Below are 144,179 nucleotides of genomic sequence, written 5' to 3'. Positions count from 1 at the left end.
AATTTATGCTGTAAATGGAAACCGTCAAAATAAATAATAGATAATTAATACTAACTGTGGAATTTGAGAATTTCTCTGAGTTGTTATTGGAGGTGGTTTTAGGTAAAAATTGCTGTTGTGTTGTTCTCTTGAAATTAAGGATTTGGTGTTTGACTACTATATCCTTTCATTTGTGTACATGTAAATCTGGGGTTTGGGCCCCAGAATCTTGGAGGATAGTTAAGACAAAGGGTTACTGTAAGTGCTCAAGGCTTTTTATCCCATGACCAGAGAGGAAAAACAGAACTCTGTCTAGCTTGATATTAAAAACAATTATGGAGTATCTTTACTTTGCTACTGTTCTTTTTGCTAAGTATTCTCATGTGTCATTCTCGGAAAAATTCTGTGAGGTGGATCATATTATGTCCAGATTTTAGACGAAGCAGTTGAAGATGAGAGAAGTTAAGTGACTTGCCCCAAGCCAGAAAGATTGTAAATGGCAGAGCTGTGATTCAAACCAGGGTTTTTTTGACTTTGAGGTGATCTTTTTGTCACACTATGGTGGCCACTTATCCCACAGCCTACTTCTTGGGAATCCCCAGGTTCTCCCTTGAAGCTATAAATGTGGGCCTAGGGTGTGGCTGTTGGGCAGTAAATGCCCCATGGTTAAATGACTTTTGTTTGCAAAGTTTTGAGAAAAAACAGTAATGCCAGATTACTTTAGTAGTCAAGGACAGGAACATGATTCAGAATCATATGCTGTTTGGAAACTAAATTTCATTGCAAGTTTTTCTTTTCAAGAAGTAAATTTCTCTTTATCCATGAGTAAAGTCATGGTGGATGAAAGGGATCCTGACATCACCACTGAGATTCATTTCCAAGGTTGTGTTAAGGGGCACTTAAAGGGGAAGTGAAGCAAACTTGTGATGTAAGGGAACTTCGTCTTTGATGCCCTCTCACTTACCCTTTAAAGCAACCTCTTTCTCCTTCCTCATCTTAGCACTGTCAGGCCTGGTTAACAATCTAGAAGGAATCTGAAAAAATATTCTACTCTTGGGCTAACTTATGAATACTCAAAATGGCACCTATCCCTGGGATGTGATAATTTTAATAGAGAATATATTAAAAAGGAATAAAGAGTTGAATTTCTAAATGGTACCATCCTGGATATTAGGGTGGATCAATGAGGAGGGTCTTTTTGTATAGGAAACGATGGCAACCACACTTACTAGGCAGTACCAGAGGAGAGTGAATGTGTAGTAGAATTAGATATTTTATATTCAGAGTTGGTTCGTATTGTTTAATTGGTAAGTTAAAGTCAGTATTCCATGACTTAGAGGTTGTAGAAATATGGTTAAAATAAGCAAATTTTAAAATATGAACTTAAATGCTCTATAGGATTGATAAACATTGGAATCAACATTTGGCCTGTTGAAAAGAAAGCAAGACATAATAGTCCCATTTGTAAAGTAGGAATTCAGGGATTGTGGTTTGGGGTGTATGTGTGTGTGTGTGTGTGTGTGTTTTGAGTCAGGGTCTCGCTGTGTCACCTAGGCTGGAGTGCAGTGGCATGATCATGGCTCACTGTAGCCTCAACCTCCTGGCCTCAAGCATTCCTCCCACATCAGCCTCCTTGGTAGATGGAACCACAGGTATGCACCACCATGCCTGGCTATTTTTTATTTTTATTTTTTTGTAGAGATGGGGGTCACTCTATGTTGCTCATGCTGATCTTGAACTCCTGGGCTTGGGCAATTCTCCTGCCTTTGCCTCCCAAAATGTTGGAATTACAGGTGTGAGCCACTGTGCCTGGTCAGTGTCCTTCATCTTTATGAAATAAACCACTAAGAAAAAACAAAAAATGAATAGAATTTGCTGCAGAAATAATTAATAGGGAATTTTAATACTGGATTTATTGATGGAAAATTGTCTGGCAATACTGAGATTTGCTACTAAGGAATATCTCTTAGACTAGAATGTGCTGTGATGTAGCAGAAACAGCCAAGTTTTAGAGTCAAACAGACCTGGCTCTTTTTATGACATTGTATCAATTACTTAATATCTTTAATCCTTAACTTCCTCCTTTGTAAAATGGGAAGAATGATACATAACTGAGTTATTCTAAGAATATTCTAATATCTAAATGAGATATTAGTTTAAAAATGCCTAGTAAATGAATACATAAGGAGGAGCAGAATTACAGGGAAGGGTATAGGGAATAAGGAGTTTGGTATTAGTCACATTAAGTTTAAGATGCTTATTAAAGTTTCCTGGGAAGTCAAGAGGTGATGAATAGATAAATTTAAGATCACTTAAAGGATGAGAGAAGTCTCTTGCGACTCAGCCTTTGGGCCCTCAGCATTTGGAAGCTGGGAAGATAAGGAGAAATCTTCAAAGGAGATCAGGAAGAAGTGGACAGCAGAGAAGAAGAATCAAGTGAAAGTTTTATGCTAGAAACCAATGGGGAAAAAGTGTTTCAAAAAGCAGGGAGAGAGCACCTATATCAAATGTTGCAAGTCAGAGGAAATGAGGACTACAAATTATTTGATTAGGCAATGTGGAAATCATTGGTGGCCTTGACAAGTTATTTCATGGAGGGGTAGAAACAAACAGGCTCCTTCTTAACCCTTGCAGGATCAAGGACAAGGTCTTGGAGGTCCTTGCATCAGATATCTAAATTTTTATAATTACGAATCAAGATAGAAAATAGCAGACATCATGTGAGCACTACACAATAAGCATAAGAAACAGGCCAAGAAAATAGCAGAAATATTGGTCCTGATGTAGTCTAGCCATGGAACCAATGCCAGCTGTCCTTGTCTTCCACCAAGCTTGACAAGAGAATAGAAAGACCAGTTCTCCTTCTCTCATCATCACACTGGGAAACATGCCAGAGCCTGGCAATCTCCTGAAGATGCTGTGTGGGTTCCTCTCCTAGAAGTACATGGATTGACAGTAGTGGGATAATACACAGGCTGCTGGGCCTTGGGGATGCCAGGTGCTTGCAGGGGTTGTTTGGGAACAGAGCTCCCTTAAGGTCCATAAAATGGAGGAAGTCATGAGACTAGTGAGGGGCCACGCTGGAGTGCAGCCTCACTCTCAGAGAGAAAGGGGATCCCCAGTCTCAGATAGTTTGTTGTCTGGAGTGAGCTTCCAGTCGTCTGGGGGCAACCTTGATCCTGCACTATAAGGTGTTCTGTTATTTGCAGCTGAACGAATTCTAACAGATTCACAGGCATTCAATAAATATTCATTAAATGTCTGCATGAATATGAAACATTACCATGAGGCCGGGTACAGTGACTCAGCATTTTGGGAGGTCAAGGCGGGCAGATCACTGGAGGCCAGGAGTTCAAGACCAGCCTGGGCAACATGGCGAAACCCCCTCTTTACTAAAAAGTACAAAAATTAGCTGGGTGTGGCGGCACACACCTATTATCCCAGCTAATTAGGAGTTCGAGGCAGGAGAATCACTTGAGCCCAGGTGGCAGAGGTTGCAGTGAGCCAAGATTGCACCACTGCACTCCTGCCTGGGTGACAGAGTGAGACTCTGTCTCAAAAAAAAAAAAAAAGAAAGATTGCCATGACATAATATGCAGCCGTTAATAATGGTGACTAACAATGGGAAACACATGGAATCCACTTACGTGCCTATCAACAGTGGACTGGGTGAAGAAAATGTGGTGCATATATACCATGAAATACTATGCAGCCATAAAAAAGAATGAAATCATGCCCTTTCCAGCAACATGGATGCAGCTGGAAGCCATTATTCCAAGTGAATTAACACGGGAACAGGAAACCAAATACTGTATGTTCTCACCTATAAGTGGAGCTAAACATTGGGTACTCATGGACATAAAGATGGCAACAGTAGGCACCGGGGCCTACCAGAGAGGGTAGGGAGGGAGGGAAGAAAGGGTTGAAAAACTAATTATTGGGTACTAGGGTTAGTACCTAGGTGACAGGATCAATTGTACTCCAAACCTCAGCATCACACAATGTACCCAGGTAACAAACCTGCACATGAACACCTGATCTAAAAGTTGAAGTTAATAATAGTAATAATAGTGAATCAGAGCTGTAAAAATGATGTGGTATGAGTTAATACATGTATGCCTGTTTAAATGCATGTATGTATCTATGTACATACATATGTACATAGAGAAATATCTGAAAGATAGTTTACAAATTAAAAACTGAAATTATATCTCGGGTATATGATTTTTCAGAAGACTTTTACTTTCTCGTTTATCTTTTTTGGTTTGATTTTTCAAATGACCATACATTACTTTTATGACCAGTAAAAAAATAGAAGTTTTAAGAAAGAAAAAAATGGCATGTAGATATTTTTACATATTCTATATAATATGATTAATTAAATATATAACATATATAAAATATATATTTATATAAAATAATATATTGTATATAAATATATTTATATAAAATAATTAATATATATTTATATAAAATAATTAATATATTATATATAAATATATGTTTATATAAAATAATTAATATATTATATATAAATATATGTTTATATAAAATAATTAATACATATTACATTCCACATATGAACACTGAATTAACAGGTTTTTCTCTACATTTATTTATTTATTTATTTTGAGACAGAGTCTCGCTCTGTCGCTCAGGCTGGAGTGCAGTGGTGTGATCTCTGCTCACTGCAACCTCCACCTCCCGGGTTCAAGTGATTCTCCTGCCTCAGCCTCCTGAGTAGCTGGGATTACAGGTACGCACCATCATGCCCAGCTAATTTTTGTATTTTTAGTAGAGACAAGGTTTCACCATGTTGGTCAGGCTGGTCTCGTACTCTTGACCTCGTGATCTGCCCGCCTCAGCCTCCCAAAGTGCTGGGATTACAGGTGTGAGCCACTTCACCCGACCTTTCTCTACATTTCCATGGGAGAATTTCAGAAGCACGTATTTAAAATTTTATGTCCTTAACCAACCCTGAACTATTGGTTTTATCAAAAGGCTATGTTTCTTAATCTTTTTTTCATTGTTGCTACCATAGACATTTTTTCTCTAATTGCCATTCCTCTTCACCCCTGCCACAAAATTTTAATATCATATCTGTTTATGTATTTTGACCCTTTTGAGGATCACAGACTATTCTAATATCTAAGATGTTTTTGTCCCCCAAGAGCTATTTTTTCCCTCTTCAGAGGTGATATTGACCCTGTTGAGAACATATAACATCAGCCATGAACATTTTAGTGTCTTGCCATTAATAAGTGTGCTCAATAAAGGTGAATGTACCTTGTTTTTAGCCTCCATACCTGTATTCATCCCTATCCTTCCATTAGAATACTTTGCTTCTAGCAAACACTTGAATGTTTATTGAATAGTAAAATATTAGTTTAGTCTTACTCTAAGAAACAGAGAGGTTCCGTTCCTCGTTACCACCAGCTCACTCCAAATTTCAACTTCTCCAGACTGCAGAAAACACTTCTCCCTTTAAGTCCCCAAATAGTTATTCTAAGGCCCCTTTCTAAATTCCTGCTCAACTTTCATGTTATTTTGCACTCTCCCTACCAGATTTTACTAAATGCTACAGGAAGTACTTGCTCCACAAATCCATGGAGGGTTGTGCTTGCAAGGGCCGTTTCCAATGATGGCTTTTGACTTTGTTGCTCTCTGCATCCTGCTGCCTCCTAAGCCGCTTCTTTCTGCTGCCCCTCCTGTCCCCAGACCTTAAGGCCAATGCTCAGCTGACACTGAGTTGTAGTTTTTGTTTTTTGTTTTTTGTTTTTTGAGATGGAATTTTCCCTCTTGTTGTCCAGGCTGGAGTACAATGGCACGATCTGGCTCATTGCAACCTCTGCCTCCTGGGTTCAAGCGATTCTCCTGTCTCAGCGTCCTGAGTAGCTGGGATTACAGGCATGTGCCGCCACGCCTGGCTAATTTTTTGAAGTTTTCGTAGAGACAGGGTTTCTCCATGTTGGTCAGGCTGGTCTCGAACTCTCAACCTCAGGTGATCTGCCTGCCTCAGTCTCCCAGTGAGTTGTAGTTTTAACATAGCTTTCTCATGGCTGAAGCCACCTCAGGAATTAAAATGCAGATAAGGAGAACTTAACACTGTTTCAGTGGTCACTGTTGTAGGTCAGGCTTCTTCTGAGAGTGGCTGTGGCCCTCCTGAGGCCCTGCATGTTTCTGGGGGGCTGCTTCATGTTGCTAAAGTGGAGTCCCCTTCAGATTTTCTCCTCTTTTCCCTCCTCTTTGGGTCACATCAGGGCCCCATACTTTTCTTCCTAATCCAAAGCAAGGAAGACATCAACACAGATGGTCAAACAAACGAATTAGAGTAATAAACTCTGTGATTGCTCTTGGGCCATCAGGCCTCAAATGAAGGCTGCTTTTTGTATCATGGTACAGATGGATTGAGGATTCAGTCTGAAACATCTGCATTAGATACTTCATTGCTACCAAGTGTTGCTGAGAACAAATCTGCCTCTGCATTTCTTCTGTCCTTTGTTCATTGAACAAATATTATGGTGTTGACTATATGCCAGATACTACCAAATCCTTGGGATGCAGTGGGAAATAACACAGACACATCCCTGTCCTCACAGAGCTTACATTGTTACAATTGATTTGTTCCTTCCAGACAAATTAGAGAGTTTGTCCCAAGAACGAAGACCAGTTTTTACTCAAATTGCAGATACTATTTACCACCCTTTTCATTACAACTTCTCAGCTCCACTGTTCAGGTCAAGACAACGTCTCTGGCAATGGAAAATGGTGCCTTGCTATATCAGAAATGAAGACTGCTTGTCGGATAAATCTTTGCATTGTTTCAATAATAGCTTAATCTAAGTGAAGAGATTTTCCCAATCTAAGGTCACAACACAGACTGTATCAGGACTACTTGGAAGTTTAAACACACACATACACACACACACACACACACACCCCACATTCAACAACCCCCCCACAACATGCGCATAACAGCATGCACACAAATACACACCACCTATGCACATCACACACACACAGCACCATGTACACACACACACAACCAGGTTGTACAACCAAAGTTCACAGCAGGTGTTAGGGTGGGGGAAGTAGGGAATCTGTTCTTTACAAAAAATGATGGGAAATTTTAACCATCTACCAGATTTGAAAATTAATCAGTAGAAAGATAGATTGGGGATCTGGAGAACTTGGGAATAGGGATGGTGACCATGCTCTTCATGATAGTCTACAGGACACAGCAACCAATGCCCCCCTGAAATACCATCTCTCTGTACTTGTACTGCTGTCCTCACTCTGGCCTATGATTCAGATATAATTACCATTACTTTTCCAAGTACACAACCTTTCTTTTCCAGACCATGCACACATGGGCCATGATGAAAGGATGTACCCTTCTTTCACTGAAGGGCCAGAAAAAGCTTCCATACAATGCAGCATAGGAATTCCAGAAGCTTTGATTATATATAAATTGCATATTCATAGATTTTCTAGAATGTAACTCTTATAGACCTCCCCCTCAAATCTCTATTTTGTATTTCTCTCCCATCTTTGGGAAAGGTCAGCTATGGCCACAAAAAGAAAATACTTCACCCCTTGATAACTTTGTTTTTGTCAAGCAAATTCCAGGTATTTAGAATTTGTCTGGATTCTGATTAGGCTTGCGTGTTAATTAGGCTCAAGGTCCAGTCCCAGAAGCAGAAGAGATGGTTGGATTCAGACTCCCATTCAATCTCCAGCAAGAGCCTAAAAAGGAAAGATGCATTGCCAAAACCCGGGCTTTATTTTTTGCCCCAAAGACAATATATTATAAAGTGTAGAACTCTTGTATACATGCCTTGAATAGAATTCCTAGCCCCCAGAATAACCCTGGCATGGCTGGGCTGTGTATCATCTGATTCCTTTCTGGGCCTGGCTTATTTCAGAAATCACCTCATTATCTGTGCCTGGCTCTGTCTTAACCACCCTAATGATGGCACAGTTGCACTTAAGTTACTTTTCTACTTTTCCAATTTAAAATGTTGTAATTATAAAATATTTCAGCATTCAGAAAATAATATAACAGATGCCGGTTTTCCACTACCCAGATCTAACCATTCTTTCAGTTTGCACTCTGTTTTTAATGAAAAAATTATACACATATACAGAAATCTCTATCCCCAACCCTTTCTATTCCTTTTGTCCCCGGAATACCACCATCCCAAATGTGTCGTGCATACATAGTTTATTTTCACTACACGTGCCATGCATCCATAAACATCACATAAATTTGTTTTGTGTTTTAAAGTTTATATAAATAATAATAAACCAAAGTTAAATTTAACTAGATCTTCATGAATTATGATGGATATATTTTTAAACATAATGTTAAATTAAAAATAAAAATATCTCCTTATTAGAAGCAGGGAAAAATGATCTTGATTTTTTGCCATCACATAGAGTACTGAACATCCAGTTAAATGGGACTAGATTATATTAATGATGCCCATTTTAATAAAATAGATGAAGATCCACAGAAGATCGGATTTGTTTGTGCATTTTAAAAAAATTGAATGTGGTGGGGGTGGGGGAAATCTATACTCAAGACGCAATATACAAAAGAAATGCACTTTTTCCTTGCTGTGAAAGGACTGATGACATGGTTAAGGCATGATTAATGCTGTAAACAACTGGGGAAACTGCCTCATAAGTTAGCAAATATGGATTCAAATTTGGGAAATCCAATATGCACATTTGGAAAAACCCATCATCATATAGCAGTGTACAGTTGCTTCATGATCTTATTAAGTTGCAAAACACGATGGAGAATAGATTAGCACATAAAGTCACGGGGAAATTTTTATTTTATTACAGCTAGACATGTGAACATCTTGATAATATAATATGTCAACAAAATGATGTTGCAATAATGTGGAAATACCTGTATGGGGAATAAGAAAGATATGGTCAGTGGTTTGAGTTGGTTCTATTTCCTCTTTATTGTTGTCTCTGATTTTAAGATTTGTGTGTATTTCTTATACAAAGTATAGAAGTTACAGAAAATCATGAAGAGAATCAATTGCTCACAATTCCTTATTCTAAAATAACCATTAACATTTTTTAAATGGACATATTATAAACATTCTCCTATATAATTATTCTTCTACAACCTCATTTTCTTTCATAGTTTTAAAATTATAAACACATGATTATTAGGCTGAACATGTTGGGTCACAACTGTAATCCCAGCACTTTGGGAGGCCAAGGTGGGAGGATCACTTGAGGTCAGGAATTTGAAACCAGCCTGGGCAACATAGTGAGACCCCGTCTCTACGAAAAAAAAAAAGAAATGGCTGGGTGTGCTGGCACCCGCCTGTAGTCCCAGCTACTTAGGAGGCTGAGGCGGGAGGATCACTCAAGCCCAGGAGTTCAAGGTTGTAATGAGCTGTGATTGCTCATTACAACCACTGCACTCCAGCCTGAGCAACAGAGTGAGACCCTGTCTCTTATATATATAAATATATGTATATGGATATTTAGGTATATGATTATTATAAAAAATCAAGAAACACACATACATACATGAATTTAAAAATCTCACATTTCCTACTACTACTTCCCATGCAAATTTCACTCTGCTGTTTCAAACACTATTTGATATGTATTCTTCCACATATTTTCTGTGCAAACACTTAAAACAATGGTTATCCTATTTTACTCTTTTTCTTTTTTCACAGTAATTGCGGTAGACTGTTACACTGATGATCCCCAAAAAACCATGCTTCCTGGAATATGCACCCTTGTACAGTCTTCTCCCAAATTGTGTCTGGGCTTGGCCATGTGTCTGTCTTGCTTTGGCCAGTGAAACACTAGTAAGCTTGATGCAAGCAGGGGCTTGACAGGAATTTGTACACTAGGGCTTGTTCTCTTGGTTCATTCCCTTTTGAAACCCACTACCATGCTGTAAGGAAGTTGTTCTAGCCTTCTGAATGAGGGGAATCTGTATGGAAAGGAACCGAAGTTGTTCCAGGTGGCAACCAGCTGAGAGATGTGTTAGTGAGTCTTCCTGGATGTTCCAGCCCCATTTCAGCTGCCAGCTGAATGCAGCACTATGAGTGACCCCAGACAACGGCACAAGGAACGGAAGACCACCTCTAGTCTTTCTATGGCATATGAAACATAATAAGTAAATGCTTTACACTTGAGTGTTTAGCTATATAGCAATCAATAACTAAAACAATATTGTTGGTGCATTTGTATCCTCCTCATTCTTCTTAATTTCCACTTAGTGTGCAATTACGTGAATATATACAACCTTTTATTTAACTAGTTCCTACCTGATGGACATTTTGCTTGTTTGGACCAACAGCATTGCAATGAACATCAAAATTAACACTAAGACAAATATTTTAATATACAAATATTCATGTATACCTCTGGATATGTTCTTAAAGTAAATTTTTAGATATCTCTGAGTCAGAGAGTAAGCAATTTTTAGAGCTATTGGCAGATACTGCCAAATTGCCCTCAAGAAGAGGAAAGATATCTTTATTTTTCAGTATGGACACACTGAAGATAAGAAAAGCTACATTTAATTACTGGTAATCAGCTTGGACTCTGGCCTGATTACCTTAGCTAATTACTTGGGTTGAGGAGGTGGAACATAATTGTAGAGAAAAAGGCAAGCAAACTTTAAAAAATGTCTGCTGGAATGATGATTCACTTGGAACCAAATATTATTAGAGTAGAAATTTATGTTTGGTAGTATCTGTTTGAAAAAATGGGAAGAGAGAGGGATTGTGAACTTGTACAACTCCTTTTTTAATGTCTAGTTAAGTTGAAGGTGCATATATCCTTTGATCCAGAAATTTCACTTCTAAGTGTAGCTCAGAGAAATTCTTATGTGTAGAAATAGATGAGGACATTTAGAACAGTATTTCTTGTAATGGCAAAGCAATCCTGTTTGTAAATAGGAAAATGGGTATATATTGATACAATAGAATAATGTAGTGGAAATGTTATTATAAATCCTGATATAAAAAAAAAAAGAGGTCGGGTGCAGTGGCTCACGCCTGTAATCTCAACACTTTGGGAGGCCAAGGTGGGTGGATCACCTGAGGTCAGGAGTTCAAGATCAGCCTGGCCAACGTGACGAAACCCCGTCTCTACTAAAAATACAAAAAATTAGCTGGGCATGTTGGCACATGTCTGTAATCCCAGCTATTCAGGAGGCTTAGGCAGGAGGAGAATCGCTTGAACATGGGAGGCAGAGGTTGCAGTGAGCCAAGATCACAATATTGCACTCCAGCCTGGGCAACAGAGCGAGGCTCCGTCTCAAAAAAAAAAAAAAAGAAAAAAGGAAAAGCAAAAAATAGGTTGTCAGAAATACCATTTGACTCAGCAATCCTATTACTGGGTATATACTCAAAGGATTAGAAATCATTCTACTATAGAGACACATGCACATGTATGTTTATTGCAGCACTATTCACAATAGCAAAGACTTGGAACCAACTCAAATGCTCATCAATGATAGACTGGATAATGAAAATGTGGCACATATACACCATGGAATACTATGCAGCTGTAAAAAAGAATGAGTTCTTGTCCTTTGCAGGGACATGGATGAAGCTGGAAACCATCATTCTCAGCAAACTAACACAGGAACAGAAAACCACACACTGCATGTTCTTACTCATAAGTGGAAGTTGAACAATGAGAACACATGGACACAGAGGGGAATGTCACACACCGGGGCCTATCGTGGGGTGGGGACTAGGGGAGGGATAGCATTAGGAGGAATACCTAATGTAGATGACGGGTTGATTAGTGCAGCAAACCACCATGGCACGTGCATACCTATGTAACAGACCTGCACGTTCTGCACATATATCCCGGAACTTAAAGTTAATAAAAAAAAAAATAGGTTGCATAAGAATTTATACTATATGAACCCATTTACATTTAGTTTTGGAAACACGAAAAAACTATGGTATATGTTGTTTAAGAATGTATACAGATGGAGTAAAAGTATAAAAATGCATGGAAATAGGCATGAAATTTATAGTAATAGTTATTCTGTGAGAGAGTGAGTGGGCTGTGATCAAAGATCAGTTCTCAGAGACTTCCAAAATTTTTGCAAGGTGGTATTTCTTAAGTTGGGAGGTGAGTCCCTGACTGTTTGTTGTTTTTTAATACACATTTTATATCTTAAATATTCCATATATACATTTCTGTGGTGTAATATTTCTTGGTGCTGAGAAGGGGAAAATAAAGGTGGTGACTGAGGAATCCCCTGCCATGTGGAAAATCAGTTCTTTGGCATTTGGTTCCTACTGACTGGATGTGGAATCCCCAGTATTTTGGAAATATTTGGAAGATCAAGAAAGTTTTCCAGTGGATAGGGCCTTTTCTCACTTCCTTTAAAGATTTTCCTAATGTCTTTGTATCATGAAAATGCATTTATGCCTCAGTTGGAAAGATAATCCATGGTTTGTGTCTCTTCCAGTTGAAGTGTCAATCCTTCACCTTCTTACGTCAAGAAATGAAAGAAGGCAGTATGGTTGAATGGATAGAACATGAAGCCAGACTATCTTAAAATCAAATCTTTGCTTCTTTTCCAGTAAGCTGTATCAACTTGGACAATGAGTAATTTACTAAATTTTTCTGATTTGTTGTGAAAGTCAAATGAGATACCCTATATAAAGTGCCTGAGACATAAGGGCAAAGTCATATTCTGTTTTGTATCATAATCTATAATTTCTCCACCATTTTAATTATATCTGTAATGATAGAACTGAGTGATTATATTCAAAAGCCAGATTGAAAGTCACACATTGAAACTAAACCAAGGATTGGTAGAATATTTGTTTTTTCCTGGCTAAACATTAAAATAGTGTGCTGAAGACATCATGCCACTCTTTGATCTTACTGTTGAGTGAGCTGTTACTTCTCAAGGCCAAAGACTTTTCCCTCATATATAATTGCCCAGTAAAGGGTTCTTCATTTATATTGGAACAAAAATGAGTACATGTCTTGGTATGTGTGCCTGCTATTTGCAAATTAGTGTTTATGATGACAATTTTCTTTTAACTACCAGAATGATAGCATTTCAATCCATCAAAATTTTAGACTTTAAGTGGTCTCCAGAGTCCATTTCTAAGCCTATTGCTGCTCCTGTTCCTTGGCCCATCTCCATAGTTTGTCAGGACCTACTCTGGGGAGGGTGATCCCTAGGGCCTGCTTCACAAAGAGACGTGACTGATTCATTGCCAGGAACATCCTTTTCTTGCCTTCACTCTCCTAACTGCGGGGCCCATAGAGACTCCTTTCTCAACTCATCACACTCGCTGTCAGTCCTCTTCCTCAACTAGTGATGGTCTTAAGACTTTAGGAAAGAGGCCGGGTGCGGTGGCTCACGCCTGTAATCCCAGCACTTTGGGAAGCCGAGGCAGGGCAGATCATGAAGTCAGGAGATCGAGACCATCCTGGCTAACCTGGTGAAACTCCGTCTCTACTAAAAATACAAAAAAATTAGCTGGGCGTGGTGGTGGGTGCCTGTAGTCCCAGGTACTTGGGAGGCTGAGGCAGGAGAATGGTGTGAACCTGGGAGGCAGAGCTTGCAGTGAGCCGAGATGGCACCACTGCACTCCAGCCTGGGCGACAGAGCAAGACTACATCTCAAAAAAAAAAAAAAAAAAAAAAACACTTTAGGAAAGAAAGTGTACTCCTCTTTGGAGGAATTTAGACTCTCCTAACCTCACCTGAGTTTCCTCAGCTTCTGCACCACAGTTTGGCCCTTGTGTCTCACCTTTCATTGCTGCTGTTCTGCTTTTATCCTCATTCCAAACTTGTTTGATTTGAATTAATTGCCTGTTAATGGAAGTATTAAATAAATAGAAGTTTAATGAAGCCAAAGAACTTAAGGAAGGTTACACTTCTTTTGTCTTGGCAAATTTGAGTGGTAACTGGGTTGCATTAATTGCCTTTATACATTTGCTGGGCACTTACTGCAACTGAACTGTTGAGGCACTGAAGCATTAAAGCAAACTGAGATAAGGCAGGGAACAGAAGAGACAGTGTCAATAAACAATACACAAATCAGTTAAACAAAATTCCATTAATTTAATTTTCTTTCCAAAAATTCTGGAAGCCTAATCCTATTTGGCTTATAAACAAAGAAAATATATGCTAACATCTCATAGCACACACTTTTTTCCATTTCCATGTCCTCTGATTAGAGTATCATTTTGTTGTAGGTTTTTATTCTTCATTGTTGTTCTTTACATTTCATTTGATTAGCCAATGCTATGTCTTCCATTACTGTAAAAATTTCAGAGGAGGAAACTAATTATTTGATGAAATGAAAACAAAATGGAAAGAAAGAATGACATAGGTGGCCCATTCAACAAAGCAATGACTAAAAGTTCCACATACTTAACACACACAAAAATTGGTTCCACATACATGCATTTTTAAAAAAATGAAGATAACTGCTTTATGCACATTAGTGAAAGTACTTGTTAAATATATCTTGAGTAAATGCATGTTTTTCACAAAGTAAACTTCAATGAAGTGTTTTCTTGATAACTTGAAGGAATATTTATCAATTAAAGTTTCTCTTCGGATGTTCCTGTGTGGATGCCCATATACTAAATACACTAAGATGGTTATGGTTTTAGAACTCAGATATACTTTTCATAGATCTTCTCTATTTTCTCAGCTTTCTGCATGTAAGCCTGACTATATACATGCTGCCCACCTTTAAAATCCTTGTCCAATATTTATAAATGTTTCACAATTTGCAGAGACTAAAATCAGACATATAATATGTCTCATTTTTACATGAGCCTGGTATGTTGAAAGGATTCAATAAATGTTAACTGCTGAGAAAGTTGTTCATAATTATTAATAGATCTAGAGTAAAAGTTATTAGGTTAATCTTGAGTGACCTTGTACAGGAAAATATATACATTTTATCATTTTATGTGTGGGTGTTTTTGGTACCTGTTTTCCTGCTGCTTTTTTTTCCTCTTGCTTACTTATTTAGTTAGTAGATGGGTGAAGGACAGGGGACATATTTCCACAGAGAAGCATAAATTTTCCAGAGTTTGTTTTCCTAAATTATAGAGGCATCTATGACAATACTAGTTAGTAGTCCGCCCTTGCAAAACTCATTGCTGTAGTGATCCACTATTAATGAGAAAAGTGTCTAGGTCAGATTAAGCAGGCTTGGGATAAATTAGATGTTGTTTCATGTGGTTTAAAGAAAAAGGACAAACTCATTGCCAACTAATGAGAGACTTATAGTTCAGGAATTAGATTTACACAATTTTATGTTTTAGGTTGTTTTTAATTGAAATTCCATTTAATTTAACACTGTATGGGGTAGAAGGTATTTAGCAGAAAATGAGAAACAGTCAAAATATCCAGCAGTAAGGAATGAGTAAATAATTTATGATACACACATATGATGGGATATTATGTAGCCATTAAAATCAGTATTAAATGAATATTTACTAAGTGTAAAATGCTCATAATGAAATAAAAAGTAAAGAAAGGATAAATATTGTATAAGAACTTGTATATCAATTTAGGAAAATAACAGATATATGCAAAGGACAACAAAAAAACAAAACAAAATAGTAGACAATACTTGATAGTGGTATGACTAGAAATTTTAGTGGGTTCTTTGTTTTCATTTGCATTTCCAAAATTCTCTAATATATATCTATTATATCTAATACATTTATATCTACTAATATTGTATATGAATCTAATATATATATAATGTATGAGATATATACATCTATTATCATGGGGTTACTTAAAAAAATAGACAGCTATTATTCACATACTACTACTAATACTACTCCTACTATTACCACTTATAAAGAATTATTACTCTTCTTAGTACTTTGCACATGTTAACACACTCAACTCACTCAACAACCTGATGGAGACAGTCTTCCATGGGCCCCCTGCACTCTCACTCATCTTGCTGAGTATGCCACAAATACAAAGCTTTGAGCACTCTTTACCCAGGACACTTTTCAGGCTTATATTTGCAGTGATAATCTTAGGAGATGAGCTAATGTCTCCCTCTGGGACAAAGAGTAGGCTTGCTTACAGGCTGCTATAAAGCAACAATTTCCCCTGGACCTGTATTCCTCTGCTGTAACACAACACACTGGGTGCCAGCATCCATATAAGCAGACCTGTGGTACTACCAGGATTCAGGGAACTGACTCGGCCAAGCTGATACTCTGCCTACTGTGTTTGGTATGAGTAATATTTTGTCTCTGATCCTGGAGTCATATGTCTTTCATCAGTATTAATGAAACTGTGGCAAGTTAATTTGTTAGTTTTCAAGTGGGGTAAAACTTAAGACCCTCACAGTTTTTGACAAAATTCCGTTTCATATTCTATGGATAAGGAAAGAGAGACACAGAGATGTTAAGTAACTTGCTTGAAGTTACATAGCTAGTGAGTGGTGGCGTCTGTTGTGAACCTGGCAGGCAGGCTCTGGTGTCCAGGCTCTTATTACTCTGAGTACCTTAAGTAGTTCTGCCACTTGTAGCTGCTAAAACTAGGTACCTTGTGAGGTCAAAGGACTACCAGCTGCATCATGTGGTCAACAACTCTGCAAAATAGGGCTGAGGGCTTCTAGGAGTTGCCATATGATGATGCTTCTGCCATCTGCAAACACATGAGTATGGCAAATTGTCACTGTGAGAGCCTGGGAAAACAAGTCCCTCTATTCCTAGAAGATGAACTAAATGTTAAAAAAAAAAGGGGGTGAAGAAAAGCAGAACTATTCTCTTATCATTAGGCTTTGCATCATGCTATTGCATGCTTGCTATTTTGTAATATCTCCGTTTCCTCCTTAAAGAAAAAGAACACATTGTGTTTGGAAGTCCTGACTTGTCCACAAGCTGTGTTGGGATGGCAATCATCTTGGCTATGGAGGGTGGGTCTCCTTATCACTTCAAAGCAGTCACCAGGTTCAGTCTTCAGAGCTTGACTTTAAATGAATCTCTAGTTGTGCCTGGATTCAGGACTGCTATAGTATCCAACTCCTGAGGGTGCCATCCACATGCACACAGCATCAATGTTCTCTCCTAGAGTTGTATGATGCGCTATTTAGACCTTAGATACAGTTCACAGAGAGTGACATCACTGGCAATGGGCTTAAAGCAGTGCAGGTGATATCTAATTTTTAGTTAATGCCATCTTGAGTTTGAAATAAATGGATTTTGTCGGAAAGCACTTCTGAGTGAGGTTCTGTGCCAGATTTCTTTCTCCCTGCCCCTGATTTTTGGAAGAAAATCTCAGACAACACAAGCTATGTGTATCAAAATATTACAGGTTTATCCTGATTCAGCAGGTCTGGAAAGGGATCTGAAATGCTACATTATTAACAAATCCATTGCCACTCTTCCATGGAATGTGTATTGAATAACAAGATTAGCATTTCACATACTTCTCTGATGATAAGAATCACCTGGGCCTCAAACGTTTAAAAATACTCTCAGCTCCCGCCGGGCATGGTGGCTCATACCTGTAATCCCAGCACTTTGGGAGGCCGAAGCGGGTGGATCACGAGGTCAGGAGATTGAGACCATCCTGGCTAACACGGTGAAACCACATCGCTACTAAAAATACAAATAATTAGCCGGGTGAGGTGGCGGGCGCCTGTAGTCCAGCTACTGAGGAGGCTGAGGCAGGAGAATGGCGTGAACCCGGGAGGTGGAGCTTGCAGTGAGCCGAGATCGCGCCACTGCACTCCAGCCTAGTGACAGAGCGAGACTCCGTCTCAACAAAACAAAACAAAACAAAACAAAACAAAACAAAACTCTCAGCTCTCATCCCTAAAGCTCCTAATTATGTGGGCTGGGGATGGCCTGAGCTTTTTAAAGCAAGTAACCCAGGTGATTCTTTTCATCAGGAAATTTTGGATATGCTGTTATAGACCAAATCTAGCTCTGATTTACTATTGGCAGTAGGACCTCAACATTAAACAAACAAGAACCACAAAGAGATGCTTATAACTAGGGATGAAACTCATGTGACTGGGGCTTAAGAAACTGTTAGTTTCATGAAGGCAGGGAAAAAAGTTGTTTTGTTCATTGTGATATCCGAGGGACTTAGTGCAGTGTCTGACAAAGTGAGTACTGATATCATATTTTCCAGTTTCCTTTCTCTAGGATCCCCACAATCTGGCCCTGTATTAGTCAGAACTCGTGTGATTTCAAATGACAAAAACTCCTCTTATGCCAGCTTAAGTCAAACCAGGGAATTTTTTTTTTGGAGGGGGAGGGTGGTTAGCAAAACAGAACAGTATAGGGTTGATCTGATTCTAGGCATAGTTGGATTCAGATGTTCAAACAATACTAATCAGTATTGTTTCCTTCTTTTCTTCCTCCTTGCCTCTCCTACCTTTCCCATTTCTTCCCCTTTTCTCTCTCCCTTTCTCTCGATCTCTTTCTTCCTCTCTCTTTGCTTGCTTTCTCTGTTTCTTTTTTTCTTTTTCTTTTCCTTTTCCTTTTCTTTTCTCTCTCTTTCCCTCTTTCTTTTCTTCCCTTTTATCTATTTTTTCTTGTTTTTCACCTTTGATTTCCTCTGTATTTTCAGTAGGCTTTCTCTACATAGGAAAAAATGTCCAGGGGCATCTCCAGGTCTACATGGTACTTGAATCTTAACTCTCAATGGAAAAGAGAGTCTCTTTTCTGACAATGCCAACAAAATTCTGGAGCAGAACCTACATGACCTCTTCCTATGTGTGTATATGTTTGCAGAAGGGAGTACTTTGATTATTTAAGCCTGGGATTAATTCTATCCAAATCATATGGATTGAGGAAGATTGAATGGAAAGGGAGGGGGACAGGTCATTCAAAGCTGGGGAGGTGGTATTGTGCAGACAAACATATGTCCACCATAGGCTCAAATCTACATTTCCAGCCTCATCATTTGGCCTATTACTTGATGAAGTGATGACCTGCCCTGAGAGAGTTGCTGATCTGTGACTATTTTACATCTTCCCAATTCTATCCCTGCCCAATGTATTCTTTTGGTTTAAGGCTTGTCCCTCCACCCCTGCCAACCCCTGCCAATTTTTTGTAATCATTCATATTATTGTTTTGTTCAAATGATCTTTCTCTCTGAAGACCTCTTTTTTTTTCTCTCTGAAGACCTCTTTTTAATAGATGGTGGCAAAAAGCCCGCATAACATAAAAATTTGCCATCTTAAGCATTTTGAAGTGTATAGTTCAGTAGTGCTAAGTAGATTCACACTACTGTGCAACCAATCTCCAAAACATTTTTGTCTTTCAAAACGGAAACTCATTAAACAGATCTCCAATTACTCCTCCCAACATTCCCTGCCAATCATCATTCCACTTTCTATTTTTGTGAATTTAACTACTCTAGATATATAAGTGGAATCACACAGGATTTGGGGTTTTATGATGGTGTATTTCACTTAGCATATGTTTTCCAGGTGCATCCATGTTGTAGCATGTGGCAGAATGTCCTTCCTTTTTACAGTAGAATAATATTCCATTGTGTGTGTTTTCCACCCTTTGTTCATCCATTCAGCTGTTGATGGATGCTTGGGTTGTTTCCACTTCTTGGCTAGTTGAATAGTTTTGCTGTGAAATAGGTGTTCATGAATTCTTCTTTAATTCCTCCTCCTTCTTCTGTCTCCTCCAAGGAATTAACTTCTCTTGCTTTTGTGAGAATGCTGGCTTTTCTCATGCCACCATCTCACTCCACCCATGACACTCTGCACTGCATGGCATGCTTTTAAGGTGAGGCATATATGGGATATGAGCACCATTTGTTTTACATTTGACATATGCATTCACATTTGTTCTATGGATGGCCAACTAGTTGTAAGATACTAGAAAATAATACTACCAAAACTACATAAAAACTAGTGTCCATTTTTTTCTAGTTCATTGTTATACACTAATTTTCTTTAGAAAAAAAGAAATGAGCAATTGAAAATTATGAAGTGAGTAGTTAAACCAGATGATCTAGGGAAGACAAATGTTTAGGACCATCTGTCACAAATACTTCTCCATGTTGCATTTAAAGCAGAACATCTGATGTGTGAAATTGTGTGTGTGTGTGTTTAAAATGCTTTAAAAATTATGTTTTTTTCACATTAATTTGCCATAACTAAATTTCTGAAGAAAAAAACATGATTTATTTATAACATTTATAGCTAACAAAGTGATTTCTAGAAGTATATTGCCAGAGAATTACAAACGCCATGCTGAAAAAGGCATAACCAACTGCATGAGAATGAATGGTTTTGCATAGTCTTACTCCAAATGAGTCTAGTTGAAAGTTTTGGCAGCCATCTGAAACTGCAAACGGGTAAATTCTTAAAATGTAGTTGTCTTTCCTGTTTTCAGCTGCTGATTTCAGTTTTGACATTGCTCCATGATTAAGTTTTACAAAAAGAGAGAAGCCAAAACAATACTACTTGAATTAGAGGTTAGATATTTTTGGTTTATAAAATATCTACAACGCCAGCATGCAACCTTCTGTTATAAGCATGTTAAGTATTTTTATTTTGTAACAGGATGATTTGATTAAAAGGGAAAGGATTAGTGATATGTAGAAAACTAATCCCACATCTGCTTCAATAGTTCAGGACTAAATCATGCAACATAAAATACAAGCCTTAGATAACCTAAAAGACATTCAACATTGCAGAAAGCCTTCTGTATAGTGCTATTTCACCTTTCCAACTAGGTTACTACTTTTTAGCCATAGATAATTTTCATTTGATCTTACTCTCAAAACCTATAAGGAGAATTTGTGTGTTTCTTATAAACATCAGATTAAGTATAAAAGTAGATTAGTCCTACAAAGTACGAACTATTTTCTCTAAGTTAAAAAATCTGATAAATCTGGGCTAATGTAAAGCCCCTTAGTCTAAATATCAAAAGACAATCTCTTTTCTTCTAAAACCTTCATACACCATGTGATATTTACAACTAAGAAGCAAGTTTATGGCAAATTTCCAAATCTCTTGGATAAATGAAGAATTCAACTGTGGCAAATTAGGGACAATATTTGTTTCAGTTTCATATTTTCCTGTTTCAACATGGAAGTGTAAGTTTATATCAAAACTGAAATTAAAATTCATGTTGCCTGTGTCAGCAACCTGGGACACAGAACAAAGCTTCAGATGTGTCCTCATCAGAAAGGGGTGTCTCTCTATGGAGCATGCATCTGACATCTGCCAGAGAAAAAGAGTGTTTATGGACAATCATTCTTGACATAAGGATTAAAATAACTTGCCTTGAGGGTAAGCTCCATGAGAACAGGGGCTTTTATAACATGCCTGGTGCTTTATCCCAAGAAACTAGAACAGTATCTGTTGACAAAGTGTCTGAACACAAAGAAATATTGAATAAATGAATACATTCAGATACCCTATATTGCTCCTTGCATAGATCTCACTCTCAGGAGAACCGTGACCCAGTCCTCTTGGTTTTAGTTCCTAAGTGACTCCCAGATCTATCCACAGCTCTGCATATTCATCACTACCAGTTGCAGTGGCCTCTGTACTTGGTCTCCTTGCCTCCACTCTAGTCCTCTCTATGGTAGGCAGACCTCAAAGATGCCTATGTCCTAATCTCCAGAAGCTGTGAATATGTTAGATTGTATGGCAAAGGGTAATTAAAGTTGCAGATGGGATTAAGGTTGCTAATCAAGTGACCTTGAGATAGGGGAGATTATTCTGGATTATCTGGGTGGGTCCACTGTAATTTCAAGTGTCTGATGTAAAAGAGGGAAGTAGAAGAGTTAGTGTTAGAGTGATATGATACAAGAAAGACTTGATTGGCCATTGTTGGCTTTGAAGATGGAAGGGGACGATGAGCTAAGGAATGTAGGTAGCCTGTGGAAGCTGGAAAAGATCAGAAAATAAATTGTATCCTAGAGCCTCCGGAAAGGAATGCACCTCTGTCAGCAACTTGTTTCTAGCTCAGTGAGATCTGTTATGAACTTCTGAACACCAGAACTTTAAGATAATGAATTAATTTATGTGATTTAAGCCACTAAGTTTGTGTTAATTTGTTACAGCAGCCATAGAACATAATGTATCCTCCAAATGAATCTCATCAGCAATACTTTCCCATCCAGAACTTCCCTGTAAAACACTTGAATGATTTTGCTGTTCCTTTTAAAGTGAAGACCATATTGCTTGATAGGATCTATCTACAAGGCTTTGCCTGGACTGCCCTTCCACAGCTCTACAGTCACATCTTCCAAGCTTACCTTCAATGCTTGTCTACACTCCAGCCACACCAGCCTTCATAATATCCTACGGTTCCTTCTAACACAGGGTCTTTTGCCCCTTTTCTTTTCAATTGTTTAGCTCCTGCTCTTCTTGCAACCCTCAGGTGAAAAATGACTTTTTCAAGGAGGCATCTCTGACCTTTATAACAAACAGTTTCTGATTCAAACCTGTGATAACACTGGATAGTGAGCCTCTCTTGTAAACAATTATCAAAGGTGTGATTTCACATTTGTTCATGTGGTTGTTTGATTAAAATCTGCAACCTTTATGTAATTGCCCAGTGGGTTCTTCTTGCTTGCTGCACAGATAAAACCAATTCATTGAGACAGTGATATCGCAGTAGAGAAAGAGTTTAATAAACATAGAGCTAGCCAAGGAGAAGGACAAGAGTTTATTACTCAAATCGGCCTTCCCTAGAAATTAGAGGCTGGGGATTTTATGGTTATAATTTGGAGGGCAAGGAATTAGGAAATGGGTGCTACTGATTGGTTGGGGATGAAATTATGGGTGTGTGGAAAACAGTCCTCATGCACTGAGTCTGCCTCTGGGTGGTGGTCACAGGACCAGTTGTCTTGAGTCATGGGTCTGGGTGGAGTCAGTCAGTGGCCAGAATGCAAAAGTCTGAAAAACACCTCAAAAGACCAATTTTTGTGAGGTTATCTATAGGAGCAATTGGGGAAGTCACCAATCTTGTGACCTCTGGCTACATGACTCCCAAACAGCAAGGAATTATAGAAAAGGAAGCTGGGGGACAATGACTGGTTGTTGTTTAACTATGCCTACTTTTTAGCAGAATTCAGGCCTCTCTCATAATCCTAATCTCATGGGCTTTCATTAATTAGTTTTACAAAGGAGGAAAGGAGGGGGTTAGTTTTAGGGAGGGACTGTTATCATCCTTGCTTCAAAATTAAACTATAAACTAAATTCCTCCCGTGGTTAGCCTGGCCTGTGCTCAGGAATTAGGGAGGGGAGCTTGCCTGTGAGACTAGAAGCAAGAAGGAGTCAGCCAAGCTAGACTTCTCTCACTTTTGTGAAGGTGGTCTCATGCTTAGCATGATTCCTGGCATGCAGCAGACATTCAATAAATATTTGTTGAATAACGGAATGAATGATTGTAGCTGGATCTCCAGAAGATTGAATCCCAGAGTTGTTTTGGTTTAATCCCTTACAGAATCACCCTCAGGGAGAGAGGAATTTTAATGTTATTCTCTGATCAAAGGATACGCTAGAAAATAGCTCTATGAAATCTGTTAACTGTGTTTCCTGTGGGATTTTTGGTGAGAATTTTTCCATCATGTTCCTCAGTTTTCTGTTTTGAAATAACTTTGCTTTCCCAGAGAGAGTAATCTGTTTTCTTTCTTTTGTAGTGGACAATTAGGATAGCAGTGCAAATCCATAACTTTCAGAACCAAAGCACACATAACCCAGCTGCTGGAAGAATTGAGAGCTGATGACTTGTAGCTAAGGCCTCCTCCCATCCATGCCTCCATTGCCCTCTCATAAAGAGAGCCACTAGGGTCACTGTGACTCACTGCACTCCAGGAACAGCTTGCAACCAATGATGGCACAATCTGGGCAGTGGGGTGAGGGGCATAAAGGTTTTTGTTATTCCAACGGGAACAACTCTGCAGAGCCATCCCTACTTTAGTGCTACCCACCAGGGAGCCTTTATTTGCTGGCTTCACAGCCCAACTCCCCTCTTGACCCATCTGGTTTTCCTCACTCTCCTACAGGTGCTGTTCCCCAGAGCACTCACCAGGAAACCCCATCAATACAAATCTCTCTCTAAAAATCTCTTTCCTAGAGAACACACTTATAACCTTCTCTTTCTCCAAAATGATAATTGAGTGATTATATCCTCCTTTTATTTTTCCTGGAATATAAGAAACCCAGCTAAAGAAGCTCAGATAGTTCCCTTGACCCCCTTCATGGGTGGGAAATGGAGTGGTTCATTTCACTCAGCCCAATCGCTGGCCACTCCTCGTGGGAGGGAGCGTGTGGATGAGTGAGTGTGGGAACCGGAGTGAATGAACACTGAAACTGGCTGGTCACTCCTCTATGGAGGGAGCAGGCTCTGTGTGGGCCCTGCCGCAGCGTCCAAGTGTTTTACAACCAATGCTCTTTCAGCTCTGCCGTCTGAGGATGGCCAAGTGCCAACCAGCTCAGTGGAGGGTCAGGAAGGCAGCCCCTGCCCTCTTGGCACCCGAGTTCTTGTCTGGTGTCCAGGAAGAATCAGGTCACATGAACTGTTTGAAAGCTGATGAATGTGGCCAGGCACGGTGGCTCATGCCTGTAATCTCAGCACTTTGGGAGGCCAAGATGGGTAGATCATGAGGTCGGGAGTTCGAGACCAGCCTGGCCAAGATACAAAAATTAGCTGGGCGCAGTGGCAGATGCCTGTAATCCTAGCTACTCAGGAGGCTGAGGCAGGAGAATCGCTTGAACCTGGGGGGTGGAAGTTGCAATGAGCCAAGATCGAGCCTCTGCACTCCAGCCTGGGGGACAGAGTAAGACTCTGTCTCAAAAAAAAAAAAACAAAAAAAAAAAAACAAAGTTGATGAATGTGGAACACTTTATTGAGTGACACTTTATTGGGTGGCTCTTGGCAGAAAGTAAGGTGGGAAAGGGAATGGGAAGGTGATCTTTCCCTGAAGCCTGGCCCCTCTCTGATGCTGCACCATCTGAAGTTAGCCATGTCTATCCATAGTCTCTGATGCTTAATTGCTTCTCTGCTCACTGCTCAGCCACTTGTATCCTCGACACTCAGTCACTTGAGTTGCTCTGCCTGCTGAAGTCTTTTATGGACACAGGATAGGGGTGGGGCAGGCCAAAAAGGCAATATTTGGGCAGAAAAACAGGGTCAGCTGTTTTCATTTAGGGCTGTGGTTCCAGGCTTAAGAGTGGGGTTTAGCTAGGAGCCCAGACATTCTGTATCATTTCCCTTCTCTGAAGAGGCACATCTAACTGCCCTTAGAATATGGACAATGACAAGTCTTAGCTACTTCCTGCTGAAAGGGGGTGTTGTTTGGGGAAAATGACACCCAGATTCCTCCCAGAGGTCTACCCAAGGATCCCCAGCAAAAGAAAGCCATCATCTGAGGCTCCAGCTGCCTGCCTCTTTGGAGTTTGATGGCCTCCAGGCAAGAGAAATAAGTTTTACAAGGTGACGTGTGCGTGGGTCAAATATGTGTATTATGCAGGGGAAGAATTGAGTGCCGAAGATTACAGAAATAAGAAGCAAAACATACTAATCATTCTGAAAACAATATTGTGCCTCGTGGTATAGAACAGAACAAAGGTAGGAACAGCAAGTGTAGGCAAGACTATAAAGAGGATATCCATGGAAGGTTTATTATTAACACTTGTCTTTTGAGATTTTTGGCTTGAGGTCTCCTATCTCTTCACATTGGTACTTTGGGTGCTCTTCTGGGTTGACGGGTAATCCTGTCAGCTTCTCAGGCCTTTATTTGGGTATAATGAATCCAAGAATCTACTTTAGTGAACTTTACTGCCATAGGAGTAGAAAGTACAGTGTAAGGTCCCTCCCAGTCTACGCCAGAGAGGGAGAAAAGGAAAAAGTGTTTTTACCAGTACCAGGTCCCCTGGGTTGAACAGAGGTGGCCCTAGTTCATGCGACTGGGCCTCCGACAGTTGTTTCAATTCCTGTTGGAAGTGAGCCAAAGAGGTTATAATGTTTAATTAAGTCGGAGTTCTCTTGGTCTAGCAAGAGATCATTGGTGAGAAACAGCTGTCCATACATCATCTCAAAGGGACTCAAACCTAGCTTTGAAAGGGTGGTGAAGATAGCTTGTCGCCCATTCTGAAAGACAGGGAATGGGGGGTCCTTCAATTCCCTTCCTTCTTTCAGCAATAACCCAGGGTATGAGGGAGAGAGAAAGCAGGCATCTCCTTTCTCTTCTGTCTTTGTATCCCCAAGTCCCAGAAACCTTGGCGGGTGCCACCCGTGCGTGCCAATGTGGCTTGCACCCATGAAGCAGGGAGGGCCTAGAGAATAGGAATTATCCACACTCACCTATGCCTCTACCTCCCCTACTATTGACAACCTTCGAGTCCCTGGGCCTCATTTATGCCTTGGAGCCTGACCTCTTTCCATGAAGCAGGGGTTTAATCGGCAGGAATTAGTCCCGCCCACTTACACTGTGCCTTTTGCCTGGCTTTGGAGCCCTCAGATCTGGTTTTCCTTTCTAGGGCTTCAATCTGAAGCTTGGAATCTAGTTTGAGACAAAAAGTTATTTCAGGAGCTGCGCGGATTCATTTAGATTAAGTCCTAGATGGGTCTTGCCAAATTTGCAGTTCTCAGCCAGCAGGGGTCGCTCCTCTGTTGCCTCCCAATCATAAGCAGAGTGCTGAGGTGGGAAGGGGATCCTCTCACTTGGAAAAGAAAAGAAAAAAGAACAACAACTTAAAGTGCATAAGGAAGGAGACCTGGGGAAAGACCTTCTTGCTCTATGGAAATGGGTTCCTTTAATCACTGTATCCCTCACCTGATAAGGACCCCGCAGTCATGGGAGGAAAGGCTTCGCTGGCGCTGGTGTGCTAACATATCGGCAGTTTAACATTGTTAAAGAAGAGATAGGAGCAATTTGAAGCCGTGAAAGAAGAAAAGATACAAAGATACCACAGCAAAGTCTGAGGGTCTTGGCCGATGCCTGTTAGGGTGGTCGGGGACAGAGTTCAGTCTTGGGACCTTCCAACAACACTGAGGAGTAGCCTCAGCCAGATTCCTTCGGTTCCTCAGCACCTTATTCTGGCCCTAGTCAACAGCTAGACCTCTGTGAAAGGAAACAGAGCCACAGAACCAACGTTCCTTTCACCCAAAAGAGAGACATTTCCGTATGAACTCACTTGTCTGACATAACCTGGGTGAGCCAGCAGATGAGACGGGTTAGTTCCCTTGACCCCTTTGTGGGCAGCACCTGGAGTGGCTTATTCCACTCAGCCTGTCGCTGGCCACTCCTTGCAGGAGGGAGTGTGTGAGTGAGCAAGTGTAGGAACCAGAGCGAACAAATGCTGGAACTGGCTGGTCACTCCTCTCTGGAGGGAGCAGGCTCTATGCGGGCACTGCGGCAGCAGCATCCAAGCGTCTTACAACCAATGCTCTTTCAGCTCTGCCATCCAGGGATAGCTAAGTGCCAATCAGCTCAGTAGAGGGTCAAGGGGCAGCCCCTGCCCTCTAGACACCTGGGCTCTTGTCCAGCATCCAGGAAGAATCAGTCACACTCACTGTTGAAAGGTGATGAATATGGAAGACATCATTGAGCGGTGGCTGGCTCTCAGTGGAAAGGGAGGCTGGAAAAGGGATGGGAAGGTAATCTTTCCCTGAAGCCTGGCTGTCTCTGGCCAGGCCCCTCTGCGAAGACACACTATCTGAGGTTAGCCATGCCTATCTGTAGTCTCCAACACTCAGTTGCTTCTCTGCTTGCCGCTCAGCCACTTATATTACTCTGCCAGCTGAAGTCTTTAATGAGCACAGGATAGCGGCAGGTTAGGCCAAAAAGGCAATATTTGGGCGGAAAAACGGGATTAGCTGTTTTCACTTAGGGCTGCAGTTCCAGGCTTAAGGGTGAGGTTTGGCTGGAAGCCCAGCCCTTCTGTATCACTAGCCCCCTTTTATTTTTCCTGGAAGATAAGAAACCCAGCTAAAGAAGCTCAGATGGCTCATATGATCTACTTATTCACACATGCGGCCTAGGCTGTCTATTGGCATACCTGTTTGTCCAGATGCTCTTTTTATGTATATTGTACCATTATTTTATTGGTACCTCAAGTCTGAGGGAGAAGGCAGGATTTCAATGAAGGCAAACAAACCAAATAAATAGGAGTATAATCTGTTCAGAACACCAAAAAAAACCCACTAAGCCCCAGAGAGTTGGGTTTACTTTGGGCATGTAGAAATTCCTTGCACTAAAGGGAGGTAGATGTGCCCTAATACTGGACATCCTGGTTGTTCTTTCTCCAGTGGCCTGCCATTAGGGTATGCTTATGACTGCTTGAAGTAAAACCCAGACAGAAAAAGGGTGTGAGTGCATTTGTCTTTTTCTTTAAATTTGCCTCTTGCCTAACAAGCAAATTGGGAGGAAAAAAAATGCTAGCTGTAAAATGGGAAACTCAAGAGGCAGATGGTCCATGGCTGAGTCAATCTTCCACATCTTCTCCCTCTTAGACAGTTGCCTGTAAATAACCCTCATCGTGATTTCGATTCTGCACCAATTCAAGCCGTGCATCTCGTGAGAAATGAAGCAGAATGCTGTGTTGCTCTTATAAAGTGGGTATGACTGTGTCAGTTCCTCATTTTTCAAACCCTTGTAACCAAAATTACCAGACACAAAAATAGCGTGAGGATTAGATAGAAATATTTCTTGATACTGTTCAGTTCATTTACATAAATCTCATAGGTTCACCCTTTTTAACAAGGAGAAAACAAAGATTTTGGTACTGTGTTGTGGCTGGAGTAGGGGAATTATTGGGTATGCTTACGTATCCATTAGACTGCTTCTTAATCCCCTATCAAAGACATTTGTATTCTTTGATCTTGTTTCCTCATTTGAAATTTAATTTCATAAAGTAAAATCAGAAACATGAACTTTCTTGATAATGGTGAGGGAAATTCTGAGATCTTTTTTCCCCCCTTACAATGCAGGTCTTCCTTGAGAACACTAAATCCTTTCATAAGAGAACAGTTTACATAGCCTAAGGCACATTTAATCTGGTGCATTACTCGTTAACAGCAAACTATTTGCTGCCAGAAGTCCTCATATGATATTCAATGTAGACCTCAGAGACCATGATAACCAGCACACTTACCTGGGTAATGTCTGAGTATCCTAGCAGAGAAAAGGGTTGGAGTGATTCTATAGATTGTTTCTCCATAAAATAGAACTGATCTAATAATTTAAGTTAGCAAAGAGCTAAATCATAAGAAAAAATTTACTTTTTAAATCAGTTTACTCTGATAATGATCCTAAGAAATGTGGCTTCTTTTAGAAGTAAAGTATTTAAAAACAAACAAACAAACTTGGGAGATTAAGATAATTACTTAGCAAAGTTAAGATGTTGTTCTGGAATGTGGCTTGCAGAAATGAATCCTGATGCAAGAACGTCACCCCAGCCCCTAGGAAGGTAACAGGAAGAAGTGGTAATAAAAGTTTTGACCCAATTATATTTTTTAAAAGCCCTATCTCATTCTCCCAGTTTGCCTATAAAATCACTAAGTAGAGAATGGAAAGCAAAAAATAAAAGATTTAAAAAACTTAGAAGAATGTTATTAGGACATGGTATCATTGCCTGCATTGCATTAGGACTGCAGTGGGTTCTGACAGTAACATGGTCAAACATCACAGGTTAAGGGCATAGTCCCCTACAACTGCCCACATCACAGACACCAGCTGAAAGTTCAGGGGACCCTAGGTCATCCTCGCTTCTGACCATCTGGCTCCAAATTCAGGGGTTCTCATTACCCCTTCCAGTGTGATAATTTGCTAGAATGACTCACAGAACTTAGGAAAGTATTATGCTTATGATTATAGTTCTATTATAGCAAAAGACATACCAATCAGAAGCAGCCAATAGGAAAGATGCATAGGGCAAGGTCTGAGATGGTCCTAAACACAAAGCCTCAATTGTCCTGTACACAAGGAGTCAGCTCGTGTTACCTTCCAGCACATCAATGTGTAACAATACTTATCACCAACCAGGAAAGTTCATCCAAATTTTGGTGTCCAGAGTTTCCCCTGGGATTTCATTATGCACGCTTGATTGATTGAATCATTGGCCATGTGGTTGAACTCAATCTCTAACCCCACTCTCCTTCCCAGAGGATGAACTGGTATCACCTAGCTTAAAACCTCAACTCTCTACTCATGTAGTTGGTCTTTCTTTACATCTGGCTTGACCATCACTGTGAATCATTGAATTAGCTTAAACTATCAAAGAACCTACCAGGAGTTACCTCATTAGTATAAGCACAGGTGTGGTCCCAGAGGCCCACCGTGAATATCAGAGACACTCCTAACACTCTGGCAGTTTTAAGGGTTTAGAAGATAACTTCCAGTAACCACAGAGAAAAGCTAGCCAAATTCTTCATTTGACAAAAGGAAACCAAACTATAGGAGAGTTGCCTCATAAATAAAAGCACATAGAAGTTTGACATAACATTTAAGTTTTTAGAGTATTTGTGTAATTATGAATACCTGAATAATTCTGGGGCACAAATTCTGTCTGTGCTTAATGAGCAAACTTCAAGGTGAAAGTACGGCATTCATTGCCCCAAATAGTAGCAAATTGCATTTTGAAGAGCATTTTTATTTCTGAGAGTTTCAAGTATCCAACATCCATTTTCATTAAACAAAGAGTGGCTTGAATTACCAGGACAGCAGAAAATTATGGAAGGTGTTAGATGGCTTTATGCGATAGAGAATATGACAATTTTTTTTGGTAAAATGTAAAAAAAAAAAAAAAAGTTTTATTTTGATTCAAAATATACCTCACTGTATAAATTAATCTAATTTTTTGAAAGTAAATCAACATTTATTTTGACTTATTTTGTGTTAATCACCATCTTGCACAAGAAATATGGTCCACTGAAGGATACTTAAAAACTAATATGTTCCAATCTATGATTAAGACAGTGATATTAATTCACCGAGTTTTATATTTAAATGTTTACAATTAAATATTTGTATAATGCTAATTTTATTTCTTTTTTTCTAACAAGCTACTTTACAATATATGGAATTTTAAGGCCTGGCTGCTGAATAAGCGAATCACAGATATTGTTCACGTGGATCCAATTATGAAATAAGTACTTCTAGCTTTATATTTTAGGATTTTTCATTTTCTACTTAAACATTTCCAAAACATTAGGTGGTGTTAATCTTATTTCATTTTCCAAAAAGATAATCACAAAAGGTATTCCTGAATTACTTTGTAAAGTCTTAGCTCTTTGAGCCCTAAAGCAAGCTTTTAAGCTTTAGTCTTAAACAGTACCTAAGTCTAAAGGTAATCATTTTCTCAGGCATTTTTAGATTTCAGAAAGGTACTTCCATTTGGAAAACCCCCAAAATAATTTTTCCTCAAAGATATTCAGGAAGATGGTTTGCAGAAGGGCATATTGATTAAAGAAAAAAAGTACTGACATGAGAATTAAATGTGGCTGGAAAAGTCACTTAAACGAAAAGCATGTAAGGGTTTCTTCCACTTCTTTTCTTTCCTTCCTCCCTTCCTCTCTTTTCCTCTCCTCCTCCTTTCCTCTTTTGCTTATTTTCAACCATATGATGCTTAGCAAGAGAGAAGTTTTAAGTTTGCAAATAGTAGACATTTCTCCTACTTGTTATTTATAGATATTTAAAATGTTGTTATTTGTCTAACTGAAGTCATCTCCTTGTTCTGTTAAGTTTTAGCACCTTTTGAAAAAAAACATTTAAAAATCTTAGATCACTAGAGTGAAGAGTAATAAAGCTTTTTATTTTTGTTTGTGTTAAGTTCCAGAAGCAGGAAAATGCTTCATTATTTGGTTGGGTAATAATGAAATCCAGAATATTCTACTATTCATATTCCAAGCATGCAGCCCTGCGCAATTCAGGAAATGTGCGGGTATTGAGCCAAGCTCCTTGTAAAAGCATTTCTCATTTGGTTCTTGTCATCAAGTGAAGTGGAAGCAGTAGCCAGATCAAGACCTGGGAAAGGGCCAGGGTGATGAGTGGAAAGGTCACTTGAGATCAGGGCCTTCCCTAATAATCATTGCAAAAGAAAGGACACTCTGGTATTTCTCCAGATATTAGCAACTTTGCTCATATCTGACCTCCACAGGCCTAGAAACAATTCTCAGCTTTTTCTTTCTCCGACTACATTCTCTGCTTTCTCAGTTAAGACATCATCTTAATTAAATATCCTCCTAGAAAGAATGTGATTAGTGAATTCACACTAGTAAGTTAAAGTGACTGAGAAAAGCCAACTATCTCCTTATCCTCCCAAAGGATATTACCCCTCAGAGATGACATTTTGGTTCAAAGGAATAAAGGTTTAATAATAAAATTTTAAAAAGGCCAAAGAGATGATGGCCATTTTGTAGATGATTTGATTATAACCTGGCCAGCAAGAGAAAATAATAGAAAAAGATTAGAACTAAAAGAAACAGTTGAGATATGATAACAGATTTACAACAATCAATAACTTCCTTAGATATAATTTATATCTAGTTAAAATAAATAATGATGAGAGAGGGTGGGGATTTTTTTTATTGAATAGAAAAAAGGAAAGTTTATAACACATCCAGGAATAATCTTCCAAAGCATGTACATGGCCTATGAATAAAGCTGCAATAATATATTGAGAGGTATAAAAGAAGAGTTAAATATGCAGAGTTATATAAGATAAACTTGTACAGGAAAACTACTTTTGTTTTTAAAGAAGCCAATTCTTGCTAAATTAATTTTTAAAATCCTAACATAACTACCAATAGGACATTTTTTGGGGGGTGATTAAAATAGTGAATGCATGTAAGGTGCTTAGAATGATGCCTGGCACTTAATCATTTGTATTTCTCCTTTTGTGAATTGTTCATGTCCTTTCTTGATTTCCCTATGATGTGTTTATCCCTTTAAATTAATTTCCCCAAGGTCACATAGCTAGAAAATAAAAAAAAAATCATTCTAATCTTTTCCTCATCTATCAAAGGAAGATAATGATCATAACTACTCCTAAGGTTATTTGGAGTATTAAATGAGATTATGTAGGCAAAAATGCTTTACAGAATGCTTGGAACATGGTAAGAATTCAATGTCATTTAATTTAAAGTATTGTTGTATTTACAACTGGTTTATAACTGTTATAAATACTGAATGCATAGTATTATTATTTTTTTAAAGGGATAAACATGTCATGCAGAAATCAAGAAAGGGCACGAACAATTCACAAAAGAAGAAATTCAAATGATTGTCAGGCATTTATTCTAAGCACCTTACATGCATTCATTGTTTTAATTCTTACAATAACTCTATAAGGTAGGCACTATTTTTATTTTCATTTTTATGAGATGAGGAAATGGATGCACAGAGAGGGTAAGACACTTGTGTATAATCACACAGTTAGTAGCATAATATTTATTTCTCAAGCTGTTTCAGTAAATATAAAAATATAATTTGAAAATTCACTTGCATGTCACAAAACCTTTTAACCTATTTTAATAATTACTTTATTATTAATAATAAAATATTAAAATGTATTTTGATGGAAATTGATTAAATTACTTCCTCTCATGCTCACCAAACTTAAGAAAAGTGTAAAAACTAAATTTTTTTGAGTGACTTGAGTCATTCTATTTTATCTAATTTCTTCTACTAAAGAAACTACAAACATTTGGTGCTTGTGGAGAAGGGAACTGGGTGACGGGGGATAGGATTAGGAGGAACACTTTCAGAAACTTAAATCTTTTCAATAATGGTCTAAAATACCAAAATTACTAGTGATAAAAATAATATTAAATGAACAAGCTTTGGAATCAGGATTATGAGTTTATTTCATAAATTACAATCAACTTTTAATTTATACAAAAGAGAAGAAAATCCCTCTGTAAAGTTCAGTTCCACTATTTAGATTAGGAGGACATTCCATTGATGTGACTTTTATCCCACTCTTAATTTTCATGACTAAATAATCTATGACATAAAATATTATAAAACCAGCTACAGGTAATATGCCATTCTTTTTCCCAACAGAAGAAAACACTTAAAAATATTAAATATGTAAGAATCCTTTGCCTTTCACAGCTTCCCCTTGTTGGGTACTTGTTTCCTTCTGATAAACTACGTGTTCACAGTCAAGTGACACTGATTAAATTATAATGCAAAAAATTTTGTTCTCTTTGTCATATTCCTTTATTAGAGAGCTAACAACTAATTGAATTCCATTAATAGTTAGGGTTTGGTAATGATAAGCAAAAAATAAGTAAATAAGAAAACTAAAACAAAATAATAAAATGGAAAACCAGCAACCTAGAGACAGTAAAAGAATAGGAAATTATATGTAGAAAATTCATCTACTCGGGCTGGGCACTGTGGCTGACACCTGTAATCCCAGCACTTTGGGAGGCCGAGGCTGGCGGATCACTTGAGGTCAAGAGTTCGAGACCAGCCTGGCCAACATGGTGAAACCCTGCCGCTACTAAAAATACAAAAATTAGCCTGGTGTGGTGGTGGGCATGAGTAGTTCTAGCTACTTGGGAGGCTGAGGCAGGAGGATCACTTGAACATGGGAGGCAGAGGTTGCAGCGAGCCAAGATTGTGCCACTGCACTCCAGCCTGTGCAACAGAGTGAGACTTCATCTCAAAAAAAGAAAAGAAAAGAAAATTAGCCTACTCAGTTAAAAAGTCTCGGGTATGGGGAGGCACTTCATAGTTTAGACTTAGATGACACTAAGAGGTTCTAAGTGTGAGGAGCTGAACAGTAGTATCTGGAGCCTGCTGGGATCCTTACTTACGTGTGGCGGTTCTTCTCCAGGCAGAACAGCAAGGCTGAGAGTCCACAGTGGAGATGGAGAAGCAGGATGTTTTAAGGGAATGACCTTGATGCAATGGTAATCTTCCAGTGTACAACCAGGAGAACTATCCCAGAGGTCACAGAATAGAAAGATTCAGAGACTAAACTGAAACTGTAAAAACTTGTGGTTAATTGAATCAACCTAAAACAGAGTGAGATGCAAGAAAAAAGATATGGTGTAGGTGAAGACACGGGAGAGGGTAGAGGGTTAAAAGAGCCATGCTATGTGAATTCTGCATCACTCAATGTTTCTAGGTCTTATCTCTCTTTCCACCTTATCAGCTCTCTCTATTGTCTGCATGATTACAAGTACCAGGGTTGATTGTGAGCAAGGGACTCAGCAGATGGACAGTGCCTGGAGTCAACACTTGCACTGTAGAAGAGACACAGGGGCAAGTCGGCTTGGTCTCAGCAGTAGCTTCCACATTAACTTACTGAGCAGCTGTGGATTCTATCTGCACATCTCAGGCAGAGGATACCTGGCCAGAATGGGTGTCACCAGTGAGTTGAGGCAATTTAAACTCTCGTGCCTATTCAGTGTCCCATGAATATTATATTTGGCCTCTCTCTTAACTCATCAACATTTAACAGACCATGAATTTTTGCTGCCTTTGGGCTTTCCATCCTCACCTTTGTTTAACACACTGATGTGCTTCTTTCTTTCCCTATGTCTGACGTAGTTCACAGGTCATTAACTTGCTATCTATGCTTAATACCTACTGTAAGCTTCTGTGTCTCACAAGCTCCTTTTATACTTACATTTATATTGAGTATTTCTTAAGAGTTGTATCAACTCTATTTGCTTTTCTTGTCTTTTACAAAAGAATTGGATATTGTTAAATAACACAGCAGACACACCTTACAAGGAGGAGGGTATGAACAGAGAAGAAGAGCTTGGGGATGTGCAGAGGGTGGACTTCTGTGTGTTTGTGGAAATTAGTTCCACAACGTGGATTGCCCTCTGGGAGCTGACAGGGAATGGGCAAGGTATTCCTCTTCCCTCTGGGTCCTTCCTATATTCCCTCTCAGTTCTAACATTCTAGACTGGGTCTCTATTGGTTTTCATGGATGATTTATAGCCAGGCACTGAAGAATACTCTCTACATAGCTGTATACTTTAAAAACAGTCCTTTCATAAGCTGTGTTATGCTGTTCATTCCTGTACCATTACATCTTTCCCTAGAACTAATAAATTATTTACTTTGCATCCACAAGGCTTAACTAGAAAAACATACCAAAAATCAGAGTGTCCAAGTATTGAAGAAAGGGGAATACAGACTTTCCCAGGCAGATGACTCCTAAATTGTTCAAGGTACAATTTAGACACAGTATTTTGATTGTGAGTAAGACATAAAACTGGAATTCATCAAGTATCCTAGCCTGTCATTCCTATGACAACTCATTTGTGTTTTCTGTTCAAGCCATACATTTGATTCTGACTATTCAGCCCTGTAAATTCCAGCTGAACTTTAGCTAAGTTCTAATATAAGAGAGAAAAATCCCCACTATTAGTTACAGTATAAGACTTTCTTCTTTGTTTTTCATCTTGGATCGTGGAAATCACCAAAGTTTTACTGTTGTGTCTTAAGATTCTGATCCGAGGGGGTGGGTAAGTGCTAATCCAATATATTTGGTAATTTCTATTTTACCAGGCAGTTACTCTGTAGTATGTCTGCCACACTAAGACAAATACATTTTAAAAATAAATATTTTGCAATTTGAATTTTCTTATACAGGTAACTTAATAATCATCTGAAGACTGTTATTAAGGTCAAAAGCTGAAGATGTCCAGATACATAAGTAACAAAATACTTCCATGAAAACATATGCCAGTTTCATCATAGGAAACCTGACTGCCAAAAGCTGCACTGTTCCGAGTTACATACTGTTTTAATCCCAAAAGTTGGTTTTAACCAAGGTGTATTTTATTCTTAATTTTTAATGGGAACCAGTTTTCTATATTTTCGATAAATTTTTCTATTTGGAGAAATTACGAGGAAGATTATGAGGAAATATTCAAAGGTTTTAAAAATTAAGTTTATTTTTATGAATATTTGATAATGAAACTGGTTGTGTAAAGTGATGCAAAATAGTGCTAAATTGATGTTAATGTGTTTTTGTGAGCATGTATTTTAGAATTTGTGTACCGGATAGCACTTTTCCTTGAGTGAAAGGAAGCTGAGTGTTTCTGGGGTGGGAAATTACAGAGCAGTGAAGATTTCAATGCAAAGAATAAGTATATACAAGATAATATATATAGTTAAATTCAGAAATGTCAAATAGGTTTTATTTTTGTATCCCATATAGTAAAAAAGCTTAGCAAAGTGGCTCATACAAGGTGCTACTGTGCATTTGTTGAATAAATAAATGTAACATTTTACCTTATTATTTTATCCATGTTTTTGCAAAGAATTTTGGGTGAAACAAGAGGTTCTCTTTTTCTCTGCAGTAACACACAAGGGAAAAAAGGACCACAGTCTTCCAGAATTGTTCCAAGAACATTAAGGGAGGGAGGAGGATTATCTGTGATTATACATTACTGGAATCTCCCCAGAACTAAAGCAATTCCCTGTGTTGTTGTCCTGGGAGAAAAATACCAACTGTGATCCTCAAGTATCACTCTACCCTGCCTCCTAAGTACTCGCCCCCACTGACTCTTGTCCTCACTCCAGGCCTCCCTTACCCTAGCAATTTCTCCCACTTCTTGACATGGCTAATGAAAAATGGATTGGAAGAGTGTTCATGTCCGAATGATTGGCCCGTAGAGACATAGTTTAAGTAATTAGAGATAGCTTCATGGAGGAGGTGGAATTAAAGAGATGGGGATTTGATAGGTGAAGGAAAAAGAGCATTGCATGTCAAAGGTTAAGCAGCATAGTGAGAAACCACAGCTTAGGGGTTGTGATTGCACCTCCTGCAAAATATGGATGCATAGGTAGAGTGAGGTTATACCATGGAGGGTTTTTAAAGGAGTTGGGTTGGATCAGAATTCAAAATAATCAATAAATATAAAGCACCATATCAACAAGCTAAAAGAAGGACAAAAGCCATATGATCATGTCAATAGAGGCAGTAAAGGCATTTGACAAAATTTAGCATCCATTATGAAACAACTCTCAGCAAATTAAAAACAGAAGATAATTTCCCCAACTTGATAATAAAGGGAATATATAAAAAATCTGGAGCTGATAATAGTGAAAGTCTGAATACTTTCATCTTACAATTGAAGACAATGCAAAGATGAAAGATGTCTGCTTTCATCATTCCTATTCAACATTGTACTGGAGGTCCTAGCCCCAGATGATGGCTAGGATAGATGATTTATACAATCATCCAAAACGCTACAAAAAAGCTACTAAAATTAATCAGTGAGTTTAGTAAGGTCACAGGATAAAAGGTCCATGCATGAAAATCATAATTCACCATAGCGACAATAAAAAATAAAATTAATAAAACAGTACCATTAAAATAGCACTAAAATGTCAAATACTTAGAGATAATTCTAACGAAGTATGTGTAAGATATGTATGTTGAAAGCTATGTAAAATTAGTAATAATAGGTTCAGGGAGTACATGTGCAGGTTTGTTACGTGAACAAATTATGTGTTGCTGGAATTTGGTATACAAATAATTTTGTCACTCAGGTAATGAGCATAGTACCTAGTAGGTAGTTTTTAAAATCCCCATCCTCCTCCCACCCTCCACTCTCAAGTAGGCCCTGGTGTCTATTGTTCCTCTTTTTGTATCCATATATACTCAATGTTTAGCTCCCACTTATGTAAGTGAGAACACATGGTACTTGGTTTTCTGTTCCTGTGTTAATTTACTTAGGATAATGGTCTTCAGCTGCACCCATGTTGCTGCAAAGGACAGGACTTCATTCTCTTTTTATGGCTGCATAGTATTTCATGTTGTATATGTACCACATTCTCTTTATCCAGTCCACTGTTGATGGGCATCTAGTCTGATTCCATGTCTTTGTTACTGTGAATAGTGCTGCGATGAACATATATGTGCATGTGTTATTATGGTAGAATGATTTATATTCCTTTGGGTATATATACCCAGGAATAGGATTGCTGTGAGGAGGGTGAGGATCAAAATAGTAGTTTTTTCAGTTCTTTGAGAAATCTCCAAACTGTTCTCCACAATGGCTGAACTAATTTACGGTCCCACCAGCAGTGTATAATGGTTCCTTTTTCTCCACAATCTCACTAGCATCTATTATTTTTTGACATTTAGTAAAAAACATTTAGTCATCTATAAGCCATCCTGACTGGTGTGACACTGTATTTCATTGTGGTTTTGATTTGCATTTCTCTAATGATTTGTGAAGTTGAGCATTTTTTTCATGTGCTTGTTGGCCACGTGTATGCGTTCTTTTAAGAAGTGTCTGTTCATGTCCTTTGCCCATCTTTTAATGGGGTTGTTTGTTTTCTGCTTATTGATTTAAGTTCCTTATAGATTTTGGATATTAGACCTTTGTCAGGTGCATAGTTTACAAATATTTTCTCTCATTCTGTAGGTTGTCTATTTACTCTGTTGATAGTTTGAGGGTGTATTTGTTTCTGTTCAGAAGTTCTTCAGTTTAACTAGGTCCTATTTGCCAGTTTTTGTTGCAATTGCTTTTTCCTAGGTTTCCTTCTAGAGTTTTTATAGTTTTAGTTTATACATTTAAGTCTAATCTATCTTGAGTCGATTTTTGTGTCAGGGAGAGGTCCAGTTTCAGTCTTCTGCGTATGACTAGCCAGTTATTCCAGCATCATTTACTGAATAGGGAGTCCTTTCCCCATTGCTTGTTATTGTCAACCTTGTCAAAGATCAGATGGCTGTAGGTGTGTGGCTCAGCAGGCTTTTAAAATAGAAACTGAAAAAAAGTATTTAAAAATGTATACGGAAAAGCATATTACCTAGAATAGCAAAAGAAATTTTGAAAAAGCAAAACAAAGTTAGATGATTAATATTACCTGATTTCAAGATTTACCATAAAACTGGAGTAATAAAGCCAATGAATTTTTGTAGAAGGGTAGACATATAGAACAATGGAATAGAAGAGAGCCTAGATATAAAAACACGCACATGTAGTTAATTGATTTTTGACAAAGGCATCAAAGTTATTTCACGAAGAAAGAATACTGTTCCTAAGAAATGATGCTGGAACAATTACACATTTGAAAAAGGAACTCAAACCATATTAAAAAACAACTCAAAATGGATCACATGTCTCAATGTAAAACCTAAATTTATAAAACTTCTAGAGAAAAATGTAGGAAAATAGCTGATGACCTTTTACTCTGCAAAGATTTCTTAAATATGACACCAAAAGCATGAGCCAAGAGAAGAAGAAATAGACAAATTGGATTTCATCAAAATATAATACTTCTCTAGAAAGATGTGATTAAGAAAATTTTTTAAAATGTCAAAAACTGGGAGAAAATATTTATAAAAACTTATCTTATGAAGGACTTAAATCCAAAATACACAAATGACTCTTTTATCTGAAGTAACAAAAAACAAATAACCAAATTTAAAATTCAGACTAAAGGTTTGAACAGATATTTTTCCAAAGAGAAGATATGAATGCTGTGGTATCTATTATTACATAACAATTTACTACAAGGCTTGGTGTCATAAAATTATGATAAAAATTTTTTATCTCACAGTTTTTGCAGCTCAGTAAAAGAGGAGCAGCTTTGCTGGTTGTTCTGATTTTCATTGACGTTGTAGTCAACATGTTGGCCAGGGCAGGAAGTCATTTGAACCTTAACTGGGGCTTGAGGATCTGCTTTCAAAATGGCTCACTTGCAGCTGGGTGCTGGCTATTGTCAGGTGGCCTGTGTGCTTTGTCACAGGGATCTCTCTATAGAGTTTTTGAACATCCTCATAACATGGCAGCTGGCTTCCAACAAGGTGGGTGAGCCAAGAGAGATCAAGGAGGAAGCACCAATGGCTTTTATGACTGACCTCAGAAGTGACACACCATCATTCCTGCATATTCTGTTTGTTACACAGCCTACTAAATTTAGGAAAAAACTACATAGGACTGTGAATATCAGTATCTAGGGATCATTTGAGGGTTCATTTTGGAGGCTGGCTGCTGCAGATAACAAAAAAGCGCATAAAAGAAGCTCAGTACCTTTAGTCATTAGGGAAGCACAAACTAAAACCACAAAGATTCAGTAGTACGCACCTACTAGGATGGTGTACTAGTCCATTCTCATGCTGTTGTAGAGGACTGCCCAAGACTGGGTAATATATAAAGGAAAGAGGTTTAATTGACTCGCAGTTCTGCATGGCTGGGGAGACCTCAGGAAATTTACAGTCATGGAAGAAGGGGAAGCAAACACATCCTTCTTCACATGATGGTAGGAAGGAGAAGTGCTGAGCAAAATGGGGAAAATCCCCTTATAAAACCATCAGATCTCATGAGAACTTACTATCATGAGAACAGCAGCATGAGGGTAAGCACCCCTATGATTCAATTACCCCCCATGTGGTCCTTCCTATGACACATGGAGATTATGGGAATTAAAATTCAAGATAAGATTTGGGTGGGGACACAATCAAACCATATCAGATGGCTGTTTAAAACCTGACTCTACAAATGCCTATCAAGGATGCTGAGCAACTAGAACACTCATACATTACAGCTGGGAACATGAAATGGCACAGGCACTTTACAGAACAATTTGGTGGTTTCTGATACAGTTACCATACACTTACCATTCAACCTAATAATCCTACTCCTAGGTATTTAAATGACAGAAATATAAACACATGTCTGCACAAAGAGCTATCTGAGAATGCTTACGGAGCCTTTACTCATCATCACCAAATATTGGAAAACTGCCAATAGTCACCAACCAGTGAGTGGATAATCAAATTGCAGCACATTCATACAGTGGAATCTTACAACTCAGCAATAAAAATAACTACTTGTACATGCAAACATGGTTGAGTCGATAGCATTATGGAAAATGAAAGAAGCCATACTCAAAAGAATACATATGATATAATTCCATTTATGTGACATTCTGGAATAGAGAAACTATAGGGAGAGAAATCAGATCAAGGGTTGCCAGGAGCTGAGAGTAGGGAAAGAGGATTGATTACAAAGGGGTATTGGAATATTGATGGAAATATTCTGTATCTTGATTGTGGTAGTGGTTTCACAACTATATAGGCACATTTGTCAATATCTAACTATACTCCTGAAAAGTGAATTTTTCTATACAGTAAATTATACTACAGTAAATCTGACTTCAAAAAAGGAAATGTAATTTATTTATTTATTTGAGATGGAGTTTCCACTCTTGTTGCCCAGGCTGGAGTGCATGCAATGGCACAATCTCGGCTCACCACAACATCTGCCTCCCGGGTTCAAGCGATCTTCCTGCCTCAGCTTCCCAAGTAGCTGGGATTACAGGCATGCGCCACCATGCCTGGCTAATTTTCTATTTTTAGTAGAGATGGGGTTTCTCCATGTTGGTCAGGCTGGTCTCAAACTCCCGACCTCAGGTGATCCACCCGCCTTGGCCTCCCAAAGTGCTGGGATTACAGGCGTGAGCCACCATGCCTGGCCAGGAAATGTAATTTAAATATTATGCTAGCTTCCATATTTTAATGTTTCTATGAAAAGATTAGGTTTGGGTCAATATTAAGAAAAAGGCTATTTTTTCTAAGGGGAATTAAAGTAAGAAAGCTGTTGGCTATTTAAGAGAAATCAGTGATATCATGGAAAGGGAGGTATGTTACAGTTCTTCAGAGAAACAGAACAAACAAGATGTGTATTTTCAGAGAAACAGAACAAACAAGATGTGTATTTCCAGAGAAAGAGATCTATTTTAGGGAATTAGCTATGTGATTCTCGAGTCTTGGCAAGTCCAAATTTTGATGGAGGCAGCTGGCAGGCTGGAAACCCAGGAGAGTTGCAGTTTGAGTCCAAAGGCAGTCTGCTGGCGAAATAAGAACAGCCGAGGCAAATGAAGTCCAGAGGTAGTCGCTGGAGAATTCCCTGTTGCTCTGCAAGCTCAGCTTTTTGTTCTCCTCAGGCCTTCAACTTATTAGATGAGGCCTACTCACAGCGTGGAGGGCACTCTGATTTACTCAAAGTCCACAATTCAAACGTAAATCTCATCCAAAAAACACCCTCACTAAAACATCCAAAATAATCCTTGACCACATGTCTGGGTGCTGTGGCCCAGTCGAGTTGACACATAAAATTAAGCATCACAGGATGGAATTGGTTGACTGGAAGGGGCATAAACAGCCTTCTAAATTGACAGATATGTTAAGATGTAGTGGTGGGGTTATGTGGATGTATACATTTGTCAAAACTCCTCAAGCTGTAAACTTAAGATTGGTGTGTTATATGGTATGTGAATTCAATATAATGAAAAAAAATTCAAAAGTGGTCCTGGGCAGCTATGTCATCACTGATATGATATCTCATACAATGTGTTTGTATGTGTGTGTGTGAATGTGTGTGTGTGTGTGTGTTAAGGATGGGAGATAAGTGATGGAGAGTTTCCCTCCTGTAACATTTTTCTCCATTTGCCTCTTCCTTATTCTTGAACCACCCACACCGATTGTGAAACTCATTGACACATTCACCCATCAACATATTTAAGACCGCGTTTACTTTCTCTTCAATTCTTTGGAAGCGTGTGCGTTTCTTCTTTTATTCTGCCCTTTTTTTTTTTCAAGTGATTGCTGACTAAGTAGACCATTATCTCCCCATTACCAGAATAGATATAATATGTATGCTTATTCTTACTAAATGACTGAGAATCTAGGAAGAACCTTAAATTGCATATTCATCCATTATTAATAAGAAAAATTGAAAAGATGGCATATATAGCTGGTATTCTAGTCATTCAATTTTGACTCAATGAGTTTTACATAATCTTTGTTCCCAAATAGAGTTAATGTCATCAAAGGACAAGGAAATGAAACTTCAAAACTTAGCAATTGATCTTTTTTACAATTTATTAAGGTCAAAAGGAAAACATGGTGATTGTTTTAAACACTGGAAAACATTCTATTTCTATTTTTTTAAAAATAGAAGTTCTTAATCAAACAAAAGGAATCCTAGGCAATTGCTAAGTGAGAAGTAAACAATACAGTTGGCCTTCCAGATCCTGGTGTTCCACATCAGCAGCTCCAACCAATGGCAGATTGAAAATATTTTTTAAAAACAATTAAAAATAACAATACAACAAAAAAGCAGAAATAAAAAGCAATACAGTGTAATAAATACGTACATAGCATTACAGTGTCTTAGGCATTATAAATAATCTAGAGATGATTTACAGTATACAGGAGGATGTGCATAGGTTATATGCAAATACCACACCATTTTATATAAGGGGTCTTAGCATCCTTGTATTTTGGTTTCTTCAGGGGTCCTGGTACCAATCTCCCACAGATACCAAGAGAAAATTGTATTTGAAAATTTAATCTGTAGATTAAGGTAATCCACTGATTTTTTTTTTTTTTTTTTTTTTTGAGATGGAGTCTTGCTCTTGTCACCTAGGCTGGAGTGCAATGGCGCGATCTCAGCTCACTGCAATCTCCACCTCCTGGGTTCAGGCGATTCTCCTACCTCAGCCTCCTGAGTAGCTGAGATTACAGGCTCCTGCCACCACGCCCGGCTAATTTTTTGTAGTTTTAGTAGAGACGGGGTTTCACTATGTCGGCCAGGCTGGTCTCGAACTCCTGACCTCAGGTGATCCACCTGCCTCGGTCTCCCAAAGTGCTGGGATTACAGGCATGAGCTATTGTGCCCAGCCAGTAATCTACTTTTTTCTTAAAAAAAAAAAAAGGTAATCTACTTTATGCAAAGTAATCTCATAAATTTCAAATGTATCAAAATATAAATTCTAATTTTAAGAAAACATGTTAAACAGCTTAACTGAAAATATTTTATAAAATTTTTTGGTTCATTTCAGATTCTTTGGTCAGGGGAGAGGGAGTTGTTAGTTATATCCAAAATCATTCCTGAAAAGAGTCTGATATTATTGTTTTGCTATTTGAAAGGAAAGAAAATGGTACTTATATATTCTGTTTCAAATTAAACTCTAACCTGTGGAGTGAGAATAGACACTCAATTAGAGTTAGAATGGACGTACCAAAACTAGTACTAGATATTTATTCCCTTTAGTTTTCCTGGGAGGAGATAGGACCCAGGCCACAGTCTTATGTGTTATTAGCATTAATCTACGATGAAGAATTTCTGGCACAAGCCAAGCATCAGACTTCTCTGTCTTTTAAAAGTAAGGAACACATTTCAAAGCTCCTCATGGTTCCCTTGAAGCCCCACCAAGCAGAAGGTTAGGTGGAACATCTTCAGACTGTCCCCAAAGAGAAGTGGAGTGGAGGCTCACAGCAGAGAGGTCTCAAAAAATTTTTAAACGATCTTCCTTTCCTCCTATCTCTTCCCTCTTTATATCCTCCATGGCTTGAGGGGTCCAGAGTTCTATAGCAGGTTCTCAGTACCATTTCCTTTGAAAATCTGACACTGTGGGAGGGAGGGCACACCTCACCTTGGTATCTTAATATAACAATTAGTAGGTGCCCCAATTGAAAGTGATGTAGGTAGAGGCCCATTCTAGCATCCCATGCCCTTGTTCCCCACCTGATTACTGGATCTGGCAGGGATTAAAAGTAAATTTTCATGACAGATTTCTACCCTGGTAAGCTTTCTCAGGCCTATTAAATGCCCCATCGAAAATACATAAGAAATTGTGTTTTCTTGAAAAAAGAAAACTTTTTGGGAAACTGTAAACAAAATATTTATTCCTTGTTAGCTAATATTCTAAACAGAGACCAAGCAAGTTAACAAATGAATATGGTATTGAAATAAATAAACAAAGGAGGAATTTTAATTTCCAGCTGGTATTATTCTATTATCTCTGGTAAAACCTAATAATCTTCAGAAAGAACAGAAAACACCTATTGCTTAATCTCTGTGGCTTATTTAATGAACAGTTCTTAGAAGAGCACTGTGATCATAGTCTGTAAATCTTTTCTCAATCACATTCTTTGAGGTGAGGTCCTGGAGCTAACTTTATAGCACCCTCTTACTAGTAGGCCCACCTGGACTGCTGTCTGAAATGAGAGCTAGTTACTCGCTGTAGGTAAAATAGTAAACATTTGTAAGAGAAGATGGAACCCTTCATCAAAACAATTTATATCCTAAATTATGCTTTGGCCTATTTCCATTTAGTATGTTACTAGAAAAATGTAACAGATACAGACATCATAGCTCACAGAAGCCTAACGTAATAGGTGCCTAGATACTCATTGTCTAGTTGGAGTATCATGGAAAATTATGTTAGACAAAATTAAACTTTCTAGATTTAGACTTTCCATTAATCCACGTCCCCTCTGACTCCTCCCCACAATTATTGACTGATGATCTCTCATCTTTTGTCCTGGCTTTATTTTTCCAATAATGAGACACATATATTTTTTTCCCCTGATGTTTCATTTATTCTTTGGGTCTGACTGACACTTACACATATGTCTCTATGTTTTGTTTCCCTTTTGCTAGTCATTGGCACTCAGAGGGTCATTTTCCCTTTTCCAAGCCCTCATTAAAGCAGACTTACTACCAGAATAAGAGGAAAATTAGTGAAATAGAGACAATTTGGATGCGTGCTTGTAGAAATATATATATATGTGTGTGTATAAATGTATGTATTTACATATATATATATTTTTTTTTTTTCTGAGACAGAATCTCACTGTGTCAGGCTGAAGTACAGCAGAGTGATCATAGCCCACTGAAGCTTTGATCCCCTAGGCTCAAGTGATCCTCCTGCCTCAGCCTCCCAAGTGGCTGGGATTACAGGCATTTGACACTAGGCCTGGCTAATTAAAAGAATTTTTTTTTTTTTTTGGTAAGAGACAGTCTTGCTATGTTTCCTAGAACATTTTCTTCCCCTCAAGATCAGATAAAGTTTTGTCTGGGGTCAGCATAATCTGTACCTTCTTGGTCATCTGATGTTAGTTTTCACTCTTTGCAAGTGGTTCTCAGGCATCAGTGGGCATTAGGGTCACTTAAAGAGCATGTTAAAACACATTGCTGGTTTCTAATAAGCTTCCGGGTTGGGAGGGGGGAAGCACATCGCTGGGCCACAGTCCCAGAGTTTCTGATTCAGAAGGTCTTGATGGAGACCAAAAAATCTGCATTTCTACAAACTTCTAGATGATGCTGATGCTCTTGGTCTGGGAACTACCCTTTGAAACTGTGAATTTACAGATTATCTTGTATTTAATGGGAAAAATGTTACTGGTAAATTAAGATTTTTTAAGTGAATAATTATCTCTCTTGACTTTAATGATGGTAGAATGAATTTCATAATCATGACAAAGTAAAACAGCAAGAGCATGCCAAAGCCCAATAAAGAAGGAGTTTCCCTCTCACCAGTCTAGTCTGAAAATTTTTTCAGATCTTAAGGTAACTCGTTGGAAGAAGTCAAACAGCACTGGGCCCTGAGTATGAAATAATGCACCAGCCCACATCAGTGCTAAAGGATTACCGCGTTGAAAGACAAGGAATCACTTGTTTTTCTTGTGCAGACCACAACTGCTTCTAATTATGATGAAAAAGTTCATATATAAATAATTACATCAAAAGTGATATTGATTATCTTTCAATTAGGTTTATTTTGATAATATTTGAAAGCATGACCATTGACATGGTTTAAAATTTCCCAGCTTTGTCTGGTCCAATATTTTGATAAAGTTAGAATTTAGTCTAAAAGACATGGATTGGCAAGACCAATGTGATTTGTGAGACCAGATTGGGAGTTTTATCCAGTTTGGATAGAAGCCTGTAGTGTCTTTTGGAGTTGGTGCTTCAACTAACTCCTTTCTTTATCACCTACGTCTAGCCAGTCCCCAAGTTCTTTCAAATCTTCCTTTTAGCAATAGCTCATATTTCCTGCCTTTCTACTTTACTTCTTCATGAAAAGCCTTTATGCTTATTTCGCTAACTTTTTTCTTTTTCTTTCTTTATTTTATTTTCTTTGTTTTTAAATTTTATTTATTTATTTATTTATTTATTTATTTATTTATTTATTTGGAGACGGCGTCTCACTCTGTCGCCAGGCTGGAGTGCAGTGGTGCTATTTCGGCTCACTGCAACCTCTACCTCCTGGGTTCAAGTGATTCTCCTGCCTCAGCCTCCCGAGTAGCTGGGACTACAGGTGTACACCACCAGGCCCAGCTAGTTTTTGTATTGTTAATAGAGACAGGGTTTTGCCATTTTGCCCAGACTGGTCTCGAACTACTGAGCTCAAGTGATGATCCACCCACAAAGTGCTGGGATTACAGGAGTGAGCCACTGTGCCTGGCGTCGCTGACTTTTCTTTGTCACAATTTGAAATGTCTTCCTACTGTACATCAGATGCATCCAAACCTTCCCAATGTAACAACATAAACATTTCTTTCTAACCTGGCTCCTCCTCCTCTCCATTACAAATGTACAAGTCTCCCCGAGTCAAAAATAATTTAACTAGTCCCTCCTTGTTGAATATTGTTTGATATTTTGTATCATATCTGCTCATTCTTTTCTCAGTGAATATAAGGGCTCTCAGTGAATATGATCGTGGCATATTTATGGGACAATATTCACCTATTAAAACAGCTATAAATCTTAACATAGATAAATGTTTGATATGTTTTTGGAAAAAAAACCTCTTTATACCGGACTATAGATAGTATATTTCTTAGTCACCAATATATTAATATATACATTTGTTATATATATGTTTTATATGTATTTAATATATATATGTAATTACATATATTGTTACATATATTATATATGTACTTTTTTCCTGAAAAATATATGGCAATGACCAACTGTGGGTGGTTGGATTAGAGTAATATTTTTTAAATTTTAATTTCTAGGTATTTTTAACCTAGATATTACAGTAAATATGCATATCTGTATAATGCATATAAATACATTTTACAGTAAATATGCATTATCCGTATAATAGCAGTTATAAAGTGCATAGAAAAATAAAATGGAAATATGCCTACATGTAAAAGTGATTGCCACTAGGAGGTTGGATTTCAGTTTTCTTTCTTTTGAATACTTTACTTCAAATTATTTTACACTAGTATTAAATTGTATTTAAATTTAATATTAAATAACATTTAATAGCATTGAATATTTAGTAGTGTTAAGTACTATTTGGATTTAGTATTTGAGTATAAAAATTAATGCTTAAAATTATATTTAGTTTATGTAATTATATGTCAACCATGTTTAACTCCAATAATACCACTTTTCTGTGCAAAACCTTTACTGTTTGCTCTTCCCCAGTGACCAAAGCTCAAAATTCTTAGCCTGGGAATCAAGCTCTCCATAACTTAGGACCTGTAGGTTACTGCCTTTTGTTATCTAATGCTGTATCTCAATACAATTTCAATGTTCTTGGATGGAGTCCACACTCTTTCCTGCGTTTGGTTATACTTTATCATTTGTAAAATCTCCCGGGTTACCTCCCCTTTCTTCATGTGCATACTTACCTTTCTTGCAAGGCGAGGCCAAATGCTGTCTTCCATGGGCTTTCTCTTATTCTCCTGGCTCTCCTAACTCTGGAATCCGAGTACATTTCACCATCTTAAAGGAGTTTTTAATTTTGTCATCTTAAAGGATGTTGTTTCCCTGTGTAGTATTTGTACACATATATCAGCTCCTCAGCTTTATTTGTTGCATATGTTTTATGGGGTGTGGGGACAAAGGTTAACTTCTGATTGTTGAACTAGTAAAATCTGTGCTCATGATAGATATGATAAGTTACTTATGGAAAGTAAAGCAGATCTGGGTATGAATCCTGCAGTAAGTGCAGCCACTTACTGGCTGCATGCTTTCATACAAGATCCTTAACCTTTCTGTGACTTATTTTCCCTATTTGAAAAATTAAGGAAAATGGTACTTTTCGCTCTTGAGGATTCAGTGAGATAATTACATAAAGACAACTTCATTGGTTACAGTAGAGATTATCTGCTATAATATCAAATGCAATGGTTTAGGTTAGATTGTTTTCCTACCAGAGATGTCTTGAGGTGAACAGTCAATGGCTAAAGGGGAAGCTCTAAGAATTTCAGCACAAGGCTTCCTTTGCCAGGAGTGCTGCTCCAGTTGTTCCAGACAACAGAAAGGAAGAGGAAGTGAGCCCCAGGGCTGCACATATCACTTCCTCCTCCATCCCACTGGCCAACATTAACTTCTGTAGCTGCATTCAGCTACAAAGGAGTCTGGGGGTCTCAACTGTGTGCTCTGCTGCAACTCAGGAGTTAGGTTCTATTACTAAAGAAGAAAGGACAAAATGGGTCAAATAACACTCAATAAAAAAATCAGGATTCTGAACTTGAAAGACTGCAGTCAAACACAATTGAGATGAGTTCTCAAAACTAAAGGCCTTGTGAAACCTGCCAGTTAAGTGTCCATCTGGTCTCTTTAGCACAGACCTTCTATCGAAAAGTACTGTATTAGTTTTCACACTGCTGATACACCCATATCCAAGACTGGGCAATTTACAAAAATAAAGAGTTTTATTGGATTTACAAGTTCCACATGACTGGGGAGACCTCACAATCATGGCAGAAGGTGAAAGACACACCTCACATGGTGGCAGACAAGAAAAGAGTTTGTGCAGGGAAACTCCCCTTTTTCACACCTTCAAATTTCATGAGACTTATTCACTATCACAAGAATAGCACTGGAAAGATCTGCCCCCATGATTCAATTACCTTCCACGGGTCCCTCCCACAACATATGGGAATTCAAGATGAGATTTGAGTGGAGACACAGCCAAACTATACCAGGTGCATTACACTTTATCTTTTCCTCCAAACTATTAAAAGCTCCTTAAGAACAGGTAATCTGTCTAAATGTCTTATTTCATTTTTAATATATCTATCTGTTGGGAACAGGCCCCAAAATCTGGCCATAAACTGGCCCCAAAACTGGCCATAAACAAAATTTCTGCAGCACTGTGACATGCTCGTGATGGCCTTGATGTCCATGCTGGAAGGTTGTCAGTTTACCAGAATGAGGGCAAGGAACACCTGGCCCACCCAGGGTGGAAAACTGCTTAAACACGTTCTTAAACTGCAAACAATAGCATGAGCGATCTGTGCCTTAAGGACATGTTCATGCTGCAGATAACTAGCCAGACCCATCCCTTTATTTCCCATAAGGAATGCTTTTAGTAAATCTCATGACTGGCTTGCTGTCAATAAATATGTGGGTAAATCTCTGTTTGGGGTTCTCAGCTCTGAAGGCTGTGAGACCCGATTTCCCACTCCACACTCTGTATTTCTGTGTGAGTGTCTTTAATTCCTCTGGCGCCGCTGGGTTAGGGTCTCCACGACTGAGCTGATCTCAGTATCTACCACGTTCTGCTTTATTCTCTTCTCTAGGGTAAGGAAAATCACAATACATGGGTATTCAATAAAATTCAATTAATTTAAGCCTGACTCTTGAGAATGTGCAATTGAAGGTTATGAATGTGTCACACCTAAGGTGGTGGTAGAAGTCTCTGGCACGTGGAAAATGCCTGTTTTAACTTTTAGCTATTTTTTTCAGGTTTTTGTCATTAGAATATTTCTTCTGTTTCTACTGCAAATAACTATCAAAAAGGAAAAGAACAACTAGGATGGCCTCCCCTGTTTATCATTGGCTCTACAATTTTCTAGGAGTAGTATCTTTTTGGAATTATGTAATGTCCTCTGCTAATGACAGTGTATAGATGCTATTACATTTCCTTGGGGGACAAAGTACTGTTGTCTGGAAGCTTTGAGATTAATGTAGCACAAAGTAAATAAGGAGGCGTGTATTCTTAGATTTTTACATTTTTATTTTAAAACAGAGAATTTCATATTGATTAACACCTACTACTAAACAGAATGATGCATTAATTAAATGCCTTGTCCTAACTGTTATAAGCTCTGTTAGAAAAATAAACATCTCACAACAAACTACAGTGTCAGCTCTTTAATAAATACATAAAACAGAAGTTAGTAGTCAGAGTTATATGAACAGGTTCATAGTATATTATGTGAAAGTATCATATTCTCCAATATTCTGTATCATTTAAGACAATTTAAGTTACGTATAATTCAAAGCCAGAAATAATAAGAAATATGTTCAGTGATAATTTGCTTCTTTCTTAGAGCTATTTTATATTCAAATATTTAATTTAAAAATATATTCTATATTAAATTTATTTTTACAAACGCAGTATTCGTTAGCTGAAACAAAATAAGTTTTTGTTACTGATAAGTTTAATACATTTCTAATTTTTTTCAGAAGTTCAAGAAACCATAATGAAGTAGCTAATAAATGTAAAATACTTTAAAAGCTATGTTAAATATACACAAAATGAATTTCTATATTAATATGTGCAAATGTATATTTTCTTATAATTTAGAATTAAAGTACTTTATACTCAATATTCTTAATAAAATTTATGTACCATACTTGTCATTGTGTAGACTTCTTATCAAAATTTCACATTTATCTGTAGGAAAATGTAAAGTTGGTAAAAATTGTTTACACAAATCACACATTTTCCATCCTTGACAATTGCAGTGTTTTTTTAAAAATATTGTTGTATTAGACAATTTTAACTGAAGTAGGTTGTAGAGGCTAGAAACCTGATTAATAGAGCAGTGTTAGACAATTCTAACTGAAGTAGGTTGCAGAGGCTAGAAGAAACCTGATTAATAGAGTTAGCTTACAAAGATAAATTTTATGCAGAAAAGTATTCCAGGTAGATAAAAGAGTAGTGTTATTACTCTCAGGTTTACATTAACAGCTGCCCAGATAGCTGAACAATTATTTCATATAATTCAAATAATTTAAATATGCAGTTTTATAACAATCGTTACATAAGCTTGAAGTTAAAGTGATCAGAGCCAAGGGGGAAAAACCCACAAATGATAAAGAAGAATAAAAAGTAAGAGGACTCTAGAAGAAAGTTGTTTTTCACAGCACTGATTGGTTTTATCATATTTTTCTCCTGCCATTGATACAAGACATGTAAGATGCTGTAAAACCTAACTATGACAGTTCCATGTAATATTTTTCCAGTTAATTTTGTTTAAAAGTGAGATGATAATATAAAAGGATCTCATATAATAGAATAAAAATAATAAAAATTTGTTAATGAAACGTAGACATACCTACCCATTCTTGTTAGTTAAGTTAGGGTTTGCTGAAATCATTCGCACTCACGTAAAGTATAAATGGGGACCTGAAAGAGCTTTTGTAAACTCAAGATATGCGGGATCTGAGCTGATAATCAGTTAGGCTCCATGTTGAGTTGTGCGTGACTCAATTGTCCTTAAATTTTGCCTTCATATTTTATCATAAATGGGCTCTCAAATCTTTATAAGAAAACAAAATTTGCCTAGATGCATAAACATTTAGGTAAAGTTGGATTAGTGTAATATTTATTCAAGCATAATTTTAAACACTGCATCTGAAGTGCCAACAGTTGCAAGAAATGTCACAATTTCACAGATGTTAAATTGAAAAAGTGATGTCTTGGAATCAATGAAATATAAATATGGATATGTATAATCAGTTATACATAAAAATTTGCTATAGAGGAATTATAAAAGAAAAGGAAAATTACTTGAAAGAATGTTAGCTATATCTCAGTGGTCTGCATTGCATAACATGGAGTTCTTTTTTTTTTTTTTTTTTTTGAGACGGAGTCTCGCTCTGTCGCCCAGGCTGGAGTGCAGTGGTGCAATCTCGGCTCACTGCAAGCTCCGCCTCCCGGGTTCACGCCATTCTCCTGCCTCAGCCTCCCGAGTAGCTGGGACTACAGGCGCCCGCCACTGCGCCCGGCTAATTTTTTGTATTTTTAGTAGAGATGGGGTTTCACCGTGGTCTCGATCTCCTGACCTCGTGATCCGCCCACCTCGGCCTCCCAAAGTGCTGGGATTACATGCGTGAGCCACCGCGCCTGGCCAACATGGAGTTCTTGAGGTCAATGTAAATAAGGATAGTTGTAAATTAAATACTGAGTCAACATAACAGAATGCAATCTGCACATGATTGAGCTCCCATGTAACTATATTTCACTTGATACTTTTATGAAAACATACATATTCCAAATCCTTCAAAATGAAAAGAAGCTCAAACAGTTGTGAAAATGTAGAATTCTTAGATTTTAATGGGTCTGTCTTTGTTCAGGGGCAAAGACTCAAATGAGCTTTAAGATCAATTAAAGATGTCTGGAAATGAAGAACTTCATTATACCATTAAATTCAGTTATTTTTCATTATTAGGCTTATTAAGCTTGAAGCTTTAGGAAATCTCTTGGGAAGAGTGAGTGGAAAAAACAGGAGTAAGAAAAGGAAGAAAAAGCCTTTGAGTCTAATCTACTCTACCAGGTTCCAGGAAGAATATAATTCTACAGAGAAAATTCTTCATAATCTATCATAATATATTTCAGTGTCTGATGGCTGACTCTTGTCTTGCATAAAGATATCTTCAATGGATATTAAGTAAATATTAAAAATATGTTTCAGATTCATTCTTTGAAGGATTGCATCTCATGCATCCACAAATTTTAATGTTGAGTTTTGGAAAATTGCCTCCAGAGATATCTACTGTGTTTAATCTTAGATTTTTTTTTGTTATTTTAATAAACCAAAGATAAACTGAACATTTAAGACATAACCAGATTTTTAGTGAATTTTTAAGTCCTCCAGAAAAGTCTATGACTTAATAAATATTAGCAAGTTTCCAAAAATATAACAAATGTTTATAAATACGTGTGCACTGCAGTGCAATGGTGTCCCCAGAGAAATAAAATGCATAACAAAGCAAATGTTATGTTGTAGTGTATGTATGGCAAATTTATAAATCATTACATACTTTAGGGCACAAAAATGCTGCAGTACTAAAAGTGTTGTTCAAGTTCTCAATTCTGTTAACAATTTAAAATTTCATTAATTGTGTTTAATATCAACGAATCTCAAAAGGCTCCTGTAGCCATATTAGTTGAAAATAGACTCTATTTACATACATTATTTAAACTAAGAGTACCCTGTGTTCCCTTACCATTTAATTAATTCTAACTAGTCAAATATTAATTCTCATCTCACAAATCATTACACAGGAAGATATCAATTATTCAAGTAAAATACAAGCCCTACAATCTTTAAAAATTAGCTTTTTAAGTAAAAACAAAAAAGATAAGCACAAGACTTTGCAAGCGTCACCACAATCATCGTCTAACATTGAGTTGCCTACAAGGAAGTTTGTCCCTTCCTATGGTAACAGCCTTGGTCCACTATAAAGTTAGTGCAAACAAGTGAGGGTGTAAAAAAATATAAACCCTTGATTTTTAAGGATTTCATTTTGTTATACTCTTTTTGGGTAATTCATTCCATACGGAAATTTGTTTATTGTTCATAAACATCATAATGTTCGTTTCAAAAATTGTCATCTTAATGGCTATCTTACACTTTTTTCTTTTGGAGGGTTGTCAGGCATCCATCCATTTTCCTTTTTAAGAAGAATGTTATGTGTATTAGGCTACTAAACCCAATTTTTACATTATTTTTAGTGATCAGAGGTTTCTTATACAAGTGACTCACAGTACTGAATTACGTCAATCTCTCATTTGAGGAAGGAAATGCAGTTCAAGTTAGCATTGAAATTGCTTGGCTGTAGAGGACATCTAACAGAGCTGCTGTGTTTATTGGCTCCAGAACAACTTATTATAGGTTTTTCAGTTCTCTTTAGGGTAGAATATGAGATGGGGTTAGTCTTCATCAAAATGCAGTATCTAGTACTTTAACTCAAGTGCTGGAAGATAGCAAATCTTGGAAGTTAATTATAAAAAAAGATATTTCAGATAGATTCCTTTGTTGTCATGGGCAAAACTGTATATCCACACAGGACTGTTAGACTGCTAGCCAATAAAATCAGACTAAGTAGGGATAAGGTAAGTGTAAAGAAATTTCCATTGGGGAAGACAGTGCTCATGGCCCGTGTATCAAGGTCTCAAGCTGAGCACTGGAGAACTCCAGGGAACACTGTTCATAGAGGCTATGGTGCGAAGGAATTCCCCTGTAGGTATGCCATGCTTCAGTCTCTTAAGAAGCTGATTAGCATGAAAGACTGGAAGCTGATTATGGACAATTCAGTTTGAATGATTCTTTTCTATTTTGCTTTGGACTTTCCTCATACACTTAAGACATGAGTAAATCACATTGAAAAACATTTGCCAATTGAATATTTTAAAGATTCAAGAGGTAGCATGATATTGTGCAATGAACACTGGCCTGGCAATGAGAAGATAAAAACTACTTTCCAATGTGGCCACTTTATCACTTGAGTGTTTTTTGAAAATCGTTTAAGTTTTCTGAGGCTCAGTTCCCTAACTCACTAAAAAGGAGAATTAGCAGCCTGGCATGGTGGCTCATGCCTGTAATCCCAACACTCTGGGAGGCCGAGGAGGGTAGATCACCTGAGGTCAGGAGTTTGAGATCAACCTGTCCAACATGGCAAAACCCCGTCTCTACTAAAAATACAAAAATTAGCTCGGCACAGTGGTGGATGCCTGTAATCCCAGCTACTCAGGTTGCTGAGGCAGGAGAACTGCTTGAACCCGGGAGGCAGAGGTTGCAGTGAGCCCTAATTGCGCCATTGCACTCCAGCCTGGGTGACAAGAGTGAAACTCCGTCTCAAAAAAAAAAAAAAAAAAAAAAAAAAAGCTTATTTCTAAGATATCATCTATTCTCCAATTTTGTATTTTTATGAATTCTGGCAAGAAGGGTTGGAGTGATTCTGGGAAAGAACATCCTTAGGCTGCCTTGAAGGGAGAAGATAATATAGCTTTTCATTTAAAAAATGCTGATATCTACTTGCAATCAAAATCTAAGAAAACTTTCAAAATGTGGTACTTTGCTTGAGGCAGAATTTCTAACTATCTTGTGAATTAATGTTAAGATAAATGAAATGGCCAAGCAATCCCTTCAGTTTACCAGGTAAGAAGATACAAAACTCCACACCTGTGCACAATGAAGCTATTCAGGTTTTGATGATACTTTACAGTGTCCCCTATTAACATTCAGCTTTTAAAACTAGTATTCTGATAAAGTGACATTGTATTATTAGTTTTTTATGGCAGTAGTATCTTAGCACTTAATTAATCCAGTCATCTGTGACATATATAAACTTATCCTGTAAAAAAGAAAACAAAACATAAAGGCAAAGAGGAGAGAATGCTGGAATTAGTATCCATCTTGCAAAAATAAGCAAACCATAAACACACATGCATAAAACTACACACCTTAAAAAGCAATAATCTTTTAAGATTAAGGTTTTATCTGTTCACCTCTTGAAAGAGTGAAACACGAATCATTTATTCATCTAGCTGTTCTTGTCTATTCAACCACCAACTGTTGAAGTGTTTGGCAACCTTAGAATATACTTGTCAGATTATTTTTTTCCTCACATGTCCAGTGCAGGGATTACTGTACCCTTGTAGTGACACAATGCTAAACTCTCTCACAGCATTGTTCTCTCTGGGAAGCGTAGGGATAACAGGTACCTGTAAAGTGTAATCAGTGCTCTTCAGAGGATCTACATTCTATGCTGATCTAAATAAGTTATATATTACAGTAAAGTGCTACAACGACACTAGTCTCAAACAGTAGTAAGACACATTTTTCTCTGAAAAAGTCAGCAGCTATGTGAGTCACATCATGATGAGGATGCTTGTCAGTCTTCGTTCGAGTGTACAACCAGCAACTGGCATGACCGTGAGCAATTTGTCTCCTCCTGTGACTTTTAAAATTATAATCTTTAGGAGCAATTATTAAAAATTCCAGTTTCCCATTAAGTGTTTAAAAATCTTTTTTTAGAAGTTGCACCTGAAAGTTTCATGAGCATTTAATTTGCTGATATCCATTTTTATTTCTTCAGGCTTCTCACGTCGGTAGGTGACTGCTCTTGTGCAAACACTTTGCAGAATCAACTTATCCTTAATAGAGAAGAAATATTATTAGTAACTAAGGGCCTAAATATGGTAACTAGGCAATAACATACTGTTAGCAGTTCTTTTTTAGAATTCACTGACCTTTTTTGAGGCTGACACTCTGTAATCCGATGAGGACTTAATTTTATTACTATTCCATTGTAGTATCACCTGTCTAATGATAAGGACTTTAAGCAACCCAATCAAGAATGTAACTATGAAAATGATGAAAAATATTCTCAAGTAGCTTGGGCTGGAGAAACATTCTGTAATGAAGCAAACAAATAAATGGATTAAAAATTGGAATAAGTAAATCAAAGAGTCTATCAAGTAAATAACGTTCACACCTCAATTGATAGTGCCAAAGATATTTGCAAATCTACATTTTTCAAATCAGGGGATTGAAATTACCTTTGATTCAAAACAAAAAGCTCTTTAATTTTTCTTGCGCGTTTACTATGAAAATATTTTCAATAGAAAACCCTCCTTTGGAAAATAGCCATGATTAAGGTATTCAATCATATTATTCCTTTGCAGCTTGATTCTTTAATTGTATTAACTGGAATATGTCCATGTCCCATAACCAAGCATAATTTTATCCAAGACAGAAAGAGGACTAGTTTTTGTGGTGTGTACTGTTGATCACTAAATGGAAAATAGGATTTTTAAAAATTACTGAGCAGTTCTGGGCCTTAGGATATGTTTCTCTTGTTATGCTTGGTCTTCATTTGTTCCATGCCAGTAATGGAAAATAAAGTAAACATCTGCAGAAGCTAAAATCAAAACTACTCCAATAGGTGAATAAATATTTCTTCAGAAATTGAAGTGTAAATTTTCATTCTTATTATACATGGCTTCTCCAGGAAATAGGAGTGTCCAATTTGGGACAACATGAAAATATCATTCTTCATTTTCATTAATTTACTTTTTACTAGTCTGTTAACTACACCTATTCCATTTGCCTCTAAACATGCACTGTGTATTTTAAGAACAAATAATACTTAGGACAAATAATTACTAGCTGGAAAAAGAAATGTTGTGTTAAGAGGAGGGGCATGCTGGATCTCATTTTAGCACCAGATCTTTGGCACACCCTCATAGCCAAAGATCTGGTGCTTGAAAGTGTACAGGCTCTGTTGTTGCCAGAGGCATTACCCTAATCTAACAGGAAGATGGTTGCACAATAGGCAAGTATTCCATGGAACTCACCAGCTGCCCCAGATTCATAAAATTACTTTGTGGCTAAAGTGGTATGTGTTCCCCTCCCTACTCTCCAGAGTTTGGGAACCTCATCCAAAGTTCCAAGGTGTCCCTGAGAGGGCCACTATGGAGGTGACCTGCCAAGGCTTAGCATAGTGGACCGCCCAACCAATCCTGGGTGATTTGGGTCAGAATTTCCAGTGAGGACTAAGTATGTTTTTGAATAAGGCCAAGCTCAGTGATAAGGGAAAGGGTTCCTCTCAAGTGGGAAGACTTAATTAAGCCTATTTTTTTTTTTTTTTTTTTTTTTGTGATAAGGTACTTTGAAAGAAAGGTCAAAGGCTATCCCAGCGCTACAACTGGAATGGAAACACCAAATGCCAGTGCAGGTCTCTGTTGCTACAGGTCTCACAGAGAGAGAATCCAAAATATTCTGCTCAAAGTTGGTGTCTTTTGAGGCCTCCACAGTGACTTCGGGCTCATAACATACATGCCTTTTGTTCTGACAGACTGTCATTTCCTCTGGTTGATTTAGGACTACTCAATCAGCTAAGGCAGATCATCAGAGGGGGCACGTGGCTTGATCCCACTTACTGGCTTCTCGCCTGGTGGGAGCTCAGCCAGAGAGACTGAAAGAACAGCCTTTAAGTGCAACTGAGTGGATAGATAATAGAGGTGCCTAACAAATGCCCTTTCCCTCTCCTTGCACAATAGTTGTGAAGGGAGGGGCGGCCCCTAGCTACTGACACATTTTAGAAATATTTCTAATAGGTTAGAACAGAGGGCATTTTCAGAGCTCAAATCTGCATGCATATTTAAATGCTATGAGTGGTCAAACATTCATGCCTAGCCCATGCTTTCCTTAGTTTAGGTCAGGCCGGGGCTTTTCCTAAGGAGCTTTAAGAGAATACTTTTTGTAACAACACTTAAGTCAAAGTAGTGTTTACTTAACATAATAAATGACATGTTGATAGTAAGGCCCTATTTATTAGAAAGGCACTTGGCTTTCTGGAGTGATTGCTGCAGCTCCAGCTGGCAGCACATGGGGCTTTTTTCAGAGCCAAGTTCATTATGGGGTAAGATCAGTGTGGATGTGAGGGAAAAAGGAAAGAAAACTCTGGAGAAAGTTTACTCTTTTGTGCAGTCTCTCTAAGAGCCGGAATTTTTCTTACAGGTTGGAGAGACTTGAAATAATAGTTGCAATGGGAATGTTTAATAAAGATATAATTTCAAGGTTAGTTTCTAATGCCCGTGGAGTTCCACACCTTACCCCTGTGCAAAGTAAGGTTCTGGGTTCTAAATAACTTTTGTTTTGTTTTGTTTTGCTTTTGTTGTTGTTTTTTTAAACAGCTTTATTAAGTATCATTGATATACAAAAACTGCACATATTAATGTATACAATATAATGAGTTTGCAATTCAGTTTTTTAAATCTCCCAGAGATGGTACCCTATAACCACTGAGTATGCTTGCTATGGTGTGGCTGAGTGGTTAGTTTTCCCCTCTCATCTACACAGCTGAATTCCCATGCAATGTACTTCCATGGAAAGGCATCCAAATAAATTGGCTGTCAAACCCTCAGTGAACCAGAAATATGAGTTCCCCATGTAAACTCATTTCAGTAACAGAGAAAATCTGTGGAGCCATAATTTTCCTTCATAATCCAAACTTGCTTCTAGTTGTGAACTTCCTCATGTCTAATCAATATTTGCTTTCATGTTTCAGGTGAAGCCAAAAAATTCTAAGTAATGATGATCTGCTTTTACAAAATATGTAACTTCAAAAGGGCCATTCCTTCCTAGTACTTTTCATTTTGATAAAAAATATAGCTTAAGGATGAATGATTATAAATGTGACATAATGAAAAGGGTATGGAACTTTTAGTTTGAAGATCTTGATCTAAGACGTGTATCTTAACATTACTAGTTAAGAGATAGCAGCCCTCATACAAAATTTCCCTGAGCCTCAGTTTCCCCATCTATAACATGGAGATTGTACCAATCTCAAAGAGTTGTATGACATTAAATGAGCCAGTGAACATGAAGGAAGTATCTAAGGTAGAAGATGACACAAAAACGCACATTTATTATTGTTATAAAGAATAAAGCAATGTTTCATAATTTAAAAATAAAGCCCTCAGTCCTCTTTTTTTTTTTTAAATGGGGTTTCTCTCTTGTTGCCCAGGCTGCAATGCAATGGCATGATCTCAGCTCATTGCAACCTCCGCCTCCCGGATTCAAGTGATTCTCCTGCCTATGCCTCCTCAGTAGCTGAGATTACAGGTGCCCGCCACTGCGCCTGGCCAATTTTGTATTTTTAGTAGAGACGGGGTTTCACCACGTTGGCCAGGCTGATCTCGAACTCCTGACCTCAGTTGATCCACCCGCCTTGGCCTCCCAAAGTGCTGGGATTACAGGTGTGAGCCACCACACCCGGCCGAGTCCTTTCTTTAGCATGGTTAATTATGGGTCTTTTGGGGGAACATCATCCTCTACAGACATTCTTCTGTGCTTTGATTATTAAGCTTTGGCCTACCTGAAGTTTGGTCGACATAATGCTGTTGTTCCATGAGAGCACATGAGGTTTTGCACTGATCAAGTATAGCCTGAGACAAATTGTGAGGGTGAAGGCATTGCATACAATTCCTGCAAGGGGAAACAGAAGTGAAAATATTTATTCTTTAAAAAGGTGGTGGACTATAATATTTTCTGCAAGAAAAAAAAAGACAAAATAACAATGCAGAAACAATTCAAATTTTGATTATGTTCATTAGAACTAACTCCATCATTACATCGAAGGATTGCATTTCCAAATGATTTAAATAAATTAGCATGCATAATTCTAAAAAACTTACTTGAGCTACTAATCTGAGAAAGTCAGTGGTTTAAAGTGTTGAATAAAACAAACTGGAAGTTACAGTGTTTAGATCAGAAGTCTTTGTGGAGATCTCAAATTGTTACTGAAAAATTTATTGGCACAAAACAGTAATATCACCTTCATTTAATATATAACCTTTCATTTATATATCACTTATTTCTAGGGTGCGTCACAGACACCGTTGTTCTTTATCATTAAAATATTAAAAATAAGGCCGGGCACATTGGCTCACGCCTGTAATCCCAGCACTTTGGGAGGCCGAGGTGGGTGGATCATGAGGTCAGGAGATTGAGACCATCCTGGCTAACACGGTGAAACCCCGTCTCTACTAAAAATACAAAAAAAAAAAAAAATTAGCCGGGTGTGGTGGTGGGTGCCTGTAGTCCCAGCTACTCGGGAGGCTGAGGCAAGAGAATGGCGTGAACCCAGGAGGCGGAGCTTGCAGTGATGTGCCACTGCACTCCAGCCGGGCGACAGAGCGAGACTCTGTCACAAAAAAATAATATATATATTAAATATAAAACACAGCAGTAACAACTAACATTTATTCTATGATTGCCATGCATCAAGTACAAAGGTGAGTTTTTTTATATGAATCATTTGACACTTTCACAGATATACAGCAAGGTATTATTACTATCCTCACTTTTGATATCAGGAAACTGAGGCACAAAAAATTATAACAACTTGTCCGAGATCACACTATTACTAAATAGTAAGCTGGGTAGCAGGCAACCTCTAGTTTCAAAAAAAGCTAAGGTAGTGAGTGTCCAGATTTACTCTGATGCTTCCACAGCTATCCAGGGGTCAAAGATTTGAATTCAAGTCTTCTAATTCATAGCATTTCTCATTTAATTCTTTTTTAGCATGGTGGTCACAATGTATCTGGCAACGTTTAAGATTAAGGAAGTCAGAACAAAAAAGGACAAAAGTAGCTATTCTTTGTGTACGTTTGGAGTCAAAGAAATCATACCAGTTTTCCTTGCAGGCTGTATAACAGGTGGGGCAGTGTTCACAGAAGCGGCCGATGCTCCTGGGATCGGTGCACTCACACCTTCCACACACACACGTGCCTCTTCCACTGCACACTTGGCCCTTTGAATTGACACAGTGCTGGGCTGCTGCTGAAGGGCACTGGCATCGATCTCCTTCCCAGCCACTGAAGCACTGGCATCTGCCTGCTTCACACTCTCCATGCCCTGTGAGGAAGACACCGCAGGACCTATGTTATCTGGATCACTGACTTTGTAAAGAGTTTTCAACCATGGATTCCTGTATCATCTCCATGGAAATGCACTGACAGTCCAATGAATGGGAACAGCATCACTTTTTCATTGGTCTGACACAAACAGTGCTGGATTTAGGAGGATCTGTTTTCAAAGCTGTTCTACTGTAGATAATCTCCCCATGCTAATGCACTCTGCTAACAAGCACGAAGGGCAACCCTGCTTCAGTGGCTGCCAGACTACTTGAATGTCATTGCATATTGAGTTTTACATTAAAAACACACATATCAAGAAACTGCAAAGGCCAAAGTAATGTTAACTGCTTGACTTGAAATTAGAAAAGATATAGGTATTTGATATGGCTTCCATCACCTATTCTCTTAGTCTTCTGATGTTGCTGAAGGCCTAGGATAACTTTGCGGGACTGTGAGGCAAACTTTTCTAGTGCTTCAGTACTGCTAGTGCCATGTTTAAAGATCAGGTCTCTTGAGAAGTTGAACAATTGCATTCACATCCTCAGTGCATTATTTAGTAAGTTAGCAGAGCAGATCCTCCTCTATACTGTGAGCTGTTCTTAGATGGTAAATGAAAAAAAGAAAGAAAGATGGTGTGTGTGGTGGGGGAACATTATGCATGTGGGGTGAAGAAAACATAGTTACACATAGTTAAATGGATTTTAGACAGTAAAAGTGTCCAAAACTTAATATGCCAATGTGCACTAGAAATCGTCAAAAGGGGGTACATTTCACATGATGATATAGGAATTCTGAAGCTTATCTAGCCACAAACCAACCTTCCTCTTTTCTCCCTCTCTCCCTTCCTTCCTCCTTTCCTTTCTCCTTCCTTCTCTCCCTTCCTTCCTTCTATCTCTCTCCCTTCCTTTCCTTTCTTAGCTCCCTCTCTCTCTTCTTTTATTGCTGAGCACCTCCCAGGGTAATTGTTCCACAGATTCTACTGTAGGACCAGCTCAATTTGCTAAGTGTAAAACTAATGAGGTCCAGGCCAGACAAATGTCGGCCAAGCCCTCTGTGCTGTGCAGGCTAATGCTGACTCCTCGCCAGCAGGCCTGTGAACATGTGTTTTTATTCCCAAAGGAGACTAGTGGAGAAAGTACATGTCAGTTACAGTCTGCACTTACACAGAAACAATTCAAAGCAGATTCTCAACTGCTTGTGGGTCAGTAGTATCATACTCGTATAGAAAAGCTAGTACATTCGATATTTCACTGCAAACAGAGACTGGGACAAATACTCAAATGTATTTGAAACCCTCTTGAGAGATTGACAGCTGTGGGATGTGACTTCAGAAAATTCTTTCTCTTCACTGTAAAATAATATTTTTCCTCCCTATAAAATACAGTAGACAACTGCTGGTTCATTCTGAAGTCATCTATAATCCATCCTACCCATGATGTCAGTTACAGTTGAATAAATGTTTGTATATTAAGATATTCTATGTATGTTATAGAATAAAAAGACAATTTTCCATTGCACATTTAGGTGATACAGGCCAAATTTTCAGCTTAGACTACATTATAGCCTTTATTTTTTATAGGTTTGTTACGTCCCATATGCTTATGATGACGTTTCCATTCGTCAATAATTTAACAAATATTTATTTACTAAAATGCAAATACTAAAAAGATGTTTTTCTCAATGAGTAAATTTAGCACATTGTCACAGGAAAATTATCACAGAACTCAGATGACAGGTAGTTTATTTAATTCATTTAAAAACAGTATTTTGTTTTAGTTTGCTAATGTTGATTAGATTTTCAGGAATCTAACCTGTAGGTGGCAGTAAATTGAATGGCCCAAGAGTAATCTTCGTATTTTTATTTTAATTTATTTCGTGTTTAAAATTTGGTCTGTGTGTGGCCTCAAGGACGAATCTTTTCGATTACTTAGTAAGGCAGTATTTTCTTGAAGAATGCTGTCCTTTGGCAGTTTTGTTGCTGGTGGTGGCCCAAAATAAACTGGACAGGCTTAAATTACTGCCAGCTTAGAATACCATTTATAATAATGCATTAAGGATTTTCATATGAATGAAAAGTATACTCTTATAGCTCACTCCCCATCATCCTGACAGAAATAAAATCCTCTGAGCAAGTTGGAGGGAGTGACCATTTACCAGAATGAATCAGATCCTTCTAGAAGAATACTCTGATTCTTCTGGAAAGTGTGTCAGATATCATCAGCCATTTCCTTTTCTGGTATATTTCTTTCCAAGATCAAGGAAAGCATGAGAATAACAATTAATTTTAGGTTTTTATTTTGAAGCATTTCCTGTATAAAATAGGTTAAGATATAAATATCAAAATCACGTACTATAAATCTGTTGCCATGCCCTAATTTCATGGACTTTGAAACTTTGAATAACAAATTCAGATTCAGTTTTGCTAATTTATAAACGTGATTTAAAGATACTTTAACATCTATGCTGGTGTAATAGTGACAAGTAAAAGCTGCCTGTATATATTTATACTCACCAGCACACAGATTTCCATGGTGATATGGACAAGAAAAGTCATCCTTTTCACAGTATTTTCCATACACTTTTCCAAGCTTAATTTTGTGACATGAACATTTCCCACAAACACAAACTCCTCGACCACTGCAAACAGGTTGATCCTTGTGTGACTTGCAACTCTCAGAAGAAAACTGATCTTCATCAAAATGACATTTATTCTCATCACACTGGAAACACTTGGAATCTAGAAAAGTTTCATCTACACACTTTCCTTTAGGTCCTCTGTTGTCCTCACACTGACAGCTGCAGTTTCTGTGTATATGAATTTTAGCGGTTTCATTAAAACCAATAGGTTTGATTATTGCATAGTTTTTTCCTCCTGTGACATCACATTTTTTCATTGTAACTGTTACATTGAAAAGAACCTAAATTTAGGAGGAAAAAGGAAATATATTTATATACCTTAATTATTTTTATTACCAATATTATATCTGTTAATAACTGAATTGATAAGAAACCATCTTAGAGAAATTAACGATATTTGTAAAAGAAACACATGTAATCTCTTTCATATATATGCAACATCTCTTTTTAAAGTCATTTATTTTCCAATGAATGAACTTGAGAGTTAAAGAATATAATAACTACTAATCCCTATATTGCACCATTAAATAGACTTGAGTGCAAGCCTATTTGAAGCATCTACCCCATCACTGATGATTAATTTCTTAGCAAACATGAGAAAGAATAGGCCATTTTCTAAATTCAGCCATTAAAATGTGGGGTACTGAATATTTGACACTAGAGATAGATCACATAAACCAAAGTAAAGGGCTTCTGCTCTACTGGTTTAAAACCCTGAGATGAAGCCTGGCACGATGGCTCACACCTGTAATCCCAGCACTTTGGGAGGCTGAGGCGGTTGGATCACTTGAGGTCAGGAGTTTGAGATCAGCCTGGCCAACATGGTGAAACCCTATCTCTACTAAAAATTCAAAAATTAGCTGAGCATGGTGGCGTGCACCTGTAGTCTCAGCTACTTGGGAGGGAGGCTGAGGCAGGAGAATTGCTTGAACCCGGAAGACAGAGGTTGCAGTGAGCCGAGATTGCACCACTGCACTATAGCTTCAGTGACACCGCGAGACTCTATCTCAAAAATAAATAAATAAATAGAAATCAAAACCCTGATATAAGATGTTCAAATGAACAATTTTAATTTTGTTCCTATTTTCTAGGAGCCCAAGTAAAGTTTCGGAGTTAAATTTTAGTTTATACAGGGTTTCAGTGGAGGAAAACCTGTGGCTTTCTCTGATGTTACTCAAAAGAAAAATGTTTAGGACTCTCATTTTCAAATCTTAAGACCTCAACACAGGTTATGTATTTGTCTCCGTGGAAGAAGATAGCCCAGAACTAAGGAGCTGTGCTGGCAGGAATTGGTCAAATGTTTTCTTTTTCTCTATTTCTTTTTGCACAACACAATTGATTTAATATGTCTATTTATATTTGTTGGCTCACCTTACCATCTTTAGGTACTTTGGTAAATAAGAAGGTATATTTCTTTCACGTTGGATTGAGATCCATTACAATTTAAAATTAATTTGCGCTGAGCTTTTTGGTTGGAATATATATCTATGATATAATAATATAAAGTATCTAAATTTGGCTTATATATACATGAAACATTAGAATTTGTTCCATAATATTAAAATCAATACAGCTGGTGTTATGCTTAAAATGCTTTTGTCTTTGAGAATGCTGAAGCTTAACAGATACGTAAGTTAATATGGCCACTGCCATCTCTAACAGTAGATCATACTCTGGGGTTTCTATAATTAAGAGGTCATATGACTATTCCTGAGAGTTAAACTATTTATACTACTCAATTGAAAATGAAGGAAAGATGGCATGTAAGCAAATGAAAAGAAAAAAAAAACAATGTAAAAGGTAAGAAAAACCATTCTTCCAAAATGAGATTTTGAAGGAAATAACTATTTCTAAGACAGTAACTGTTTTTTCATAAAGTAACTTAGTGCTAAATTTGCTAGTAGAAAGTTTTCTCTGTAGTTTTAATGAAAAGCCAAAGTGCATTTTGCAAACTGGTATATGATGTCCTTTGAACAAAATCCACGGAGTGATCATAGAAGAAACCACAGAATTAGAAACTTGCAATAATTAATTTAAAATACACAGCTCTAAAATTCCTAAGATAGAAAAACATATTCTAACTAAAGAGAAGATTCTCTTTTATTCCTTTTTAGAATCTTCTATCACTTTCAATAACTTTTTCTTTTTTTCTATAGCATGACATTACATAATTAATCATCATAGCACTTTAGATTAAAAGGGGTTGGAAATCTTCTAGTCCAAGTCATTCATTTTAAAATGAGACAATGCCTCATGACGTAAATGACTCACTCAAAATCACTTCACCCAACAAAGACTCCCTTAAAGAGTATGTTTCTTTGTGTTACTCTCTCTGTTGTGTCAATCCTTGGAGAATCTCTATCTCCTCTGGTGCTGTTTCCTGATACTGTTACAATCTGGTATCTCTCTCCTTTACATCCCATTTTTTTTTTTTTTTTTGGTAAATGATGACTCTTCCCATTTTGTATTGTTCTTAATAAATTTCCCTACCTCCTTCCAGATAATTTAGATAATTATGAGTGTACTGGGGCAATCACAAAGTGAAAGATTTTGAAATTCTTAGCCTTTATCAACTGTTCGATCATTCCCATTCTTTTCTGTGGTATGTGACTTTCAATTTTACATTTACTTTGAGAATTTGTGAATATGAAATCAAAAAGACATTATCATTATTATAAGTACAGACACTACTTATTTGAGAATATGTGATTTCCTAATTTATATCGGTCATGACACCTAAGTTTAAAGTTACTATTGATACATAATTGTTTAATATTACACACACATGCACACACATATACATATTAAAACCTGAGAGTTGGAGAGAACAATCAACTGAGCTAAAACAAGTAGGAACTTTGAGGAGAGACAATGAAAGTTTCCTTGAAGTATAAATAAGATTCTTAGAGTCAGTAGTAAGTAAAATTTTTCAGAATGGTTTGCTTTTTCTGTAAGAAAGTATGCCAAACAACTTAGTTTATTTTAAAAGGGAAAAATGCACACCCACATACTTCATCATTGCTCGTCACGTTTCTGCATCCTTCCATGCCTGGCTTTCTGGACCCATCTGGACAGATGGCGGTAATGTTAAAATAGACGCCTTGTACCTGGTTTTCCACCTGAACTTTCACTTCTGAAATGAGCTTCTGCAGAGACATTATTTTTAAATTACATATAAGAGTAGTTTCAAATGTCAGCAGCAAAGCAGAGTCAAGCTTATTAAATCATTATAGATTTAATTTTAACTAGATCAAAGAGTCTGTTTCTATAAAAGGATGAATAAAAACAGTGTTTCCACATAATGACCCAATTATATTTGAAATACATAAGAAATACTGAAGGATTAGATTATCTGCATTTAAATTGTTCTATTTTTTTTTTACATATTTCCATGACTGCATTTTGAGCCCTTCAAAGATATTTATCAGTCTGTTAACAAAAGTCATTTTTAATCCAGTAATAACTATATTTTATGATAAAGTGTAATTAAACATTGAGAACACATATATCATCACAAAGGGTAAACCTTGACACCTTAAAATGTGGAAAATGCTTCTGTCATATAGAGCTGCTAAAGAAATATTTTTGTTTCAAACAATTGAGACTATCATGATAGCTAAAATGACTTATTGACACAGAATTGACAAGTACATTTTAGGGAGGCCATTTCTACACTGAAGGAGCAAGAATTACTGGACAGATACGGTTCTATAAGGCTCTCCAAGAATGGCTTAGAATTTTTCCCAAGTCCTTGGGACTTGTTTGTGTCAGTCAAGCTTGCTGCAATCCTTAATACCAAAATAGGGCCTCTTACTGGGCAGAAAACCATTCATTCATTTATTCACCCATGTATACACTCATTCAATAAATATCTATTTAATGCCTATTGTGTGACAGGCACACACTAATTTCTTTCATTGCAATCTTCAAATTCCAAAGGATCCAGCTACCTTTAATGTATACTTCAGATCTGTGTGCATTTTATTCCATACAACTAAGAGTCTACCACATGCAAAAATCCTTCACTTGCAAAAAAAACAAACATAAAAAAAAGGAAAAATGAAGTATGTGCCTAAAGAAAGAGAGTGAGCAGCAGGTTATGAAAAGAAAAATAATTTCCAGTGGCTTCTAATTCTTTACTTGAGTGATTTCTCTTCTTCAGTGGTGTAATCAACAAAGAAACACGTGCTTACTGACAAATAATTGATCATGGAATTCTGGTAGCATATCTTTAGAACAAGAGACTTTCCCCTAATTTCTCAAAGTAAATATTATTTACAGTAGGTAAGACTATGTCTTCCAGAGAGCTCATACACACTGCAACAATTAATTGTATAATTTTGGTAAATCAATATAAACTTCCAGTGGTATACAAAGATGTTCATATGTGGAAAACCAGCAGATCAGAAGGAAATGCCTAACACAATGAGCATCCTCAGTTTACCCTTCCAAAATTCTGCTTCTCTTAAGATCTTAGTTGGCCTGGTGTGGTGGCTCACGCCTGTAATCCCAGCTCTTTGGGAGGCTGAGGCAGGTGGCTCACTTGAGGTCAGCAGTTCCAGACCAGCGTGGCTAACATGGTGAAACCCTGCATCTACTAAAAATACAAAAATTAGCCGGGTGTGCGTGATACGCCTGTAATCCCAGCTACTCTAGAGCTTGAGGTAGGACAATCACTTGAACCTGGGAGGTGGAGGTTGCAATGAGTCAAGATCTCGCCACTGTGCTCCAGCCTGGGCAAGACAGAGTAAAACTCCATCTAAAAAAAAAAAAAAAAAAAAAAAGAAAGAAAGAAAAGGAAAAGATCTTAGCTAGTTAGGCCAATGTTTTTCAAGCCTGATGTGAAGACAAATCCTTAAAATTTTGCCCAGTTTGGGGATTCAGAAATCCAACCCCAGACATAATCTTGAGCTTCCCTTTTAGTATCTAATAGGTACAGAGGCAGATTCTATATAATTCTTCAATGGATTGTGAATTGATTCTGTTGGACTGTGAAGACAAAATGAAAGTTTAGAAGATTTTTGGTAATATAAACATATATAAAATAATAACAGAATTCCAACTTAAGGAGAGTAGTTAGCCCCAGTAAGTTTTTGTTGGATTTAATATTATGTTTCCACTGTTTATGGTTGATCAGAACTACACTGGACTAAGGCATTGCATACCTATGCTAGGCAAAATAACCAAATGTTGCTGTCTCCTTTGCCACTGGGGCAGTCTGACACACAGGTAAAAATCTGTAAATTTATATACTTTGTTTGGAGTAATAAATGGGTTCATACTAAAGAATTTAGAGTGGTTTCTTATGGCATAAGCTCTTGTCTTATTTTGATTATTCTTGGGAACAGACTACTGATGGGAATGAATTGTAGACACATTTGATTTTCTGTGATAAGTCCCTCTTCAGTCTCACTGTTCTTTTTTGTGACAGTGAGAAAGATGTAATTTAAGATGCTCTTCCTTATTTTACTCAACGTACTTTTCAGACATAGAAAACTATCCTCAGTGAAAACAAATCAAGCAAGATTTATTTTCCTTTTAGAAGATGAAAGTTTAAACAAGTTCTTAATTTTTTTTTTTTTTTTTTTTTTGAGACGGAGTCTTGCTCTGTCGCCCAGGCTGGAGTGCAGTGGCGCAATCTCGGCTCATTGCAAGCTCCGCCTCCTGGGTTCAAGCCATTCTCCTGCCTCAGCCTCCCGAGTAGCTGGGACTACAGGCGCCCGCCACCATGCCCTGCTAATTTTTTTTTAGTAGAGACAGGGTTTCATCGTGTTAGCCAGGATGGTCTCGATCTCCTGACCTCGTGATACACCTGCCTCGGCCTCCCAAAGTGCTGGGATTACAGGCATGAGCTACCGCGCCCGGCCTAAGTTCTTCATTTTATATATTGTGTCTACTTCCTGCCTTTCTCTTTTGTGCCCAAGCTAAAGGAAGGTGCTGTCTGGAGAAAACGAGAAGAGAAACCAGAGGTTTTTCCACAATGCTTTGGCTACAATTTAACTATTAAACTCTGCGTGTTAGGAAGGGAGTCAGAGAATTTGGGAAAGAGACTTTATAGTTGGCCCATAAATTCAAGGTAGCATAAAGCATATCTTTTGACACACTGTAAAACAATGAAAAACAGGTGGTATCGCAGAGGAGGATGCACCTGAGGCTTGAAGTAAAGGAACACCTGGATTCTGATCCCACTTTCTTCTGCTTATTAGTTGAACAACCTTTGATGAGTTTGTTTCACTTTCCTGAGTCTTGGTTTCTACTAATATACAATGTGGGTACTAACCACCTGCTTTATAGGTCAGGTGTGAGGACTAAATGAGGTCATGTATGTAAAGTGACTGGATCTTAGTGGAAAAAAGTAGCAGTCACTATTATCACAACATCTTAACAGAGGTGGTTCTATTCAGCAATGACCCAGGTTGAAAGAACAGATGTTTCTTTAAATTCTTTGCATTGAGGCATTCACTCTTCATAGGACTGATGACAGCATACAACCATCAACTCAAGAAAACAGAATATCTACTAAGGTGATTCTTCTAATCAAACTCTTTTGATAAAAATGCTAAAATAATTGTTGAACAATCAAGTGGCTGATCATAGAGACCCCAGCCGAGTCCTCTTAATAACTGCTGTATCCCAGATAGTTTAACTTCCCTGGCAGATTATTGCCTTACGTAACTGTGGACTTCTACTTTATCATTACGGCATAGGAAATGATGCAATTTCATGGTTATAATGTACATTCTATACCTATGACTTGATGATTCACTGAGCATTGTATGTAGAAGGAAATTTAGATAGCCTCTAGCCCAATCTCTGTTGACTGTCAATGAGAAAAGTGAGGCACAGAAAGCAGAAATGACTTTCCCAAAGCAAAAAGCTAGTTAGTGGTAGGGCCAGGGATGAACTTCAGATTCCTAATTCCTAATCTAATATGCTTTCTACTCCTCCTCTCGAGATGACATGGCACTACTTTGTACCTTGCCACAGAAATTGAGGTAAAAATTTTATTTAAAAAATTGTATCTAATATATACATACCTGATAGGCTTCCACTACCAAATTATTGAGGTTTGCAGCCTTTGATTCTATTTCACCAGCAATGGTGCCCGGCAAGAGGGGTAGAAGATCCTATAAAACATATCAGTAGCATTTAAACAATGACAATAGTATGTAATGGGTTAGCAACCAACAAATAGTAAATATTTTTGTAGTTATCAGTTGAAGGTGAACCATTAACTGAATGAAAACCTATAAGACACAAGAAAAATATAAGCAACCTAGTAGAGCAGCCAGAACATATACCCATGTAGTGGTTGTGTGTGTCTGTACATGTGCATGACTGTGTGTGCATCCGGAATCACTGTACATGATGACCTAAAAATCCAATCGAAATGCAGATGAGCATCTCCCAAATTTCTTCCATGGAATGTAAAGCCCAAGAGATTTTAAACATACAAAAGTTTTGAGGGCAAATAAGCTTGGGAAGTTCTGCATATGGTTTCTTCCACTTAGAAACATAAAATGCACATTTGCAAATTAAAAGTTTCAGAGTAGGCCTGCAATATCGAAATGATTTAACACTATTTAATGCAGCATTTCCCAAAACTTCTTTAGTTAGGAAAAATCATAGTCACAAGTGGAAACTTCATGGGGTATGTGTTCTTGATGGATGCTGCTTATTATGGAGAAGACCGTAGGTATTTTTAGGGAGAATGAGCAAAGGCTTTAAAGGTCTGCATGAATTGAAGATGAAGCAAAAATAGAAAAAAGCCAATCTGACTAAAGGGCACATATTTATAGGAAATCAGATGGTAAAAAGTTTTGAAATCCATTTATTCTTGCATTTTATCCTATTCACAAATATCCTTAAGTTCCTGCTGGATGCCAGCCATTACTTAGACACTAACAACTTGGTATCTCAAGTCATAAGGAAAAATGTATCATTTATAGATTTTAAAAATTCATTTATTAGACTTTTATTGAGCTCCTACTTTATACACTTTGGAGATGCCAAATCACTAGGTCACATAGTTTCCACCCTTAAGGATCTCACAAGCATATAAATGACAATTTCTTCACTAAACACTGTACATGTGAACAGGTGAAACAATAGAGATGTGCACAGACCCTAATGAGAGGGATACCTGGCCAGCATTTGAGAGCTGGGGAAGGTTGCCAAGGACTGTTTTCTGGAGGAGATGACTTATAAGCCATGCCTTAAAGTATGAGTAAGAGTTAATAAAGTAATGAGGGAGAAGGGCTTCCAGACATGAGAAGCGAGGGTGGGCAGCAAGAACAAAGGCACAGAGGAGAGAAACAGCCTGGCTGAGTGCTTGTGCACAGGAGGATTAGAAGCATGGCTGGAGGGATGAGAAGCATCCCTGCAAGGCAAGGAACAGTGGGGCAATGAGGCCAGAAAGGCAAGCAGAGACATGGCTTCATGTGCCACCTTAGAGATTTGGCCCTCTAATTCAGAGGGCACCGCTGAAACTTTTACTCAAGGGAGTACTGTGGTCACACTCGTGATTTCAATAGATCATTCTGGCAGCCAGATGGAGGATGGATTATCAGCCATGAGTTTGTTAGAACCCAGGTGAAAGGTGATTGATAAAAAAGATCTCTAGGCAGTCAAAGGAGGTGACTACAAGGGCATGCATGGGGCTCACACCGGAGCTTCCCAGGCTTTGGAGCCAGTTGATTCTGACTTTGTGCATAATTTAGTTAATAATAAACCTGGTTTTATGGTTTATCAGTTAATGGCAAATTTTTAAAGGAATAGGAAGAAACTGCTAGAGCCAATAATGCTGCCAAGACATAATGTTAGAGAAACAGCAAAGAGGAAGCAAAAGCTATAAAAAGCTGCATGGTATTTCAAAGAAAACTATTAAGCTTAGAGGTTAAGAGCAGAGGATTTGGGTTGTTAGAAACACTTGGGCAAATATTTAACCTCCCAAAATATGATTCCTCATCTTTAAAATGGGCATATTAAGATGACTGCCCTCATTTTTATGAGTTGCTAAGAGGGTTAGATTAATAAGTGTTTACAAACTCAATGCCTGACAATAGTTAAGTATACAATAAGTGGAAGCTGTTACGATTGCTAATAAAGTGGTTTGGGCCATTTAATTTTGGCCAGAGTCCTACTTCTGCAGATGTTAGTTTGTTGTTACCTTAAAAAGTGGTTCCATGGTATATACATTTGGGAAAACAAGGAATTAAATAAAGTTTCACTAAGTCAGACACAGAAAGAAAAATAGCACATGTTCTCACCCATAAGTGGGAGCTAAATAATGTGTATACATGATGTAGAATGATAGATAATGGAGACTTGGAAGGGTGAGGGCCTGGGAGTGGAGTGGATGATGAGAAATCACTTAATGGGTACAATGTGTGCTATTCGAGTGACAGACACCCTGAAAGCCCTGACTTCACCACTACACAATCTACACATGTAACAAACTTGCACTTGTACTCCATACATTTACCCTAAATAAATAAATAAAGCTTCACCATAGATTTCTAAAGGAAGAAGTGTTATGGTTAAAGTAGTGCTTTCAGATGATAAGGTAGGTAGGTAATAGGGAAACTGGTAGGGGGAACACTCGCTTGTGGCAAATGGAAATGGGTTCAAGTATTTATTGAAGCCAAAAAAATGTAATTTCTCTGCAGTTTTGAAAAATAAGTAGAGGGCACTGGGGACTGGCCACTGAGGGCAAATGTATAATTAGGGAGCAGATGGGAGAAGCAAAGATAGCAAAGGAGATGAGGGAGACCAAGTAAACAGAGATGCACAATGAAAATTAGGGTGTCATAGCTTCATGAAAATGAGAACAAGAGAGTTTCTAGGAAGAAAGAGCCTTAAAGATGGTGAAAAGAAAGCTATAACAGGGTTGCAGAGGAACAGTTCTATGTTGGGGGGTCCATGGCACCTCCAGTGTGACACAGTTGCTGTCTGTTTTGCTTGAGGGTCTCACCTGGCCCAAAAGACTCCAGACACCACCAAGATTATTCTTATGTGTGAAGGCTTTGACTGGCTCAGACACTTCGATGGCCCCTTTTGGTCCATTATGGAATGACCTAGACCAAAGCTAGGTGTGTCAGTGCTATTTAGAATTAAGCTGATATTCTCTAACTTTAACCTATTATGAGGATATGCTCATGTACCAGAATAAGAAGAAGCACTCTAGACATGCAAGATGCAAAGATGGATTGTGAACTACTTTTTGCCTGATAAGTCTTCTCCACTGTTGTCACATCTGAGACCACCCTAAGCATCAGGCTGGACTCAAGTGTATCCAATACAATTCTCAGTTCTCAGGTTTGGTTCTAGATGTTACAAACCTAAATAGAATTTATACTTAAATGCTAAGTTAAGACATTGTAAAGGATACTTTAGTAATACAATATAGAATTTAGATTGTACAAAGTATAATAATTCCAGAATCCTTATCTGTGGTTCTAAAGAAATGTCTTAATTTCAATTACCAATGAAAAAAATTTAATTTTCACATTTTCAGAGTGAACATACCTTATACCAATGAAATTGTTTTCCTTGAACTGCAAAGATGACATTAATGTTGTTGTCTATTAATTTCTCTGAAAGTTGGCCTAGTGAGGGATGTTCCTGTAATGAATAATAAAATAAATAAGGGAATGAAATTTCATAGCTCCATCCTATTCAAACATCTAGTATGAAGAAAACTGTATGACTTACATAAAAATGTGCCTGGGAAGGACTATGGTTTTACTAGAGACATTTAAATTTTTGAAAACATAACATCAATATCCATGTATTAAAATATTTTATAGACAAAAGTCCCATAAAAACCTGTAACTTAAAAAGATGAAGAGAGCTGAATTCAACTAACTAACAAAGAGTGAACAGCATCTCTTTAGATTAACACTGGACTCCAAGTGATGTAACTGACAGATAATTTAATATTCAGAAATAGAGACACGTTAGTGGCAATCACATTCTAAGGTGAAATTCAGTAACAAGTATTGAACTGCAAATATATATGCATGTATATGTATATGCCTATAAACATATATATACACATACACATTCAAACATCCACATATACTATATATACACATTTGATATATAACATGATATAGTTATATAACATATATATATAACATGATATAGTAACGCTCTTTAGAAGCAGAAAATGCTCTACTCAAGTCCTAGGTTTGTCACCTTACAACAAAAGTTCTCAATTCCATCTTCTGTAATATGTGAATGATACCTGCCTTCCATGATTGCTGGCAAGATTAAAAAGATAATAATAGTATGTGAACTATTTAGTGCATTTTCTTGCATGCAGTAAGTGATCAAAACTAATAGCAATTCTGATTCTTATTTCAACTGCTTATACAAGGTATAGATTACAGATTTCTCAACTGATCATTATGCTCAATATTTTTGTTGTATGATATATTTTATACCTGCTTTACTTTGATAAATAAAATTTATGTTGTGCCAACTGTGGCACTCTTTGTGGTAATGAGAAAGTTAGAGAAGAGTAGGAAAATTGAAATAAAATTTAGTTTAGAGAACATGAGAAATCTGATGATTACATAAATGGCTATCTAGAGTTATATAGTTAGATATATTATTGGTAATATTTTTTCTATAAATACTCTTCTAGAAATTAAAATGATTGTCTCGAATAACAAGTTCATAGCTAGATACTTATCAGAGAGATGATGTTAAAGTTCACTGGTAGTAGTCTCTCCTCATTCACTGGTGCCTAATGGCATAAGCCAAAGATTAGTATGTAACTGAGCCCAATTAGTATCATAACATTTAAGTTCAAATTACTCCATAGTTTTTGCTTCCCACTGCAGTCTCCAATGTTAACTGTATTTTCTTTAAGGAAAAATCCTGTTAAACCATCTTGGTAAACATTTCTGTATTGTGACAACTATGTGAACTTGGTAAAAGGGCTAGACTAACTAGTTTCACTTATAACGTAAGTTCTAAGTAACAAATAACACTTTATTTCTCTGTCATCTATAATTGTTGTGATAGAAACAAATCAAATTTTCATGAGTTGCCTTTACACATGATATGAAACCAACTAATGAAGAAGCTTAAAAAGTATTAACATGTGGGTCTGCATAAGAAAAGTTTTAAAGCAATGGAAAAAAAAAACTCCAAAAACACAAATTCTGCCAGCTAAATTCTTATTACTTGTTCCTAATAAAAGGCATCATCTTAAAATAGATTGATGACAGTTTGCATAATGCTAGTGAATAAAGAGAACAAGGAGAGGCAAGGTAAATCTATCTGTATTGGAAATATTTTTTAATGACAACAACTGCTTTTCAAGTATTTTTGCTTTGACAAGATAGTCACAGCTTGCTAAGCATTCACCCTTCTTAATTTTTGGAAACATTTGTATTTTAAGGAAAATTTAATACATGTTTTCAACCAGCTTTTACTTAACTGACATAAAATCAATATTTAAATGGCACTCTAAAATGTAAGCAGCTTTTGAAGACTTCTTAATCTCTTCCCCTTTCCAAAAACAGGAAGTCACTTTGGCCAAATGTACATAAAACTTAAATCTAGAAAGTTCTAGTTTGGTCAGAAGCTTATTAAGAAGATCAGTCGTGGTCATTAGAGAAATGCAAATCAAAACCACAATAAGATACCATCTCAGGCCAGTTAGAATGGCCATCATTAAAAAGTCAGGAAACAACAGATACTGGAGAGGATTTGGAAAAATAGGAATGCTTTTACACTGTTGGTGGGAGTGTAAATTAGTTCAACCATTGTGGAAGACAGTGTGGTGATTCCTCAAGGATCTAGAACCAGAAATATCATTTGACCCAGCAATCCCATTACTGGGTATATACCCAAAGGATTATAAATCATTCTACTATAAAGACACATGCATTTCAATACTGTTCACAATAGCAAAGACTTGGAACCAACCCAAATGCCCATCAATGATAGACTGGATAAAGAAAATGTGGCACATATACACCACGGAATACTATGAAGCCGTAAAAAAGGGTGAGTTCATGTCCTTTGCAGGGACATGGATAAAGCTGGAAACCATCATTCTCAGCAAACTAACAAAGGAAAACAGAAAAACAAACACCGCATGTTCTCACTCATAAGTGGGAGATGAACAATGAGAAGACGTGGACACAGGGAGGGGAACATCATACCCAGGGCCTGTCGGGGGTTGGGGGGCTAGAGGAGGGATAACATTAGGAGAAATACCTATTGTAGATGATGGGTTGATGGGTACAGCAAACCACCATGGCACGTGTATACATAGGTAACAAACCTGCACATTCTGCATATGTATCCCAGAACTTAAAGTATAATAAAAAAAAGAAAGAAAAGATTAGTCGAATTTTCAAGCCTACAAAAACAGATTTTTTGAGCCCTAGAGAGAAATCTCTTTTAAAAGAAAATTCCAAGTACCTCAAGGCAGATATTTAAAAATTACAAATGTATAACAGATGTTTAAATAAACCACTGTTGACAGAAGACCTGTGGATTAATGACCATTGCCTAAGCCCCTTCCCCTTTCCTTCATGAAGCAGCCTATCTTCAAAAAAGTATTTTATCTTTTATTTCACTAGCAGGAGACACGCTCCCTCTCAGCCAACTCTCCTGTTCTGGTGACATCACTGCTCCTGAACTCCAACTCCCTCTCTGTCTAACCCATTACATATTGTTTCTGTAAACTCTGAAAATAATTAATAGAGATAACAAGCACTTCAGGGGTAAAAGGGAGAAGGAAAGCAATATGCCAAGACAGCTGCTAAGTAATTAAGGCTGTGGGAAGTAACTTATAAATGTCAGAAGGAAAGAAGAGGTAAGAAAGATTCATTGGGGGCAATTTTGGGTAAAGAGATAACTGTGTACAGATGTATGGGAGAATTGCAATAATGTGTATATCTATGTGGATAAAAAAGCATTTAAGATTCTCTTTATACAAGTGAGATCCATAATATAAATTTTTATAATAGAATATAGAATTTATAGTATGGAATATTGTAATAAGATATAAAAACCAAACAACTTAAATAAAAACCTTTTATCTGCATGATTTTTTAGAGGAAAGAGGCAAATAGCATAGAAGTAATCAGATAGCAGACATTTATTTAGAGATGAAACTTTTAATGATGTGTCAGTCAACATCTGTCCTGATAGTTAATTTTTTATCTACATAGTTGTACCGTGATAACTGCATAGACCAGGGTTTCTCAAGAGTAGTGCTATTGACAGTTTGGGCTGGATATATTTTTTATTTGACAAAGGGGCTGTCCTGTGCATTGTAGGATGTTTAACAGCACCCTGGTCTCAACACAACAGGTGCCAGTAGCACCCTCTTTCCACAGTTATGACAGTCAAAATGTCATAACTTGATGAAATTGTCCTCTGGAGGGTAAAATCACTCCAGCTGAGAACCACACCACCAGCAGGGGCTCTGAAAACAGATTATCTGGGCTTCAACTTCTGGCTCTGCGATTACTAGCTATGTGACACTGGGCGGCTGTCTGAACCTTGCTGGGATTCAGTTTCCATAGGTATAAAGCAGGTGTAAACACTAGTATCTACCACTCAGATGGTGGAGATTAAATAGGTTAACTTCGTAAAGCCTTCACTTACCGTTCTGTAATTATTAAGACCAATGATGAGTAGCGGTTCATGTCAAACAGCTTAAAGTCTACTATGGACACTGCTATATAAGGGTGTGTGACTCCAGACAAGATGCTGATCCCTTTAGCACCTTTTTCCCTCCTCATTTATAAAGTAGAAGTAAAGCAATATCTACATTTCACTGGAATGTTGAATGCTGTTAACTGAACATAAAGAGACAAACACCATAGGTCTGCTCAAGAAAAGACAGTTTTTAACAAATGACTGCTTAATAAGAGAGATTTGGAGGCCTTTCCTAAAGGCAAGATATGCTCTTGGATGTGCTTTCCTTGACCTATGTCACTTGCTTATCTTTCTTACCTGGCCCTGCAGATGTTTGAGTTTGTGGCTCCTGGCAAATATGACATCAGTTGTAATCATGATACTCTATTTACTGAAGAAGGGTATGCATTGATTTTTGTAAGTTTTTCAATACTAATGGCAACAAAAAGCTTTCTGCTTAAGTATGACTTACCTACAACATCTAATTTAATGAGAATATTCCATTCTATAAAAATTTTTATCAAAGTTGAATTTTATTGTGTCACTTTTGCAAACCATAATTTTACCCCATTTGAAAGGCATTACACAAGCAGAGCCAGGCTACTTTGAGTCTGGCACGGGTGATTTCTACATGCAATTTTGCTTTCAATTAAAACAATTCCAACTAAATATTGTTTGCAGAGATCCTTTCCAGGCCACTCTTTTTGAGAATATGAGAAGCATTCAAATTAGTTCTCCTATAAAATTACTATTAAAATGTTCTCAGGCCAGGCGCAGTGGCTCACGCCTGTAATCCCAGCACTTTGGGAGGCCAAGGCAGGTGGATCATGAGGTCAGGAGATTGAGACCATCCTGGCTAACACAGTGAAACCCCGTCTCTACTAAAAAATACAAAAAAAAAAAAAAAAAAAATTAGCCAGGTGTGGTGGCACGCGCCTGTAGTCCCAGCTACTCGGGAGGCTGAGGCAGGAGAATCGCTTGAACCTGGGAAGCGGAGGTTACAGTGAGCCAAGATGGTGCCACTGTACTCCAGCCTGGGTGACACAGTGAGATTCTGTCTTAAAAAAAAAAAAATGTTCTCATGGTGTTTTCAGTTTGAAGCAGATCATTCAGCAAGCTGAAATCAGGTACTTTATAGTCTTTCGATGCCCCAAAAGATGGAACAATCGTTTTTAAAAGCTGCACATGGACTTAAAACTTTCTAGTTGTATTCCATACCTGGCACAAAATAAGTGTTCAATGAATTTGCATTTTTATTAGTATGCATCTGAGACAAACAAGCTGAGAAGCAGAAAAAGATTTAACATTTTCTGAAGTAGAAAAGGCCACGTCTCTGTCGGGAAACAGCAAACAAAATTAACAGATCTTTTTATTAAAAGATCACAATGATCTCCTCACATGGAATTCTGTCTGATCTCAACATTAGTTATAAATGTTTTCCAGACTTTGAAAATGTCAGAAATATCCCTTTCAGAAGGAATAAATGTAATAGCGTTATGAACGTTTGTTAACTCAGGTAGCAAAGTTATGGATTACATTAGCAAAGTAGCTTCTTAAGCTCTCTTTATTCATCTGCAGTCCTGGAAAAATTAAGTATAATTCCAAGTAGCTAAGATTCATAGTAAAAAGAAAGCTTCCTAAATGGCATACTTAAAAGTCAAGTACATGTTAAAGTTGCATGAGGAGAGGCACAGTGTTGACTATTTTTGCCAGTGAGAAAGCAAAACTGTTTAGTGCCTAATAGGCCTTCTGCAATTCTGCCTCCATACTATAAGATGCTGATCGACTCAGCAGCTAGTCTATCCAAATGAGCCTTCAGGAAAAGGAATGAACTATGAAGCCAGCAGTAAGGGGATTCTGAGGAGGTATATGATAGGAGGGATAAAGAATCACTGGCCATAATGTGATGAGGCATATAAAAGGCTGCATGGAAAAACACCAAGCCTAAACCAGTAAATACTAGTGAATATATGGTATGCACTAGTACATACAATAGGAATGTGGTAGGATCTTGCCAATTTGAATCTCGCTATTTAAAACTGTGAGTCACATCAACATCTGAAAATCCCATTGATAAGGTTCATTGGATGAACTCCGCATACTTGTTCCTTGGTCTTCTTTCATTGTTACTGAAGACCTTCATGCTATTCTTGGCCTCCACCAAGGGGTGGGTGAACAGTTTCTGGGAGGGCTCTGACTAAGGGTGGAAATAACCCTGGAGAAGCTGGGTGGGGAGACAGGGTGAAATTCCAAACCCTCAGTATTAATAATCTACTACATCATTAATAATTTTTGTATTAACATCTGCCATTTTAGAAAGAATGTCACATTTCAAATTGTCATTATTACTGGATAAATTATAAAACTATACTATTGCTAAAGTTTTTTTATTCTGGCACTTGATCTTGATGAAAAAGCAGTGGAAAATGTAATTTATTCAATAGTGTAACATCATTTGCCAGCAACCATATACAAGTATCACAATGTGTAAATATAAATTATTTTATATTATATGTTGTTTTACAACTTATGCAAGTCAAATCATCTGGTTATACTTTCATAAGACTGCAACCAGAAAGACAAGAAATGACAACAAGAACATTATTTTTCTTTTTCTTCTGCGTTTCAGTCGACAGACTGTGGCAAAGTAAAGAATGCAGATTTTAATATAAGATTGAGACAGACTAGGGCCAACTCTGCAATTTATTAATGTTTTAGCTGTTTATCCTCAGGCAACTTACTTAGCTTTTCTGACCCTCAGTCCTGCTGTTTGTAAAAGGAGGCTAATTATGACTACCTTATAGAGCTGTTGTAAAGATAAATGTGATGCTGTATGCAGAGTGATTGCTACAGTGCTTTCAGTTGAATACATACTCAATAAAATGGCAGTTGTTATTAGTCTAGGGTTCACATTGACCTTCAGGAAATAGCTATATAAGCAACAGAACTCTGTCCCATGTAATTTAGACATATAAAGGGTTTTTTAATCAGTTGTTTCCTTTAATAAATACAAACCCCAAGAATCTTGGTTCAGACTCCTGAATCAAGAAACTCAGATACCATTCAACATTATTGGCATTGGCTGCTGGAGATAAAGCCAAGAAGCAAAGTGTTTGATTACTTGTCTTAAACAAAATTAAAAATTCCTCCATAATGGCCAAATAGGGGAGGATAGAGGTCATTTTAAAATGCACAAATAAATATGCCTAGAGTCAAAGTCAAGGTAGCTTTCAATATAGAAGGTTCCAAAGCCAGGAGCACATCTTGAATGTATAAATTCATGGCCAAGGGATCAATCAAAATGCTTCAGCTTCTTTTACCTAATATGTAGGCAATGACCCTACAAATGAAGGGAATGAGAATTTTTAGGAAGATAATCCCTTAAAACAAAGACCTGGGGTAAATAAAATAAAAGTATCCTTCTAAGGTGTTAACAAACACATTATTCCTTGGATTACTCAATATACTACAGCAGTGACATGTGGAAGGGTCATTCCTTTAAATACTGGGAACAATGACCAAGAAGGTAAAAGGTCTTGATGTAATCATCCAATCTCCTGATGTCATAAGAATCCAGGCCCTATCTAAAATTCCACTGGACTTATAACTTATTTCCATAAGGTTCTATAACATGGTATATGTATAAAATTATGACAGCATTTCTTTGCCTAGGAAATCCTCCCTAGATGAGCAATAGTATCCTTTTAAATACAATTATGGAGAGATGACTTCAGTGACTTGGCAGAACTTCAAAAGAATAATACAATTTGAGAATAATGTCATTGTTACTTTCTTCTTAAAAAAATAAAAACTTTCTCTTTGTCTCACAATAGAATAATTCTTCCTGTACCCTCTCCTACTCCCCAATAAATAAATTAGAACTCTACCATCAATCAAAAGAGGTTAAATAGAAGGAAGGATAGATAAGAAATGACTAAGTAGAAGTAGGTGGGTCTGTCAAAGTGAAATAAGGCTGAGTAGAAGAGAATTATGGAAAGACACTATTGGAATAACTCCAATTCTTGAATTTTTGAATTCAATCTCTAGTTACCTTTTAAAATCTTTATATTTTGATACTACTTTCAAGAAACTAAAATGACCAAGGGTTGAACCTGTTTCATATGGTAATACAATTGCAACTCTAGAATTTCAACAGATCTGGTAGGGTATTGCAGATGAACTGGTGATCTATTTAAAATTTACCCATGGGAACCACACAAATTTCAGCATAATTTTCATGCTTCTGATACTGTGATTCCCAAACTGTGTGTGAGTTGTCTTGGTGCACTGCAGCACACTCCCAAGGGTGGCAGGAAAAAATTTAAATCTTCAGGAGAAATACAGTGACATTCAGCATGTATCAGGTACCAATGAAGAACTAGTTGGAGGGAGTTCATGGTTTTAAGATTACATTTGGTTCTATTCTTTTAAATGACATTAATCTTTGCCAAGCTGGTCAACTTGAAAATCAACATGGAAGAAGAAATCAGGGTAGTGATAACCAATCTGATTTCAGGATTTGAAAACTTCTTAAGTTACTTACTAAAACTGAAATGTGTATCTCTACACTTGATACATTTGTATTATTTTTAAGGAGATACTAAGTTGTTAAGACATAAATAGTTGAGTTATTTGGACTTAACCACTTAAAAAACAGAACTATTAGGTATTTCTTTTGACCCATGGGTGTCATGGAATAAAATCACTGAGAGACTAGAGTCTCATGAACTGAGAAAGTTGGAGAGGTTCTGTTTTAACATATGCAAGAATATATAAATAAGTGTCAACATCAGAAGTAAATGATGCTTTGGACTGTTGATTCTTCACAACTAGAATTAGATAATGCCAGGGAAGATATGGTTCTAGGTGATTATATTAAATATATGATTCAGAGCTTATACTAACCCTCAGGAAGCAAGCCAGATAGTCACTGATTTAAAAAGAGACCTTAAATAGATAAGATGCAGCGAGGTAAAGTACAAAACAGAGAAAGCCTGCTTTGTTTGACTCTCTTTCTCTCTTGTCTTTTTTCCCTGGTTTCTATTTAGTTTCTACCTATTGTACTGTGAGGTTTCCTCCTTAAAATGTTTGTAGATATCGACCCCGTAGACCTGGTTTATTTGTATAAAGCAAAGGTATACTTTTTTCCCCTTTCTTAGAATTACATAAAAAGTAAAATCTTGTATCATTTTTATTTTCAACAATTATACAGTGCTTTGTCATTCATCAAAGAGTCAGCTACTAGAAATTGTCAAACTGTTTTATTCATATATTTTATTGATCAGTATTTATAGATTGCACTGTTCCATAAATTCTCTCTCATGGCTTATCCTTGTTCTGTATCTTTCTTTTGTAGGTAATTTCCTGGTACAAAAATAGTTGAGTTGCCAATTTAAAATTGTACTTTAACCAAAAGAGTCATATCTACTAAGCGGTTACTGCTACATTACCATGGTTGTCGATTTGACGTAGACGTTGTTTTTCAGATGGCAGTTTCCGTCATTGGGCACCACTATGCCTGCCAATTTGCTATCAAGAGCGAGATGAGATGTCTGATCTGTCATCACCAGCAGCAATCTTTTAGCCTCTTTTCGCCATCCGATATGACTCTTAAAAATAAACATGTAATTAGACTTTGTACAATAACACAGATGTGTACTGTGGTTTTTACCTCAAGTAAACATTATGTTTGAGTTGACGAACAGTAAGTCAGGCTAGAACGATGTGCGTGGGTACAACGCTGCTGCATAAATAGCTTTAACTTTTATTTGTACATCCTCTATTTTCCGACAGCCATGTGACCACACTAGTTCCTGGCTAGAGATTTCTAGTGCTCCACTGGGAAAGAAGAATAACATAGATTAAAAAGTAGGAGAGGCCAGGCACGGTGGCTCATGCTTGTAATCCCAGCACTTTGGGAGGCTGAGGCAGGCGGATCACGAGGTCAGGAAATCGAGACCATCCTGGCTAACACGGTGAAACCCCGTCTCTACTAAAAATACAAAAAATTAGCTGGGCGTGGTGGCGGGCGCCTGTAGTCCCAGCTACTTGGGAGGCTGAGGCAGGAGAATGGCATGAACCCGGGAGGCGGAGCTTGCAGTGAGCCGAGATCGCGCCACTGCACTCCAGCCTGGGCGACAGAGTGAGACTCTGTCTCAAAAAAAAAAAAAAAAAAAAAAAAAGTAGGAGAACAAGCTGAAGTGAGGAGGGCAACAGTCTACTTCTAGTTCCTCCTTGGAGTGTGGCGCATGAGAAAAGCAGCCCTTTTGGAAAGAATTTTCGAGTTCATAACCTATTCTTTCCCTTTTGTCTTTTCCTATTTAAATCCCTCCCTGAATTTAGCCCCTCTGTCCCAAACACATACCGAAATGAATCACCTTGGTGAGGAGTAAGAGATAGTATGATATGTTTTCTTCTACACTACGTTTTCACTCCACAAATCAAAGAGAAAATAAAACTTCTAAATTCTTTGAAAATTTTGCATCTTAGCAAACACTCGATAATGTGAAACGTCTTACTTCACAGACAGCTGCCTGAAGCATGGCGTCAAAACCTCCTTCTGGTGTATCTATGTTTCCAGAGATCTTCTGTCTGTGAACTGCTTTCTCAAACTCAGTGATGTTCTCTGTCAAAGACAGCACATGGATGTATCCATGGGGAGGCATGCAGTCTAAATTGTAGTCACTGTGTGGGAAAAGAAGAAGTGTGAAGTTTATTTTGCTCTTCTTAAGCATTCTGGAATACTTAACAGTAAAATTGTACAGTTGTGTGAAAAGGGAGTACTTCTTTTGTGCCAGGGAAATTTTATACGATGAAAATATATGCTTATAAAATTAGAGATAAGCTCAATGCTGATGACAATTTCTTTGCAAATAGGAAATAAGACTATAAGCATTTGGTATTCAAAAAAATAAAGATGATTAAACATGTTTTTTAATATAGGACAGTTAAAGGCTTTCAATATTTAATCTGCGCTGTGAATTTTTAAGGTGAATATAAGAATGTGCAGTGATTTCTTATCATTGAACAGCTGAGAAACACTTCTGGAAAATGCTTTTGAGGAATTTAGTTGAAATATGATATTAGTTTTTTTTAATACTGCACTAATTTTTAAAATGATGCTTGGTGGAATTATTGATGAGCAATCAATATTCATTAAAATTATTTTGAGAATCTATGATACCCAGAAAGTAAGAATGATTCCTCCTGTACCTTCACCTCAAGAAGGCTTATGAAACTCCATTGATGGATGCATCAATCCTGTTCCGGTACAACATATGACAGAGCTGTTTCGGTAAATTGGAACGTGTATTGTAAAGTAATCTAAGCAATTTGTAGAAGCAAGAAAGATAAAGTCTTTTATGAAAAAAGATCCATACAGATTCATTTTTCTGAAAATTCCACAGGCTAATGGCAATATTGTGTGAGACACTTGTATTTTTAAGGTTAATTCTTCTTTCATAGTGGGACATATTTAGAATCAGAAATCTAAAATGATAAGAAAAAAGGCTCTTTCTAAGCAATCAAATTCTCATCTTTTGACCCACTTTCTTTGTGATAACTGAGATTTCTTTGTAGTCACATCATAGACAACATCATTATCCCCAGTCACAGTACAGTAATGGAGAGATAGATGACGTGTTGGCACAAACTCTTTAAAATGTGTCAAATCATAATTCAGCAATTTTGGAGCAATCAAAAAATAAAAATAGAGAATTTCCAAAGAGGTATTTATATACATGGCAGCCTAACTATTGAAGCTTCGTTCAAAGTTACTAACATTAGGTAGGGTTTTTTGCTTGTTTTTGTTTTTGTTTTTTTTTGGTAATAAAAACTGACTAAATATTTAAAGAAATATAAAATAAAAAGCCCAATCTACAGTTCATCTCAGAAGTTTTCAGATATGAAGAAACCTCCCCACCTCACCAAATATTTTTATTCTTATTTTATAAGATAAAAATATAAAATTTGGTAAGTTCTTTACATTAAAAACAAAGTGAGATTTTATAAGCAAAAAATTAATTTAGCATATCCACATCAAACCCTAGATACCTGCATTGATTATGAATCCTTTCGGGGTGGATGCTAATGTATGGTGAAACTGTTTTATCAACATATGAGCCAAATCCAAGACGAAAGTCATGGGAGAAAAATGCCATTTTTCTAGATAAATCGTTTCCAACGGAATTTAATTTTTCTATATTATTGTGCATTGATGCTGAGACATCAACAAGATAATAAAGATCCACAGGATATTTCTTCAGAGGATGAACTTTCAGCATAAAATTAGCTTCGGCTCCTAGTTCAATAGAAGAAAAACATCATGTAGTCTTCATTTTAAACTTTTCAGGATAAGCTCTTAATAAATTAGTCACATTCTAGCACCTAGCACAATCATCACAAATTTGCACATAAAATTTGGAATATGCTAGTGTAATTATAATAATTATAGTATAATTATTATTCTAGTATAATTATAAGGCAATTTGAAAACCATACCAATTTATTGGTCTCCAAATCCTACAGTTCATTTGCCACAATTCTATAGGCTGAATAGGGATAATAACAAATGGGCCAGCTCCATATAAATGTAACAGGGTATTGTATCATTATATGAACCTCCATTGCCTTAGTAGCTAGAAAAACACAGTGGAAACCAGCAAGCGGCATTCGATCTCAAGACAGTGAGGGGGATGTACTTGTGGAATGACTTGAGGAAAACTGGGAAGGTATCTTTAAAAAAAGGTGATCTCCTATTGGATAAAGGCATAAATTTATTCCTTTGGGTTAAAGTGTATTTACACAGGAGATGAGAAAACTCTGGTACTGTGTAGTACAACAAGCTATTCAAAATAATCAGTACCTCGTCACTAGTTAGTTGGTAAGATTCTTCCCATCAGTTAGCCAAGTGAAGGAATGAGACAGTGGGCTAAGGAAAGGTGCCCTGTAGTGCCACATGGAGGACCTGGGGAAGGTAGGGGTCAGCATTTGTCCAACACACAGTAGGTGTTCAATGAACACATGCTGAGGAGGGGGCCCATGAGCGAGACACCCACCTGGCAAAACAACTGGATGAAGAGAGGGGGCTGCCACAAGGACAAATGTCGGTAGTCCCCGCAGGGAACTACAATTTTATTTAGTTCTCTGTCATATTACTGTTTGATACAAGGACTTGGGTTGTCCCCCCTAACCCCCTATAGAGTTGGTACCTCTACTTTTAATTTCAAGTATATGGTGAAAAGGCATCTATTTAAATGTAAGCAATTTATAATTTGTAAATGTTACTTTTTTAAACTATTAAGCAAATGCTTTGTAAGTCATTATTTTTCCATAAGAATATTCCGAATGGAAAACATTTTTAAAATAAACATTCATTTGTATACATAATTTACTTATTTAAAGAACCTTCTAATTCATCAAATTATATTTTTGGTGTTAGTATAAAATAGCAATATTTTCTTTTCGATTATTTCACAAATCAGATGTTTTTCAGCCAAATTACCTACTGTATTCAAAATAATAAGGTTTTGCTCGTATATAATAATAATTATGGAGAAAGGGACTACTCATTCCTAATTTGCTTTTTCTGTGCAGGCAACCCCTTTAGTGTAATGCTCCTATGTCTTGGCCCATATTTGAAAGGAGAAATAGGGCACACATGGCCCAGCCCAGTCCATTCTCTCATCCCTTGCCTTCAGAAGCTAGGCTGCCTCCTGAGAGCATATCCTATATTCTGCTCTGCTTTTGGGCTTCTGTTGGCAGAAAGAACTGTTCCTGTGGCAGTGTTCTGCAATTTGAGTGGAGAAATTAAATTCAGAGGAATGTTAGACACTGGTACACTGGGCCAGATCGATGAGAAGTAGAAATTCAACACTACTGGGAGAGCGGTTCATGTTCAGGGACTTGAACCTTGATGTGTGGATCAGCGTTTCTTTGTTTTTGTTTTTCACTCAGACAAAAAGTGTCGACTCTCCCTAGGTGAAATGCTGTTGATGAAAAGTGTTGCTATCTTTGTAGATTTTAAAAAGATTGTTTTTGTAAACCGGCCACATGGTATCATGGTATTTTTATCTTGGTGAATCGTTGCAGTTTATGGTGGCTCTGTCTAAAGATAAATGGCTGTTTTCAGAGGTATTGCTAGATGTAATAGATGGTCAGCATATTGTGCCAGGGACCCAGCAAAGGTATAGGTTGGTGACCTCAGCAAACAACCAGAGCCTGTACAGCATCAGCAAGGGCACAGTCCTTGGAGGTAGGCTATTCGGGGCCCTCCAACCAAATGCTAGCCACACAAGGGCCCTCAGCAGAAACCAGCTGCTCATAGCCTAGCAAGCAAATTCCGGTCTCGCTGGCCTCAGCAAAGAAGAAAGGCTGTGAGAAAGCACTGCCAAATGGTTGCGGTGTGAGAGTGTGGGCTGCTGTGGCTCGATTTTGGATTCTATATTCTGGCCTTAGCACGTATACCGGGCTCAGCTGAGGCCTTGGTAGAGAAGTTTCTAATAAAGAGGAAAAGAGTATTTCCATACACAGGCCTTTTAGTAATCGCTAGCAAGAATAATAATTGATACTTTTACACTGCAAGACCCTTGAGCTTGCTGTGAGGGTCTAGCTTTAAGTAGTCAATTCAAGGTAAATAGACCTAGCTAGGCTGACCCCAAATCATGCTCTGCTTGATAAGGAGAAAACCAAAGGGGTCAAGCTTGGATTACCATGTCATGCCCATTAGTTTGAGATGGTCCTCATAATATGCTCTCAAGTTGGCTTTGGATTATATAATTATAAATAAAGGAGAAAACTCTTGGGGGCAGGTGTCCTAGGCATCAGTATTCCACAGTAAGAGGACATAGAAATACCTTTTTGCGGCACTGTGGATATTGTGTCCGTTTGTGCACCCCCACTTAACCTTTGTGCGTGATCTCATGATAGAGCCACTTATAAACTATTTTGGACAAGATGCCTGGGCATAATTTTGGAGGAGAAATGGAATAGGGTACAAAACATGGGCTTAGAGTGACCCTGGAAATAATTTAATTAATGAAGTGCTATGACCCATTTCAGGGTTTCCAGGAAAATCTCCACTTCCCATCCGTGGTTTCAGAGTTAGTACCAAAGGAACTCTAGTTGGCATGGGGACGTGGCTATATGAAAAGGACAGCAGAAATGTCCTGATAGACCATGGATCCCTGCCCTGACAGGGACAGCACCCTCAGTTTCATCACGTGCTTAATGGCAATATCCATTGGTTGTAAACAGAGCCTGGAAATGTTAGGGAGGGGAAGGAAGGGAAGGGGAATGATTGCTCCTCACTTTTCCTCCTTCCTCCCAAGTAGGACAAGCCCCATGACAATAACCCCCTCCCACATTCACTCCTCCTCAAGCATAATATATGATTTTCAAAGCCATTTTACCTAAAGAATTTTATTAATTTTGCACAAGCCATGTTGAATATATTTCTATTAATACTTTACCACTATCTGGGCTATTCCAGCTATCAGGTATTATTAAACAGTTATATGTAACTGAATTTGTTATATAAAGATTAAACTTAACCTGGCATGTGCTCTCCAGATATTTTTAGTTGTAAGGCACCATGGGTTAATATTTGTATTGAATATTAATAGATGATATGTCAGTGTTCCCTTTTTAATTTCACATTAAATTAATTATAGCTGTTCTTGTCATTTTAGGGGGTTTGGGTGTTGAAGATAAAGGGTAATGATTACTTTAAATTTCTGGTATCTTTCTTTGCCAGTCTCAGAAAGTAACCTAAGTAAGTTTCTACAACAGAAAACAAAATTCTGGTGATGCTTCAGTTGTTTTTTTGTTCATGTACTTTGTTGCCATACTTCATTCTTTTCAATAGTTTTCTGTTTTTGGAATACAAGTAAATGTGAAGAATCTATTTGGGTGTGTGTTTATGTGAATGTCTTTAAAATATCATTCAATTCTTCTGAATGCAGAGCTATCTAATTTTCCTTTTTTTTTTTTTTTGGAATTTGAATCACATTATCTCACCAATTTTAGGTCTTTTTTCCTATATTAAACAATCAATTCTTACCACTAAACATAGGTAAGGCCAACTTTGAGGAAAATAGTTATAATTGACTATAATTTGGCACCGACCATAACATTTCCTTTTTTTTTTTTCCTTTATGAATGTAGAATTTCAAACACAAGGTAGAATCAGGTTAATTTCGACACTATGTTCAAACTCATTACTTTTGACCCAGTGAAGGGTTTAAGAGTTAAGAATCTAGTAGTTTAGTTTTCACTCACTTTCCTTACCTATTATTCATCAAGTTAAACATTTCAATTGAACTCTAGCATGCCAGAATACTGGGATATATTCCTATCCATCCTTGCCCTTCACTGTCTTTTTGCCTGGATTATTTCCATACCCTCTTCATTTGTCTACCTCTATCGTCTCATTTTCCAGCCATCATTATCTATACCACCGAGTCGATCCTTTTAAAATGCAAATTACTTATTTTTTGTCAACAGCTCTCCACCAGATGGCCAATGCCCAATGGCTAAACATGTCAGATCGAAGTTCCTACATAATACTTACTCTTGTCTACATCTTTAGCTCTAGCAAAACAAATCTGCTTTACTTCCCCATATACAGCCTACAAATGCATACTCCTATGCCCTGCTTGTGGTCCTTCCTCTGCCTGTGGTGGCCCAACCTCTTCTTCTTCATGTAATTACCAGTTAAAGACACCACTCAGTAATCTGCTCCTTCCTAAACTGAGCTGAGGGCCCCGCCCCTGTGTTTCCATGGCAACTGGATCATACCACCATTTTAGTGTTTACCATACAATTATGAGACTCTAGACTGGACATCTTTATCTTTTTTTTTTTTTAAGCAGCTAAGAGCTACTAAATAAGGTAATCTATGTAAAATATTTACCCTAGTATTGCCTATATAGTAAATGCATATGTTAGTAATTATTACTTACTACTAGATTCTAAGCAACACTAGGGTAAGAACTGTTTCTTCATCTCTGAAGCCTCTGTAGTTGGCACATACATAGTCCCCCATAAATGTTTTATAACTAAACTATATTTGAAGCACATTTTGGTTCAACATTTTACAGGGCCCACATATTCACCACAGAAAGAAGCCAGCGTCTAGAATTTATTTCCCACAGTGTAGGCAGAGCTTCCACAGAGTTTCTCTAAGAGGAAAAGAGTATCATCTGGCTCCCAACTCTTCCTGCCACCACTTATATTATCTCCAGGAAAGCTTTATCCTCATGCCTTTTGAGATTCTAAGAACTCAGACACTCATTTCCTTCCATTAATTTTAAAGGGAAGAAGTGAGTCTGTGGCAGAATTAGAAAGAAGACGTGGAGGAGAGGTGATGACCTACTTAGAGCTATTGCCAGTGATTGGTTTGAATACAAAGAATAAAAAGTGGTTAAAATGAGTTTTTAAACTACTCAAAGAATGGTGTGAGCATCTCTGATGTACTGGGCACAACGAACATGACTGCACACTAGGAAAAGATAAGTAAAAAAAGATCTGCGTAAGATGAAATTTTAAAACCAAGAGAAAATGTGGAAAGCTGTAAGTGGAAGAATGATAAGCCAATTTCTATTCATTATACTTCAGCAGGGAAAGGAGAAGGGCCCCCAAATGGGACAAGTTTATAATGGCAAGGTACAGACTCCAGTACATTTCCTAATTTCTGTGGGAAATAAAGTGAGGAATGTGTGCCAGGGGGTGGAGAGAAAATGTGCAAGTTCTGTTTTGTTTTCTAAATTTTGAAATTAAGAAACAGGTGAAGCATATCTGGAAAATCTTACTAAATCTGCACTAAATTAGAAGATTCTTTTTGCACATTATTAAAACGAACCAAGTTTGAAACATTTTCTTAAGTTAATGAAATATAGGTTAAACTAATCCTTATCATATACATTGTATTATTTCTGAATTAGAATTAGAGAATTCCCTTCTCTGTCCTATTTTCCTAAAGAGTTAATATCCAGTTTCCTTAGAGAACATCAACTAGGATCAATAGTCTATTTCTGTTATCATTTTCCATAAGATTCATAAGTGAAAATAAGAAAAAGTATATTATAAGAAGTGAAAAGTAAAGAAAATGTCATTTTTTAATGTCATTTAAAACATCCAATTAAAATATAGTCCTACTAACATTTTTTAAGAAACCCTAGTCAGTACATGATGTAATAAATATATTCATGAAAAATTCTTAACAGATGCTACATTGGAAGTCATAAATTTTTATCAGAGAAGAATAAAGTGATAAATCAAAATTAATATTAAGAGCTCAATGCATTTTCCACTTAGGTATGCATTATATCAAGCCCTTGATTCTGATTCATCTCATGGTGAAAAGGACTTTCACATCATGGAGTATGTTTCTATATATCTGGGGTTGCCAACATTTAGCTTTATATATTATGCCCTAAGATGGATATGTCTTTGATGTCAAATTCATTTTTTAAGAACATATTTTCAGTTTAATTTAATAAATATTTGCTATATATGGGGGTTATAAACTAGTTCTGCCTCATGGAGCTCACAACTATGTTGGAAAGATGACTTACACACGTTAGACAATTATGCTAATTTGCACATAGAAATTCAAATAGTAATGGGAAATTTAATACAATCAAGCTCCACAATGACTGACATAAAATTATTTCTCTTTTTTCACTCTCCTACTCCCCATGATCTCTTCCCCACTGCGTTCACTTACCATCTCCTGTTGCTGCCTCCTGTTTCTCTTCTATCTCCAACCCCTATCTCTCCCCTGAGCTTCAGCCTCATATAGCTAAGTCTCTCTCTCTCAACTCAAGACATCCCAGTTTAAATCAACACCACTTCATTCATACAGATTTCCCTACCACACTAAGTTGCTTGCCAGATCCTGGGAGTCCCACATGGCCTATCAATCACCAACTCCTGTGGATTCCACCTCTCCATTCTCTCTCAAGTTTACCTAGTTTTCTGCTGTGTCATTACCACTATCATTGCTTGTCTACAGCACTGAAACAATTTTCCAACTTTTGAACTGTTCATTTATAGTCTCAGAAGGACCAAATCATCATTATATCTATAAAAAAGAACAAGCTAAACTCATTGAAGTGTATAAATTATTTGTAACATACCAGTAGAAAAAATGCAACTTATAATTTTCAAACTTATGTATTTAAAAAAGAGCAAGACATTTAAAAGAATATAGTTATAGTTATTAGAGGCAAATAATATATAATAAACCTCTGAAAATTAGCATTCAATTAGAAAAATAGGCATATTTGTATGGAGACAGAAATCACACACAAAAAAAGAGAGATGAAGATGATTAATACCTTAGGAAAAATGTTCAAACTTTCTAGTTCTAGGAAAAAGGCAAAAGAAAACAGCTAATGGACTAAACAAATAGCAGACATTAAAAAGAATGAAAGCAGGCATGGTTGACTAATGAAAGGCTAAACTGAACATCGAATTTTTTGTGTGAATAATGTAACAATCTACATTCAAAAGTAAATACATTGTCATACATTTGACCTAGCAGATCTACTGCCAGGAATGCATGCTAAATAAATATGCGGTTATATACAAAGATACATGCATAATAAGTTTCAGCGAAGATGTGTTTTAAAAAACTGCATTCAAATTTGATTGGGATTGATTGTCTTACATTTATTGATTCACTTGGACTTTGTTATACTTATAGACTATATAGAGAACTGTCATTGTTATGATATTATATTCAGGAGCATAAAATTCTTCTCCATTTATTCCTATTTTCTATTAGGTAGCACAATGGATCTTATACTTTTTTAAAAGTTTATTCCTAAACAGTTTACATTCTAGGTTGCTTTTATGAGATAATCACACAATTGATCATTTTTCTTCATTATATTTAATATTACAAAGGAAATTAACTGATTTTTGAATATTTTAAAAAACAACCTGCCAGAGTAAAATTTAAAAAAATTCAATAGTTAGTTTCACTTGATTTGCTTGGATTTTCCATAGCATGATAATTTTGCTTTATCTTTTCAAAATGTTTATAACTCTTATTTCATTTTTAAAAATGTAATCATATTTATGTATACTTTCGAGAAGGATTTTAACATATCATAAGGGAGTATTCTTCGATTTTGGTTTTGCCAGAAATGGGCACTAAATTTTATTGAATTATTTTTTATTATCTATTGAGATAACAATATGTTTTATCTCTTTTTGGCAAACTAACATCATAAAAATACATCAATTCCAAAAATCAACTATCTTTGGTTTTCTAGCTTAAGCCTATTTGTTTGGTGATATTGTTCTTCTTATCACATACAGTTAATTTGATTTGCTAAAATTTTATTAAGAATTTGATAATAGGGTTATACTAACCTTGTAATAATTAAGTAGCTTCTAGGCATCCCCTAAAGTGATGTAAGAGTTTAGGCCGGGCTCGATGGCTCACTCCTGAAATCCCAGCACTTTGGGAAGCCGAGGCTGGTGGATCACCTGAGTCGAGGAGTTCGAGACCAGTCTGGCCAACATGGTGAAACCCTGTCTCTACTAAAAATACAAAACAAATTTGCCAGGCATGGTGGCAGGCTCCTGTAATCTCAGCTATTCAGGGGGCTGAGGCAGGAGAATCACTTGAACCCGGGAGGCAGAGGTTGCAGTGAGCTGAGATCGCACCACTGTATTCCAGCCTGGGTGACAGAGGGACACTCCGTCTCAAAATAATAATAATAATAATAATAATAATAATAATAAATAAGTAAATAAAGTAGTGTAAGAGTTTATATACCACAGAGATAACGTATTCCTTCAATATTTGAATGAACATGAAACATTTCTGCTCATGAAAGCATTTAGACCTAATGTTTTTAGGGAGTATTTCTTATTAAGGGAGGTAATTATAATTTTTATAATTATAAACATTTATAACTTCTTAAACTTCTTGTATATTAGGTTTCTTAGGGTTCTCTATCTTGAGTCAATTTTAGACATATTTTCCTAGAAAATTATCTCAAGACTTAAACAGTTTATTATGGATTTTTGTGCTTAATATTTCTTAAAGGCTTCTTTCTGAATTTTTTTCTATAATTATGGTTTACATAATTAGGTTATTTGATTTTTGCCCTCTTTTCTTAATTAGATTTGCCAACAATTTATCTATTTTATTAGACTTTACAGAGAACCAGCTCTCTGGTTCTCTGGATTTATACATCCATTTTATTCTTTTTTTCCTATTTTGCATTTCATTAATTTTACTTTGTTTTTAAATTTAGGAACTCTTTTCTCTGTTTTTCTTAAGATTTTTTTTGTTTATCTTCTTCTTATATCTTGGATGCTTAGTTCCTCTGGATTCATTTTTCTTTAATAATAACAGCACTTAAAGTTGTGAATTTTTGTAACAACATCATCAATAACAACCCGTATATTTTGAAGTGTTTGTTACTGCTATTATTGGCTTATAGGACTAGAGTTTCAATTTATTCTTGGAGATAGAATTATTTAGGAGAGGCTTCTCTGAAACTTGCTGTTATTTAATATTTATTTATTATTTTGTATTGACTTAAAATTTTATTACACCATGCTTGTAGATATTGGCATATAAGAACAGTTTTATTTTTAGAATTGTGTTTTCCTGCCTAAAGTGTAATTCATTTCTAAAAATATTCCATGGACTTTTGAAAATATTATTTATGTATCAAATGCTATCGACTGAATTGTGTTCCTAAAAATTCATATGTTGGAGCCTTAACCTCCAATGTGACAGTATTTGAATAGGGGGTCTCTGAGAGATATGATTAGGTTTAGATGAGGTCATGAGGATGGAGCCGACATGATGGGATTAGTGCACTTCTAAGAAGAGATACTGGAGAGCTTTCACTCTCTCACTCTTTTGCATGTGTGTTCTCTCTCTTGATCACTTTCTCTCTGCCCTGTGTGGACGTAGCAAGCCAGGATGAGACGTCTCACCAGGAACCATATCTACTAGCATCTTGATCTTGGACTTTCCATCCCCTAGAACCATGAGAAAATAAATTTCTGTTGTGTATGCCACTCAATCAGTGTACTTTGTTATAGCAGCCAAACAGACTAAGAGACTGTTTATTATTTTTCTATTCTATTATATAATTCCTATTTACTTCATGTGCAAATATTAAGGTGTGGGTTTTTCAATTCTGCTGTTTTGAAAATCCTGTTGAAGGAAAATGAAGAGTGAAGAGGCAGGAATTGAGAATTCTGAAAGATTTGCAGGAAAGATGATATTAACAACTTACTCTTAAATTCAGGTGTGAACTGGGAAGTATTTCCAGACTCATTTGAGTCAGAAAGCTGAAATATAATTGAATTACATGTGTGCTGAAAGGGGCGATGGCCTGGATTAAGATCCTGAAGAATCAGGTAGATTAACAATGGGAAAGGCCCTAGATTATAGTTTTGCTAGGGATATGGAAACGCATAAGAAATGGGGGATGTTAGGCATAATCTCAGGCTCATATAGATCAGAAGAACTGGGATTACAAACATAGGATAACAGTAAAATTAAAAAAAATCATTAAAGATGGTTGGGCAACTATAACGTTAAAATACAGCTTATATTCAGTGTGCACGAAGGAGCATAACAAAAATAAATAAATAAAATGCAGCTTATAATTTTCAAATCTCAAGAATTTAAAAAAGAGTAAGACATTTTTAAGAATGTGGTCATATTTATTAGAGGCAAATGATATAGGTTAAGCTTTATATATAAGCTGCTGAAAATTGGCATTCAATTAGAAAAATAGGCATATTTGTATGGAGACACAAATTACACAAAAAAGAGAGCTAAAGATGGTTAACAGCTTATGGAAAATGTTCAAACTTTCTAGTACTAAGATAAAGGCAAAAGAAAACACAGGCAAGAGAGAGGCATGTGTAATTATAGGAGTATCTAAGGGCAGAGTTTAGTGGATGTATTCAATTGGAATTAGGTGTACAAGAGCATATAATTTTTGTTTCACCCTGTCTCTCTTTTTCTAAAAAAGAATTTATTTACGACACTAAATAATTTTTTGCAACGGAAGGTGGGAAGAGCTATAATCTTACCAATCTAATTACTTTCATTTTTGTATATTCCTTTCCAACTGTTGCTCACAATGTCCATACTGGGCTGTGTCATTATTTAATATGGGAAAGAGCACAGTTTTAATTGGAAACTGGGAATATGCCCAGGGCCAAGAAAGTAATGGATTTTGTTTTTCTGATAATCAGAGTCTGGAAGAAATAGCACAGTTCTGGAATGGGGAAGGGAATGTGTCAAGAATGGTTATTTAAAAATTAATGACAGGACAGGACCACCCACAATGAAATGATGAAGGACTGGATACAATTGTGAACTGCGTTAAACTACACGCATCCAATTGAGTGGTGCGCATCTGTGTACCTTGATTTATCTTACTACATGTAGTTTTTACACCAGGATTCTGTAGCACTGAAGGAAAGTGAAAGTGAATAATGTCCAGTGGCCTACAACATAGGCCAAACTGTGAAATACACTGTGAAGGAAGGGGAAGTACAAAAGAGGTATAGGAGAAAAGGTGTATACTAATCTCAGGGGCCATCACAAAACTGCCCAAGGTAATTATGATAATCATGAATTGCAGCTTTGTGATTAAAAGTCTATTACAAAGTCTCTAAGAACTTTGTAATAAACTTTTAATCACAAGTTGGTTGTGATTAAATCACAAAAACATTGATTGCTTGATTGATTTAATTTTGGAAGATCCCTTCCAAAAAGGATCAATCAAGCTAACAAATACTTACGGAGTACTTACTACATGCTAGTGCTCTGCTAGGCACTGGAAAAAGAGAGTGGAATAAACATGTCCCCTTGCTCCTAGGGCTCGCAGTAGAGTAGAAAAACACAATTTCATCACAACCTGATCAGATTATGTGAACAGAACACATAATTAGAATATAGTGTGGTCAGGTTTGCAGTGTCCAAAGACACACAGCTGGCTGCAGGCACTATAAAGACTAGAATTCTAATTTCTTGATTCTGAGTACACTGTGGTTTCTACAAGAACAATACTGCCTGCCACATAATATTAAAAATGAGCAAATTAAAGTAAATTGCAATTTCAAGTTAAGAATCATTATAGATTTATTTGAAAATGACCAAACCTGGACGCAGCTGGATAGACACTTCTCCTGGTGTCACCTGGGTATTGATTTCATTTTCAGTGGGTATTATAACATGCACAGATGGGTATTCTATTGAATCAACTGAGCAGCCTTTGCTTATTAAATTGGAAACAATATCACAACGTTCACTTCTTGATCCACCTGAAATGAAATCCTGTTTAAAAGAAAGAAAATCACTGATGTTTTTAGTGTATATCAATTACATCCAAAGAAAATGACATAACAAATATTGCATTTTTGGTATTTTATATCATTTTAATTTCTTCTTATCCTTATGTTTTTACTATTTCTACAAGAAAAACACAAGCAAAAATCCTACTCCAACTTTCTGCATCTAAAACCTATTTGAGAAGGAAAAGCTCAGACTGAAGTTTCTCTGGTTGGCTTTTTTTTTCTGTTTCGGAGACAGAGTCTCCCTCCTGATCCAGGCTGGAGTGCAGTGGCACGATCTCGGCTCACTGCCACCTCCATCTCCCAGGTTCTAAAAATTCTCTTGCCTCAGCCTCCCGAGTAGCTGGGACTACAGGTACACACCGCCACGCCCAGCTAACTATTGTATCTTTTGTAGAGATGGGGTTTTACCATGTTGGCCAGGCTGGTCTCAAACTCCTGACCTTAGGTGATCTGCCTGCTTCGGCCTCCCAAAGTGCTAGAATTACAGGTGTGAGCCACTGCGCCTGACCTGGTTGGCTTTTTATTGGTTGTTATTTTCTCAATTTAATATAGTATTCTGGGGATATATATATATATATGAAAACTTTTTTTTCCTACTCACGCCTGGGTCTTTTTGACTTCCAAACATAGCAATTTGCACAGAAGTGAGAGAATTCTATCATATTCCCTTTGACAGTGAGACTTTTCCTATCATATATGCTGTGAAAGTATAACTATGCTCCGAGCCTACGCTCTGAACTCTCACTACGCATGACACCCTGCATCAGACACAAGAGGTAGGAGAGGAAGGGAATTCTTCAAGACATATCATGTCTTTCATAGATGTTAGAAAGGAACATGGGGCATTCAACTAGGTAATATTGATGATGCCGTTTCTATCCTAATTATTTTCCAATTACTTATGTAGCGTAGAAGGAAAGAGAAAGCAAAGTATATGGAATGGCAGATTAACATGCTACATAATAGTGCAAGCAAACTGGATACATCCTGTCTAAATTTTCTAGAGACCTTTTACTTTTGACTAGCTTTGAAAATTATTCAAGCCAGGTTTACGTTGTTACCATTTATCTATCCTAATCCTGAGGAGAAAAAAAAAAAAAAAAAGCCTGCCTCTCCCTTGCGTCTCCTTCCAGCCTTGCTGGTTGAGGAATCATTGGCATCAGTCACATCCGCACCTAAAGGGTGAGGGATCTTCCAAAATTAAATAATACATTCTTCCTCTCAATGACGTCAGGTCAGCCTGCAGGGAGTGGACAGCTCCTGTTAATGGCATGGATAATGGCTGAGTCCTAAAACTGGCTGCTTCCCCTGAGGTTATGTTATTAATGCAGGCAATCCTCCTGGTTTCCTAACCCTGAATGAGTTGTTCCAGAACCTTGTCAAAGTTCTATATATAGTCCTAAATCCCATTTCTTAAGCCATGCCTCTGTGCCCAATGCTTCCCACATTGCTTCATTTCATCCTCACAAGACTGTGAGGCGGGTTCAATTTGTATTTCCATTTTAGAGGTATGGAAATCTGAGGTTCAAAGTGATTAGGTAATATGTGCAAGTTTATAACATTAGAAACTGGTGGAACTAGGATTTGAATCCAACTCAGTGTTTCTTCAGAGCCTGCTCTTTCAATACATGAACTAGGCTGCACTGCGCTATATAGAATATTTGGGAACATGAGCACCCGAGTGAGTTTCTGACTGTTTTCCCTAAGATCCCATCTGAAGAATGTCGCCAACAGTGACAGGCTTTCCTTCTCCCCTCCAGCAGCCACCTCCTTTCTCCTTGACTTAGCTCTTTCTATCAGACAACTGATTCCTCCAAATACTCAAAATCCCTCCTTCTATGGCAGGACTGACAGCTATTCCCAGAGCTGTGCCTCTCCAGATTATTTTCTTCCAGTCAGAGGTGTGACAGGGAGAAGGGGTCCCTCTGAAGCCTGATGTTCTATGGCTAACATGTTACGTGTGGCTGACAACTGGGCTTCTGTACTGTCTTTTGAAGGCTCTTCCAAACTACCCTCACTAAAGCATTCAGCAATGGACAGCAAGTTGGCACAAACTTCAGGGCTCTAAGGATTTTCCTTAGTGAAGCAGTAAAAATCTAAAATGAAGTACTGGTTTGGGGTCAGGAAATAACAAGCCACGAAACATTCTTGACAGAGAAAAACCTGGAAGCAGACACCAAATTTGAGGTTATAGAGACGAGGAAAGGGAGATGCTAGAATAAAGTGAATTCTTTTGGTCATTTGGCTCACAGGCAGTGATGGGATCGGACCCAGAAACTCTGAAGTTGTCCTCTCTATGACATGCCTGGCTCCACGGGTTCTGATGAACCACTTTCTAGTTCATGAATGACATCTGGTTTTCTCACTGGTGGAGCCCAGAGTCCATCTGGGAAGCCTTTAGGCTATCAGTACAGAGACTTACTTTCAGACATGCCTACTGTTTCTTGAACCCCTCCCCTGCCTCTATTCTGACTTGCTTCCTAGAATAAAGTGATATCCACCATCTGTTGCTACCTTGTAACTTTCTTTTTTCTCCAAGAAGTAATAAAGGAGGTTGGAAGGATAACAGTAGGCCCAGTTGTTAAGTCAGAGGAGACAAAAGCTAGAGACTTATCTCCATGTCAAGCAAAAAGCCATTAAAGACCTATCTGTTTGTTCCAATTCCCAGGAGCTACATAAGTAAATGTAAAATTATTTAGGCAATCTCATACAAGAAGAAACCCCAGATTAGCAGATCGCTTCTTCAGTGCAATTTACTAGATACAGGCAGTTCTAACTCCAGATTACTGACAAAAGAAGAAAACACAAAACAACCCTAGAGCCAAGAAAGAAGGAATGCATTGTAATTGTTTTACTAAGAATTTTGTTATTAGGATTCGTTTCTCTTGATAGAACAGAAAAACACTTATTTTGAACAACAGGATACATAACCTAATGCCTCAAGCTGAAGCAAGAATTCCACACCAAAGCCTACTTAACTATCAAAAGTTACTAGCTGTGGTTGCCAGTTCTCTCTATAGAACAGATGGAAAACATAAAATGGTTTGCACTTCATTTCAAAATTACCATAATTTTCCTAATAAAAAGGTTATGATTTATTTTATATTCAGCCAGATATGCTGTTTCCAAGCATAAAACCAAATAAAATTTTCCTTATGTTCAGCAGTATCTTTATTTTTCCTGATGCACCTTCAAGGCACAGAATATTAGGAAAATGAAGTCAAGTCAACCATGAGAAAAAGAAAAAAAAAATGGCACACCTCTTGAACACACCATCCACATTCTGGACCCAGCGCAAGGCACCTGGCACAGGATGCTGCATTTGAAGATGCACATCTATTGTCTTCTGCAATGAAGGAGAAAACAGTTATAATTTACTCTCAAAATAGAAAGCGTATATAATTCTAGACTAAAATGAAACAAACAAATGAACAATTGAAACAAATGAAAAACTGAAACAAGAGGACCTTTTATTACAAAAATCTGACAACAAAGGTATATAATTTATTGGAAAGAGTTGACCGGCTCATTGTAATTAATAGATACCTGGATAATTATGATTTAGTTATGAATTTGGGAGAAAGAAGAGTCACAAAAATCTGATTTTGGTCAGGTTTGGAGGTCTGGCTTCAATTCTGCTGCAATAGTAGAGGACAAGGACCTTCCAAATTTTTTAGAAAGTTTAGTAAGTTTCACTGTATTTCCTATTCTCTGAAACAAATAGGTGCTTTGCATTCTAGAGTTTTTCCTACAAAAATTATTGTTTATAGACATAAATCTCAACATATAAATTCACATTAAATCACAGTGAATGAATTTTCTGAGAAACAATCTTGATGGGCATATAAAGTAATTAACTTGGGAATTCTAATTGTGTTAATATTGATGATTTTGGCTTGAGGAATACCAGAACCAGATATACTGGCATGATTTAGTATTTTAGAATTAAAGTGGTTAAACTGAATAAGTTGTTTTAGTTAATTTAATTTCTTAGATTGGAGGACTTAAGATCTAAGATCATGACCAATTCACATTTCCATAGATTCCTGCACATGTCCATAATATTTTAATAACATAGTTGTGCCTAGAAATTATTTACCTTTATCCCTCTATCCACTAACTGCTGAAACAATTAAAATAAGGCTCATTAGTATAGGTTAAAACACAAACTATGATACAGAATGAGTCCTACATCATTTTATCATGAGTTTTCAGTAGAACAATCTCAGACTTCCTACAGTCTATTCTTTAACATATGATGTTCTAAGGACACTGGAAGTCACGGTGTGATCTGTCCATCTCATTCAAAGTAAACAAAAGGGACATCCCGGATGTAGGTGGATCACAGACAGGATGAGAAGAGACATATATAAGTAAACAGTATCACATAGTATAAGATGCACAGAGAGATTTCACCAAAGTGCTAGAAGAACAGGGAAAAGGTGCCTCTCACTGTGCTTTAGAGAGGGATGAGTAGGGGTGGAGGAAGAGGGCATATTTAAAGATTGCTCCCCAGAGGCAGTCACATTTAGTATCTCTCTTTGCCATCTGATTTTCTTTCTTCTAATCCATGTTTATGTCTTTAAAAAATGTATTACATACAAAAGAAAACTATGTGTGCATGTGCACACTCATGCACATGTATGTATGTGCCCAATCACACATGGACATGGACATGGTAATTTTAAAGGGAATAGAGACCACAGAATCTCTAGCTAGCCATATTCCAACCGTTTTCTCTTTTTTTCTTTCTCTCTCAACTTTCCCCAACATTCTGGAAATACAAGATGAAAGCAGTTCTGACCTGGAGGTGGAAGGGGATGAGAGGGGAAGGTAGTAGGAGAAGAGTAGAGAGGGAGGAACTGTGTTTACTCCTGTGTTTACAGTTAGAAGTGCTAACTGGGGTAGTATGGAGCACCCTTCCCTGTATTTCCCCAGACACTCAATGGAGTAAGCAGGAAACATCTTTCCCTAATACCTCTAATGTTCTATTATCTCCTCTATGTATCTCCTTCTATGCTTTGTCCTTCACTTTATATCAACTTTGTGTATACATTGTCCAAAACTTCTTCACTTCACGAATCTTTCTAGACCTGGCCTGGAACTCAAAGAACTAAAGTAAACTCTAATATTTTGTGCTTCCTTTACCACCAGCTTGGCTACCCAAAGTATGAAAATTCCTTAGCCTAAAAATTTTCCATCTGTTGTAGGCTGCCAAACTGTAAAATCTGCTTACTACTAAAATGTTCAGAAAAGTGAGTGACCTTTTTAGTTTTGTTTCCAGAAAGAAAACCAATTTAGGTGTAGACATTAACCACATTTGCAAACTGCTATGGTCTGAGTGTGTCCCCCCAAATTCATATGTTGAACCTTAGCCTCTAATGCAATAGTATTAAGAGCTGGGGCCTTTAGGAGGTGATTAGGTCATGAGGGCCCCACCCTTCTGAATGGGATTAAGGCTCCAAAGCTTTTAGCTCTCTTTGTCCTTCTGCGCTTCCATCATGTAAGGACACAGCAAGAAGTCCCTCACAAGACACTGGATGTTGGCACCTTAATCCTGGACTCCCCAGCCTCCAGAGCTGTAAGAAGGAAATGTGTATTGTTTGTAAATTACCCAGTCACAGATATTTTGTTTTAGCAGTACAGATGAACTAAGACACAGACCTAATTTGACTTTCGCCAACTCGTAGCCTTGACTCAACTGAAACATGAAATTAAGTCTATTTCAGTTCAGACTTGACCAAGAGTTTCACTCAACAGGTAAGACTTTTGTGTTGGCAGTTAAGACTGCAGTCTCAAAAAGTGGATAAAGAACACGAACAGACACTTCTCAAGAGAAGACATTCATGTGGCTAATAAACATATGAAAAAAAGCTCAACATCACCGATCATTAGAGAAATGCAAATCAAAACCACAAGGAGATACCATCTTATGGCAGTCAGAATGGCAATTATTAAAAAGTCGAGAAACAACAGATGCTGGCAAGGTTGTGAAAAAAAAAAAAAGGAACGTTTTTTCCAAGTGATTATATACAATAATATAATTGAAAAAACTCCAAAAAAAAAAAAAAAAAGACTGCAGTTTCAAAAGTAGATCTACCATTTGATTCAGCAGTCCTACCACTGGGTATCTACTCAAAGGAAAAGAAGTCATCATATCAAAAAGACACCTGTGTGCACATGTTTATCACAGTACAATTCACAATGGCAAACATATGGAATCAATCTAAGTGCCCATCAGTGGAAGAGTGTACAAAGAAAATCTGGTGTGTATATACATATATATATACACACACACACACACACACACACACACACACCATGGAATACCACTCAGCCATAAAAAAATAATAATGTCCTTTGCAGCAACTTGGATGGAATTGGAGGCCATTATCCTAGGCAAAGTAGCCCAGGAATGAAAAACCAAACAGTACGTGTTACTTACAAGTGAGGGCTAAGCTATAGGTACCCAAAGACATACAAAATGGTTTAATGGACATTGGAAACTCAGAAGAAGGGTTTGGGAGAGGGCTGAGGGATGAAAAATTACCTATTGTGTACAATGTACACAATTTGGCTGATAGAAACAATAACAGCCCAGACTTCATCACCATACAATTCATCCACGTAATCAAAAACCACTTGTACCCCTAACGCTACTCAAGTAAAAAAAAAAAAAAAAAAAAAAAAATTAAAGGACTGTAGTCTCATGGAATGGAAGCTGTGGAATCTAGGACTCCAGTCTTTGTTTCTAACAATTGTCTGACTCTGTTCTAAGTTAACCTAGTACCTAGTTTCAAGCTCAGATAAGGCTCCTACTTCCATAGTACACATGGCAAAAACAAATTCACAAGTGAAAATCTGTTTTCTTTGTATTCTGATTCTTTTCTTTAAAAAGTTCTAGTTCCCATCTCTAATCTCATATTTCAGACACCTAACGATGATGACCCAGAGAGAGAGAAATGTTGGTCCTGTCAATACTTCCCAGGTTCCAGGGCTGACATTTCTCAGGTTCTACATAGCTACAGGAAAAAAGATCCCATAAATGGATCTGGAGGAGGTGGCCACATGGTTCTGCAGGACTAGAGGAAGGTCATAAATTGAACTGCATGGGAAGAGTGTCAAACATTATTTCTGGAGAGTGTCATGGTTATACTTCACAGAAGACATGCCAGATACACTTTGGCATGCAGCATTTTAAGAATTTTCTTTCTAATTTAAAAATATGCAAGTAAGTAAAATACCAAATATACCAATATCAACAATTACAGGAATTGTTTTCACTGAATGTTCAAAGTATAATGAATGCTATTAGTCAGTGTGTGCTAGGAATTTCTTCTCTCTCTCCCACACACACACACTCTCTCTCTCCTTCCCTCCCCTCCCACAACACACATACAAACACACCCTTCTGTGAAAGTAAAAATCTCTACACTGCATATACAACAGAGCATGACTGCTGTTTGCAGACACGGGCAGTCTGTCTTCAGCTTCTGGGTCTACCTAGTTCATTTGCCCTCCCATCCAACATTACAGGAAAACTACTTTCCAGCAACGGTTCCCTAGCAGCCCTCAGCACTGCACTGACACCTCATTAGAGGCTGTGCCTGAGTGGGTTTTCCCACTTTATGATTGCAGTTGCTGCTTGTTCAGCTATTTGCCTAGTGATGTTGCAATATGCACCTTATTCTTTATGTTCGAACACTGCATTTTAATAAGGATTATTTTTTATTGATCCCAGTGGAAATTCTTAAGCCAATGGAAGAAGTATTATAATGTGCTAAAGCACAGATCCTCAGATCCTCCTCTTGTGCTCATTTGTTTTAGTTCTCAGTGCCTCATAAAGCCCATGTTATTAAAAAAAAAATGTACTGCCTTAGTGCTATCCATGATAGCAAAGACATGGAATCAACCTAGGTGCCCTTCAATAATGGGCTGGATAAAGAAAATGTGGTACATATACAACGTGGAACACAACACAGCCATAAGAAAGAGCAAAATCATGTCCTTTGCAGCACAGTGGATGTAGCTGGAGGCCATTATCCTAACCAAATTAACTCAGAAACAGAAAACCGGACAACACATATTACCACTTATAAGTGAGAGCTAAACATTGGGTACACGTGGACATAAACATGGGAATAGTAGACACCGACAACTACTAGAGGGTGAAAGTAGGGAGGGGAGCAAGGGTTGAAAAACTGTCAGGTACTATGCTTAGTATCTGGGAGATAGGATCATTAGTACCCTAAACCTCAGCATCATGCAATATACCAGGTAACAAACCTGCACATGTACACTCTGTATCTAAAATAAAAGTTTAAAAAAAATACTGCTGGCTGGGCGCAGTGGCTCATGCCTGTAATCCCAGCACTTTGGGAGGCCAAGGCGGGTGGATCACCTGAGTTCAGGAGTTTGAGACCAGCCTGACCAATATGGTGAAACCCTGTCTCTACTAAAAATACAAAAATTACCCAGGTGTGGTTGCACATGCCTGTAGTCCCAGCTACATTCTTCGCCTTGCTATAGCTGTGTGAAAATTTTCAGGAAAGAGCAGGAAGAAAATAGAAATAAAAAGGTTAGAAAATTGACATCCATTGTGACTCACAAAAAAAAAAAAAAGAAAAAAATGATGCTAATATTTTTATATCTGGAAATCTGAGAAAAATTGGTTTGGGGCCTAGTTCTTCAGAAGTATAACTGTACCAGCAGTTCTGGAGCCCCTGGGGCAGTTTTATGTCACATTGCTATCTCCCATCTAGAGAAAGTAACCAGGTAGGCTGGGAATGGTGGCTCACACCTGTAGTCTCAGCACTTTGAGAGGCTGAGGTGGGCGGATCATGAGATCAGGAGATCGAGCCATGTGGGTATCACAGTGAAACCCCGTCTCTACTAAAGATACAAAAAATTAGCTGGGTGTGGTGGCACACACCTGTAGTCCCAGCTACTCGGGAGGCTGAGGCAGGAGAATTGCTTGAACTCGGGAGGCGGAGGTTGCAGTGAGCCAAGATCATGCCGTTGCACTCCAGCCTGAGCAACAGAGCGAGACTCATCTCAAAACAAACAAAACAAAACAAAACACAAAACAACAACAATAACAAAAAAAACCTGCCTTGACAGAAATCAGGAAAAGATTTAATTGCATATTGTCAATAAGTGTGTATATTCTAAGTAATTCTATTTCTGGATTTGTTAGCATGTGCTGTGTGTCTTATATTTTCTCATTGTCTTACAACTGTAGACAACAGGTATGATGAGATAGTATTGCTAAATAGTTACTGGGAGGAAACTTCCAATGTTCCATAGCACAGCTACTTACTAAGCTAGTTACCTAAACTCTCCAAGTCTCCATCTCCTCCGCAGTAATAAAGGGCTAACTATAACGATATCAAATTGCTGATGTGAGGATGAAGTAAGGTAAAGCATCCCAACAGAGTGCTCAGGGCATAGTAGGCATTCGATAAAGAAACTGTTGTAATGTCATTATAATTAATATTATCTATGTTGGGTATATTATCTATATACACATACACACACATATATATAGACACATACATACGTGTATGTTCATGTGTATATTAATCTCTATGTTCAAAAAAACAAAGATGTTATGTGTCCTCAAAGTTGTAAATGTAACATGCTGTCTTTAAAATGAAAGTCCCTTGGGTGATAAAGTTTTAAAAATACAGCTAATATATAAAAATGGCTATTAAGTAAAAAGTACTGCATTTATTTAGTAAAAAAATGATTCTTAAAAGCCCATAAAGTTGAATATATACACAGCCATCCAATCTATTACAAATACAATTTTGGCATGATTACAAACTGGCTTACTGAAGATCTCTTAGAACACCTGCATTTTATTCAGATTTTGCAACATGCACATTGATTTAAGCTGAACAATTTTTAAATTATTTCCCAGAATTAAATGGTTATGACATATGTGAAATGACCTCTATAGCTATCTGTCATAAAGTATAATAAATATCCATCATCAACAGGATAGAATACACAAAAGTCAGGAAAAAACATATTCATGACACCCACTTAGGTATTCTTTGTTTTTGATGATGCCATTCATTCATATTATTTGGAAAACATTTAGTTGATAGAAGTGACAGGGGAAAAAATGGACCAGCAAACTCCCCAAAACTAAAAAGGACAGTAGAAGTTTCAGTGTTTAGAATGGGTTCTTTCCATAAATCAAGTGATTGGATCAAGTACAAGTTTTTAGAGACATTTCTAGTTTTTTTCTGTAGTAAAGTCAATAAAATTTCAACAACATTTAAAGGATGTTCATGGTTATCTGGCAAAAAGAACAATTACAACTGATAAAGACTGTAGTACTTGATATTTAGAATCAATTATTCTGGATTCTTCTGTTACTCCTAGACAAAATGATTTGTGAGAAATGCATTTTTTTCCAGGCAATATCCCTTTCCTAATTGCATTTACTATACAAATTAAATTAAATTTGAATGACCGTATAAAGCTACTTCCTTAAAAAATAAAACAAGTAAACACTGTTGTAATTAATACATGTTCTGCTTTGATAACAGTCAAAATCAGACGAATTGAGCATGCTTAAGAGTAAAGTTTAGAGTATAACTGGGTTTTCCTCTTTCTAGATATACATATCATAGTCATGTAAATATACCTTAAAATACATTACTTGATTACTGAATCTCTCTTTTGCAGAGAAATATAATATATGCTATTATTTAATATAAAAATTAAAACAAATAAATACATTGGCATTCTAATCACTTGCCATGACCTAGTTATTCCAAGTTTTGATTTGAGGTTTCCTAAAGGCCCCTACAAAAATAAAGGGAAGGAGTAGGTGCTTAGGCCTACTTCTTTGAAAATAAGGTACAGGAAACAAAACAAAACTCAGTTAAATGTTACGAGGGATTAAGTAAATGGGCGTGAGAGAAAAGGAGGAAACATAGAAAGCTCTCTGAAAAAGGTGGATCTGAGTAGGGAGGTTCTGAAGTGGTAGAGAAGATATATTACCGGGAAGTTAGTGCCTGAGATGATCCCTCAAAACAGGGGGAGCAAGGATCTATTTGTTGAAATAGACAAAGAAGCAGATGTCATTCAGATAATGATAACACATCTGTGGAAAAACTTTAGCTACTAAGTACCACCAATGCTTATTTAAACTGTGCTCATATAGAATTAATTGAACAAAATTCATGAAATTCAAAATATTTGTAGTTGGCTCCTGAATTATGCTTTCAGGAAATACTACTCTCTTGCAGTATCGCCCAGCCTAGACTGGCACATTCCTCTCCTTTGCCTACACCATAGTGTTTAATTTGTTTCAAACTTGTAGCAAACAAGCATTCAGACCATGGAAATGAAAATAAGTATCTTTATGGGGCAAACTATTTTCTCTAAATAATTTTGCCTCTATTTTCACTTAGAAAACCTACAATAGTATTTATGTTTAGTGAAAACCAGTTTGGATTCCTCTCTATCTTGCCTTCTCTGTTTGCTGTTCCAGTGATTAGGTTTGATAGTCTGAACGTGTATTTGGAAGAGAAGGAGGTAGTACAATAATGTTCAATTCTTACATAGTAGCTCAGGAGGAAGCTGGGGGAATGAGGACATTACAAGAAAAAACAATTGTTTTAATTCCCCTGAGAAAGACCCTGGAGTAGAGATTGTTAGCAAGTGATTTACTGGGACGGGCAGTGAGGCATGGCAGCAAGCATATACGTTGGTGCAATGGGAGTGTGGCCTCAACCTGACCCCTCCCATAGCTTTGAGCCCAAACGACAACACAAAGTTGTCCCACCTGGAAGCCTGGGGCCTGTTTTCTACCCCATATCAGACAGTCATTGGCTGCAGGCAGCCTGGTACGGGGAGGAGTGGGGTTGGAGCGGGTTGATGTTCCAGGCATCTCTAAGCAATGTGGCTCCTTTTGGTGGAGGGCAATTCCTTTGAGAAAGTGACAACTGTGAGCCGTAAACAGCCAGAATGCAGAGCAGCTGGGGATGGGTGCACCAGCCCTATAAAAAGAGCATGGGTGGGGCACTAGCAATGTCTATACAATAATCTCCCCCAGAGGGTGACAAATGATTAGAGTATTGTCACACAGATTGCTGTTTGCCTGCCTGTTCTTAACTAACGGAATCCTAAATTTGTTGAAGGTGGCATTGAGAGGAACTGAAATGCCACAATTCCCACCTTCTCTTGTAATGATGATGATTGCATAACTAATGATGATGATTTAAATGGAAGCAGAAGTTTCTGAATGGGGCTTCTGTGAAAGTTTTCAAAAAAGTTTTTTTGTTTTCCTTTTTATTTCCCTTATGCCCATCCTGCCTCTTTCTGCCTGAAACATGGCTGTAATGTCCAGACCTACAGCAGCCATATTCAGACGTGAGGGAACTTGTCTCATAGAAGCCGAGGCTAAACACAACCGGAGAAAAGGAGCCCAGGCCTCTCAGAATACCAAGGAGTCCCTGTATCTGCTCGTTTACTCTCAGAACTGGGTCTGATGTGAAAGGAAAGCTTACTCGAATCTTACTTAATCCTGTTTTCAAAGACCCTCTTACTTGCAGATAAACACAATTCCTAACTGATGAATTCTCATCTGAGTTTTGAAAGATAAATAAGAGACTCTAACAGAATAAATGTAAATGTTTTAAAAGAAATGTCAAGCATAAAATTACTTTATGTGAAGTAGATCATCCATACTAAAGAGATATACTTCTTCATGTTTGTTTGTTTGTTTTTCCTCGGAAAAGTAAGAATACTAGACTACCAGTTCCTGGGAGGAAAGGTGCTTAAATACATTTTCTTTATATACCCAGTATATGAGCCTCGTACATACACTCAATATACTAGAATACACTCAATAAATGTGTAATTAATAAATAATATTCTAAGTAGAGGTTAATTTGACAATTTAATTCCTCAGTTTTTAGAAGTCTTGACTACATATATTCTTAAGTAATCTTCATTTCCAAAACCTATTTATCACAAAAGGCAATGTAACTATGTTTACATAATGATACATAACTAGATGAATTCATCTTTATGTTTCCACAAACACAGATTACCGTTTTCTTACACTTGGTCTTCTGATATTGTGTAGTTCAGCTGAACTAGCTTATTTTTAAAGAAGTCTGAAGATATAATGAAACGATATTAAGTTCAAATAGTCTTTTTTTAATGCCGCCATCCTTAGGTACAAGATCACCAAATTCACTTACTTTTCCTTATTGCACAGATCTAAACCAAATTTAAATTCATTACATGTTCCTTGTCCCTTGAAAGGTGAGTATCCCCTGACTGAGCAGAATTTTCTTGTAATGCCAGTTAGGAAACAGCACTAAATATCTTTGGTTCTCAATAGGTAGGTTTTTAAGGCTTTTATTATATATAATCTTTATGTTTCAGGGACAAATTTCAACTTCTCCTGTTACATAGTGAGTAATTTATGTGATTACAACAGGCCTTTATGCTAGCATAAAGATTTTTGGAGAGCAAAAGAAAAACAAACAAGCATGTTCAACCTTGGGCAGGTTAAGAAATGTTAGGGCAATGCAATGCGTTCCATTAGTCTGCCCTGCCCTGTTTAGGGCAATCCCAGCATGAGTCAGAGCTTAAAGTGGGCTAGGATGGCATAAATCAAAACTCTAGGTCATGAGGGAATTTACAAGAAGAACCATCGTGAAGCCACTAATGACACCCATGGTGTTGAAATGGGCCATCCACAAGAAGCCCAGTCAGATGGGATCATATTAGAACTTTTTATTATGATTCATTTATGCACATCATAGTCAACTTTGCACTGAAAAAGCTCTGATTGCTGCACACATGCGGTGACTATATAATTTATGAACTACACTGAGACACTTTTTAACTTGAAAGGGGCACTGTTAATTGTACCGGTGCAAGACGTGTAAACTGAAACTCCTCAGGAAAACTGAAGTCTAAGGTTACCCTAAACACAGAGTATTCCGGTGTTGTTGAATGAGAAATCAAAACAATAAACAAGGCAATTCATGATGAGTTTACAGGAAATGTGAAAGGAGAAAGAGAACACCATGAGTTAAAGATACACTCTCTCAACATAAAGGTAGACTTGAGGCTGGTTTTGAAGGATAGGCGAAATGCAGAAATCTAGTTAATAGCTGTTTGATTATCTTCAGATTATATCTTATATACGTCTTTACATGTATATTTGATGTGGAAAGAAGATGACCAAACATAAGGAACATTTGTCATCTGTGTTTGAAACTGATTTTTCAGTCCATATTATTTCCTAGGCAAAGCAGTTTCTCTTGGCAGCCAAATGGTCACTCAACATACAAGAAGAGTAGTTCTTGAAGAGGAATAAATTCAGGTTTGCAGTTGCTTATTTAGCTGAATACTTCAATTTGTCTTCTGACACTCACCTGCTGGGAATTTTCAAGAATGGCAGAAACAGGAAGAAAGATGGGGGTCAAAACCGTATCATCTATCTGTACAGCTTTTCCTACATTAGACTTAGAACTTGAAAAAGGGATCAAAGTATCCAGATTCAAGGAGGGCCCCCAAGGCCCCTCAGTGGCAAATTCTGGTTAAAGCTGCATTTGTCTAACTTGGAAAAGCAGTATTAGTCATGTGCTTTGTTTCTTGTTTTCACTGGAAATTTTCCATACATTCCAACTGTCCTGTTTATGAGGCACACTCCCTTTCTATAAAAGCCAAAATATTCACCGGTTTCCCAGTCTGTTCCTCTAAATAATGTTTTCAATCTAACACACTAGAGTTCCAGGGGCTCTTCCTATTTTCATTTCCAACTCTTGGCAGGTATAGGTTTCCTTTCTCCAACTTAAAAAAAAAGCACTGTTACTCATGTCCAAACTTCAAATGCCATGGTTAAGGAGGTTTAAAAAAAATGCCCTAGGATAGTAGGAATGCATTTTCTACATTGTATCTTTTAAACTTAAAGTCACATTGCAGGTGTGAACTTGATTACAGTAGCAAAGCAACACTCTATATTGTAAGAAATTTAGTGCTAAGTAAAAAACAAACACCGGTAAATTAAAACCCAATATGAATTTTAGGTCACTTAGGATTTGGTTTTCCTGTAATCACATTTCAAAATTCAAAAATATATTTAATATCTTTTGACTCTGCACTTGAAAATTAAATCTATACATACACTACAATAAAATTAGAGAAAATTTAAAAAATCAAGTATCTATTACACAATCACACTGTGTTGGCCCTATGTCAAGCACTTTATATAAATGATCTACCTGAAGCTTCATAAAGCTCCCATGAGGAAAGTTCTGCTATGCCCATTTTACAGATGGAAAACTACAGCTTAGGGAGGCTAAGTCTCACCTAAAGTCACAGAGGTGGTAAATACAGAGACCAAGTTTGAACCCACTTCTGATGACAGAACCTTTTCTTGTAAACACTGTCTTAGGTGGAATAGAGAATAACATAAAAAAGAAAATTATTCCAAAGTATGACTGAAAACTCCTGGCTAATTAGTACTATTATTAGTTCTTAAATGATGACTCAGCAATAATCCCTAGTACCTCCAGAAAATTCTTTAATACAAGTAGTATGTCATTACTTTTCTTATCATCAGTGCTAAGGTAATCCTATTTTCCCACCCTAGAGATAAGAATGTTAGATTCTCCCTAGTAAGATTATTTTCCATCCTTGGAGTCAGAGACTCTTCTAAATACTTTGGTACCCTTTTCAAAATTCATGTTCTTTCTATGCACAGGGAAACTGAGTTTTAGCGTGAAAGCCCCAGCCTGAAAACCTCACTGAGTGCATAAAGCAGACTGGCTGGCACTTGTTCAGCAGAGGGGAGAGCTGTCCTTTTACAACCATGTTTCTCCAGGCTCTTGCCAGGGGACAGCTCTGAGCTGCATGCTAATTAGGCAGTAGCATAGGAAGTGGTGTTCGGAGTTGCTGTTTCCATTTGTGAATTTCTAGCTCTGTCTTGAAAGCCAAATCTGGAACAGGGGAGAAGGCAACTTGTTCTTGTCCTAACCCTGCCTATTCGCTGGCCTCGGCTTCATAAACTAACTGCTGAGGCTTTGCTTCCTCGTTGATGATGTAGGAAAAATGTTCCCCTCATTGTGTGCCGTGTTCCTCCACTGAGCTGTGAAAACAGTTTGAAAAGTAGAGTGCAACTTACAATGACATGATTGGTGGAGAACATTTGCTTTATAGCATGTACAGTTCTGTGAGTTTATGGGACTGTTTTAAGATACAATTTATAATAGGAAACATTTATTTTAAAAGGCCACCAAAGGCTGGGCACAGTGGCTTATGCCTGTAATCCCAGCACTTTGGGAGGCAGAGGCAGGCAGATCACCTGAGGTCAGGAGTTCAAGACCAGCCTGACCAACATGGCAAAACCCCGTCTCTACTAAAAATACAAAAATTAGCCGGACATGGTGGCAGGCACCTGTAATCTCAGCTACTCAGGAGGCTGAGGCAGGAGAATCGCTTGAACCTGAGAGGTGGAGGTTGCAGTGAGCCGAGATCATGCCATTGCACTCCAGCCTGGGTGACAAGAGTGAAACTCCATCTCAAAACAACAACAACAACAACTTCAATACAGGGAATTGTTTTTGTTTTTGTTTTTTAAAAAGGGGCACCAAAATCCCTATACATTCAATAAAACAGTTACCAATAATGCAGACTGATTATTCCCTGTTTTGTGTTTTGGCACTGTCAGCAAAGAGGCATGAGCAAATCTTTGGTGGGTGGAAGGGTTCTGTACGTGGACTGTAGTGGTACGTAGCTTCAGAGGTCTATACATCTGGAAAAACTCATCCACTGACATTTTAAATAAATACAGTTTATTGATGTACATGATATCGATAAAGTTTATTTCCAATTAGCACTGTAAATTAACTTAGATGGAATATTTGTTAGATAAAAGACAACCAGTGCACAATGAAGGAATATATTTCTTTCCCGCCAGTATATAGCAAAACATTAAACTATGATTTTTAGAAAAAAAGCCAGTGACATCTTATGTTTTTATTTTGTTGTTGTTGTTGTTGTTTAATACAGATTAGATAGTGGTTAAAGTTGTTTATCCCTATACGGCATATACGGCATTTGATTTACATATCCTTTTATATTCCAATTAATTTATTTTAATGCTTCTTCATATGGATTGAACTTGTTTGTGAGATAATAAAAAATCTTTTCAAATTCAAAACTTATTTATTATATTCTGCTTGCAATTTCTTGCCAACTCTCGGCAGCCTAAGAAATTGAATGGAGTAGGTGATGATACCAATGTAAGTTTAAGCATCTTAGTAATTAGTAGTATTAGGTTGGTGCTAAAGTAATTGCGGTTTTGGCCATTGAAAGTAATGTCAAAAACCGCAATTACTTTAGCACCAACCTAATATTATGATCAACAGTAATACTAATATAGCTTGAACTACACATCAATATTATACTTTATATCCTGTTCTCTAAAGTAAATCCTCTTCTATCCTCAATGCCAAATATGACACTAAATATTTGTCTTTTCTAAAATTCACTTTATTTGGAGACTCAGACAAAAAGGAACTCTGAATTATTATAAAATGTGTTAACTGTATCTTATACGATAGATAATCTTCCGTAATACTTTAATATCTTATAATTTTCAATTAATATTTGTTCAGTTTAATATCATCGGTAGAAATTTGAAAAAATATAGCACAGTAGAAGTGGTAAATTCAGAAAATTTTATATTGGTACTGTGTTATGAACTATAGTCCATATTGCCCTATAAAATTCTTATTCCATCTTCTCCATATTTCCCCAAATGGTCCAGCTACTGTTTCTCCTTCATCAAAAGTTAGTTTTATGCAGAGTTCATCATTCCTTGGGGAAATGTTCAAACAGTGCTTTGCAAACATATTCTCCTTGTTCCCACTGGCTACTTATGAGATTCTCCCCAACTTCCATCTTGCAACACTTATCAATCTCTATTCTTTCAAAGGTCACAGCTCTTATTTATATGCTCCCCCATCTTTGTTATCAGCACCAGAAACGGCTAAATTTGCAATGTATTCATCACCTTGCTCAAGGTTATTCTGCCTTACCCAAGTCACCCCCAACACCTCACTACCTCCACCATGGACAGAGCCATTAGGAATCTCTGGGGCCAGGAGCTGCAGCAGGAAATTCTCATGAGCTATAGAGGAGTCACTGGACAACGGAACAATAAAACAGTTCTTAGGTATGAAAAACCAAAAAGAAACAGAATAAATAACAAATTCAAGAGGAGCCAGAGGATGAGACAGAAGGCAGGCTACTGATTCAAGAACTCTAAAACATGGAGTTGAAAGTAAACAGGAGGTCAGGCACAAATGGGGTGATGCATCCTAAGCAACATCTGATTATCTGAGGCTGCCTTATGGGGCACTGCCAGAAACCTATTAAGAATTGGGTTCCCTCCAAATTTCTTTCTCACCTCATCTAGTTCCTAGACCCTGTTTTCATTAATTTCTTGTTGACTTTCCATCATATGTTTTCACTTTCACTGTTCTAATTCTTTCTCATCAAATCCATAAGAACTCATACCAAGTCCTCTCACTTAAGATATGACCCTAACTTTACCATTATATTATCAAGAAAATCTAAATATTCCTTCTTTTCAAGTCAAAATTGTCTTTGTTCTCTTATTAGAAAAATATCTCTCCTCATTACCAAGATAATTTCCTCTAGCTTTCTAGTTAATTGCTCACTCAAAGGCAAATAATATTTCTTAATTACATTTAGCAACTAGCACTTAGCAATGTTTAAATGTCCTGTGTTTCAACAGTGAGTGGGCAGTCTATCACTTCTCTCATTCTCAAGCAACTCCCCTTGTTATGTCTTTGGCTATTTTCACATTGCTCTCTCAACTCTACAGCTTGATGACTATGAACTAACAAGATTCCAAGCCTCACTTCCTTGAACATGACCACCAAATTGGTACCTTCAGTTCCAAACTCTCACCCAAGCTTCTGTCTTGAACTTTCAACAATCTGCTTGGCAACCCACTCAGATTCCTGCCACAACTTCAAAATCTTCGAGTCTCAAACATTATGTTCCTCTTCCTGACTTGAATGATCTATTCCATTAATTACATTATTTTCCCATCTATTCTGATTTAAATCTTTGTGGTCAACCTTGACTCCTCTCTCTACCACAGCCTCAACAACCTGTCAGTCACCAAGACTTTTTGCTTTTAATTTACTGTCTTTAGTATTTCTCACTCCTTATTTCCATTCCCATGGATCCATCCTAGTTGAGGCCTTCCTTATTGATCATTTGCTTTAATGTAACAGCGTTCTCAGAATCTCTTACAAACACCATTTACCACTAAAAATCACCACATACATTGTTGCCAGTTTCTTTTGCTGATACAGTGATCACATTACTACCCTACTAAACAATCAAATCAAAACAAAACAAAATGCCTGGAATTATTTCCACCACCTGAGTAGTAAAGTATCTCAGTCCATTCAGGCTGCCATAACAAAATACCTTAGATTGGGTAATTTACAAATAACAGAATTTATTTCTCACAGTTTTGGAATCCGGCAAGTCCAAGACAAAGGCAGCAGCAGATGTGGTGGTATGGCGAGGGAGCCTTCCTCATAGGTGGCACCTTCTTGCTGTGTCTTCATATGGCAGAAGGGACAGACGAGTTCCCACAGGCCTTTTTCATAAGTGCACTAATACAATTCACCAGGGTCCTATCTTCATGACCTAGTCATTTTCTAAAGGCCCCACCTTTAATGTCATTACATTGATGATTAGATTTCAACACATGAATTTTGGAGAAGCAAAAACATTTAGACCATAGCATAAAGTTCTAACAAATCTACCTGCCATTAACTCCAAGGTGCTCTCTTTTGGTTTTCTCCTAAAGTCCTATGTCATGGTCAATGTACATGCCTCCTCTCTGCCTGCGGAGCCCCCAGCCCCCTTCAGGTATAATCCTCAGGTGTTGTCTACTTCTCAGGCAATCACTTTAATCATCTGGAGTCAAGAGTGTCTTAAGACACCCAGAGAAAGTCCACGTTGCTTTTGGCAGGAAACGGGGTGGAGTCAACGCCTCACTTCAGAACTAAGTCAGGCTTCCTCAGACCTTGTCTCTTCCTTCCCTAAGAATTAAGAGCAAGTCTCAGAACCTCCCCTTGCCCCTCAGCCACTGACAGTATCATCACCACTATCTACCTTGAGATCCCAAAGACTAATCTCACTTATCCCTGTTTATTGCACCAGTTTCTATAAGAAGCCCAAGACTCCCAGATGCACCCTTATTCCCCCAACACATTCTAATCCCTAGAAGGCTCTGCACAGCCCTCTTTTCTCCTTATCTCCTATTCCTTTACAACTCCAGAAACCCATCCCCTGTGCCCTCTGAAATTCATAGTCCATTTCCGGAAGGACTGCCCATATCCCAGTCCCTTATCTGAATGTTCTCTTGTCTTGCTTGAACAGAAACCTGGCTCTCCCCTGAGAACTTGTCTTCCCCTGACCTCATGAGTAATCGCTGATGTTTCTTCCAGAATCCTAACAGCCTTGAGCTTGGAGATGTATAAGTGTCTTCCTGAGTCCTCACTGCTACTCACAGGCACTTCTCCCTCTCTCATCCCCTAATCATCCCACCCCCAGCTTTGACACTTATAACTTACATTATGTCACCCACCATCCTGAATTGTTGCAGGCATTCACTGACATTTACCAACCACAGGGAGATGCTTTCTCATTTTTAGAAAATGTTGCCTCCTTGCTTGATATAATTTTCTCCAACAATACTCCTATGTCAATTCCTGACAGTTTTTGTATATACACACATCATCTTTGCAATACAAGATGCATCAGCTCCTTATTCTCTTCTCCTCTAATTATTTTGTCCTCCACCTTGATTTAGCTACTTTGCTTCCATGTTAAGAAATTTAGACCTTGTAATTACCAGTAACTGCAACTTCTCTACAATTCCAGTTTCACATATCACCCTGTCTGACCACCACCTCTTGTCTTACAAGCTGATTCACTCTGCCTGGGATCCAGATACCAACAATCTGCCACTACCAGTCCTTCGATCCTGCTATGCATTAAAAATTTCTCACATTGCTTCATAGCCTCTCATCTCTCTACCCTTTCTCCAGTTATCCACAAGGCTAACTCTCTTACTGTCTTGAGGGCTTGGCTCAAACACTGGTCTTTTTTCATGAGGCTTACCCCATCTAATCTACTTGAAATGGCAACTCTGTCTTCCCCCAACCCTGCTCCACTTTTCCCCATAGCACTTACCACCTTTGAACACACTAGATAATTATGTTTAACCATGTTTGTTTTTTTTTATTTTGTCTATCCTCCAAAATATAAGACTTATGAGGACAAGAACTTTTGTCCTTTAGTTTCCTAATGTTTTCATACTTCGAATGGTACTTGCCACACACTTGTTGAAAAATATTTATTAAATAATTAGCACATCTTAGATTTTAAAATTATAGAATTTATTGGATTACAATGTCAGTATCCTCCTAGAAAGTTATATATTATTGAGGCAGATGATATATTGTTCATATTTCTCTCCCTGAGGCCCTGGGAATTGGCTCAGCACCTTCTCAGTGAGACCTTCCTAATTATCCTACTTAAGATCATACCTCCTTCTCCAGTATTCTTGACTACCCATCTGGGTTTCTTTCTCTCTACAGAAGGTGCTAGATACTTAGTGCTGTCTGGTGTGCTATACATTCTGTTTCTTTAATTTGTCAAATGTCTTGTCTCTCTCCATTAGAACGAAAGCTCCATGAGAGCAGATCTTTTTGTTTGGTTCCCTGCCATATCCCCGAGGCTTAGAGCAATACCAGGCACAGTGCAAGAGCTCAGTATGTATTCACTGAAGGAGAGGATGAATGGGTGTCTCCCCTGCATTGCCCAAAACATCCTATGTGCTCTCTCTCTTTCTGTTTACTTCTGTGACATTCAGGTAACTTTCTCCCAATGCTGTCCCTTCTCTTGGTCAACTCTGGAACTCAGCTCAGGGTGCGTCTCCCTGGGGAAGCTTTGTCCTGCTACTGCACTTGCTCCTCTGATCATTCTGCACTGCTCCCTGCACACACACAAAGCACTATTGTTTCCTACAGGTTGTCCCTGAATTTCACCATTGTGATGTCCTCACTCTACTCATTTAATAAATTAATACTGACACTTCTGTTCTTCCTGTCTTTACACACACATTTAAAAGTTTCTTCTAATAGCTAAGAACAATGCAACTAATTATATGTACTATTGGAGACACAGCCTGGATTTTGCTTTATGCTGATGCATTTTAAGACCATCTCACAAAATACACTATGCCTAGAAAAGGTGGACCATATGTATTGTAAAATCTAAATAGCTGGAAGCTTCAATTAATCAGGGCTCTAAATTTTAATTCCCTCCTAAAAAATAAGAAAAACTAAACCTAAGTATTAATCTTTAGAAAAGACGGCAATGTTCTGTCTTGCATCAGAACACATTTGACATATTTCCTGTCTGAATCAGAAGCCTAAAGCTCTACAGCACTAATGGCCCAAACCACCCATCTCTGCCCCACAGCACTATCTCGTATTGTATGCCCACACAGTTCCTCAGGCTCAGCCACCCCATCTCCTTGACACCTTACTTCCTCTCTGTCCCCATAGCAACTAGTCCAATGTGAAATGCACTGAGCAGGTGCTCAAGCAATGAATTCATTTATTGATTAAATGGTAATGGTGAAAATTTGCAAATGTGATCAAAGGATAACTGCAAGGCTTTTTTCAAATATCAAAGAAAGTCTAAATGATGTACTCACCAAGCAAGGAAAGTGTACACACACATATTAAAAAGATGTTCAAAAGCAAGAGTCAGAATATAAATGGCCATAGAATTTAATTAATTAAAACATCACCTTTCATAGGCACTCTAGGTGACCAGGATTTTCCTATAACTATTTTTTACCTGCTCATAGGTAGCTCTGTTAGTATTATCAAAAGCTACTTGATTAGAGGAAGAGAATGGGTCAATATTTAGTCAAAAGAGAAAGGACATTATCATCTGGGAGTGGAGAGCAGAAAACTCTGCTTCTTAAGGAATTTTGAGATTGTAATAATTTTGATGGCTTCTCCATCCCTGAATTTTTTTTTGTAATTATTTAATACTTGCAATTAAGCCATGGCATTGTGCAGGGTTTTAGGGATAGGGCACCTGCTTGTATTCCTGTTGTAGAATAACAGCAAAACCTGACATAAGACAGAACTTAACAAGAGTGCTATGAAATGGAACAGGCAGGGTACAGCAGGCAGCAGATAACAGGTCGATGTCACCTCAAGGGGGAGTGGGAGGGCCAGAGAAAACTTCCTTAAGGAATTTCCTGGGCCATTTTATTACATGATTGCATCTTTATTCTGTCTGGTTCCCAAATATACATTATCTGTTAAAAACCACACAGTATTGTTAGGTTACTACTGAGAGTCAGCCCAGGCAGCCGGATCAATAAAAACTGGCCAAACGGCAGCAAACCTGTTCAGAGACATGAAATTATCTGCCAATATCCCATTTCTAAACTTTGACGTCTGAGCCCCTCTGTTTCCTACTTAGCTTTCCCTTGGACCTCAGATCTCTTTTGTCTTCTAACATTTAACCCCTTTCAGGTTCAACTCTGCCATGTCTACTGAAGACCTGTAAGCTGCCTTTCAAAATATACAACCAATTTATATTTGAATGGGAAATACAGGAGTTACACCCTCACCATGACTGAGGCAATAGGATGTCTCTTCACCTTGTCAGACCCACACTGCATATCCATTGATTATGCAGAGACAGCTAAGTTAATCTGTTTCTTCTGACCTGGAAGGCTCTGTCGTACTTCCGAACAAATGACAACCAAACTCCAAACTTTGTGTTTCTAGGTTTCTGTGCTCTCACATGCAGTGTGAATATCTGTGACCATTGATTCCTTGGCTCCTGAACAACCTAAAGTGCCCAGATTCCCACCACCTTTCACTTTTGCATACCAATAATTCCGAAAAAAAAATGAATGAAAAATCTTTTGCCAAATGTGCCATGGGTATAGAAGTTACTGGCAAAACCCTCTCAGATTCTGTAATTTCCAGCCAGTCTCCCAATGTTTATGTGGCACCTCTTGAGATCTTTTGGATGGAAGAGTTTACTGTATATCTAGGCAACATCCAACAACCTGGTCTTGTGTAACCAACTCATTTAGACCATCCTGGGCCACTTACTGTACAGCATCCTCAGAGGCCTAGAAAGGTGAGTTTGCACTTTTAAGGATAATGTTTTTGGGAATCCAAATTCCTCCTTAGGAAATTCATGTGTAAGAGTGCCACTTAGGCTGGAGAGGTAAGCTCCAAAACGTTGAGGTAATTCTATATTTCTTGGGACTTTCAGGGTATTTAGTTCCTAGATTGTCAACACAGAGCCCTAACAAAGATCCTCAAGTGGACTGACCAGTTAGTGGGTCCTCTGTCACTAGGGCAGCTTTATATTATACAACTTGGAGGCCAATTCTGGCGTCCTCTGGAGCTTGATGTTCTTTCATATCATGCTAGAAGCATCTAGTTTGTTCAAAGGGCCAAGAATACTCTGGTTCTGCATGTGGGCTTTTTTTTCATTAAGATTAATCCCAAAGGAATTGATAATTACGCAGTATAGGAGAAAATATCACATACCACCTGGGCAGTATCTGAGAAGTTTGCCCTGTGAGAAGGAGGAGTGTAACATCCAGTGATCGTTCTGGCTGACCCAACATTTCTACCCCACCAGTAGAAAGCAGTCAGAAGTAACACATCTTTTTTTCTTTTTAACTCAAACATATACCTAAGAGGCAGAATTTGTCCAAAAAGCCCTGATGTCTGACTTTTCACAATGCCCAAAAGTCAATCTCTGCCCAGACAAGTCTATAACCAGATAATCCAGCCTCAGGCAAGTGAGTTCTGGCATCAGTGCTATGCTGACCCCCAAGTAGCCAACTGTCAGCCCCGGACAGCCCTAAAAGGGTGGGCGGGCCCAATCTCCAGCTGGCTATGCTGTCTTCAGTGGGCCACAGACACGTGCTCAAGAGCCCCCTTCCCTTCTCCCATGTGACCACAGTCCCATCAGATGTTACAAAGTATCATGTGACCTTGGATACCTTCTTTACAAGGCATCAAACACGCTATATCTTCTAAACTAAAGACTGGTAGTAATGCCATTTAGTTCTCATATTTTCAGTATCAACCTGAGGTCAGGCTCTCTGATTATATACGTTGGCCCTCACTTTAGGGCCCTTGTTCTAGCTGGTAGTGACTGACACACTCATCAAAAGGGACCTTTTTAACCAAAACTGAGGATGCCTGAAACTGTAACTCCCTTCTTGAATGTTCCTTTTCTTTTCTCAGCGTTGCCACTGTCTAGATGAATTTTCTTGGAAACTGTGCCCCATCTGTCATTTCTAGAGCATTTTATTTTGCACTTTATGATCCACTTGTCTTCAATTCTCCATAAAAATCCAAACCAAATGCACAAAAAGACAATGGAGCAATACCTTGGGAGGTATGATTTGTACTAAGAAAGAGACCAGCCAGTCATTTTGCTGCCAACAATGCAGTTCTGCTACAATAGTGTCTTTGTTTCCAACTAGAACAGCCAGTTCTACAGCAAGTCCTGGCCACCCCAAAACTTCTTTGCATCCTTTGTTCTACTGCAGTCAATGAATACCTTGCATGACTAAGCCTACCCAGCCTGGCCTCTTTGCACCTCTCCAGCAGGCAATTAGAAAAGACATTCCCTATTTGGTACTCCTTAATATAAATCCTGTCAATCCAGTCCTTGTAGAATTTTGAATTTTCCTTTTAATTATTTTCTTTGTTTGACCTCATAATATTCTAATGATCCTTTACAGCATACTGGTAATCCCTCATTCCATAAGGATGAGGCTTTTCACCCAGCCCCCTTCCCTACCTAGTACCTGTAACAGTTACTAAGAAATAATCCTAAATATATGGTCCTTACTAAAATCAGGAAAAAAAATGCCTTTACCTGGGAAGCTGTTTGTGGTTCAATTCCAAGGAAAGAACCCTGGTACCACATGTACACATGAAACAGCAGTACTTTTAACTGTGGCTTCATTTACTATTGGCAGATCTTGAAATATCCACCCGCTTTATCCTATAAGGAAGTTGAGTCCAAAACCATGGAAAACACCAAAACATTCCTGGCCCAAATCCACCACACATCTCACATACCTAATATGACATATTTGGTACAGTTCTTCAGAGCTGGAATATTTCTAGTTTTTCATCCTCCTGTCTTCATCACCAGCCCTTCTCTCCGCTTCCAAACTCGGTCTCTTCCATGGGCTTTGACTTGAACTAGCCCTTGACAGCTACTCTGCTTTCTTACTGTACTATCACGAGACTGTGAATTTTTTGGCAATCCTCTAGAATAAACAAACTATACCAATATTTATCTGGAATAGCAACAGATTCTGTCCTTAACAAATGTAACAGTATTATTTGATTACAACAAAGCAAAACAATAAAACACCAGGCAGAGATAGCGCACATCTAAAACCATTATAGCAGTGATGGTTGGCTCATTGATGAGGTCAGCATGAAAGGCCACTTTATAAGACCCTATATGCTGTTTATAAAATGAACTTTTATATTTTATTTTATTTTAGACAAAGTCTCGCTTTTTCTCTCCTAGACTGGAGTGCAGTGGCACAATCTCGGCTCACTGCAACCTCCGCCTCCTGGGTTCAGGCGATTCTCCTGCCTCAGCCTCCCAAGTAGCTGGGATTACAGGTGTCTGCCACCATGCCCGGCTAATTTTTGTATTTTTAGTAGAGACAGGGTTTCACCATATTGGCCAGGCTGGTCTCGAACTCCTGACTTCAGGTGATCCACCCACCTTGGCCTCCCAAAGTGCTGAGATTACAGGTGTGAGCCACCGCGCCTGGCCTAAAATGAACTTTTAGTACTTTGGATAATAGCACTCAAAATAGAAGCATCTTTAAAAATCATCTTAAAAGTATATATCTGATAAGAACACTTTAACAATGCAATTTTAAGTTAATAATCTTATTTTTGTTTCCTAAACTAATATTAGTTAAGGACTTTTCTCAATAACTGCAGGAAGATAATTTAAATATATCTGCTTAATATTAGTAGTTTCCTAGCAAGAATTGATCTTAGCACTTTTGTTAAAAGGTGGGTCTGTTTTAATTAAATTATAAAATCCCAATGGAAATCATTCTGACTTTCAATACACTTTTTTGGTGTGTAAATCAAATAATTTACTTACTGGGAAAGAGGAAATAAGGTCACATTAAGATTCACTTTAAGTCGAAAAATAGTCCTTTTACTCCACGAATATAGTATGGCACTGCTTTTTCTATATAGTCATTCACTTATAGATATTAAATATCAAACATATGCCAACTGAATAATTTGACCAAATTAGGTCATTCATGTCAGTAGAATGTTCTTTCCTAAGTTTGTTTTTTTTTTTTTTGAGATGGAGTCTTGCTCTGTCGCCAGGCTGGAGTGCAATGGCACGATCTCGGCTCACTGCAACCTCCGTCTCATGGGTTCAAATGATTCTCTTGCCCCAGCCTCCTGAGTAGCTGGGACTGTAGGTGTGTGCAACCACATCCAGCTAATTTTTGTATTTTTAGTAGAGACAGGGTTTCACCCTGTTGACTAGGCTGGTCTCGAACTCCTGACCTCGTGATCCGCCCACCTCTGCCTCCAAAAGTGCTGGGATTACAGGTGTGAGCCACTGTGGCCAGCCTTCTAAGATATTTTTTAAAATAATAGAGGGAAATAAGTAAAACTAAGACTATGCATACATTTGACTCTCATTATAACATGATTTGCAAGAGAGTAAAATTTTGTATAATCTGTACACATCTCAAAGATTACCAAAAGGGATTTAGTTATTAAAATATAAAAACACTTTGACATGAAGTAGTCAAGACTACCAGACTACCTTATGCAATGGTCTCTGGTGCTTTCTTTGTCTCCCCCGCTCAATAATATTTATTTGTTTATTATTTATTTATCTATTTTTGAGATGCAATCTTGCTCTGTTGCCCAGGCTGGAGTGCTGTGGCATGATCTTGGCTTACTGCAACCTCCTGAGATCTAGCAATTCTTGTGCCTCAGCCTGTCAAGTAGCTGGGACTACAGGTGCGCACTGCCATGCCCCGCTAATTTTTGTATTTTTAGTAAAGACGGGCTGGTCTTTACTCCATGTTGGCCAGGCTGGTCTCAAACTCCTGACATCAAGTGTTCCTCCCACCTCAGCCTCCCAAAGTGATGGGATTACAGTTGTGAGCCACTGCAACCGGCCCCCAGTAATATTTAAACTAGTAGACAAGTCTGCCCCTAACTGTTTCAGGGCCAACAGCAAGAACACAAATAGCAGTGAGCATAACAGACTAAATATTTAACAGCTACAAACCAGGCAAAGAAACCCATAGGTAAAATAAGTTCTGTCTTCCTTCCTTGATAAATATATATGCATAATGACCTGGAAGGCTAGGTCTGAATTTGGAATATTCACCTCCAGATTTCTAGTTAGGAACTGGGCAGTGTGTGAAGCGTTGCCTCTCCAGCCATTATCTTCCCCTCTTCTCTCCCACCTCTAAATTTATTCTGCAGCACAGGTAGCCTGTTGTTTACCTGCATGGACACTTCAGCTTGCATGTCCAAGCTCTGTTTACTTCTCCTGCATCAGTGTCCTTGGCCATCTTCACCTAGGATTTGGCACAGGGGTGACTCAGTTTACCCCCAGAAGGCAGGCCATAAAAGTAGCCTGAGGCTGTTTAGGCTGAGAATTCTGGAGATGATCTAGAGGGGGTGACAGACTTTACTTGAGCAAGCCCCATGGACTCCCTGCCCATGGTTGAGGTCAATGGCCTGAGGACAGCTAGAGCTGAACCTTCCAAGGTTCAAGGTAGGGACTCCTCTCACCTTTGAAAAGCAGTCTATATGTCTATAATTATGATTCAGAATGCTGATTCAAACCACACAGATCGGAATTCTGGGACCATTATTTATTAGTTAAGAGATCTGGAAGAAGTTATTCAATGCCTCTTTAATTAGTTTGCTTACCTATACAATGGGAATAACAGTATATAACTAACAGGGTTGTAAGCATTAAAGGATATATTATATTTTCAAATAATGTGTCCAGGAGGGTGCCTGGCCTACAGTAAATAATACACAAAACTTAACTATTGTTATTTTTTAACTCCAGAACTCAGTATAGTGCCTGTCACAAAGCTGTATGTGCTTTAAGAAAGTCTGAATGAATAGTCATTAAAGGAGTTAGAATAGCTTGGATTTTTTATTAATTTTTTAAGTATTTAGTTGAAAATGACTACAAATTCCAGTTTTTGTAATCTAATTACAATTTTGTAAAATTGTAAAATCAATTTTAAAGTTGATACCAAGGGTAAAGAATTAGGATTACTTTTTATATTTTATTATCAACAATAGAAATCATTGTCACAGAAAGTTTGAAAACAAGACAGACTTTGAAAAATAAGATTAAAGAGTACTAAGTCTCAGCTTTTAATCTTTGCTAATGATTTGTCCAGAAGGTCAAGAGACTGCTTTCTGGTATGGGCTGGGAAAACAGAAACAAGTGTCCTTTATGGTGTAACCCACTTTTAAAAGAAAATTTTATTTCTCTAAGTTCAAATTCTAGTGAGGCTTAGAAATGATTAGGGAGAATTTGCTTAGCTGCCCAATTTTAGATTGCTCACTATTATCCTCAAGTTATCTATGGGGTCATTTACTCCAGATACTTTGTGAAGACCTACTGTGTACCAAGCATTGGACACACAAAAATACAGGCAGCTTCTTCCCTCAAGGAGGTCACAGGTGGGTGTGTCCATAGCAAAGCTGGGAGGAAGTTGTATGAGGAGCCTGAAGACAATGGGGAGCTAGGGAAAAGTTCTGAGTAGAAAGGAACATGTGGACAAAGGTTTGAAATGATGAAGACTGATTAGGAAGTTCATATTATGAAGCATAATTCAAGCTTTCTCTACGATGTTCAAATCCCATCTCTCCTACTTACTAGATAGGTGACATTGGGCAAGTTACTTATCTCCTCTGCTCCTGTTTATTTGTTTCAAAAACAGAGACCTCTCTCACAGTGTTATTATGAAGACTGGACAAGAAAATGGAGTTTGGTTTTGAATGCGTTAGGGTTTTTGCCTTTAGGCGTGTAGTGGAGACATGGTTCACACAATTTGCTGCACCTTCTGGAGGTCAGGTTTAGAGATAAATATTCTGGAGGTGTCAATGTGGAAATGGTATTTAAGACACAAGACTGGGCCGGGTGCGGTGGCTCACGCCTGTAAGCCCAGCACTTTGGGAGGCCGAGGCGAGCAGATCACGAGGTCAGGAGATCAAGACGATCCTGGCTAACACAGTGAAACGCCCTCTCTACTAAAAATACAAAAAATTAGCCGGGCGTGGTGGCGGGCGCCTGTAGTCTCAGCTACTCGGGAGGCTGAGGCAGGAGAATGGTGTGAACCCAGGAGGCGAAGCTTGCAGTGGGCCGAGATCGCACCACTGCACTCCAGCCTAGGTGACAGAGCAAGACTCTGTCTCAAAAAAAAAAGAAAACCAAGACTGGATCAGAGAAGTTCTTAGGAGTGGGTCCTGAGCCACTACTACATTTGGAGGTTAAGAAATGAGGAAGAATCAACATCAGAGATGGAGAAGGAGCTTAAACCAAGAGAGTGTGGGTCCAAGAAGCCAACAAAACTGTTTCCAAGGAGGGCAAGGTCAACAGTGTCAAGTCACCAACAGATGATACATCAAGCAGGATGGAGATTAAGAATTAGCCATCAGATTTGGCAATGTGGAGGTTACCCTGATCTTAAGAGAGTGGACTGCAGAGGTGATAAAGAAAGCCTGCTCACAATGGATTCAAAGAGAAGGTGAGGAGAAGAATCGGAGAGAGGAGTTACGGACAACTCTTTCAAGGACTTATAGCAAAAGGAGAGAGAAAATAGGAGATAAAAAGGTTTTGCCACATATATGGATATTGCTTTAAATGATACAGTAGATAGGAGAAAAACTAATCATGCAAGGGCAGGCAGATCCTTAAAACTGAAACTTTACAAGGTGTACCTGCTGTGATTCCATTGGAATAAAACAATTAACATTTGTCAGGGGAAGCAGATTTACTCATGTTGTTTTTCTCTGTTCATATACATGCGTATCAAAAAGCTATTACATATCCATACTTTCAAAATAAAAATATTTTTAATGGAACTATAATAGAACTATTGAAAAGTAAATGGTTGAAACTGTGTCTCTCCCATTCCTCGTGTCCTTCTCTTTTGCGATTGCTTCCCTTAAAAATTGTGAACATTCTTGTTGCCCTAAGTTTCAGTTTTTAAAAAAATTCATGCTTTAAGATTAGTTACAGAGTGTTCCTCCTCCAGTAGTATTTTTATTTACTGAAATATTTTAAAATAAAATGATATGAAAAATTTCTTTCAAAATATTTAGTTGGGAGAAGGGGGTGAATTGGGTACCAGCAGGAGCACAGATGAAAGAAGTTGGCTTTGAGTTGATGGTTAATGAAGCTAGGTGATGAGTATATAGTGGTCCCTTATACCATTCTCTCTAATTCTGCATGCATTTGAAAATTTCCATTATACCATGTTAAAAACTTTAAAAAATCATAGGGTTAATACCATGTTTAACCAAAAAGAATCCATTAAGTAGTGAGATTTCAGATAATTTGGTAACAAGAGAAGAAGTTATTTTGGGGCACAGGAATTTTCCAAAGCATATCAGCTACTTTGCTGTCAGTTTAGAGGGCAAACATGTATGATTTTTAATTGATCAGAAAGTGTCTCCATTGCTTCAAGATAGAATTAATTTGGGAGCTTATTATGCAAATAATTTAGAAGGCTGAATTTTTTGTTAATGATACCTTGGTTCTTTTAAATGTCCGATCACTTTAGGTAAGCATAAAGAATTCTGGGAACACTTATGCTATGCAACGCTTTGAGGGGAAGTAATGATACGGTCACAAAATAATGTTAATCTAGTTGATTGTTGTTGAAAATAATAAATAATTGATAGTTGAATAAACAGAAGGTGAAATTTCATTGCAATACACAGAAGGTGAAATTTGATTGCAATAATAGTTACTGCTTTTTTAAAAGAAACTGTGATATCTGAAATTTGTTACACTTATATTGCTATATAAAAATTTAGGTAATGAAAGTTCTTAATCTTTTAAAATAAGTAAATGTGGAAACAATGTTGCTACATTAATTCTTCAAATATTAACCACTAGATATACTTTATGTTTTTCTGGTTATTTATTGACCATTTTACAGTGCTATTATTTCTCTAGCTGTGGGTAATCTTCACCAGAGACAGTTAAAAAACAAACTGCTACAATTTTTTCTACATCAGAAATCTTTGGATTTGATTAATAACATCCCCCACTGCTCACTATATATTTGTTATTAAAAGTCCACTATATGTTTGAGACCTATAAATTCTGCTTTAAAAATTAAACCCAAAGTTATGCTGGTCTTATGCAGCTTCTGGTCTCTTTTGTATGGCTTTATTGCCCTCAACATTTTCCTGGTGTAAACTACTGAGCAAGGGAACAAGATTTCCTTTGTAAGTGATACCTAAATTTCTATTCTGCTTTAAGCATCTAATTTGCACTGTAAAGACATATAATTTGAGACTTGTAGCTATATCACAAAAGTACAGCAGTTTATGCTGATCTCTAATTTTCTGAGTTATACTGGCTATAATTTACATTTTTTGCATGTTTTTAACTGCCATGCAAATCAGTATACATCAGAAACCTTTGTATATTGACAGAGACTGGGAAAAGGATGCCTTGTTCTGATTTCAGATAAGCATTCCCTTTTCAGGTCTGCAGGTGCAAGTAGGCCCATTCATAATATTTCCTTCAAATCAGTTTTAGACGCTGGGTAGAAATGCAATGCTTTTTCACAAGAGCCTGACTAATGTTTATAAGCACAGTTAATGGTTTTTAAAAATGTACTTTAAATAGTAAATTTTAGAGGCAAGTAGGACTTTTTCCTTTGCCTATATGTTGGGAACAAAATATACTGTGTTAACACAAATTTTGGTCATTTTACTAGTGTGTATGTGTGTTTACTAAATCTAGAAAAGCACTTTATTACTTATTGAAACAGGATGAAATTATGCTTAGCGGAAAATTTGCTGCAACAAATGCATGTTTCTTCCATTTAAGAGATAACTGATAATGAATGTTACTTTTTCCTTTGCCTTTTCACTGTTTTGAAATCAACAAACAAGCCAAAAAATAACCACAAGATAAAGAGATTTACTCTAATTTCTCCATTTCAGATAACTGAGCAAATGTCCCTGAAACAAATATTAGAAAACTGTATATGCAACAATTTACTAAAGATAGCTGGATGTTTCCATATATCTCTATATCTATATATATAAAACCTACTTATAAGGTTATGATTTGACTGTTTTAATTAGCTTCAGGCAAAAACTTGACACTTTAAAGTATAGGAGTAAATTTTAACCTACAAAACAATTACAACTATTAATTAAACTCTCCTTGAGCCCAAGAGGTCAGAGAAAGGCTCTAATATAATTTAAGGACTTGGTGACCAAACAGAGAAAAAGTGAAATTAAAAAAAAAAAAAAAGAAAGTATGATAATAGTCACTCCATTAGCAAAAATAAATGTTGGGCCTATATTGAAAACCATTAAGAACTCATCCTGAACTCATGATTCGTCCTATTACTTAGTTGTATAATTTTCCAACAATCCAATCTGGTATACCACCTTACATTTGATTTTGTTTCATAAATCAAAAGTCCTAAAACACCTTCTCATATGCTATTTGACTTGAACTTTCCTTTGTGATTTAGAGAAGGCAGGTATTATTAATAAACCTCGTTTTACAGATGAGGACAATGCATTTCATAAAGAGTTAACCTCTCCACATCAAGGTAGCTCTGACATAAATGGTTTGCCTGGACAGAAAGCTGTTAATCCTGGTCCAGAGTTCTTTCTGCTTCTCTGTCTCAGAGACTGATCTCAGTGAGGGATCAATTAGATAGTATTTTTTTTTTTAAGCCGAAAGGATGATGACTTAAAGCATTAATATCCCTCCAGTGTGGGTAATTCATTCAGATTGAGCACTAATGATAGCAGAAACTTGTATGCTGTCCTTTTCTGGACTCAAAAATTGAAGACTACTCCCATTATAACCAACTTATCCACAGCCTCGAGTTAAAGGCAAGTTAGTCGTTAGTGGACCCAAATGTTAGAAAGATAGGGACAACATTCTGTACAGACGATGCCCTTAAGAATGGACCAGGGCCCCTAAATGACTTCTGTAAACAGGACACCCTCTTTTCCAAAATTCCTTTCTATTAGGGCTTCCTCAACACCTAGGAGTAACACACAGTGTCTCCTCTGATAATTAGTCCTTGCTGTCGCTCCAGGGCAGAAATGCTTGACACCTGGCCTCTAGGCCATCTGTGCTGGAGGACGCTGCCCCGCACCCGCCCCCTTGAAGTTCTCTGATGACCGCAACTTACCTGGCCGGGATGCTCTGGCCGGGCAGCTCTTCGTGCCAGCCCAAGACCTTTGGGGAAGAGAAGAAAACAAAACAAAACAAAACAACTTACCACCTTGGCCCAGTCCAAGAACAAGTGAAAACACCCAGGCTGCCCAGAGGAACGAGGCGGGACCTCGCCGGTCGTTTTGCAGGCAGACAAATGCAGCGGTAAAAAAAGCCAGGGCCGAGCCGCACATAATGCAAAACAGCCCGCCCCGCGCCCGCCGCCTGGCTGCCTTCCGGACGCGGGCTCGCGCCTCCCGGGCGCACCTCGGGGCCCGCGGGCCGAGTGTCGCTAGGACGTTTTCCGCAGGCCTAGCAGGCGGACCCCGCGGCTCGGAGCAAGCGGTGCAGGTAAGCGGGCCCGGGCACCGCTCGGCATCTCAGGGCCCCTGCGGCCCTCCCGGCTCGGCACGGCGGGTCCCGCGGTCTCCGCGAGAAGCACCTCCTTCGACGGCCAAGGGCCCGGGCGGCGACTGGAGAGAGGGCTCTGCAAGGGCTCCGCAGCCTGCTCCGGGACAAAGAAAAGAGCTTTTGTTTCTCTCCAGCCGGTGGGGCTTCTGCTGCATAAATCAGCTTAGCGAAGAGCCAAACACAATCAAACCCAAACAAAGCCCGAAGCTGGGGGGAAAACCACCCTAATGTACATTCACTGGGTGATGCTGGATCTGTGGGAGGGGACGCCGGCGAGGTCGAGGGGAAAAAAGTCTATGGCGCATCAATCAGCGCAGTTTCTTCCACAGGTGGGCAGGGAGGCCAACTCCATTAGTTGCAGCTTTGCAGCCCCGTCTGCGGAGCAGCGGGCAAAGACAAGTCGGCAGCGTCCTGGCTGGCAAGGGAGGAAGCTCGGGATGCCAGCAACAGGGGGAGGCGGCTGTGGGAGCGCCCTAGAAGCACCCGCCGACACCCGCAGGCACAGAGCGAGGCATCGCCGCTCCCTCCCTGGCGGGGAGTGGGGCCTGCGCCTGGGAGCGCAGGAGGAGAGGTTCCGCGAGGTGCCGGAGCCCGGCTTCGCGGGGCGGGGGCTGCGTGCCCTTGTCCTTTTCGCCCCAGTGCGCGGCTCAGGCGTCCCGCAGTCCAGAGCCCGAGTTGCTGGCGCGCTCTGGGGTGCACACGGCTAGGATGCGAGAGAGGCGAGGCCGGCGATGGGCGGGAGAGGGGTGGTCCTGCTCTGGCCCCCCGGGGGGCTCCAGACCTGCGGGTAGCCGGGTGCACTCAGGGCAGAGAGTTGCTAGGAAACCTCCCCACGCTACCCGAGCGCCTCGCCTCGGCTGCCCGCAGGCGCGGCTGCAGCCCGGGCAGGAGCAGCAGTAACAGCTCGGAGCAGCGTGGGCGGGACATTGGTGAGGCATGAAGTCACCGCGGCCCACACTCGCTCTTTGTTTTGCTCACTCCAGCTCTTTTTTTTTCCCCCTTGGCTCTGATAGTTGCCATTCCCATCGTTCTCAAGAACTCCTGAAGCGTAGCCGCGCAACAGGAATGGCATGCCTCGTTCCCTTCTCCCTCCTCTCCCAAATCCTTGCACCCCAACGCTCGCGGGGGTGGTGGGAGCCTCGCTCAGCGCCAGCGGCAGCTGCGAGCAAACCCCAATCTCTCACCCCCGCGCTGCTCGCCGCTTTGTTCGGAGATACTCACTGCCCCGCAGCTGCTGCATACAAAGTGGAGTCAAGGGACCTCCCCTGCCCCCAGCGCCCTCTACTCAGCACTTTGCTTGCAGTTAGGAGCTCGTCCTCTACCCCACCACAAGGCTGCCCCGGTGTCCCTAGCCTTTGGAGAGTTGGACCAGTCTGCAGGGGCTGTTCCCGGAGCGACTGGCCGAGATTTCTCGCTGCTCCTTCTCTGCTCAAAACCTTAACCCTGGACTGGACAGCCCTGTTTTTCCCCAGCGTCTGGTGGTGGCTCTGGGCTTTTGCAAGTTACAGTGGGTCTTTTGATCTTAAGCGTCACCTTCCCAGTAAACGGAACAAAAAGTTACAGACAGCAGCAAAGCGGGGAGAGGGGAGCTAAGGAGAGAAAGTGGAAGGCACTTCTGCCTGCTTGCAGCTCAGAAATTTAGGTGCAAGTAGGGTGCGGGTGTTATGCTGGGCAACTGTCCGGGAAGCAGCGCGCCTCCTCGGGTCCTGTCATTACCACGCTAAGTCGAGGGAGGGAACTCAGTCCCCCGCATTGGAAACAAGGCAGTGTTTCCAGTTTAACACGGTGATGGTTCTCTTTTCCCTCTAGGGGCAGGAGCGATTCCCATTCGAGAAGTTTGACCTCTCATTTTAATACAACACCCGCCTCTTAGAGGCATCAGACCGGTCCAGCCAGGTCAAGGTGAAATATGCGGGAGTTTCCCCCCTTCTTATTTAATAGTTTCCGTCTCCTTATTTGTAGTTAAAAAAAAAGTAGGAGGCGCGGTCTCTCTCTTTCTTTCTGTTGACTGAGTGAATGGAAAGTACCTGGTTAATAAACCACAACATCGAAACTCCCCCTTTCAGGTGTGGACCGCACAACGGGGTGCACAGAACTAGTTAAGCAAAGCAGGAACCCAGCTGGAAAATTAAACGCGCCCTGGATCTGCAAAGCAGGTCCCTTCGAGAGACCAAAGCCGTGATCCCAACCTTAGCAACATAATTCTACTGGAGGTGATGTACTCTAAATAAATAGAAATAAATCCAGCTCCGCTTTAATATTTATTTCCTTTCCTTAGTTCCAAATTTGAACAGTTATAGTTTTGTTTTTTGGTTGTCTTAAAGGAAAGGCCTAAACATTAGTTAGGATGGGTGTGAGGACTTGAAAATTTGAACACAAAAATATCATATCCAATATCTGATTAGTGACTCTTCCATTGGGCAGCCTGGGTATTTTCCAGGGGTTATGACACAGACCTACTGAATGCAGCCACCCTTGAGACATGCAGTGCTTCAATCAAAAAAAAAATTAAATCCCTAATTCCCATAAGGACATGTCAATACACTTTAAAGTGTCTATCATATCACCATTCCATAATATTCTAAAATACAACTCTTGTTGCTGGGTTGTAAGTGGCAGTTACAGTAATAAATAAAATATAAATGTATGCAAACAAGAAAGGATGTAACTTTATGAAATTGATGAGGTATGCACTAATTTTTGTAACTCTATGTTTTGAGGTGTTGATATATATACTAATCCAGAACAACCATGTAGCAAGAGGAATAAAATGAAGTTCAGAAGTCTGTTTCGGGAAATTTTGAAGCCCTTTAGAAAGAAAGATTTCTACATTTTGTTACATGAAATTCATGCAAATATATGTCAGGTGCCAGTGCTATGGAGTTGTTGACGAATAAGCACAATACCATTTATTACCACTTCTCAGTTGTAAAGAGGCTGTAACTCTGGTTGTCGAAACAAAATAAAATGAAATCTCCCAGATGTGACACTGTGACCCCTGCCAGTTATTTACAAACAAGTTATCTGCACATTTTGGGCTGTAAACATAAAAGTAAACTCTCTGAAAGACTGCAAATCATCTTTAGGGTTTTCTTAAAGTAAATACAACTAGTGGCCCAGGAACAAAAAGTTTGCTTGTTTCCAGTAAATGTCACTGGTCACCGTAACTCATCCTTTTTCCTATAAGGAAATGTACAGCATATTTTAAAGAAATGCAGTATTGTTATCTTCGTCGTATTACCTGAAGAATTCTTATAAAGGAAAAATGTTTCGGAAGATGGTGACTTGATTAATTTGTTTTTCTATCATGTTCTGCTATATTGCTTTGAAATTTCTGACAGCTAATTTTTCATCATTTGTGGTAATGAGAGGAAATGAAATTCGCAGATGGTCTAAAAATAACATTTTAGTTATTCATTCCAGGCTTCCTATCATTAGAGTCTTTGAGCTGAGTTACTAAAAAATCATAAAATTAAATGACTTAAATTTCTTCCCTACTCCTTTAACCTTGATTTCTCACTAAGTGAGTTTATGGTGAGAATGAATAAGCTATAGATAGGTAGCAGGAGTGAGGGAGACACTCAGACTGTTTTTTTAAGAAATGGAATCTTGCTATCTCACTATGTTGCCCAAACTGGCCTTGAACTCCTGGTTCAAGTTTGAACTCAAGCTATCCTCCCACCTCAGCCTTCTGTGTAGCTGGGATTATAGGTGTAAGACACCACATACAGCTGTGGCTATTCCCACTTTAACTAGATGTGCTCAAATTATTGATCTCATAGTGGCACCTACAGACACATTTGAATTTTAATGTTACATCTTTTTGAAGTTGGGATCAGAGCCATTCAGTACGTTTTGGGTGGGTATTCACAAGTTATCTATAAGCTTGCCTGAGACATCTCAGAAGATGATTAATGGCCAGACCAGTGAGATATATTATTGTGACAGTGACCTCTAGCTTCTTCTAATGATAAAGTACATAAATTGCTTGAAGGTATTTTTCACTGAATTGTTACATAAGACAGTGTTTCTCATACTGTAGGCTGAAGACTGCATACAACACAATCCCCCGTAGAGTAATTCTGAGTTCTAATTCCTTGTCTCTATTCCAGGAGATTCTGAATCAGTAGATCTTGTATGGTGCTCAGCAATCTGCATTATACCAAGGTCCTCAAATGGTTTTTATATGCTCTGAAGTTTAAGAACTTCCTACTTTAATGGGTTAATACAGAGACTCCTTAAAGGCCTCATGAGTGTTTAATAACAGAGATCAGTGTCAGGTGCAAATTCAAAGAAAAATGAACTGCTGGAGCCAATGTCTCTTGCCAAGATAGTTTATGGATGACTCAATCTGTGAGATATTAATGTTTTCTGAAACAAGACTTCCATGATTAAGCTTGGGAAATGCTGAATTAAAGTCAAATTAAATCCCTTACTAGAGGAATTTCCGGAAACTCAATAGAGCAGCATGCCATTAGATTCTCCAAAGGAAGAACCCTGTATGCAGAGAACATCTCACAGATTAATTTTCCTCAAAGCATGCTACAGAGCTAGCCCCATTTTACAAATGTGGAAACTGAGACAAAGACTGGCAAAGAAACCAACCTCACTTTTTCAAGGGAATTCATGAGCAGGCAGAAATCAGAGCTCTGATTCTCCTCAATCATCTCATATTGTGATGACTTTTAGTTTCAAGTAAAGAGTCAGATTATGGCTGTTCTAAGTAAAAAAGGAAACTATTGGCTGGGTGTGGTGGCTCACACCTGTAATCCCAGCACTTTGGGAGGCCAAGGCAGGAGAATCACCTGAGGTCAGGAGTTCGAGACCAGCCTGGCCAACATGGCAAAACCCGTTTCTACTAAAAATGTAAAATTAGCCTGGCATGGTGGCACACACATGTAGCCCCAGCTATGTGAGAGGCTGAGGCATGAGAATTGCTTAAACCCTGGAGGTGGACGTTGTGATGAGCTGAAATTACATCACTGTACTCCAGCCTGAGTAACAGAATGACACGCAGTCTCAAAAAAAAAAAAGGAAATTCTTGAAAGAAAATTGGGAGCCCACAGAATCACAGAATCAGCAGGAAGCTGGGAGACTATGACTAACCAAGGCCAGAAAACACGGAGGCATAAGCAGTAGCAGGAAGTGTCTAACTCTTAAGAACAACTTTGAATCCTCCCTTTGCTTTGGATCACTTGCTCAAGATTCAAAATCCTTGTTGGGAATATCTAGTTTTCAGAATTTTCATCATATGTTAGTACACTGGCTTTCTGGGTGTGGGAAAAGGAGAGAAGGGTCTCTCGTCTTCAGCTTTCTTGGTAGAAAATATGGGTACTTTTGAATGAAACATTTTATCCGTGCATAGTCTAATCCTGTGCACAGACCCTGTGCATAGTGTTATCCTTTTATAGCATGCAGTAAAATAATGCTTGTTTAGTCTTTAACTCATCGTCAGAAAGATGATGTCTGCCCTGGCTCACCACTTCATCACACACAACTGGAAGTCTGTGTGCTAGAAGTGCTAGGAAATGAACAAAATTCCTGGGTACTGTCTTAACTGTGCACCAACCAGATGGGAAGTGAGGTATAAATACCCCAGCTCCCCTGTTTCTTGTAGGAAGTCACTTTAGGCCTTGTGTTCTACACTATTTTTGAGCTAGTTTTTAATTTTCAATCTATCATGGATTGATACTTAAATAACATAAAGTAAAATGAATTATTGGAAAAATGGGTATCACTAAAATGTCAATTTGCTATAAAAGTTTCTTAGTACTTTTAATTTTTATACATTCTTTGTCCTGGGCCAGTCTCAAACAGTAGAAGGACTGGTACTGCCACACGTTACATTTTGAGTAATATTTAGCACCATTTTCCAAAGTTCCCCTGTAGGAGTAAGCTATACTTGGTCACAGTGATAATTGCATTCAAATAGATCCTTCGTTGGTTGTCTTTCCTTCCTTCATTTCCCTGTGACCCCCAATATTTCCTGGTGTCAGGGTCCTCTTCTGGAGAAAACTACATTAAGACAAGCAATAAATGTGACTGGAAACTAACCGCTGGTGTCCTGCATGTATGAATTTAAATTCTTTTCTTGTCTGGCTATAAGACAACCACAGTGCAAAAAGCACATGGGCTTTGGAGTCTTATGAAGTAAATTTGAATCTGCTACCCAGTAGCTATAGAATCATAGGTAACTTATTTAATTTTCTGCAGCCTCAACTCATTTATGTGATGACTATATTAAAACAACTATCAAAATTACAAATTAAAATGAAGTATCACTACACTCCTATTAGAACAGCCAAAATCCCAAACACTGGTAATATCAAATGCTGACAAGGACATAGGGCAATCCGAACCATCATCACTGCTGGTGGGAATGCCACTTTGGAAGACGGTTTGGCAGTTTCTCACAAAACTAAATGATCCAGCAATTGTGCTCCTTGGTATTTACCCAAAGGAGTTGAAAGCTATGTCTACCCCAAAGCCTGCACATGAATATTGTACCAATTTTATTCATAATTGTCCAAACTTGGAAGTAACCAAGATGTCCTCAGTAAGTGAGTAGATAAATAAATTGTGGTACATCCAGACAATAGAATATTACTCAGGACTAAAAATAAATGAATTATCAAGCTGTGGGATGACTTGAAGGAAGCTTAAATGCATATTACTAAGTGAAGGACACCAGCCAAAAAGTCTAAATGCTGTTTGAGTCCAACCCTGAGACATTTTGGAAAGGCAATCTGATGGAGACAGTAAAAAGATAGTGTTTACCTGGGACTTGGAGAAGGAGAGATGAATAGGTGGAGCATAGAAGATTTGCAGGGCAATGAAACTACTCTGTATGGTACTGCAGTGGTGGAATCATGTCATTATGCATTTGTCAAAACCCGTGTAATGCACAATACTGAGTGAACCCTAATGTAAACTATGGACTCTGGGTGATAATCGTATGCCAATGTTGATTGATCTATTGTAACAGATGTGTGATGTTGATAATGGCTGAGCCCATGTGGCGGCAGGGAGTATATTGGAACTCCGTACTTACCCCTTAATTTTGCTGTGAACCTAAAAGTGCTCTAAAAATTAAAGTCTGTAAAATACAAACACACGCCACACAAAACTACCCTGTAAAATAATTGTAAAAAATCAAAAGAGGTCATGAGCGAAACATGTTAGAATTCATCATATATTATCCCAAGGATTTTTGCAATGGTAATTAGGACTATTTTAATTTCATAATATAAACAACCTTGAAAATACATGAATACTTATTTCAAGACTTGCATATTGTCATAAAAATAACATCAAATATCTTTGGTTTTGCTGAATACATAGCTTTTCCTTTTCTGGTAACTATACTATTCTTTACCCACATGAATAGATGTAGTGAGCATGTCTTTTTATAGAAGTCTGTAATCCTAGCATTCTTTATGACAATCTAGTTTTATGTCTCCTTAATCAAACAAAATTGTTCCACAATCTTTTTAGTCTGAAGTCATCTCTGTACAGTTTGATATACAACTGCATGAAAGCTTCACTTACTTGTATGTGCCAGAGACACATACGCTTAATACTGCCTTTTATTTAAAATTTAACATGTTTACACTAATATGTAGCTAGGGGGGTAAATGAATATGCAATAAGTATTAAGTATTGCTTTATTGCTCAGATTTCTAAATGGACAGCAGTATAAAGGACCAACAGCTGGTTCTCTCAAATAGAGGTATCAGCAGACATTATAAAGACAACATTTCACCATTGACATAGTTCATCTGTTGAGCCACCGTGGAATGTGGACTGATTTGCACATCATTACACAGCTAAAGGCCTTTCTGAACTTCAATAACTCAGAGGGAGCTCACGACTAAAATTCTCCCTTTCAGCATTTTCTCATGATCGCATAGCCTCTGGAGAGTGAAGTCACTACAAAATTTAAATTATTCTAATCAAATTCACATGGAATTTTTATACTTGGAATACTGCCATTCTCAGCCCCCTTCTCCAATTTCAAAATTACTTCATGTTTCACCTTGAAGAATGTGACCTTTTAACATAGTGAGGAAATTCTTTGCATTTTAGGCACACGATATGCAATTTAAACATTCATTTAATAAATATGTAAATATTTATTGAACATTTACTATGTGTAAAGTGATGAGCCCTATGGAAAACACAAGCATCAACAGAACCCAATCCCTTTTTTGAAAGATACTATAATCTGATTTGGAAACAATATGTAATAATAATAAAAAAGATGACTCATTTGGTAAATTGTTATAAGTAAGATAGCTCAGAAATAGAACCCAATATTAATAGCAATT

At 37.9% G+C, this 144,179-nt stretch overlaps 1 protein-coding gene, 1 long non-coding RNA gene and 1 other non-coding gene across 3 annotated transcripts; 1 reads left to right on the top strand and 2 right to left on the bottom strand.

Moving 5' to 3' along the window:
- Positions 1-51,693: 51,693 nt before the first annotated feature.
- Positions 51,694-136,756, bottom strand: ITGB8 (integrin subunit beta 8). Its single transcript, XM_031013288.3, has 14 exons — positions 135,509-136,756; positions 104,058-104,143; positions 100,603-100,777; positions 88,498-88,744; positions 86,964-87,129; positions 85,896-86,054; positions 76,303-76,398; positions 72,813-72,902; positions 68,787-68,921; positions 65,651-66,056; positions 62,911-63,136; positions 61,596-61,705; positions 57,964-58,127; positions 51,694-57,867 (listed from the first exon to the last, which is right to left on the bottom strand). Exons 1-14 carry the CDS (start codon positions 135,633-135,635, stop codon positions 57,745-57,747), a joined length of 2,310 nt encoding a protein of 769 aa, XP_030869148.1. The 5' UTR covers positions 135,636-136,756; the 3' UTR covers positions 51,694-57,744.
- Positions 90,392-90,462, bottom strand: LOC115935472 (small nucleolar RNA SNORD56). The gene has a single exon (XR_004071097.1). It is a non-coding gene; the product is annotated as a small nucleolar RNA SNORD56 (small nucleolar RNA).
- On the top strand, positions 135,680-139,128 carry LOC134758901 (uncharacterized). Its single transcript, XR_010134616.1, has 4 exons — positions 135,680-135,792; positions 137,662-137,754; positions 137,919-138,065; positions 138,573-139,128. It is a non-coding gene; the product is annotated as an uncharacterized lncRNA (long non-coding RNA).
- The last annotated feature ends 5,051 nt before the right edge of the window (positions 139,129-144,179 follow it).

The sequence above is a fragment of the Gorilla gorilla genome, chromosome 6 (genome assembly GCF_029281585.2).
Source record: "Gorilla gorilla gorilla isolate KB3781 chromosome 6, NHGRI_mGorGor1-v2.1_pri, whole genome shotgun sequence".
NCBI classification, from domain to species: Eukaryota; Metazoa; Chordata; class Mammalia; order Primates; family Hominidae; genus Gorilla; species Gorilla gorilla.
This window is presented reverse-complemented; position numbering and strand designations above follow the sequence as displayed.

What these genes read in the sequence shown, in the direction of transcription:
- ITGB8 (XM_031013288.3), bottom strand. Translation starts at nt 135,635, where the DNA reads ATGTGCGGCTCGGCCCTGGCTTTTTTTACCGCTGCATTTGTCTGCCTG. An exon ending in TTCAGGCAGCTGTCTGTGAA is followed by an intron (nt 86,055 to 86,963) that starts GTAAGACGTTTC and finishes TTTATTTTTAAG; the next exon opens with AGTCATATCGGATGGCGAAA. An exon ending in CCATGGAAATCTGTGTGCTG is followed by an intron (nt 63,137 to 65,650) that starts GTGAGTATAAAT and finishes TCTTCCTCACAG; the next exon opens with GGCATGGAGAGTGTGAAGCA.